The sequence below is a fragment of the Semicossyphus pulcher genome, unplaced genomic scaffold, assembly GCF_022749685.1.
Source record: "Semicossyphus pulcher isolate SPU_LCO1_2020_fin unplaced genomic scaffold, fSemPul1.0.p SCAF_19, whole genome shotgun sequence".
Lineage (NCBI taxonomy): Eukaryota > Metazoa > Chordata > Actinopteri > Labriformes > Labridae > Semicossyphus > Semicossyphus pulcher.
In genome coordinates, this window is record NW_027211692.1 from 23305301 (window position 1) to 23449479 (window position 144179).

General features: G+C 41.6%; 4 protein-coding genes across 10 annotated transcripts; 2 read left to right on the forward strand and 2 right to left on the reverse strand.

The window, feature by feature from the left end:
• Positions 1 to 1781: 1781 nt before the first annotated feature.
• On the reverse strand, positions 1782 to 25573 carry kcnj5 (potassium inwardly rectifying channel subfamily J member 5). Its single transcript, XM_069668444.1, has 4 exons — positions 25415 to 25573; positions 15989 to 16071; positions 12929 to 13802; positions 1782 to 4087 (listed from the first exon to the last, which is right to left on the reverse strand). The coding sequence occupies exons 2-4, from the start codon at positions 16049 to 16051 to the stop codon at positions 3702 to 3704; spliced, it is 1323 nt and encodes a 440-aa protein (XP_069524545.1). The 5' UTR covers positions 16052 to 16071; positions 25415 to 25573; the 3' UTR covers positions 1782 to 3701.
• Positions 25574 to 41474: 15901 nt separating this feature from the next.
• LOC138597547 (ATP-sensitive inward rectifier potassium channel 1-like) lies at positions 41475 to 45868 on the forward strand. Of its 2 annotated transcripts, XM_069669171.1 has the most exons (3): positions 41475 to 41584; positions 43217 to 43326; positions 43898 to 45868. In XM_069669171.1, the coding sequence occupies exon 3, from the start codon at positions 43908 to 43910 to the stop codon at positions 45027 to 45029; it is 1122 nt and encodes a 373-aa protein (XP_069525272.1). In that variant the 5' UTR covers positions 41475 to 41584; positions 43217 to 43326; positions 43898 to 43907; the 3' UTR covers positions 45030 to 45868. The 2 variants fall into 2 exon arrangements, with proteins under 2 accessions (XP_069525272.1, XP_069525271.1); XM_069669170.1 differs by lacking the exon at positions 43217 to 43326.
• Positions 45869 to 47914: 2046 nt separating this feature from the next.
• On the reverse strand, positions 47915 to 79911 carry fli1 (Fli-1 proto-oncogene, ETS transcription factor). 5 transcript variants are annotated; one of them, XM_069668298.1, is made up of 10 exons: positions 79776 to 79911; positions 77886 to 77970; positions 68800 to 69011; positions 68348 to 68502; positions 67043 to 67246; positions 59780 to 59848; positions 52383 to 52442; positions 51913 to 51972; positions 51315 to 51362; positions 47915 to 51120 (listed from the first exon to the last, which is right to left on the reverse strand). In XM_069668298.1, exons 2-10 carry the CDS (start codon positions 77922 to 77924, stop codon positions 50591 to 50593), a joined length of 1377 nt encoding a protein of 458 aa, XP_069524399.1. In that variant the 5' UTR covers positions 77925 to 77970; positions 79776 to 79911; the 3' UTR covers positions 47915 to 50590. The 5 variants fall into 5 exon arrangements, with proteins under 5 accessions (XP_069524399.1, XP_069524397.1, XP_069524401.1 ...); XM_069668296.1 differs by having other exon boundaries at positions 68348 to 68505; XM_069668300.1 differs by lacking the exons at positions 77886 to 77970; positions 79776 to 79911 and adding an exon at positions 73616 to 73744.
• Positions 79912 to 108164: 28253 nt separating this feature from the next.
• ets1 (v-ets avian erythroblastosis virus E26 oncogene homolog 1) lies at positions 108165 to 131250 on the forward strand. Of its 2 annotated transcripts, none has more exons than XM_069668392.1 (8): positions 108165 to 108525; positions 119936 to 120055; positions 120774 to 120974; positions 121255 to 121332; positions 121823 to 122068; positions 123405 to 123665; positions 127635 to 127753; positions 128032 to 131250. In XM_069668392.1, the coding sequence occupies exons 1-8, from the start codon at positions 108459 to 108461 to the stop codon at positions 128245 to 128247; spliced, it is 1308 nt and encodes a 435-aa protein (XP_069524493.1). In that variant the 5' UTR covers positions 108165 to 108458; the 3' UTR covers positions 128248 to 131250. The 2 variants fall into 2 exon arrangements, with proteins under 2 accessions (XP_069524493.1, XP_069524494.1); XM_069668393.1 differs by having other exon boundaries at positions 121871 to 122068.
• Positions 131251 to 144179: the final 12929 nt, after the last annotated feature.

A 144179-nucleotide genomic window follows, 5' to 3' on the forward strand; every position in this document is an offset into this window, starting at 1 on the left:
GCATGTGCAAAAGAGGCTTCAGCCTATACGCCACTCTTTTACTTGTACACGAGCAGAGTTAAATAACATGCTTCAAAGAAAGAATAGAAACAATTGACATACATAAAGCCTCCCTTTCCAGTGGGAGCTGTGAGGGAGAGAGGACAAGGGAACCATTACAGTAGCATGTAATAGGATATTTGAATGCCTAATAAGAGAGAACTGCCGCAGAGAGACACAAAAAGAGGACAAAGGGGGTTTGTGGCTTGCCTTGTTGTCTTTGGATGTTGCTTCAGATGGCGCCCAAAAAAAAACCATTGGGCAATCCATGGAAAAAAAGTTCTGTGTAACTTTAATTGTGTCTGTGTGTGTGTGTGTGTGTGTTCCCTCTATGTGGGAGTTGTTTGACGGGGTCAGCTTGTTGGCAAGAGCAAAAAAAAAGTAGATTTTGAGGACGGAACAAAAATCTGGAAAGAGCTTACTGGTGTGTTGTACCAGTAATATTCCTCCCACTTGCCTGTTTCCCTCTTTCTTGTGCAGGATGTTTTATTCTGACTACACAGTTGTTAATGGCCTATGTGCTTCCTTCCTCGTCACAGGCATGCATTATTTAAAGAGGAAGGAAAGGGTATTAGCTAGCCATGGAAGAGAGAGAACAATTGCTAGTTATTTTGTTGGTGTGGTGCCATTCATCAGCTTTAGCAGTTTAATTTCTCTTTATTCTTTCCCTTTCATAATTTCCACATTGTCAAAAGGGCATATCTAAGTTGGCAAAAGCTTTAAAAGATAATTCAATGTTCTGTTGTGCGTTTGTGGGTGTTATTGTGTTTACTTGTGCTTGGCATAAGGTAGTGATGACTGTCTCTTCTCTCTCTCTCTCTCTTACACACACAACCACACACACCCATGCTCACCCACATGCACCTGCCTTGTACCTATTTCAAAGCACCATTCAATAGATGCATTATATTCATCATCGTACATTATTCAGATTTGAATCAGGGACTGTCAGCTTGCTGCCGATCCGGCTTCCAAATTTAATAGCTTGGACAAGAATAGCCTTGACAGCACATTGCTGTGATTCAGTGATTCTCTGACACGCGGGCCACAAAATGTAACATCAGGTTTCATTTTATGACTGGTTGTGCTCTGTAGACGCTGGACAAATGTGATTACCCCTGTGACTTTTGCAGTGTTTTCTCTGTGGCTTAATAGCTGTGGGGGCCTTAATCAGTCTGCCAGCTGTTTTCTGTGATTGTGTCTTCCCGTGTGTGTGTGTGCAGGGGTCTGTGTAATTGCAGTTTCCTTACACACAAAGCTGACTCAGGGATGCTGCTCAAGCCCCGATGACTCCTGCATCCACAATCACGTGAAACCATGAGAAACCTCTGGTTATTGATCTCTATAGGTTTGGACAACTACTGTTTGACTACAGTTTAGCTCAGGAAGGGTATGGGCTACAGAGATGTAGCCAGACTTTGCCGCTGTACAGTTTTAATCAGTTATTTAGACATGGATAGTTCCTGATGTTATCTTTAACGTTTGTTCCCCCAGCATGCATGAAGCAGTTTTTGCCTCCAGCTCCAGTGCGAGACAAGATTGCCGTGTGCTGATAATTAACGGTTGCTGAAGTTTCCTTTTAATGATTCGATACACAACTAATCCTCTTTTCAGATAGCTTTTTTACAACTTTTTCACAGAAAGCCAAATGTTAAATCATAAAGGATATACTTTCTCTTGATTAAATAATGTGCAAAATACACACACAAACACTCACACCAACATTGTCTAACAAGAACGTGTTGTTCTTTCGGCCATATTATGTTTATTCCCATGAGAACACACAGAAAACAGATGACATTCCTGCAATGAAAGATGATCTCTCTCTAATGACAAACATATTGTTTAGCAAATGGAATACATAGTAAGATGCTAAAAAGTCACAGTGAAAATAAACACATTGATTGGAGACAAGCATCTGTAAAAAAAAACCCAAAAAAAAACAAGAAGAAAGAAAGAAAGAAATATGGGAGTTGGAGATTTTAAAGTATCAGGTATCATTTTTTTTCAACAAAAGATAATTGAATATTAATACATGATCTGATAATATATTGTATAAATCTCATAATTTGCATGCCTAGAAAATACCCTGTATTTCTTACTGTAATAAACCTACCCAGCAATGAGACGCATAGGGGTGGATTCATGCATACAAGCTCTGACATGTGTCCTTTCAAAGAAAACATTAGTAAAAATACTGTAGGCTTTGTCCATCCCGGGACAAGTGTCGGCCTCTAGAGGAGAAGGAACAAGGCCCATAAACGATTTTTCAGGAAAAGACACAGGGTCGATTCGTGGATCAGGGTCAAAGTGCATATTGAGCCAAGTGAGTGTGGACAATTCAAATTATAAGGTGACGCTCAGAGGAAATAATTACAAAGTAGGCAAACATTGCAGTAGATGGAGTGGACAAGTATGAAATAAAAACATGAAAATCTGCTCCTATCATCAGTAGACACAACTTTTAGTGGCTGAAAAATGTCAAGGTTGAATGCCTTTAAAATATTTAATACAATAAGAAAACAAACATAAAAGGATATCTATTTCATTTTGCATGTGGAGCATCTGAAATATTCATGTGCGTGGTATATAAAAATCAAGGACATTTCAAAGAGCAGTTAAGCATAAATATTTCATATAAATATTTGAATCTACATTTGAATGTCACTTTTAACTAGGACTGACATGCATCAGTCGGTAGCGGTGGCTGGGGTGGGTGGTTAGGTCAGTGTGTGACACCTCTTGGGAGATTGTGCTTTACGTACCAAGAACAGGGCTTGGAATTAATGTTTTAGTTGCTGCAGATGGAAGGGTTCGGTCTTTAGCTGACCGAGAAAGATTTTAAAATAGCATATACAGCTTCAAACAACGTTTGAGTAGTTCTAATCGTTAATTTCAAACCCTGAAAATGAGTATAAAATGAGGTACTAACTGGTTTCTTTTGGGTCAAGGCTCCGAGTATTTTGGGGGGAGACAACCAGACACAAACGATGAGAACATTATAAGGAAGGTGTGAACAAAGAAAACAAAGTTGGTTGTCAGTACATTTAGCCTTTTACAGAACAGTTTCCTACATCTATTAAGGTTAATTGCGTTTCTGACACAGAATTATAACACTGACAGAGAAAGTAAATAATTAACCCCCCACCCCCCACGTTAAAAAAGAATTAAAACATGGTTCCTTTACTAGCAGAAGCTGCTGTCAGACACATAAGCTAAGTTATGAGACCAATCAAATGAAGGTGAATCAACACAATCTAAAATGAGAGTATTGGAGTATCCATAATAAGCCAATGGTACTCTGTCATGGCTACCAGTTTCAACTCAAATTTACATTATACAACTCGAGCTGTTATAGCAGTAAGTGGTCATTGCGATTATAAAAAGACAATCTGAACCACCAACCTTTAAGTGTAGATATAGATATTGTACTTGTGTGTTTGTATACGTGTACTTACGTGTCTACAAAACCAATCTATACTATAGATTGACACTCTAGTAGAGGAGTATTGCATGAGTCGGGGGCTGGAGACGGGTGTCTTGTATCTCCAGGCATTGCAATGGAACAAGCTGGCCATTGGCTAAATGAAGCATTATATTGTCCTGTCCTCTTGTCAATTCTCTCCTGGGTTTTTTTTTAGCTGATGCAGCCGTCAGTTACATCAGTCAGGCAGTCCATCAACAAGGGGCGGATCCTCCAAAGCAGCAGCTGAACCATTGGTCTCTCCTCTGTCACCCCCTGAATCTCTCTCGTCCTTGTCCTCATCCGGACTGAGTGGGTCCGGTTGGGACAGGCCGTCTAGGGGGTCAAAAGTATGCAATTTGGGCTCAGGGCTGAGGAGCGAAAGCTGAGGCAATAGTGGCCCCTCCCGGAGCTTTGCAGCTAGCTCCTTGGCGCTGCAGGTAGGGGTGTTGGTCTCGTAGATATCGTGGAAGTTGTTGTAGTCAACCTCATAGAAGCCTTTCTCCAGGGAGAGAACCGGTGTGAAGCGGTAACCCCAAAGCACCTCTGTATCCAGGTAGGAACTCCGAGCCTGACACGTCATCCCTGTCACAGGTATGGATAGGCGTAGGTCCACATTCACACACACACACACACACAGACACACAAACATGTGCAAAACATCAATATGTAGCGCACGCACACAAACATGCACAGATGAAAAGAGGTGTAAGGAAAAAAAGACAGCATTAGTCAATTATTCATGCTTCTACAGGAACTGCTTACAGAAAGGGCCAAGACCAGCACTGTGTTTCCTCTAAAGCTACACCATGTATGTGAAAGAAACAAGACTGATCTAAACTAGGTTGTCTTTTTTACACTACTGATTAGTCAAAAACATGTCAATATTTATTTTTTATGGTGTGTTCTTGCCAATAAGCAAGTCAGAAAACAAGCACATTTGGCATCCCAGTCTAACAACTACACTCGCCTCAGAAATGGAAAGAGAGAGAGAGGCTTTGACATTGGTAGTGTGAGATATGATTTTCTGACACATTGCACAGGTCTATTTTCAGAAATGTTCTGAATGACAGCAGAAATATCCAAGGTGTAACTAATAACATCAATGACAGTTCTGCTCCTTTTAGAGCCACAGGAAGCATTTTTAGCAAAGCAGCATGCACAAAACAAAAGCCCTGAAATGAATTTGTCCCAACATGTCTTCCGACCCAAACAACCACACAGGTTGTCCGTTCCTAGGCTCTACACCCACAGGAGCATTTGTAAAGCAACTGTAGCGATGACAGGGAACACGCCCTCACATTCGTACCTAACCAAGTTTAGGCAAGATAAAAAAATATATAGTGGCTTGGCTTACATTATTGTTCTAGTTTGGATGACATGATTCCAGAAGAAGGCTTGACCAATCCATTGCCCCCGACCCCCCTCCTCATATGGACTTCATCTTTCTTTTCTTTCTTCATACCTCAACTGATTTCTGTCTGTCCTCAGATAAAAGCTGTGACAGCCATTACTAAGCAGTTGCAAAGATGACTAATACAGTTGTTCTTTTTGGTGCAGCCAACACAGTTTAAAATACTGTTATTATCAGGTTTGGGGAGTAAAGGAATACAAGTAACGGCATTACGTAATTAGGATACAAAAAAAAAGGCAACTGTATTCTTTTACAGTTACATTTAAAAAAGGGGTAATTAGATTACAGTTACATTTTTTAAAAACGGGGATTACTGGCAGGATTACAATTTTAAAATACATTTTGAAATGAAGACATGATACCAAAGCTATCAATTGGCGTCTCATTTCTAAATGCCCAGTCTGACCGTCTCTGATAATACCACGCACCTGCGCACATGTCACAACACTTCGCGACACATAACAACACCGCTCCTTAAAGTTGCCAGGAGCAACACAGTCATTGGAGCAACATTGCAGGACAGTGCAGTTATGCCTCCCGGCTTTGAAATGCTGTCATTATCCAAGGACTTGACATTAAAGAAACATTTAAAGGTAAGACCAACTGCTAGCCTTAGCTGCACGGAACCTGTCGTCTTCTTCTTCTACTCCTGAAAAATTGTTTGTGTCTCTGGTGTTGGTTGCAGACTGGAATATGTTTATAGCAGTTTACTTGAAGTTTGCGTGTGAATTGCATACTTAACAAAGTACATTTAAATGTGCACAATTACCGCTATTAATTTAAATGGGCAGTCGTGCATAACTGTACTATTAACATGTCTTTTCTCTTGCAGATTTAGTATTGAAGTAATCCAAAGTAACTGAAAGTAATCAGTCACGTTACTTTAATATATTGATAACTGTAAAGGGTTACTTTAAAAATGTAATCCTCCAAACCCTGGTTATTATTGCATCTATGTTTTGGTAACAAGATGCTATCATTAGTGGTTAGCATGCTAGCCACTGTATTTTCGCTTGTGGATTCAACAGTAGTATAAATAACATGTGAAGTAACTTATAAAACATAATACATTTAATACACTTCAAAAAACTTGATGCCCCTTAATGCTAAGGCAAATGCCTGCGTGAATTTTGTCAAAAGAAGAAGAAAGGTGGTGAAGAAATAGAGACTTTCTTAAACATACTATGAGGAGTTTTAAACTGGTGAAACTGTCTCAAAGTAATACTGATGCTTTTATATGACAAACAAAAGCAAACCACACCATAACAGAAAATAATTTCTATGTAGTTATTGTTAATGATTTTTACGCTATCATCAGGTTGGATCCTGACGATGCAATTTGTAGACCGTAAGAGCCTTTGTTAACATTTTCCCTGAGCAGAGTTTCCCAGTGAGTAGTGTGTTAGCCGGTTAAAAGGAGGCAGGAGTAGTTTTTACTTTAGGGAATACTGAGCACATACTCACAGGGTAGGATCAGCCAAGATTTAACAAGCAGTGAATAACAAAAAAAGATATTGATAGAGCACCGTCAAAAATGCACGTCAGCCTTGATCAGTCTTTTACAGATGGAGAGAATTTTGAAAGGATTAAATAGTGATTCTGAATTTGCTCTTTTCCCTCCTGGACAGGTATGTAAAACATCTGTTTTATCTATGATCCATGGAGATTAGAGTGGACGATGCTGCAATACAAATGGCTTTTATCATACCATTTACACTGGCCTTGCTACCGAGCTGTATCTAGCTGTGTGATCAACAAAATGACTATTAGCAGGTAAAACTAACCCGTCGTAGACTAAACTAAGTGTATGAATGTTACTGGAAAAGGTTTCCCGTCATATATCTAAACAGAAGTCGCATCTACATATCTATTAATACCCAGATCAAGATCTTGATGATACCTGGCGTACTGCTTTTATCAGTGGAGGCCGTCACAATCAACACATTTTCATTTCTTGCTCACTGCCTTCTCTTTTCTCAGGACTATCACCAGGTCACATCGGTGTATTGTTTTTGGCTAAGAAGACTTTTGACTTAAAATGGCCACAAGCTAACCAAGGACACTTCTTTTCTCAAGAGAGGTCCTTACATAATGATCTGTTTCTAAACGCATTATATCACCAATAACATCAAGCAGGAGCTTTAAAATAGATGCAGATGCCAAATTGATATGGTGTCACGGTGAAAGGAGGGGCATTTGTACCTTTTCATCAGCTTTCCCTCTGGATATGACTGGCCTAGTTTCCATATTTAACTTGTGAAATGTTTGTTATTTTTGTGACTTGATCATCAAAGTCAGTATAGCGTCTTTCAGACCTCATCAGCAGGATTTTCTTTAGTGTCTATCAGGATGTTGGCATATTGTTTGATGCAGTTTTGCCAATATTTTGCAGTCCAAATACAAATACAGTTTGTGTTATGACAATCTCTATTGGCATTTTATAGATGCTGCACCCACGCCATTGACTTCATACTTCTCGATGCTGTAAGAGCTAGATAACTGAGACTATTCTTCACAGACACTGTTACACTATTTTGCTGATGCATTTGTACATTCTTGATTTTTTTGATTAGGAGGATCCAATTTGATAGCAGTTATTCCCCCTCTCCCCATCTGCCAAACATTCAGTTTTTGCAGACTTTTGTTTGGGGATTTTACACACTAGCTGAAGATATACTCCCCATTTCTTGGCATCAAAGGTAGAAAATATTGTGTGGTAATCTGTCCCTCTTTCCTGTGGTGATAAGGGCTTGGCTCCAAAACAGCCTTTTTCTATTGCATCTTTTTTACGTTTCACACATTTGGTTGGAAGAAGTCTGCAGTAGGATGCTGTGTGCGTAGGAGACGCTTGCGCTCTCATGTGGTCACGTGCTTCATACTTGACAGTTGGCAGCAGCCATTGCAAAAATACAGGATATTAAATTCAGCCTTGTGGAATTTTGGGTTCAGTTTTCTGAAAACAAACAGATTTTCGTTGGCTGACACTCAGGTTATGTATTTACAAATCTTAACACCAGTTCATAAATACACCACAATATGCACCTGCCATGCACAGAACATTTTTTCCTGCTTTTCATTTAATTTTTACGTTTTTTGAAATTTGGAAATACAACTCAACTCATAATTCCATTTGATTGTTATTTCATTTAGGGATGCACAATATTAGATTTTTTACCGATATCCGATATGCCGATATTTTCCAACCCTTTTTGCTGATAGCCGATTTCGATACTGATATATTAGGCACGTTTTTTTTCCACCTAACTGCAGAAAACGTCAAGTGTCATGTTTAGTGGAATTGATATCATGCCTACTCTTATTATAGTGGCCCACTCCCAGATGCAGAAATAACATAATATAGTGCTTTTTAAAATGTACATATTCACTCTGCAGAAAAGAAAAGTACTTAAACTAAAAAGGTTATGTACAAAATTCCATATTTATTTGTATGTAACATTTTCTCAAATAATACTGTAATATTCGTCAAGCTTTTTAGGGAATCATTGAGCATTTAGGCATAATTAGAGCGTTGTTTTATCGGCGAAAATGCCGATGCGGATAACGTGCTGATAATATCGTGCATCCCTAATTGTAATTGCTGACATCTATTTTATTGAAGTTCACAACTGTGGATCCCTTCCAGACCAACAACAAAGCAACAAAGACAAACGAGGCTGAAACAAGGCTGCTTGAAAGAGATGATGTGAATTTGGTAGCTTCTACATTACAAAAGCTGTAGCTGAGGATTTTGACTGCATGTAAACGCACAAACAGCTTAGCGTCACCTAAAAGGTAGAGCAGCATGAATGCTTTTCAATGCAAATGCAATAAACAGGATAAAGCTTACAAAACATAATCTGTGAACATAAAACATGCACGAGTGAAGAAGGAAGTGAGGGAAACAATGAAGTCACCACTCTTACCGCTAGACCTTTCTCACTACTGACAGCTTGACTTCTTTAATAACGGCTGCTTTCCATTAAGGTGTGTTTCAAGGACATGGCATCGTGCATGCTGGCTTACCGGCAAACAAAATGGAAGGGCTATAAATTATTAGTTTAGTAATTATTAGTAACATCTTTACTTTACAACTGTTGATACATCTGAATGTCATAGCAGGTTTAACTGCTGCAGTCACATGCTGCTGCTGTCATTGCCACTTCTCAGGACAGTTTTGGTTGTTACTCCCAAGTCTCTGATGTGCAAACTCGATATATCCTTACAGGCAGTTTCTGTGTCAGAGCCTATACGTCAAATCATATATCATCTCTGTTTTATTTTTCATTCATGAAATATAACGTTCAAACCAGGTTAGCCGGCTGAGTTGATGACTGATCTGCCAGGTTAGTCGACCAGGACACTGTGTTGCTACTATCATGACGTCATGTACCGTTTTGCATTAGAACACAAAAAAACCAATAACTAAAAATTAAAGACTAAAAAAAAAAAGGCAGTACTTTTAGAGAATATAACACGACCTTAATTGAAAAGAAAAGAACAAATGTGTTTTGTAGTTTGACAAGGTCATGTCCATGTGTTTCCTTCTTATTAGTCATAGTTTACTCTTGTTTTATGTGGTGACTTTTTGTTTCCCCCTCAAGTCTTTCTTTACATGCTCTGATGTGTTGTACTGACTCAGCTAAGTATTGGCACGTAGGCCGCACAGCAGCAACTCAAACTTGACTCATTTATGTAACTGAATCCAAAATGTTGATGGTTTATGATTTTTATTCTGTTTATTTTTTTGTGAATGACTATTTTGCTGGCTTAAATGTCGAAACACTATTCAGACATAATAAACACTCATTTCCTGGAGGTGTTAACATTTCAGAGGCTATTATTGCCTCTAGATGGCCCACATGAAAATATCTACGTTTCCAGTTCCAGAGCACTGCTGCTTCTTTCTTTGCTAATAGGTCAAGGATCGTACCTTGGAATCGTAGTGCTATATCTGTATTGGCCAGGACTCATTTTCCATTGTTATATTTCATGTGTGTCAGATGTCTGAAACTTAATTGATCCTTAATATTTGATATCAATCTTATCTCTCACTTATATATAGTAAAGCTGTGCCACTTCTTTCTTCCGACAAACCACTGCCACTGTTCTTGGATTTTCATATAAAGTCTTAAACAAAACAAATCTGCAGAGAGTCTGGTTTACACAGCAACAATATTGCTGCAAGATCTTTCTTTATGAGAAACAGCATGAAGCAGAACTTATTCTCGTTATAAATTATTTTAAAGGAAACAAACGACCTTAAACCTGCTGTCCTCAGAGACACTTCAATAATGAAAACAATGTATGTGTTGGCAACACTGACGAACGTGACTGAGCCTTTGTCACACAGAAACCACAAACGATACAAAATAACGGCACCATAATCAAAAGCTTTGTAAAAGCCAGATAGCTATTCGGAAGCTAAGAGCTAAATAAAACAATAATTTAATTTTGGTGGCTTTTTATTTGAAAGTAAGATAAGCTAAGAAAAATAGAAAGTACGTACGTAAGTAATAGAAAAAAAGTACAGTCAGGGTCCAGTAACATCCTGAGTCTTATGATCCCTCATTTATAGACAGCTCAAGAACTCAACTATGATAACAGTAGCTGTTTAGCCGACCACAAATGATTTTGTATGTATAGATAAATTGTGGTGTTCCATGATTTGCAATTCTTATATTTTACTTTATTTCTACTGTGAAATTTTAATACAGGCTTCATATAAAAGTACGTAGAAGTGAGGATCGTCAGATTTGAGGCAGTAAGTTCAAAGATTATACATTCAGACGTATATTAACTCTGTGTTGCGTAGATCATGTCTACTTTTTTGCTTTTATCCCAAATTATGTGTGTGAAAAACGATGTTGATTTCAAGAGCCTGACAACTCACAATTATGTTTCAAGGCACAATCTACAAGTCAGCGGAGAAAAGTTGACACTTAAGGCCCTTTCCCACTGGTCAAAAAACCTGCTAACACCCGGCTTATTTGCTTAATGGTAAAGGTTGCAATCGGCATTCAGACCTGGGTCAAATGACTCTGCAGTAGATCCAGGGAATTATCGCCCTGGCTCTGATCGGCAATGATGGGAACACAAAACCTGGGTCGACACGCTAATCTACGTGATGCTGCTGCCCGTCTCCGTCCAAGCAGCGCTCTAACATCGTCCTAAATTTGTCGGCGCTGAGTTTGATAAATAGACTGAATGAGTAACAGATACAATAAAGACCTAACCACTGTAACATCTTCACTGGCCTCCATGCTGCTTACCAAAGAGAATAATGTAAGTTCTTTGTGCGTACTATTGTTTAATAACCCTGTTTCTGGCGCGTTTGTGACATCAGACGATGACACAGCAGGAAAGAGACAGGAGAATACTCCACTGGTGATGGGAAAAGAGACATTTATTAGCGGGTCTTCTCGGGTCTGACCTGTGTTAACGCGCTATTTTGGTGGGAAAGGGGTATTACATACTATGTTGCGGAAAATTTGATCATGAAATTTTAAGTGAGGGTGCTAATTCAGCTCTTACTTTGAATGCTGGTCGGCTAAAAAACATTTAAAACAAGAAACAGTTTTTATCCATCAAAAATTTCTATTTGAAGTCAAATGTGTTACACAAAAACTATTTAAAAAAGCTGAACACTTAACAATGCGCCTGCTTCAAAAGTCTCTTTAAGGTCAACGGGGACAGGAATAGAGGGGAGGGCTACTGGACGGTCAGATTGGTCTGTTGCCTAGCGGTCAAGGACAGTGACGACATAACCCCTGTATGATGCCGGGGTCTTTGCTGTTGAACCGAAAGGTGATTTAATGCCTGAGTCAAGTATCCAGCAGCGCGAGCAGGAAGCATGATGACTACTGGTGCTTTGGAGGGAAAAAAAAAAAAACTACAATGAAATAGAGCAGAAATTTTCAGATGCATGAAAAGCTTTGCCTGATCGCATTAGGGAGCTCCAGTTAAAAAGAGAATTGTGTGCACAAGATTCAACGCTCAATCAGTGTGTCATTTACCAATGCAAATAAAATAATTAGCGACATGTATTATGCATTGTATTTTAAATGAGTGGATTATAATAAGTGTTAAAACAAAGGCCAATAAACAATGCTGCTTAGGCATACAATCTAAACCTGATTTAGCCAATACCTCTGACAAAACATGCTGGGACATCACCTTGAATATCACATGGACATCATAATCTAACCCTTTTGTTTTGTTGCTGAAGCTTCATTGTCCTCTTGCAGCCTTGACAGTCTCCTGCTACAAAACAGACGCTTCGTGGAACTTTACAGAAACACCTGATCACGTCTGCCCCATAAATGTAACCAGCCTGGAGCACTTTTCAGGGCCGCTTGGCCTTTACCCAAAACACAGACCAGCAGTGAGGGTAGCTACACTTCGTTCATTTTGAAATAAACAATATCAAAGACATAACCTTGAAGTAGCAACCGTGGAGATGTGGGCTATTTGCTTGACTGTGGTGGCATCATCCACTTTAAATTGTCTGCCTCAGTTAAAGAAAAAATACTTATTTGAAATATGCAGAAATGATGAAGACAGAATGACAGTTGTAGGACGAATGAAAGAAACAGCTTCTACCTTCCTCCAAACATTTGTCAGCTTCCATGAAACAATAAAATCCTCATTAAAACCTGTACTACCTTGGAACTGAAATGCATTAATAATATGTATGTCTCACTTAGGGAGTTGATTGTCTGTTAATGTAAGTCTCTTTCTTTCCATCCATTACAATATCATCTTTTGCAATCTGCAGCACTTACAGGTACTCATTCCTGCCTCTCCTCTTTAAGCAATATATCTCTCCATGTCAGCCTCCTCTCCCTTTCCATCCATTTATACATCTTCCCATCCCTCCCACTCAGCTCACTTCCTGCATCAAACATTTCATCAATGCCTGTCTGTCTTCATCTGTCTACCGATCATCCATCTGACCTGCCATTCCACCTTTCTCCCTCTCACTACTCTTTCCCTTGATCTCCCCCAGTTCATACCTGTGGCCTCCACCATGCCTTCGAGGATCACCACAATCTCGAACTCCTCCTTCTCCATTTGCGCCAATGTCATCTCCCAGAAGGGGCTCTTCTCATTGATCTCGTGAGAGATGATAAGCGGTGACACCAGGAACAGCCGGTCATCTCCCGTGTCAAAGCCGATGTTTATGTCAGTCTGGTTGAGTGGAATGAACTCCCCCTCCTTGGTTTGCTGCGAGCGGATCAGCTTAGCTCTGATCGATGCCTCCACGATGTGAGAGTTCCTCAGGTCTCCCACCCGAAACATCAGGCACATCTTGTTGTCTCGCACTGATATGACAGCTTTGTGCGAGAACATCAGGGTCTCGGCGCGGTTCTTTGGCTGTGAGATCTTGACAAACATGCAGCCCACCATCATGGCATTCACAATGGAACCCAAGATGGCCTGCACCAAAAGCAGTATGATACCTTCAGGGCATTTTTCAGTGATTACACGATAACCATACCCAATGGTGGTCTCTGTTTCAATGGAGAAGAGGAAGGCTGAGACAAAACTGTTGAGGTTCTCCACGCAGGGGGTCCAGCCCTCCTCATCGGCATGCAGAAGATCCCCACGGATGAGGGCTATCAGCCACCACAGAAAGCCAAAGAAAAGCCAGTTGACTACATAGACCAAAGTGAATATAAAGAGACTAAGACGCCATCGTAGGTCCACCAACGTAGTGAACAAGTCACTGAGGTAACGGTAGGTCTCTTGCACATTTCCATGATGTACGTTGCACTTGCCGTCCTTCTGCACGTATCGCTGGCGTGGCTTCTTCGCCGGGTCGGAAATCAAGTGGGTTCGCTCTGTTGAGATCTGAGCCTCCCGCAAGTGTTTAGGAAGCTTCTTAACCTATGTGGAAGAGGAAGATAAAGAGAGAGAGAGAAGCATAGTCAAGGCATGCAGGAGAGAGATCAGCATCAATTTAAATGTTTCTCCACATGGGTGTATTTTACAGTAGCCACACTGATTTCTTTTCATTAATATTTTCTCGAAAGCTATATCGAGTTTGTGCTGGAGGATGTAGGTGTTAACCTTTTTAATGAGATTTTCTCTCAGCCTTTTGAAAACCACACTGCTCTGTGCTGCTGGCGGGGAGGCAAATAAAATTAAGAGCCGTTATAAAGTCACTGCTCTGTGCTTCTCCACTGTGACATTGTGGGTGTCAGTGAATGCACGTTTATATACAGGGGGAAAGGCAGAGTAAGGACAAAGCAAGAGCACAAGGACGCCCAGGTCTTTGTCTATGTTGGCCCAGCTCCAGCGAGGCGATCTGTCCCCACAGCTGTGCCCTGCCTCCCTCCCTGTCCCCTGTGTTCCCTCCCCTCGCACCCTCTGGGACTTTGGCAGGCCTGGATAGGAACAGATCTCCATCTTTTCCCAATGGACCCTTATGGCATCCTTAAAAAGAGCGGCATATGCCTGGGCACACACATTGTATTATATAAAAACTGCTTTCATGCACATACAAGCAGGGTTTTAATATTGTATGTTTTAAACATTTAGGTTTATGAAAAACAAGGAATATCACAAAGCCCAGCAATGTATTCCTGCAGGGGCCGCATAGAATTTGTTCAGTTTCTTGGCCCTCTTTTCAACAGACACATGCTCAGCTATAGACAAAAAGGGACAAACATAGGAGGACAGAGTTGTCAGGCACCTTTCAGATAGACAAAGGACACATTGGCAGCACACTGACACCTTCCAATCTGAGCTGATAATCGAAATGCATTGTGTGGAGGCAAGAAAACACCTCTTGTGTCCTATGAATCTCTCTCTGCTAATCGGACACCTGTGATCCATCTCTCTCTAGAGTCGTGTGCACATCACCAGGAAATCTACGTCCCATTGTAGCTACACTGACTCCTGTGCTCTATCACAAAAACGATCACTCTCACAGTTCAGCCGGGAAAAGACATAATCTAAGGCAATACGATATCCTTGCAGTGCCTTCAATTGTAGAGCCTGGATAATAAAATCTGTCAAACAGCTCTGTTCGGTTTCCTTGAGATGTCAGGTGCTGCATCACTGCTGTCCTGTGTACATGCATATTCGGTCAGGCCTGCATGTGCAGTATTGAGTTTTCAGATATTGATTTGAGTGATCCCTGTGTAAGGAACATTTCGACAAAGAGGAATTGAAAGACAATGCGTATTGACCGGCATCGCAATTAGTGGCTAGATGACAGTGCATTCACTAAATGTCAGTGGGCTCCCTTATTACCAGCTGTGCTAAGGGATATTGGACCAAAATATATTTAGAACAAAGTCAGGCCAGCATTTCTAAAAGTAAAATTTCCCTCTGACGACATCATTGGACACAATAGTTTTTTAAATTGCTGTTAATCAGTATACAGTTTGTTAATGTAAGACTGCCAAAATAGGTCCCATAATTTGGACACTTTTGGCTGGGGCTAATTGAGTGATAAATGAAGCTGTCAAAGGACTGCCTCCCAATCTTTGGCCTTTTAGGTCAATGCGTTCTGTGGGGGTGATGGTCGATAAACAAATTCATTAGTTCTCCCTGCGTGGCAGTATAAGCGCTGGGTGTTTTCTCGCATTGAGCTTTTGTGGACACGCTTGGGTAGTTCTAATCAGCTGGGGAATCAGGACAGATAACCTAGGCAACCCAAGCATCCAGGGAGTGAGTGGGTAGTCTTGTCCCTATCTCACCTGCCAAGTAAACTAAACTACCTATTAATCTTAGATAGAGGTACACATTTGGTTATACGTTGTGGGGCTTGATCCATAATCTTTACTGCTTATATAAAGCATGTATTCGGCTTATATGAAGTATTTCTGGTAGTCTTATATTATTATTTCATTCCCAGCCCTCTTGAAAGCCATCAGTCTGGTTTCCTCTCTCCCTTCTGATCATTCTCATCCCTCAAAGCCTTCAGCTCTTTTTCTCCCTCTCTGATGTCTCAATCAACCTCTACACCATGCCACCTGTCTCTTTTATTAACCCTTTCATGTCTGCGACTTTCTTCCAGTTGTGAAAAGATCAGTACCATGTTTGGTCGGATTTGGTTAGCTTACCTGTGCAGGTGTGACTCCTATCTCCATGTTGTGGTCCATGAGGACTCGAGAGTCTCCTGCCATCCTCAGCTGAAGCTCAACACCTGTGAAATATAAGGAGAATACAATGGTCTGTTAAATCCAGGAGTTAAAACATACACATTTTTCAAATATTGGTATTTGCAGTAACACAATTAGACTCAATTAATTGCTCACCAACATAAACTTAACCAATACAACAGAGAAAAAAGGTCAAAGCTACAGCGCTCTCATAGCAGCCATACAAGCTTTATCCATTAGGCCTTTCAAACTTTTGACCCCCAGACATGTAAATTACACATGCTCTTTGAGAGGTGCTTACATGATGTCTATACTAACAATGTTGTGTTGATGTTTAGTGCAACCCCTTGAGGCACATTATTTTCTACCTGTCATTTAAATTACTCCAATTCGTCAATATGTCAATATGTCAATATTAGCCGGTTGGTATAATTAGAACCCACAGAAACCCATGAGGGCAGTTTGCTTTAAAAGGTCAGGAGATGTTTGCATTTGTTTCAGTTGTAATATTTTTTAATACTATTAATCTCTGTGATTTATTTATCTGATTGATGCTTTATATAAAGATGAAAGCTGCTGTTACTGCATCTTACTTGTAATTTCAAAGAATAGAATTGCAGTGTTAAATTGCTTTTGAAAAACTCTAAAGAGAATCAGTGATGATCGGTGCCGATCTCATTTTATCCTACTATAGAGACTGGTTCACTTTAAAACATGGTACTGTTTGAGATCATGCTTGGCAGAATTCTACTTTTAAAACAAATTTTTATTGGTTTTCATTGGTTTTCATAAACATCCCACAATGAAAAAAAATCACATGCTTATAAATAGTCATATGCATGACAATTCGACCTGAAGATTAATGGATGTTATGGCACAGCACTCTCACATCGATAATGTGCAGGTCAGTCAAAAGGGACCGTTGCCAACTGTCATCAATCCAACTTTCATCCTTTTTACCAGCCTCCCTCTACAGGAATCATTGTGTCGCTAATGAATGTACCACATAAATCAGACTGTCACAACTACATATTTATGAACATTGTAAGACAACCTTGTAGCCATGCTGGCAGAATGGCTCTAGGAATTACATTATTGTTAGGCTGGTCGGTCGAACCACCACTTTGGTCAAGAGTAGAATATATTGACAAGTATAAAATAAATTGCCATGAATTTTGCACAAGCATTCATGGTCCTCACATCATTATCTGTAAAAACTGTGACCCCCTGATCCTCCCTTTCATTAAGTGCCTTTTTTATGTCAACATTTCTATCTTTATCTCAGCTGTGTGTTGTGTGTCATGCTAATTAGGAAATGCCATTAAAGAACATGGCAAACATTGTACCTTCTGAGCATCAGCACTTAAGCATAGTCATTATGAGCATGTTAGTCTGCAGATGTTAGTGTAGATGTAAGTGCCACTATGCTAACATACAGCCTGGCAGAACTGTTGGCATGTAGACTCTTAGTCTTATTAACAAACATAATTACCATGTTGCAAAATGTCACTAATAAACATGTCTGTTTAATGACAATAAATGTAACTAGTTTTTCCAATAAATGCACTTGCAAAACAGTGGAAACTACAGAATGTAATCTGTTTCTATGGTAACATTTTGAAACTGAAAGTACAAGTTAGGATACACTTTTGGTCAAAACTGACTGGAATCCCTTTTTTTTGCAATGTAGTACAAAAACCTAGCACATCATTTTGCCCTCAAAATGGATTCATGACCTGTAAAGGTATTTAACAATTGCCCTATTAAATGGCCCCATATGGTTTAAACAATTTGCGACTCAAATATCCATCGTGAACCACAATATGGATAAAAGCTGGGTCTGTTGTCCCTTCTCTCAAGGTTACAGAGTAACTAGATTAAGATACAAGAAAAAAACAACCAAAACAATGTGTATGTGTATCCCCAACGTGCAGGTATATAAAATTACAATAATGCAATAAAGTAGGATGATAAAGGTGCAGTATTTTTACTTTAACAAGGATTACTTGCTAACATCACATGGGAGATGACGCAGTGTCCACAGTTTGCCTGAACAATGAGACTGGCTCAGCTGCAATGTTTTTCACAGCGTCATTTTCCCAAAGAGCAGGCTCATTATTGCCAGCTTTGCCAGTTGCTTCGTCTACGTGTGCCCACATGCAAAAACACAGACACTGACACACAACTCTCTCAGCACAGATCCGCTGATCTCACACTGCTCCTCCATCTCTCCGATCAGATCCAATGATTGCTTTCTTAATCAGCTGAGAGACAGAGAAATAAATACTTGCTGTCACAGGAAATCCAGTTGCCTCTTTTACTTTAAATGTAATCTAATATAAAACTATTATCTTTGTGGCTGTTTTTAGCTCCACTGGAGCAACTAGGTGACGTGCTGACAGTCTACACTTTGTGTGATGTGTTTTTAAAGAGTATTTCTCTGCTTGAGTTGTATGCCCAAACTGTTATTTTTAAACATCTGTTATCTTGGGTACAAAGTGACAGGAGCAAAAAGGAACACTTTCAATGTCTGCTGAATAATGTGGGATATAATAACAGCCACCGCAATGGTTGTGGAAGGGAGTGGGGGGTGTCAGTGTGTGGGTGAGGGTGGGACCTCAGATAAGGCCCTAATTTTAGCTGCAATCTTACAACACCTTTGAAGCCCCACAAGAGGCAATTAAGTTATAGAGCCCTTGGGTGTTGTTTGAAAATCAACTACTTTTAATTTACTAAAAGAACAATGGATAAACAGGGCCCTGTGTCCTACCAAGCAAAAGAACATAGATAAATGACTTTTGATGCTTGTTCCTGACCTCGACTACATGACATTTCTTTGTCATCTGTCCTTGATGTTACTCTATTTGATCGCTAACAAGTGAGGAGAGGGAATGCAAAGGCGAGCTTGGAGAAGTGAGGGGACCACGTCACAAATCAGATCCACACAGGAATGTGGTGTTGACATTGATGGTCCAAAGCAAAGGGCAGAGTGACGTGACAGGCATCTGAGCAGGGTAAAGACAGACAGACAGACGGACAGCAGAGGCGCGGGACACACACAAAGCTTCTGAAAAACCTTGCTGAATACATTAAAGGGGTTGCGAGGTCTCGCTTTCTGACTCATTTTAGGTTCACTCATGAATTAAACATGGCTCCCTGGAGATTTGTGAACTCCAGACCTGTGTGTATTTTCAGCCAGGCTGTGATTGTGTTGTCTGTACGCAGCGGCAGACTCAACAAGCCCAAATGAGAGGTGTTCGAACATAGATACCAGCTGGGGGTGTTTTATCTTGGCGCTTTAAGAGGGTAACAAGCATTTATCTTGTTACCAGGAGAGTGACAGGATGCTTTGGCTGAATTGTGTTTGTGTCCTGATAACAAGACCACTCATCTGTTGTGCCTAAAGCAAAAGGGTAATAGTAAACCAGGGAACTTGCTTCCTAAGGGATATCTACAGGACATATATTTCCTTATTTGCTGACACTGCATGTTGTAAACAATAATGGGCACAGAGCACAGCAAAATGTGGCCTTTTCCTTTCTAACCTGTGGCAAGCTCTATAATTCGCCCCCAGGGTCTGTACTGCACTGAATACCACTTGCTTCATGATTTAAATCTTTATACTTTCAGTACTTGCAGTACTGAAAGGTAGGAGTTGGCTTGCAGCTTTAGTCAAGAGTGGGGTTTTATCAATACTAATCACTCCTTTTAGAAAGCCCAATGTGACAGAATCAAAACATGAAATATAATTCTGACTTGATCAACATAATTGTAAGCTGTTTCATTCTGTGAGTTACTCCTTTATTTCCCATTATAGGGAGGTAATCAATTTGTTTTTTCTACTCTGTGGAGAAAAACTGTTTCCTCGAAATTTGCACAGACGTGCAAGTTTTGCAAAGGCTGAGGATGCTGCTGGCTGCTGTTGGGTACAACCTCGGTATCATGAAATTGTTAACTTTTTAGGAAGAAAAACTAATCAGCAGTATTTCTTATATATGTATATATTTATAACATTTATGCATTTCACTAACCCTTCCTCGCTCTGACCCCAGAGTAGTGCTTATGCTGCTGATCATGACAGGGTTACAAATGGCAGCAAGATGTTGCAAACTCAGCAGGATTCCTTAGTTTACAATACAAATTTGACTATAAGTGGGCACTCATCCATACATTTTGAGGTCATAGCTTGCAGTTTTTTGTCAGTTCATCAAATACAGTGCTGACACCAGAGAGACAAATGGGCAAAAATAAAATAGAAAAAGAGGGAGAGAAAAAGAGGAAGGGAAAAGGAAAAAGACAAATGTTGCAGCCGAGCTGAGCTTTGGGAGATTAAAACAGCAGCGACATTTACCGAATCACTGCATCAGATAGATATCTACACTGGTAGAGTTGTTTCAGCTTATCTGCTGTCTCTGTTTCTCGGCTGTGGACGCTCTAGAACTTTCTCTTTTCCCGGACTCCCTATCCTCCTTCACTCTTCCCCTTGAGTGAAAGCAAAGAGTCATAGTTACCGGGCCTGTCATGATTATGTCTCAGGCTATGATTGGCCCATAAAATAACATGGCTTCTTCCCTATCTCTGCTCACTTATGACACTTTGAGGTCGGGCGGGTCAAATGACTAAAAACATCCCCGGCTTGTTTGGCTCCAGGCCCGGCAAACACACACACAGATACACACACACACCAACTTCATACCATCTCTCCCTCCCATTTACCCATTATGCCGATAGTGAGCTGAGTGTATCCAGTTGTGTCCTTCTCATGGATGACCTTCTCTGGAGTGACACTGCTGCACGGAGACATTGGACTCACACTGGAGAAACAATTTCCCTAATGATATGTCCAACCCCCCCTGTCTTTCCCACATACTCAAACACATACACACACATATATATATATATATACACAAACATCCCTCTCTCTTGCTGTCCTTCATTCATTCTCTAACAGTACATTTTACAACACCCTTGGAAAAAAAGGGACCAACAGCTATTGTAGCTATGGTATCATGGTTGCTGCACGTTTCAGATCTGCTTTGCTCCTCCACTAACATGAACACATATCTAAAAAAAAAAATACTAATCTCACAAAAAAAAATCTCACATTGCTGCTGAGTGGAGCCTCTTCAACCATGCTGGCCTGAAGCATGAGGGACTTGACAGAAAGAGGAAGAGGGAAGAGATTTAGAATGTGTGAGGTCAGGTGGCATATCATGATCCCCAACAGCCTGTTTCTTTTTTCTTACTACGCCTTTCTGTCAGGCTGTGATCTGTGGTTTAGATCCCAGATTGTCTTTTCCTTTCTGCTGTCTTAGAAGGAAAGGATTGCTAAGCAAAGGACTGGATTGGAATGAATGAGAGGGACGTATGTGTGGAGTATAATGATCTATAGTCAGCACTAAATGGTTTCATAGTAATACAATGAGCAAAGTATGTAAATCAGATCCACCTGTACAATTCCTCTGCATCAAACTTAATGATACTACACTCCCTGCGGTTCATTAATCTCCGGCTTCACACTGTAGAGGACAGAAGAGCAGGGGAGGATGGGACGAGGGAGGATGGGAGGGGCGGGGCTGCGGAGCCAGGCAGCGCATGGCGAATGCTGGAGGAGCCAAAGGTCAAATGGTCTTGATTGGAATTCCTGACATGCTTCACTGTGTCCCCGTGCTTGTCCCTTTGAGGAGCCTCCTTTTCTATAGTCATCACATGCCAAACCAGGACAAAATGAGATTACAGCCCTACAGTTGCATATTAAAAAAATCCTCAGAGCAGCTTGTTTGGCAAAGCAGCTGAGTAATGGCCCCTTTGCTCAGTGCATTTCCTGACAAGGTGTCCTTTCGTGACGAGCTTAAACTTCTGTTGCGGACAGATGCCACTGTGTGAGTGAGTCTTAGCTGTGCAAATGTGCAGCAGGATGGTGTCGTAAAAGTGTTCAGCAATCACTTAATCTTCAGAAAAAGATATTAGAGAAGAAGCATGTTGCATAGACAAATCTGTGCTGTCACTCTACAGGCCTTATTAACTGTACAGTACGTCTGTTTGTGTTAATGAGCTGCAAATTCACAAGGATGCGCTTCTCCTGAGTGATGGATGCTCACGATTTATAGATGCTTATGTAAAAACTCCCTCCAGATGTTGTGGAGACCTAAACATTATGCCTGTATCTTAATCATACTGCAGACATCTCTAACTGAAGCATGTGCACAGAATGTCATGTCTTTGCATTACACGTGAAACTGTCTAAACTGTCTTTCCAGCAAATCCATCAGTGTGAATTTCACTGAGCTGCCATTGTGTACGCACACCATTTTCATGGGCAGTTGTTATCAATTAAAGTAGTTTTTATTTACTTACTTATTTATTTATATCTAAATTAGCTTGCATATATGAGGTACATGCAATATATGACTGCAGGAATCCTATAACACACAGTAAAAATAAACCCTCATGTGTTGAGTTATACTTGCCTGACCTGATTGCTTATCAGCTGGACACGAGACATCAACACATCTCTGCCACGGCCTGGACAAAAGAGTCCTCATGAATAGTACGAGAGATCCTCCTTTGTTAAAATAACTCCAGATAAGGACTGGTTTAGCCCCAGTGGCTAAGCCAGGAGCAGGAGACACTCTAAAATCTTCTGTTTCATTCCACATAACCTGCTGCTGACAGATAAGACCATGAGCCATGATAAAGATTCTTGAGATCCAGTTAACCTGGACATGGGATGAATGCCGGAATGCATTTTCACAGATGTTAGAATTTAATCTCTTTTTGGAAACCAGTTACTTTTGCTACATAAATTATATTCCCTCCAAACCACCTGACAGGTGTAAGCATTATAAACACGCAGCCATTTTTACTTATTTGTTGATCATTTTACTGACAGCTGCAGCATGAGTGAGCAGACTGTATTTTCTCTTTAATCCATGTAAGCATGTGTATATCCACTTTCATGTCCACTTATGTAAGTATAAGTGTGCGGGACAAAGAGAACAAAGAAATGATCTCAGAAACAGTCATCTCTTTGCCAAACATAGGGTGAAGGTGTGTTTGTGCTGCATGTAGGCTGAAGCAGCAGCTCAATGCACTGTATCAACGTTGTGTGTGACAGGGCTGTTGTAGAAATACATGCATTGTGAAGTCATCTCTGAATCACTGAGTGGGTCGCCCCATAAATCTGGTGCATAAACATCTCTGTTGACGCTTTAAAATACAGTAAATGCAGGGGCTAGAATTTGCAGTGGTTGCAAATTTATGAGGGCATAAACAGAGTGATTTGCCGTGGGGGATGACGAGATTGTGTAAGAAACTGTATGCTGCTTATCTGTTCAGAGCAAATACCAAGAGATTGGGTTGTGTACATATACAGCAAACAAAGTGCAAGGCTATGCCTTTTCCATTATGCACAAAGTTATTTTTTAAGGAGGGAAAACAAACTAGAGCTGAAGAACATATACATGACAATTAATTCAGTAGTGTGGCATAAATAAAGCATCTTCATGTGGGGCTATCAACAGCCCCAGAAAAAAATACTGTATTTTTATGCAGTGCTCTGACATGCTCACACATTTTCCAGGGCACTAAATACAAGAAAAAATCTTCACGCCTGGCTAAGCTCTTGACACAAATGCGCCTCTGCGGTATTAGAGAATTTGGATCTGCTTGAAAAACAGAGCTTTCCATACATCCCCCTAGAGACACACAGTCTTCACCAAATAAACAGATCCAATTAATTATTCACAGTGTCTTCCCTTTTGAGAGTCTCCTATGATCCTACTGAGAATTACATCTGCCCTTTGCCCTCTTTTGTCCCCTTGAGAGGGAGATCAGGACATGGATAATAACCGAGCAGGAGGGGAGCGAGGTACATAGCGCTGAGTTGCAGCTACAACGATAGCGCTGATAATAAGGTCAAAAGGCCATCCATCAAAAAGCATTACATCTTAGCATTTCGCGCCCCCCCCAACACACTTCAAATAGCCAATAAGGGTTCAACCAGCTGTGAGAAGGGTCACGTGAGATTACAGTGATAAAAGTAGCCTGAAGTGTGGCAAATGGGCAGGTTTGGTTCTAAAGCATGTATTTAGCAGTCGTTCTGTCAGAGTGGGCTTCTCTTCTTCTTTCACTCCATTGGGTTTGTGTTAAGACAGTGCCTCATGTAAAAACATGGCTACTATAAAAAGCAGGGTTGGCCTGCAGTAATTATTCCTCCAGTATGCCAGAGAACGGATATTAAATAATGATGATTGTGTCCACTGGCCGCCTTGACGCTGTCTTGACATTCCCTGATGAGACAAAACCAGGAAGGGCAGGAGCTTTGGGGAAACTGCGCTCGATTAATGTGGCTGCTAAGCCCACTGCATTGTCATCAAAGTTTTACAGCAACAACTCTCGAGATGCATGTCCAGCAGAGTGCACTGAACTGGAGCTACAGTAATGGAGAGAACAGTGGTGTACATCACACATTACAGCAAGCAGTCCTAATCCTCAGCTCAGAGAGTGTTTCAAGGGAATCAATATGAATGATTTCCTCTCAATGCTTTTGGTGTAGCCTACAATATTCATGAAAAGACTGCAAACAGCTATCACTATGTCCGCCGCTTTATCTCCTGCCTTTATTGAACGCATTAAAACGTAAAAGAACTGAAGCACGCTGCGCTGTGTGTTAGTGGTTCAAGATCCCCCTCCTCCACACACATACTGTACACACACGCACCGACACAAACACACAGATAGATGCACATTGATGCCACGGTTGCTCCTGCTGCGCTCGTAAAACTCCTGCATTGCACTAAGAGAACTACAGCACAGCACATGAGTACAAGCAGCAGGAGTGTTGACAGGCTTTTCTCTGCTTGCGTCAGAGAAATCCATTGCCTTTTTGATTACCCTGCCCCCGCCATGAGGGCAAGGAGATGCATGGTGATGATCTATGTAGCTCTGCGGTGACAGAAGGCGAAGAAGGCAAGATGTGATGATAACGGCTGCAGCTGATGGAGGAGGGTAATCCAGCCACTTTTCCCATCATCACTTTCCCTTCTGCTGTTCTCTTGCGCTTGCATTGTCTCACATCTTCTCTTGCAATCTTCCTCACGACCCTGTTTCTGGCTATCTGACTCTTATAGTTTTTGATCTTTCCTCAAGTAATGCACACTTTTTATTTGGCGAGCCACCCCAGATGGGATTTGTGGCTGTGCAATGGAACACATAATGCAATCACAGCATGCGATGCCATCCACAGACAAATCGAGAGGAGGCAGCTCGTACGTGGAGCCTCGGTCGTACCATGCATCAGCGGCTTTAAAACCCTCTTCCTCTTTTGCCTTGCTCTCTCTGTCTCTTTCTCTGCTTTTTTCTCCATCAGCAGTGCACAACGCTTACCTTCAGGTCTCTGCAGGAGTAGCTGGCAGGCTCCCTTCCAGGCATTTCACAGCTGCTCTTCTCCCCAGGACTGCGCACTCCTTTCCTGGCTTTGTTAAATCAACAACAGCCCTCCTGCCTCTCTCCTGCCACCCAGCTCCTTCTGCTCTTCACCGCTCTCTATCTACTCCTGTGTGAGAGGGGGGTCTGTCCGTGCATGCGTGTGCATGTGCGTGTGTGTGTGTGTGTGTGTGTCTCAGGGAAAAAGAGAGAGGAGGAGGGAGAGAGAGAGGCACAATCAGAGTGGGTGAGAGAAGAGATGGAGAGGATGTAAATATGTGTGTGCTCTCTCTTGAACGCTCCTCTCTTCTCACTTCCACACAGAGATTGGACCTATTGTCTCTCAGGATTTGTCCTTTATAAGAGTGTGTGTTTATGCCAATTTGCCCAGAGCAGCATCAACATGTGTATGTGTGTGTGTGTATTTGTGTGTGTATACATTCGCCACATGGCTCCCGTCTCGCTGCTGCAAAGGCAAAGAGAAATATGTGTAAAAAAAAAAAAGTCAAGTGCGGTGGAAAAGAGAGATGAGTTTTGTGCATGTGTGCTGGGGGTGCAGACAGGGAGAGAGCGATGGTGAAGAGGAGTGTGGTATAATCAATTGCTCTAAAACTGCAGTTGAGAAAAAAAGCCCTGAGGGTTTTAAGAGAGATATAAAGTGGAGGCAGAAAAGAAAGAGTATTCATGAAAAACACACAGTGCAAGACAAAGGAAGAGAAGAAAAGGAAGGAAGAAACAAACGAGCATGAAAGAAGAGTGATAAAAAGATCTGGTGAAGCAGGCATGAAGGTACAGCAGTGAGGGAGAGAAAACGGGGGAAAATGCCATTTTGACCCAGAATTTAATTTCAGACGTGGCTTGGTGTCATTATGACTAAATTATCTACATGAATTCCTGCAGTAAAATAGTGCATATACTGATCTGAAAGTGGATTGACCTCAGCTTGACCAAATTAGCATCACGTCGAGCATGGTGATGAGCGGTGAGCTTGCAGAGCTTAGGTTCAATGTGAAATAAGTCCATAATGCTACGCAGCAGAATCTAGTGCCTTGCCTCATTTAATTCCCCAAATGTTAAACCCTGTGAGGTAATCATATGGTTGGGAATCGTGTGCACATGAGAGGACAGGACAGACAGACAGACAGATGGATGGATACTTGACATTGAGATGTTATTACGCATAGAGAAAATTGAATGTAGACTTGACATAACAGAGGAGGAGTAATGAGACTGAGAGCAACGAGGGAGAGAGATAGGGAGATGATGATAAGTGGGGGAGGAGCGACAGAAGCAGCTATCACCACAAAGCCTCTTCATGTACTTCCTGCATTGAGTTTGGGAGATTTATGACTCTGCAGCCCCGCTTTGTTCCTGCATGTGGCCCCCCCTCCCCTCTTCCTTTCTCCCTGCTGAGTCGCAGGGGCACAGCGAGATGGCTACGAGATACTTCTTCTTCTCCCAGCCTCGGCCAGCCAGGGAGCCAATGACAGCGAATTATGGAACATCAAGGAGTGAGGCTGCAATAATGAGAAGCTTGGGATTTGGCTGAGGGATACGACTTGTGGGCCACGCTCACACTCGCTCCCGGGGTAGCAGTGCTAATCTCGGCAGTGATCGCGAAGTGTTGGTGTTCTTAATTGTAAAAATTCAAGACCTTTGGCGACAGCGCCACATGGATCCTGCGTGCGGATCAGCCCCTGGTGGCTCCCACTTGCTCAGATCCGGGGCATGTGTAATTATTTCCCCTCCTGAGGTTACACCATTATTGATCAAAGCTGAGCCCCTTCCACCTTATTGCCTCGACTGTTCATCCTGTAGAGAAGGCCATTTGGTTAACTGTACCTCCTCACATTAATCACCCATCACACATTAATAAAGCTCCTTGGCACATTCATTACTACAAGTGCTCGGAGGAAACTTGTGTATACTGTGGACTCATTAGCATAATGTTAAGGGATGTGGGTAGCACAACATAATAGGCTCTTCATTTGTCCTTTAAAAGATGATCCATACAAATTACCAGAGTGTGAATAATCCAGCTGAAGTGAACCGCAGGAAGCTAACTGACAGTTTGTTTAGAGTCTGATTTCATATTCATCAATGCAGACTTTCATGAAACACACATAGCTTTATCTCCCATGTTCACGATGGGCATATGTTATTCTCTGTAGTCATCCTGCTGATGTACAAATAAATATGCATGACATGTTTACAACTTCTATTGTAAATCAAAATACATGGGATGGGGGAGAAAGTGAAGAGGGATGGATTTAATGGCTTGAATCGATTCAAATAATACAGATTTCTAATCAAATCCATGATTTAAATACAGTTTTTGTTAATTCTGCTGCAGCAGTTCAAAGAGGACGGAGGTGCCACCAGTCAGAGTTGACTCTTCAGCACTACCCTGCCATTGCATGCTGCAGTCAATAGTGTGCGTGTCATGCCGTGACCATCAGGTGAAGAAACGATCATTTCAGAGGTCATAACAGACGAAAGAGGAATTAGTTCTGTCTTGCACGGAGTGACGAGGTGTCATTTTTCTTAATCCTGTCTCTACTCCCTTGGCTCTAGTCTTCTTTTTCCTAAAGCAGGCCCCCCCTCCTCCGCCACTATCCCTACTCTCCCATTCATCCCTCCCCTCTGGATCCATCCCTCTTCACTTTCTCTCACCTCCTCCTAGGCTTCATTAGCTCTGATTGATCTTCTTGTCAAAGCTTATGGCACTGCGATGAACTACATTGTTACTAGCATCATAGAACAAAAAGGTGTGGGGATGGAAATCAGACAGCCGTAGTAAACAGTTCCCTACAAGGGCGTGATGGAGAGAGTTGGTCTGAGCATGTGTGCGTTTTCTTATAAACAAAACAAATGTGTCACGCTGTTAACATCAGTCCTGCACAGTTTAGCAGAAATGCTTATGGTACACGCTGTATGGTTTTATCTAAAATATTAAACTGTTAAAGCATGTGCCTGTTGTGCATTTGCAGGCAGGCTAGCATTTAATAGCAGGGAGAACTGGTGAATGCATGAGGAGGCAAGGTATGTTTGCAATGGAAATGCGTAAATTATTAAACAATCTATCTGAGCGAGCTGCTACAGCATTATCTTAAACAAATTCATCAGTTCAGCATATTGGTTCCACATATCATCATAAAGAAAACAAATTATGGACTCAGGAGCAGAGCAGGAGGCGTTTTTGTATTAATATCCTTTATATTTCTGCTGTTGTTTATCGGGGAACCTTAACTTTAGGGAATGAGTACATCTATTAGCGTTTAAATTATGAATTATGTGAGTGTGAAGACCTACAGAGCAGCACTGCGCTTGTTATATGTGAATACATAATTTAGAAATGCTGTAGCATGTTTTTTTTTTCTTGTGCATAGAACATTGAAGAATCCACGGAGGGAATCCTGAAATAAAGCAGATCCATACAGGACATTACAAGCATTGAATAAGTCGCATCCAGTGTCCACTGAACATTTGAACCCATATTGGCTACACTTATGTGACCTATATGGCAGGTTTAGAATTGGCTAGAAAACCTGGCTTATTTCTGATTGGCTAATTAAAAATGAGCTTTTAATTAACAAACTAGCAGTAAAGAGTTAGTTTACGGACGTATTGCCAATTCTTTATAAATACATTGGGAGTTCCTTCACAGAAACATCTTTATATTAGACAATTCTATAGGTAGTATTTGTGAGGGGTGCTTGTCATTGGCTTAATCTCATACAGTGAATATCCTTCAAAATCTAAACAATGTAACATGAATATGTTGCCATAAACAAACTATTGTGTCCCTTTGATGCTAAAAGAATCAACCATATTCTGAGTTGAATGAACATGACTGCGTATTGTACACTACAGCACAGTCCAGACACAGTGACACTATGTGGAGGAAAGAGGTATAGCAGTAAAACACAGTCACTAACCAATGCTATGTGTTTGGTTGAGCTAACAGTCTTGGGGGCATCCTCGCATTCTGTGGAATTAAGGAGTGTGGTAGTGTACAGTATGATGGATCTGAGACTGGGCATCTTTGTAAAAGTCTACAAGCTGCAATAATTAAAGAGCAGAAAGCTGCTCTATTAGTCACAATCCATCAGTTACTAAATGCCTGGAGCAGGTTGAGGCAGCATCTTTAATAAGTGGCTGATAACCTTTGGGAGCAATGACAAAATTAGTAGATTATGAAAGTTTGTTGCTTAACTTTGTCATCACTTGCAAATTATACAGCTTATCTCAAGTCTTGGGGGGATTCTTTTGCACCACAGTGGGTTGATGTGCCTCTCTCAGTGAAGGCTGGGCTGACCTCAAACTACAAAATCACCTTAATAAAACACAATTCTGTTAGAAAAGAGAATAAACGTTATATTTCTATAACTCCTTTTAACATTTAGGAAGGTTTTTCATAGTCAAATGTTTGTTTGAGTCCAAAGCAGGGCCAATTACTGAATGTGTGACTGTCCAAATAGCTCCAGGGATACAAACACATTTTATCTAATTAAATCATTTTAAGAAATAACTCAGGGAAGCATTCCAACACTATGAAGATATTGGAAAGCCTTGGAAGAGAATCTGGATTTTAAAAATGAAATAGTAAATGTCCACTTGACCTTTTTGGTTTGATACACTATGGCCAGGGGTGGATCCAGAGGGTGGCCAAGGGGAGCCCTTGAAATCTGATTGGCCATCCTAAATCCTAAACTGTGATTGGCTATCTGCCTTATCAGAGGCGGGACTTGTGTTAAAGTAAACTATTTGGGCTGTGTTGCAACAGGCTGCTAGCTTTTAGTGCGTTTCAATTTGTTAGTACTTGAAATTGTTACTCTGGACACACATCTAAGCTTAGAGGATTTATATGTTGCTGCTCTGTTGTGTTACTTTTTAAAGTAAAAAAATATTCACAGTAATATAACATCTTTTAGATACTATAATGTTAGTAGTACTTCATGCCACCCCTGCTTAAGTCAGTGCCCCAGGTGGGCCACCCCAGTCAAAAAAGTCTGGATCCGGCCCTATGGCCCTTTCCTCACTATGCTCCAGTCCAAGAACATTAATGTCAAAAAGCTTTGGCATTTAGCACCCTTTAATGGCTATGTGTTAAAGATACAGTCTGCAGGGAAGTGCTGTCAGGTAGAGTTCCCACTGAGAGACAAAGTCATGTACTTTCTGAGCGCCTCAGCAGGTGAGAAAGATTGTTCGAGCTCTCTTGTACCGTACTGCTCCGGGACATTCATGTGAAGTGTTTAATATGCAACACATCTAATGGGGCTGCATTTCAATACAGGGAAGCCCTGTTGGGCCATCATTAAAACCTGTGCAAAGCAGAGATTAGTCTTTGGAACAGAAGGATCCCTCTTATTTATTTATTTGGAGAACAGTCTTTGAGATACAAAAATAATAATGAAGGAGCCATAACAAAAGGATCAAGAGCTGTGAAAACACCTGAAATGTGATATTGTGGCTGTATCCACAACAGAGGAAATATATAATCCCTCTTGTGGAACAACAGTTCAGTTTTCTCTGGTGGATTTGATGACCGGGTGTCACTTTGCATTGTTCAGAACTGAATTTGCACTCATTCCACACATGCCAGTGGCCGTGCTGCTGCAGAGCTGCTGGGTGAGAAAAAAAGGGCAAGCCAGAGGGGTGACCTAAAGCTTTTAAGAGAGGTTTCATATTTTCTTTCCCTTTCATTGAGTTACTATTACAGGCTATGTGGCTGCTTAATCAGGCTGAAGTCCTTTGGGTGCTAGTTGTATGTCCAGAGGACCAGATCCTAATGTGACCTGAGACTATAGTTGAGCAAAGATAAAAAGTCTGATACCCCTCTGACCATTAAAGCTGATTGATTCAGCGAAGTGGCGGAGCACAGTTAATTACTATAATGTATAGGTATACCATGCATTAATATATAATCCAATCAACAAAATATACATAACAAAGTCAATTGTTGAAGAGAATATGATTTTTGCTTGTATTCTAGTTTCTGAAACTCAATTGTATTTCTTGTCACGTTATCTCTGCACATTCCCACAGGGCAAATAGAACCTCACTCCAATGTGCAAGAAACAAGAGAGACAAATAACTCACAAGTATCACCCTGCAGCCCTGCGTAACACATCCAACTCAGCTGTGCTTTATATGTTTATTACATGCTTTTCATCCCACACTTCATTGCTCACTGTACTGCACATGCTACAGTCACATCCACACCATCTGCTTATGAAGCTGATGTAGGTTCGCACAGCCAAAGGGATGAAGTGTGACATATAAAGCATACATGATTCCATTTGTTTTGATGAAGGATAGTTATCTGGCAAGCAATCAAAGTGTAAGCCCTGTAGTGGAAAATCCCCACAAACCCTGTTGGCCATTCTTCTCTTTTTTGTCCTCATTCAGGCTCTTCAGCTAGTCCTGGTCTATGGGTTTCATTTGATATGCATATTACACCCAATACCGGATGCACAAAAGATCATTATAATCACAATAGTTTCCGCAAGCCTATATCTCGGAATTTTACAGGCAAGTTGGTCTCGCACAAACCCATGCTTACATAAGGCTGCAAAGTGCATCCATAACTTTTAAGAATGCCTATGTTAGTATTATAACAAGAGGCAAACGCTTTACAAGCTAATAGCACAGTTCAGGATTGCATTGCTTGGCATTTAACACTTTGCCATTTTTACTCTGAGAATGATGGAGATGGAATATGAATGCTCAGTGACATGATGACCCAGCAAAATGGCTTCATCAGTGTACACCCCCTCTACCCCCTTTCTGCTCACACACAAACACACACACACACACACGCACACACGCACACACACACGACCATCACCCCCAAAGTATAGTCCTATTTAGTTCTGCCCAAGCAGATCATAGCAATATTAAGCCACAGGGTCACAGCAAAGCTATGTATTTCGAAGCATGCCTGAGTGAAAATGAACACGTAAAAAATAGATCAAAATAAAAGCTGAATTTTTATTGTTAATTATATAGCAGTCAGATGTGTTTTGCAAATTCTAAAAAAGAAAAAGATACAATGAATAGGAATGGGCAGGTTAAGAGAGAGCAACCTGAAGAAAACAGAGAAGGCTTGTCAAATCCTTCAAATTAAAGCATCTCACCATCAACTAGTCACAAACCAAGTAGGGTGCCAGTGATCACCCATCAGGGCTCAGAAAAAGGAACAGCAAATGGGTTAAAATGAGGCAGGATACGGGCCTTAATGGGTCGTGAAAACATGTTGTTAACCACCTTTGGAGAAAGACAAAATAAAGTGCAAAATAAAAGCATTAATCATTAATGAAAAAGATTGGTACGAGTGGCTTAATGGTAGTAGCCCTATGGGACTATTGAAATAAGGTAAGATTATACATGCAAATGCTTAATTGTCAATGCCAACAAGGCTGTCCACTACTTTGCCTGGTAAGATTCTGTTTTGTCATTGCCCCGCACTTGTACCTCACAAGGCCTCACAAGATTTAAGAAACTAATAGAAAAGTGTCCATGAACAGGAAACTCAAGAGGACATTGATGAATTTCTAAAGCCATGGCAGGGACTGAAATTGAAAAGAAAATCAACAAGACAAGCAGGACTACATGAGGGAAGCAATAGATCCTGGTGAGGCACATTTATTCAATCATCTTACAGGACGGGCAAGCTTGATGTGGATCATCCGTTTTCCAGTTACTGCTAGTAAACCATTAGTTAATGATTACTCCTCATCAAATGTAATAGTAGCTAATGGTTTGCTAATTATAAGTTGATAAGAAATGAGTGAGGAACGAACTGGGAACGACTTGAATTACAATGAATCATTAAGTAAGTACTTCCCTCCTTACTTGTAATGGATTACTATATAGTAGATAATGATGTGTTTCTAAAGAACAGACTGGGAGATTATATACCAGCTATTAAACACTTGTTACAACTTTACTTGCTAATTAGCAAAAACAAATTACTCTAATGAGGAGGTGCTATAATGGCTGTAATGTGATCTTTTGGGATAAATCAATCTTGGAACCCATCGGCTATTGGGTTGCAACAATCTAGCGTCTGGGAGCCATGGCCAACTTTTTAGGGCTTCCAATGTAGCCTACTGTTAGCGACGTGCTTCTGGCCATGACTTCCTTTTCCATGTTTACAGTTCAACTAGTAACTAGAGAAGCGAGAATGGCGTTTGATTTGAGATGCAATGTCTTAGAACAGCTTGTGAGCTGCAGATGCATCCAGATGTCAGTTTATAGAGATTAATAAAAAGCTAATTCATTCTTCTTAGTGGTACTTTTGGATCAGAGCTAACCCTTTTAAACACCAAGGTTACACAACAATACAAACACACTGGAGAACTCACTCGTTTCCTAATTAACTGATCATTAACTCATCATTAGCCACTATATAAAGAGTAGGAGTTATATATAAATATATCATCATTAATTCACGACTTACCTGAAGTTAGTACCTCATTCGTTCCTCATTTGTTCCCAAACGTTGTGTCCTTTCTTGTTAAGTGTTACAAATGCTTTCACAAAAAGGTCAATCATTTAATGGGCAAACTGCTGAATGGCAACAGGAAAAGGGCCTTTTCTAATCTAACAGGAGTAGGTAAGTAACTGTGACCTCATGGTGAGACCAGTTGACAAAGATGGGCCCACAGATGTGTGGGGTACAGAACAGTCAATAAAGCACTCAGACAACATACTGACCCACAATTTTATGTTATTTTAACCTCCAATCTGCCTGAATTGTTTACAGTTAATCACAGACAAAGAAATTGACCTCCTTCTGCCCAAAACCCTTGACCAGTAACATTTTATTTGCTTCCCAAATCCACCTGAACTCAGTCCCATATCCATTCTTAGTGGCACAGATACTAACACTGAGCCAGTGTTGTACATTGATTTTTTCATCAAACCACTCAACAGCTCTGCACAAGCATATCTTCAAAACACCACACGTGTTAAAGTAGCTTTAGGAGATACAGTATGTTGACAATTACCTTGACACTGTATAGTGTCTCTGTGTACAAATTGAAGCTCCTCTAAGGGCAATAGATTTGTCAATATGGTTTTATCATCACTATGCTGAAAATGCACAACCTTACTCTTCTGTTGGATTCAGTGACATCTCAAATTGAACTACTCGGATTATTAACTGGGTTTTTGGATGAGGTCTTCATACATTGCTCCAGAGTATATTAGTGAACACATAATGCCTTATACCACTGCTCACCCCCTCCTAGTAGAAACTTCTCAAAGGTTGACAACACCTGGGGACTGTGTGTTGACTGCCCTGGGTCCCAGGTTGTGGAACAGTCTCCCCCTGGGAGTTGGGACCCTCTTGGGTTTTTCAGTTCACAACACATTTTCGTACACCCTTTTGATTCTAATGCATCTAACTCTGTTTTTCTTGCACTATGTCTCCTGTTTTAATGGATTCAAAGGTTCTTTATAAATAAAATGTTACTTATGAATTTACAAACATAGACTACCAGGATGGCGTAGAAGCTTTCTTTTCCTTTTTGCAATGAAGACCAATCATTCAGCATTCAGATCCGGGTCAAATGACTCTGCAGCATCGCCTTGGCAATGATGGGAACACCAAATCCTGTACGGCGCAATGCTATGCTCTGTCGGTGGCAACTTCTGCAACTCCTTGTCATCTCAGCTACAAATTCCACTGTCTCCATCCGAGCAGCGCTCGAACATCGTTCCAAATTTTTCACCACTGCATTTGATAAATAAACTGAATGAGGAATAGATACAATAAAGACCTAACCACCGTAACCTCGTCACTGTTTACTAACCCTGTTTCTATCGCGTTTGTAACATTAGACATTGATGCAGCAGAAAAGAGACCAAAAGGAGTATACTTCACTGGCAATGGGAAAAGAAACAATCAGCATCTATAAGCAGGTCTGAAAACCCACGTCAACACACTAATTTCGGTGGGAAAGGGGTATAAAATTCACGGCCAACTTCACAGACAGGTCAAGTGCAAAGCTATGGGTACATCTTCTGTTCCAAACTCTGCCAGACTAACCATTTCAAATAAGAATACAGCAGCAGGGGGATGTACTTTTTGGAACTGAGAGTCACTTTTGATTGACGTGACCCCATTCAGTGGATGGGATATGTTTGGCAAGAAGTGTACATTTTGTCCTCAAAGTTGATGCGTTGGAAGAAGTAAAAATGGGCAAGCAAAAGGATGTGAGCGATTCTGACAAGGGCCAAATTGTGATGGCTAGATGACAGAGCATCTCTAACGCTGCAGCTCTTGCGGGGTGTTCCCACTCTGCAGTGGTCAAGGCTTATGTGGGTGACTTGGCCTCCAAATTCCCCAGAGCTCGATCTAATCGAGCATCTGTGTGATGTGCCGGACAAACAAGTCCGATCCATGGAAGCCCCACCTCCCAACTTTCATGACTTGAAGGATCTGCTGATATCTCGGTGCCAGATGCCACAGCACACCTTCAGATGTCTAGGACTAGGTCTAGGGACCTATATGATATTTTTTAGCAGGTGGTCATAATGTTATGGTTGATCGATGTATTTATCAGGAAATGGAACAACTGGGAATAAAGTGCAAATGTGCATTACTTCCTTTAAAATGTATTAAAGGATTTACCAGCTTTTGTATTAAATGCTTATTGGGACATAATATTATATAGTTCCAAGATAATGTTGAGGTAACTTTTGATACATTTTTGGGTAAACTTGGGTAAAATCTCAAAGAGATTTCAATTACATTTCTTGGCAATGATCACCCACTTACCATGAAATTGCAAATTGCAACCCACAAATCTTTTACAAAATTGTAATCTATTCTCACACCGGTACACTGTTCAAATTTTATGCATGACGGCTTCAACTCTGGAATCCAATCTTTCCTACTGGTAACTTTGAAGTGCATTTCACACAAATTATTCAAAATTTATTTCCATCTTTTTTTCTGAATAAATGTTGATGTCTAAATGACTCTGTGACTTTGCAGAATGTAACAGAGGTACAATAAAAGGGGTTTGTTTTTTAACTTACTGCATACAGCAGCAATAATCAACATTTCACCATTATCAATGGCACACATGACTGCTTATGTGTAAAAGGGGTCATTCAGAGCGCTAAAACCACAGACAGCTGCCTTCCAAGTATGCAGTCCCTCTCTGCTTTAAGGAGCATTGTAGTGTTTTTAAGATAATAGTTTCAGTTGTACGGCCTTCAACTTGACTGTTTTGTTTTAGTCCCACAGATCTCACCAGTTCTGTCCTGGGCTGCAAAACAAAGTTGTTTTGAGTCAGCCAACTGTACACCACCTGCAGCACAAAATTTTGGACAGAAAAAAAAGAAACTAGCTGAAGAATATAGTTGAAGTATTTATCACATAAGGGGGCAGATATTTCCCTTAGCAGCTGGAATGGAACAAAAACAGGGTTGAAACTGGGTAAATACTTGAATTCCCAGATGACCAAACACAACTCCAAATAGATCTCCGAATCTGTTGGATTTGAAACTGCTAGCTAACATGTTCACTGTATCAACTTAAACTCTGTATGGCTATTGGTGACTTTAAGTCCTCCACATCAAGTTTCCTATGATGGATTACCCCAAGGCTCAGTCCTAGGTCAAATTCAATTTTATAAATGTTAAAATATTTGCGCTCTAAAAACTTTCTAGAGTTAATTATTAAGACCCCTCCAGTTAGAACTTCTCGATCCCGTTGCATATTTTTATTCTGCATGTTTTTTATTATTATTAATTGTATAATTATTATTTAGAAATGATTATAAAATTACAATGATTTGTCTAGTGAGCATAAGCAGCCTAAGATCCCCTGGCAGAGGTCTGTCACTTATTCCTAGGTAGTGGCTAACAACCAAAGAGGACAGAGCCCTTGGAGTCAGTGTCCCATGAGCCTGGATCAACCTGTTAGAGGGGATCGGGCAGGCTAGTTCAGTGTCTTGTCACCCAATTTTCTCCCCAAGGCGTCAAATACTGACATTATGTCACAGCCCTCGGTGTCATATACTGACACACTACATACCCCTCAGCTGCTGCATGAGCAGCATTGGGCTTTCACCTAACTGTTGTGTAAATTGCGGCAGTATCTGACCCTCAGAGAGAGTAATGTAGTAGGAAGACCAAGAAATTACAGTTGGGGTAGTGGTTTGGACGGAGGATCTAGTGCTGTGTGAAGCTGCCTTGTGTGTCTCATACCTTTTTCCCACCAAACTTACATGGGTTTTTTAGACTCATAAAAAAAACATTTAATAAATGCCAATTGGCTCTTTTCCCTTTGTCAGTGGAGTATACTCCTTTTGGTGTCTTTTCTGCTGCGTCACCGTCACAAACATGCCAAAAAACTGTTGACTTATTTCTTCTTCCCCTTGGATCACAAGAAGCTCTCTCACCTCACTGTCTCGCCAGTGTTGCAGCATCTTGCATGAAACAAAGAACAAATTCGCCATTGTATGTTGTTCTGTATTTACGCAACAGAACTTCAATGCATGTCATACCATCGCGCCAGAAAGGGGGCCGAGATTAGACCCGGGTTTTGTGTTCCCATCATTGCCGATCGGAGCGGAGGCGATAATTACCTGGGCTACTGCAGAGTCATTTGACCCAGGTCTGAATTCCGATTGTAACCTTTCCCATTAAGCAAAAAAGCGGGGTGTTAGCGGATGTCAGCAGGTTTTTTGACCAGTGGGAAAGCGGCTTAAATCAGGCGCCACAGGGTTGTGACAAAGTGTTGATATTTGCAAACTGCTAAGTACACAATGATCTTTAAAATCTCTCTTAGAAATAAACATTTTCAGAATTAGTTTCTCTTGAATCAGTTATTTTTCAGTTGACCTTTTTTACTGACCTTTTATTTATTTAATTTTACTGTGTTTTAGTAATTTGAACTGTTGTTTTTGTATTTGTTGAAATGTTTTTCTGTTGATTTGGCCTGTTTTTACATCTTTATAACACATTTTAACTTATTATTTTTTTATTATTAGTGTTATTATGATTATGATTAATATTATTGGTTGCTGGAAGTTTATGCCTGTAAGTTATTTTGTCTTCTGTAAATAAAATTATGAACAGGATAGTCCTGCTCTATATGTAAAATGTCATGAGAACATTTTTTTTTTGATTTTGCATTATAAAACCCAAACAAAATGATTGTTTGACTGATTGATTGATTGATTGATTGATTGATTGATTGATTGATTGATTGATTGAACAGTAAAAGTAAATTTCACAGTTGTCTGTAGATGAAGGCGTGAAAACAGGATATTTAATCCTATGTGAGAATGAGCAACACATGTCTCCATTTAATCTCTTCTTGTTACTTTACTTATTAGCTCAGACTTAGTAAAGGTAAGGAGGTAATACTAACTGACCAATGCCAACCTACTGTCCCTAAAGTTGATTGACAGAAACTGATACAGAAACCAGCACTATTCATTTGAGTGCCCAGTTGATGTGGAGAGAAACTCCCTTTGTTTACTATCACTGCTTTACATCTCATTATCAAAGGTACTACAGTGGTAATCCCCCACATGTATCTCTTATCAGTGGGGGTAGGCAGTGTAAGCAGTAAGTGCAAAGGTAACATGAGTAAAGTACATTTACTCAACTGCTATACTTGAATACAAATTTGAGGTACTTGTAATTTAGTATACTTGATCATTTTAATTTTATGTTTCTGCATATTATAACTCTACATCTCAGAGAAAATATTTTACTTTTTACTCCATCTGACAGCTTTTATTAGATTACTTTACGAAGAAATCATATGATCACTTTTATAATACTAAAGTACTAAAGCGCTATAGATTAAACTATCCAACATTTAAATAAGTTAAAATTTCCTCTGCGTCCACCAGCTGTAACTAAAGAAAAAATACATTAAAAATGTGAAAGTGTTTAAGCTATATACTCGCACATTTTGCTGAATTGAAATATTGTATGCACTGTTCAACATGCCTCAATGTGAGCTTGTCACCAGTGGCTGCAAGCTTGTGTAAAAAATAATCTCAATAATGTAAAATGGTCTAATATTAATATGAGCAAATATTGTTCCTGTAAAAATATGAATATTAATAAATATTTGCGCATTAATGCTGTTAACATCTGACATTATCTGACAATGAAATTGCAGGTTGAACTTATTAAATCTTATTTCCCTTCCTTGATTTTGACTGGAAATTTTTGTGATCACAATTTCTGTTTCTTCAAAGAGAGAAAATTTAAACATTTTTCAGAACCCTTTATTCCCCTCTTTTTTTTTTTCTTTTTTTTTTACTATTGTATTAGAACATTTTGTGTTGTTACTATTTTCACTTTCTATATTAACTGCACTTATACCAGTGAGTGCACATGTTTTGTTGCTAAATGCTGCCAATTTATAGTTTTATGTAAATTCTGTCTTGTTTGTTCTTGATTCAACTTTTATATGCTGCTGTCTTGCCCAGGACCCCCCTGTAAAAGAGATTCTGTATCTCAATGGGAATATTCCTGGTAAAGTAAAGATTAAATAAAAAATAAGATCACTAAATCTCAGTGTCTGCATTTGATAAGAATGAGTACTTCCTGACTCTTCATGGTCACAATAATTATGATATGACAAAAGCATCACCCCACTTATATAATGTGTCATTATTCATTTACTGCAATTGTCCCAGATTGCATTGCTATCAATCAAATGTAACCTCCGCTGCTCTTAGGTTGCTCAACCTGCCCAACAATCAGCGTAGCTATGTGGTCTGGTTGCTATTCACTGACCCATTGTCAGATATAAAATTGAGGGAGTTGATTAAACAAACAGGCAAATCACTTGTTGAATAAAAAGGCTTAAATAGAGAAAGCTTGTCATCCTGTCACAAAAGCGTGGATTTAAAAGAAAACAGGCAAGGCTAATCTTGTTGTATGTCAACAGTAATGTATTGTGGTCGTCAATAGAATACACATTCTGCAGCATGTAAGGTAATACAGCGGCTTTTTCCGTCACTTTTGCTGGGAACAATAGAGCTGAAAAACGACTCCCTCTAAGATTGACAACCTCTCACCCCCAAGCATTCAGAACACCTATAGCTCATGAACTGATTTAGCGCCTGGACGACCCAAGAGAGCTATCTATGTGGATCTGGAGCATCTTCTTTTTCATCTCTGCAGCTTGTCTTGTCCCACTCCATCTCCTGTTTATGTTCTATGATCCCCAATATTTAATCACAAAACAGCTCTGGAGTTGTTGCTTGGAGGAGGATGATTGTGTTGTGCGGAGCTTTGAAGCACTGATGTTTGATTCATAGAGACAGTACAGTGTGAGACATAACATAACTTCATGGTGATCATTTTCCGAAAAGTGGAGAAATACATGCGGGGGGGAAAAAGTGAGTGATATTTTCCAGTCAGGGACAACATGATAATCATAACATCTTAAGTAGCATGTAGTGTAATGTTGATTATTCAAATATTTCTTCTTCTTTCTTTTGACCTTTACTGCTGCTTTTTCCAAACACACGCAACATTTAAAAGAAAAGATGAAAGAAGATTTCCCAAAAACATGCTAATAAAAGGGTGTGTGCGTGTGTCTATAGTAAATAATGCCGCAGTCTGTTCGTCATGGAGACGCAGGGAACCAGAACAATACACAGAAACACTGCATGCAGGTTTTGTTTTAGCATTGTAAACATTCAATGGCTATTTCTTCAAGGGTGAGTGTAACTTTGAAGAAGCTTATCCTCAAATATCACGAAGTAGAAATAACCAACAGTTAAGCAAGAGCAACTCCCAGACTGGAAGTGTGGCGGATAGAGGTCAGCTTGGCCCTTGGTGCCAGGCATCTGTGGGGTAAACAACTTATTAGAGCCGGGGGGAAGGGTATGCGTGTGTGTTTGGGGGCGGAGGGGTACTTGATGTGTCTGTGGGCGTAAACATCACCTGGCTGATTCCAGCACACCGAAACAGGGCAGTATAAATGCACACAGGTGACAGTGAGCAGGCATAAGAAGAGGACACACCTAAACTGTTTCATTGAACTGAGAACAAGAAAGAGAGAGAAGGCCGAGCTGGAATTTTTCATTCATTTACTTCTGGATGTGCAATCTACTTTAACTTCAGATCAAAGAGGTGAGTTTGGACTGAAGAAAGTTTACTTTCATGTCAAACAATTTTATTTTCAGCTCAAACATACTAATGCAAGAATAATGTTTACATTTCTGGGTTTCAGATACAATGCATTGCGAAGGAAATTGTCACTGTGACTGTCGTAGAAAATAAATAAATAAAGGGGCTGCAAATAAATTGGTGGGTTAAATTTTTTTTTTAACCTCAAAGCCTCATTGACAAAAGAAAGCATATACTACAAATACTGATTTAAGGCTCATTAGCCCTTTTAAAGTCATCCCCCCTTTAAAGCAAAAGTAATGCTTAATCTCTCTTGTAGCTGAAATTGTGTAAGAGTCACTTTAATGATGCAAACAATGAAGGCAGATGTTCATTAATTTAAATAACAATGACTCTTAAATACATGCAGCTTTTTAATAACCTAGACACTTAGAAGAAAGCAACAATAAGCTAATGCAATCAAATACAGATAATCTGTGAATCTTACAGACGATTAATGAAACAGAAGCAGTGCATTACGTTACTATTTACAACCCTATTTTTAGTTACTCAAATGCTAATGGATAATTTAAATAAGAGAGGGTGGAAGTGGAAGTAAGATTCAAATTTTTAATTTCTAAAACAGCAGTAAGGATTCTGTAAATTCATAGGTGTCAAAGGTGAATCTACATCTATTATAGACATTATCTTAACCCTTTAAACCTGAGAGATATTTACTGTAATGGCTCAGAGCCAGAGCATTCTGAATGCAACATCTTAATCCCGGTTAAAGTGGCTTAACAACAAGAAACAAGTTAAATACAAAAAAAGGATTGCCATTAGTTACCCCTTTTTTGCTGACCTTTGATTGGCTGATTTGTAACATTGTGATTTTAAGGTTGTAATGCTTTGAGTGAGTCATAGCAGTAAAGCTGTTTGAGATTTAAAGCTTTGCGTCCACTACGTAATAACTTTCCTCACATTTGCCATTTCCGTTCATGCAGGTAGTAGTCTTCTAATGCAAAGCAATAATTTAGAGTAACACGTCATACATATACTTAACACACTTCATACCTGAAATTATTCCAGCACATATCTTGTTACCGTATGGAGACAAGCTGACCTAATGATATGGTATTGGATGACTACGTCTACCTGCAAAAGGATTTAAGACTGCAAACAAGCCACACAGTGTGATTATCAGATCTTATGGATGTGAGCTTTGAGGGTTGAAAACAAAAACATAAACTCGCTGCACTGAGCGTTTTGTACTTCTTTACGCTCACTAACAAGCACGCCATGAGCCAAATGGGTAGTTTGCATGACTTGGCAAGCACAGAGGCGATACTTATTTCGAAACCTCTGTTCAGCCAATACTGCCAGTTGCCATCCATCAAGTGCCAGACTTATGAGAACTCAGAGCTTAAATAAAGTCAAAGATTGTTATGTCTGTGTGTAACCGGCCTTCTGGCTGGGTTTGCGCAAATTATATTAATGCAATGTTTATTTTTGCAGCACTGAAACCAAGCAAACAAAGCTGATCCTTGTGTTGAGACACTTAAGACAGGGGTCAATACTTCAACCCAACCTTCTTGGTTTATTTGGAGCACTTATATGTTGCATTTTAGTGGAAACTTTGCTTCTCATTAACTTTAGGTCTTTACTGCGTTGCTGCTTCCACCCAGGATTTTGGCCTTTCAGGGAGGATTAAAACTGCAGTGGGATTGAGCAGCTTCGAACATGTGGCACTTAATAAGCAGTCCAAAGTAAGAGTTGGCTATGGGGACAGGAATAAAGACACTCACTCTGTACAAAAATGGAACAGCTGTTTACTGGGCTTTTAGTTAATTCAAGCAGACTCATCCTTGTGTACTTTCAGCTGCAAATACTGTTGCCTATTGTACACCACTAACTGTGAATACCATGATTTGTCCTTGACACAATGGGCGCTTGCATATCCTCCTTTTTACATCTCCCTCACAGCACCTGACATGCAGTGTCATCTTGACATTTTTGTAGTGAATTACAATATTCTAGTATGATTGACAGTTAAAAGGACGGGTACAGTTATGAAAAGCCCTGTCAAGTTTGCATTTATAAGACTTTTTGTACTTAGTTTTTTTATTACTCATGTTAAAAGACATTTCTGGAAAAATGAAATCTTCTACGACAAGTTAACTATGAGCAGATATTTTTTAATAAATAGTGCAAAATTTGCTTTCATAATGTTTGTGTTAAATCTCTATAGCCATTACCTTAATGAACTGTTGATAGACATGTTTGATAAGTTGTTCTCTACGATGAACTCCATTTCTTTCCTGTTTTTTTGTCTCATAGGTCATAGACAATGCTTGAATCTGTAAACAAACGTATCCAGGACTGTCTGACGGAGCGAAAAAGCCGCAGGACCAGACTAGTGACCAAAGATGGCCGCTGCAACATTGAATACGGAAACTTCAAGTACAGCAAACACTTTGCTTTCCTCGCTGACTTCTGGACCACCTTTGTGGAGATCCGGTGGCGTTTTGTCCTCTTCCTCTTCATCGCCTCTTTTACCCTCAGCTGGTTCATTTTTGGCCTGCTGTGGTACTGGATTGCCCGCAGTAACGGTGACCTGACGTGGCAAAACCCAACATCAGACCACACTCCATGTGTTGATAATGTTGTCGGACTCACCACAGCGTTCCTCTACTCCCTTGAAACCCAAACAACCATTGGATATGGTGGCCGAGCGCTCACGCCTCTCTGCCCTGGAGCTGTGGCCCTTCTCATCATTCAATCTCTCCTCGGAGCCATTATCAACTGTTTTATGTGTGGAGTCATCCTGTCTAAAATCTCTTCACCCAAAAAGAGGGCCAAGACCATCACATTTAGCGACATGGCGGTCATCAGTCCCAAAAATGGTTCTCTTTGCCTGTCAATCAGAGTGGCCAACCTGCGCAAGACCCTGATGATCGGAAGCCAGATATATGGCAAGCTGTTGAGGACAACAAACACGCTAGATGGGGAGACGATCATCATGGACCAGGTGAACATTGACTTCATGGTGGACGCTGGGAAGGACAACCTCTTCTTTATATGTCCTCTCACGCTCTACCACATCATCGACAAGAGCAGCCCTTTCTTTGAGATGGCAGTGGACACGCTCAACAAACAAGAATTTGAACTGGTCGTCTTCTTAGATGGCACTGCGGAATCCACAAGCTCCTCCTGCCAAGTCCGGACCTCCTTTATTCCTCAGGAGATCATGTGGGGCTACAACTTCTTGCCCATCATCTCCAGAAGCAAGGAAGGGAAGTACAGAGTAGATTTCTCCAACTTCTCCAAAGTGGTGCCAGTAGCCACTGCACACTGTGCCTACTGTTTCCACAACATCAAGGGTCATCATCACCACTCCAGAGATGGACATGACAACCAGGGCTTTGAGGTGATCGATATTAATGATCCCCCAAATATCACCAAGATGTGAGAAGATGAATATATTGAAAAGAACATTAGAAACTGAGACTGCTGGAGGCTTTTACCTCTCATTGAAGGACTCCTCAAGACTCCAAAAAACTCACAGCTGCTGGGGGCAGCCGGGGTTACCTAATGGCAGACAGTGAATTGTGTAGCATTTAAATACCTAAAACCTACTTATTTGTCATTCTATTGTGTTTAACACAGATAAGAAAGACGTCTGTGGGGCAGGACAGTTATTGTGAACCATTTGTATGGCAAACCACACCTGTTACTGTCTGCTGACCAAAAACCTGTTTTCAAAAGGGAGACCAGGTCATGCACGGTGGTTAAGCTGGAAATCAAGAACAGATTTCTCAATTACTCAAACATGAGTTTGTGCTTTAAATGAAGAAGAGTGGTTCTACTTTACCTCCAGCCTCGCTAACTGAGTATAAAGAGGCAGAAAAACAAAGCAAAGGTATTATATTGTGTATAAATCATACAGTTACTTGACAGACCAGTGTTTGGACCCATGCTATGGTCATGGGTGAGAAAAAGATAAAGTGGGTGTTCAATAATTCATGCTACTGTATGCTGCTGTGGCAAGGAGACACTTGGACTTGAACCATTAGAGAATGCTTAAACATTCAGACACTGAGGCACTAGTAAAGGGATGGGCTCAAGGACCACTCTTTTCAAACAGCAGGTGATGTAGTTGTGGTTTTCTTCTTGTGTGAAGACACTGTGAGAAAAGATCCAAGGAAACACTTAATATATGCTGCATACAGCACTGTCTATAGTATGAAAATCAATAATATTTGTAAAGTCTTTTTTGTATTTGATCTCAGGGGTAAAATACACTGAAATAAAGGCTATTTTTGAAAAAAAAAATTGTCTTGTGTTGTCGTTTATCCTCTGTCTGTCTGAAACTAAAATGTCATCTATATACTGTATATAAGGGCTGTTATCAAAAGGTCAAAGCGACATCATGCCAGGTAACATCCCCTATCACGGCTTTTCATCTGTAAACAAAGTGAAGTTGTGACAGCAAACAAGGATCCAAACACAGCAGAGTGGAAGTGTTTGGGAGGTAAGAGTGGCTGCTTACTGTTATTATTTTGCCTGCAGTTTCTGAACATGAAACCAGAACTCTCCATTTAGAGGAATAACAGCACATGCTATATGTTAGCATGAAGCTTCAACAGGTTTCTCCAGGCAGGCCTCCCACTGACCCCTCTTATGAACTGCATATGTTAACAACCTTACAGGTGTCTGCACACAGGAATGTAGCTGAAGGAGGGGACGGAGTGATAAGGGGGACAAGGCTAACAGATTTGTTTAATTGACAGATAGAAATTAATAAGCAGCAAAGAGTAAATATGTGCTTTGCAACCACAACTGTCCCCTGTTTATTTTTCACTGTCAGTTTGCGGTGCATTTTGTTTTCCTGCATGGTTCGTGCATTCTAATACAGCAATTTGCAAAGCTAAAGCTGTCACATAACACAGACACCATAAGTACACACCGGTTGTTAGAGTACAACACCTATCATTTAAAGCAATGTTCAGGGAGATAATTAAATGACGGACGGAATCAAACACTCAGGAGACTTTCAAATTGATGTACACCAGTGTTAGACGGTACGCTTCCTTTGCTACCAGCTTGTGTCCTTGAATGATCTACTGATTTAAAACAAGATAGAACTTAAATGGGAGTAAACAGTTTGTTCCAATAAGAAAATCTAACATGTGATCATCATGGCAAAGGTCTGTGGAAATATCCAAGTTTCCTCACCTATGTGTATGCTTGCTATGCCTTTCAATTGGACATATTTTTTGCAGTTGCTAGTTTATCTGGTACAGCTAGAAAGAATGGATTAGTCTAATATATATTTCACAATCAATAACATGAAGCCACTGGGGTAAACTAGCTACAGAGTCAATATTGTCATATAGGAAAAGCACAAAAGATGGTATATCTTTTGTGCTTTTCATGGGTAGTTTGTTCATCTAGTGCATTTGATTATATTACAATCAGAAATAAAGCCTTTTTGGGATCAAGATTAATTTGTGAACTACAAACTGTAACAGCCACAAAGAGGCTGAACATCAGTCTCAGTAAAGGTATTAAATTGTAAGAGCATGCATGCCTTGTTTGTGTTTTGATGAAGTTATAAAGAAAGCAGGATTAAATGGGAATAACAAGGCTAATTTCTCTATGCCAGTATATGCACTGTTGTAACCTATATAAACAAACTTAAGCTTAAGCTAGTTTTCAAAATATCCAACCAGAGAAACGTCAAAGCTACTTCCGAAACACATGAATATGCTAAGCCCCGCTTAAGGTTCAGGACAAGCCCCCGAGAGAACATTGAAAAGAATAGCGCAGCAGAATACTGATGTCATCATCAACTGTATCAAAATACTTTTCTCTACATGTGGCTTGCTAGCTTTAGCTGGTGCAACGTTCTGCTCATGCACAATAAGTGCGTGCACAATGAGTATAGACAGGCAGGGCCAGATGAGTCAAACAACATGGGCACATCTGAGAGAAGTGTGTGTAGTGGAGCGGATCACCCCCTTAACTGAAAATCAGTGGTTGGATCCCAGGCTTCTGCAGGCTTCATGTCACTGTCCAGGTAACACACTGAACCCCAAACTGCTGCTGAAGGCATAGCCATAGGTGAGCACATGTGTGTGAATGCAACCAGATTAGATGCTGCCACTTTGCATAGCAGCATCTGTCGTCAGTCGATATGTGTGAATGGGTAAATGTGAGCGCTTTAAGTGTTCAGAAGACTAGAAAAATGCTACATAAGTGGAGTCCATTTATCATTTACTTCAGAATATCTGCATGAACTGACTTTTCATACATCCAGTCACTCTGGGGAAGCAACAGGCCGGCAATAGAAGATGACATGAGAGGTAAAAACATTTATTTTGTCACATTTTCCTATACAAAAGCCCTTTTTCAAAAGGTTTTACTTCATACATTGCAGGAATGACAATAAAAATAATACATTGGTTAATTGTAAAATTATACACATATATTTATATATATATTTTTGATATCCAAAATACATTGCATATACGAAGTAGCACAGATCCCTTTCCATTGATAATGCTTGTGGAAAATGAAAGTTAAGGGTTCATTAGAATAATTTCTTTATGCTACAAATAACACGTCCCCCTTTTATTTGTTCTCTTAAAGCTATACATTTTCAGGAGAAGCTGTTTGTGAATAGCAATAATGTTTGTATTATTCTGCATAAAATACCTGAAATTATTGAATAAACAGGAAAAGCCACCAATGCCAGGGCAGTTTGGCATAAAAGGGGTTCACAATGGAAAAGATCCATCGTAAACACATGTTGCATATAGAGTAAAGGAACCCCTGGCTATTGGCTAATGTTTCAAGCAGGCTATTGTGGTTTTGGAAATATAAGAAAATACCTTCTGTGCATAAAATCACTCAGGAAGTTACAACCAAATTTCAGAACTCATAACAATTACAAGAAAACAAAATGGTAACATGTATTGCCCAAATGTACAGATATAAAAACGCTTACAATGCTGAACAAACTACTTAGCAGAAATGGACTTCAAAGGTTTGCATTTTTGACCGAGGTCAACTCGTATTAATTCTCTTGACTTTTTATACTGTGTCACATATGAAAATAACTCTGCATAATTTATACAGTAAGTTGCTTTAATGCCTAGTTGTCTGATGCTTATAAAATAATACAAAATAGGTCTGACAAACGCACAGCGTTTGCGAATCTGAGGATTTCTTTGTTTAATCTCGTCATACTTTATTGGTTTTGTTTTCTGATAAACTACTTAGTCCTAAGTAATTTATTCTGAAAAGGAATACATTTGCAGCCATGAACACCTGACGATGGATATGTTTTTGACATGATGAAAACCTGACTTGAGATTCATGTGCATTTGGCTGGGCTTTAGATCAGTGAGAAACTAACATTCAAACACACATGCTACTCGCAAACTAGGATCCAGCCCTGGTAAAATGCAACTTAACTGTCTATTAACATGATTTACTGCTGAGCCTCCTCTCCATACTGACCTATACGGTCGGGACTGGCCTATAAAGAGGAAGGAGACAGTGGGGCAGCCATGATTGTCAGAGTGCACTTCAAAATCAAAAATTGTCAGATTGTTTGTGAGACATGGAGATGAAGATTATGTTTCTAATTATGCATTCTAAGATGTGGTGCGATTTGTCTTATGAATAGAAATATGATATTCAACAGCAGTTAAGGCACTGTGAGGGATATGTTTGTCATTATAACATAGTCCTAAACAGGATGCACTCATGGCACTGTAAGGCACTTTAGATTAAAAAAAAACATCCAAACTACAAACAGTCTTATTCTGTAGATAACATCTGCATAATTCCATCTGCAAAAAGGCACTTTTTTGATTCAGACATGTGCAGCAAACATGGTGTTAAAAATCAAGGAATGTTTCTTTCATTAAACAAAATGAAAACATCTGACAAATTTTGATTTTGCTGCAGGGTATCCCTTTTACACGTGTTTCACAAACCAGAAGACATTCACATTAATACTGACATGGTCGAGCAACAAAACATCTGGAAATGGCTGAAAGGCAACAACATGGCAAACATTTAATAGCCTAGTGTGTGGCCCCCTGAAAACATCTGACCTGGGTTGAATTATTGTTGCAAATTACTTCAATTACATCTTGACTCAGCTTCCCCAGCACAGTGGAGTCAACTGTACATGTATCAGCCATCTTGAACTGCACACACAACACACAGAGAGCATTTTATTTTTAACTGGGTTGACCCAGGTCAGCAAAACATACAGCGCTTCCTTCTCTGGCATTTAACTCTTCTCTAGCCTTCCAGTTTGGAGGATAAATTAAAATGTGAATGGCATATTCCAGTTGCCAAATTTCATTCAGTGCTGAGAAAAGTCCATCTCTTTGAGAGCTCCTCCTTGTCCAGCGAATTTCAGAAGACTCTCCACACACACATAAAAAAGATGCAGATGGACAGACGAGCAGCAGAGACAGTGGAAACAGAAAGGTTGATGTGGTGGGAATAAGAAATCCCTACAAGGCTGTAGACAAGCGGAAAAGACAGATGCTTTCAAGCATAATGTACATAATGTACTGAGGATGTAGATTGAGACCCATAAATATTAGGCCCATGTCTGGTATTGTAGTATTGCGAGGAGGCAGACAGGCTTTGGTTTGGGAAGACTTTGGAAAGAACACCTTTAGGTGTAGCTTTCTGGAGGATGTGAGGGAGAAAGGCACAGGAAACTCAGATGCACATCTGAAAAACATAAACAGTCACTAGTCTTGTAAAGGTAAGTAGTATTCCATTTGGACCATAGCATCCAGTTGTTTATAGATTCTTACAAATAAAAAAAAACCTCCTTCAATTTAATCATCCTTCATTCAGGAGCAAATTCCTTGTGAGGACAAACGCCTCGTTCAGCAAAGTCTTCATTGGTTCAGCATCATTGGGAGTGCAGGTCAGCAATCGTGGACTTTGTTGGGGGGAGGTTTTCGAAGGTGTTTGGTGGTCAAACTGGGGTGTTTAGTAATAACTACCCAGGTGGGACGGCACGTGGGTGTTAGGGTGGCGGGGAACATTTGGGTTGGGATAGATGCCTGCAGCGGGCGAGCTCCAGTACGGAGCAGTGGGTCCAAAGAAGTTGGAGGAAGTGACAGGCATGGATGGAGGGTGTGGGGAAACAAAGTTGACCTTCTGCTGGTGGGCGTGGTAGGAAGGCACATAGGCTAGGTCCGAGGGGTACTTATACATGGACGACTCAGTGGGGTGCGGCTGCAGCGCCTGAGCGATGCCATGGAAATCAAACTTGTAGGCGTAACGTTTGCCGTGCACCTTCGTCATGATATTTTTGTCGTAGTAGTAGCGCAGCGCGCGGCTCAGCTTGTCGTAGTTCATGTTGGGCTTGCTCTTACGCTCGCCCCAGCGCCGCGCCACCTCATCGGGGTCTGTCATCTTAAACTCGCCGTTGGTGCCCTCCCAGGTGATGCAGCCGGCGTTGGCGCTGTCCGACAGGAGCTCCAGGAGGAACTGCCACAGCTGGATCTGACCTGAACCTGATGGACGACACAAGCAATGAACGTAAGGAGCCACATTCAACTCAAAGACTAATGAGTCACTATTCACAGCTTGACATCTCATTATCTATTCAGTGAGGCCTGCATGAAAGCATTTTTTTGAGAAGCTTCCATGACAACTGCCTTTTCACAGCAGAGGTATTGTAAGGACTGGAGTATGCTGAAAATCTTACCTGGATTGGCGAGGCGACTACTGGTTGGACCCAGAATCTGGTAAGGATCTGTGAACAAAAAGAGAGCTTTGTTAGTCTACACACTTATTACTGTGGTTACATAATGGTGTTCTACTAATAAGGTATGGAAGTGTGGAAGATAACTGCCTCTGAGTACACTGACGTCATTATTAATTGTACTTATAATATCACATTTCAGGTTGAGTAAATAAAGTAAATTTGCAAAACACTGTTCAGAAAAGAGAGCCTGCTCTGCACAGCCTTTAAATAATGAGCTGATCGGTGGGGGGAAAAAACTATAAACACTAGTAAACACTCAAAGCTTGGTTTTAGACGTCCAAAAAGGCCATTATGGAATCGCTGGTGAAGCACTTGAACTACTTTCTAAACCTGTGACAATTTTGCTAACTTGAATTGCGTTTAATTGCATATGGAACAATGGCACATTAAAATAAGCTTCACCTAAATAAACTACCAAATACTACATGATTGTCAGAAGAGTCACAAAGGGAAGCTGATATCAATGCTAACAAATTGGCTTGTTAGCTTTGTGTTGATGATGTAAAATATTGATCAAGGAAGATTCTTGGCTCATCACCTGGCTGAGCTCTGGGCTGCTCCGCAGACTTAGTCACATTCTGGGCAACAACGGGTGAGCCTGTATAGAGAGAGAGAGAGAGACATAAACAGGTTAAGAGACAACATCAGTAGGGAGGGTACAGATAACCACCCTTCACAATATAAACACACGCCAGCAGAGGTCCAAAGTAAATACGGCAGTAGCTGGTGGCTGGACTGACTTCTTTAGACTGTCTGTTAATGTTCTGACAAGAGAGGCTGTAATCTTTAGTGTGTCCTACACGTCTAGACTCTGTGGATGTTGGAAACGCTTCCAGTGTGATGTAGACTTAAGAGGTTAAAATAATCTGTCTGTTTAAACCTGCACAGAATACCAGATTACAAAGTTCACCACATGAGGTAAAATGTAGAATCAGGCTCCCTCTCTGAACGTTACAGCCATGCATACTTCACAGTATCGTCCAGTCAAAAGTGCATTTGTGCTCTCACCTTTGCCACTGTGCATGTTGTTTGACCATCCTGTCCGCCGTACAGCATCATATGAAGGGTCTGAAAAAGACAGAGGAAAGACATATTACAACATATTTTACAGTTGCTTTTTTAAGGTCAGGCAATGTTGTTAAAAAATTATAACTAATTGTTAGGCTAATTGTTGGACCACCATTCACAAAATTACAGCATCTAAATTTGTCTGACTGTCTTATATATCATGTGTCTTGTCTCCTTGTGTTGAAGCCTATCACAGGACTGCAACTGCCACAGCAAAAACCGGCAGACCAGTGCCAAATGGCATCGATAAATCAATCAAAACATGGTCGTAGGTGCTCTTCAGAGGATATCTGGGCATGGCTGTGTGGTTTTTGTTTGGCACACTGTGATGGTTTAAGTGTTGATGGCACAATCTCCAGCAGAATACAGTTGGTCGAGCAGCTTGCAACACTCTGACCGCAATTAAAAGGACTGCTGCAAATCAACGTACAAAAGTACAACAGAGGCACACACATAAACAATACATGCACGTGATATTCACCCTCATCCCTCTATCAGCACACAAGCTGCTTTTATGCAACCTTGACAAACAGCCAAACCAGCCCAGTTTGCATGGGCTCCACTACCTGCTGTGTGTGAGTGTGAAGCTGGACGGCTTCCAGTAACAATCAATCACACTGACACAAGCTAGATAAAACAGAGGATGTATCGTTCCCCTAGCAGTGTCTCAAAAACACCCTGGTATACTCACTGTGCACCTGGCCAGCACCCTTGATGGTTTCTATTATTACGGGCTAAAACGGTTCAAACAGTTGCCAGAACGCAGGGAAACATGATGCGTATTGTGGCCAGATATGCTTTACACTGTGTGTTGTATGCACCATGCTATTCACAGGGTTATCATGATCTGCAAATCTTTTTGTCAGCAGTGTTTCTCCCACAGGGCAGCAGCGAATAGAGACGATGTAATGGTGATGACAGAGGTTGTTGCTGAGATAAGCAAGCTGTTAGAAGGTCAAGAGGCAATCCTGTTTCCCATCAGTGTAGGTGGAATTTTTGAGAAGCAGGCTTACTGACAATCAAAGTTGACAGTTTGAATCCCTTGGTTTGAAAATCCTTACAGAGTAAGTCTCAATCTTACAGCAAAAAAAAAGGGGACAGTAAATTGTTTCATGCACCGGGTCAGTAAGTGGCTCGCGTAAAACGAAGCATGGTGCGACCTAAAAGCAGCATGTCCTACCTAAAACATACAGCTTAGTGTTTTATTCCAACAAAATGCCTGATAAATTACCTCCATATATCATCACAATGATCTGTTCTGACAATTCAGAAGCAAGTGAGTGCTGATCCCAGACTGTAAATGCAATCTGTGTGTATTTGTGTGCGTAGGTGTTTGTTTTGCAAGACATGAATATTTATGTGTTTTGAAATTACTTTGTTTTAACCAGTGCAAGCCGGCAAGCTATACCACTCATTGAACCAGCAAATATAAATTCCTCAACTTTGTAGACATAATTCATGCAAATTCATGGAATCTATTTGGCAAACATCAAACTTTTTTTTGGACACTGCTCTAACAATTGCATACTTTTAGGTCTGATGTTTGAACAGAACTCAGAGAGTGAGGGTGAACGAATGCATAACTGAGGAATTGTCATTGTTCATTGTGTCTCCTCAGGGCTCAGTTCGCCGCCACTCTACTTTGTATACTGATGAGCTGCAGATGGCAAAAAAACAGGTAGATTTAAAAGTCTGCTGATGATTCTGTCAGTCACCATAAGCCATGGTCCAGTCCTGGATGATTCTGTACTTTGAACATTGCACATTTCTGCAACTAAATCTGACAAAAACTAGGACAAGTGTATTGATTCTGAGCTTTAGCCCTCAGCTTCTTAGATTATCAAGGGACAGGTGGTAGACTTTGAAGGGAACAACCAGTACCCTGGGATTTTAATTGAAAACGAGATGAATTTTAATTTCAACACTGTGCAACGTCTGTTGTGCCGCCAGAAGTTGTCTCCATTCCATGTTGACAAGTCCCTCCTGATCCGCTCTCATAGATTGAGTCTGTTTTAACTTTCTTCTTCAATCTGCTCATTTGGGAATTTCAGCAACAAGGCCAAAAATGCACAAACCGAGATAATGAAACTGAGTTGCAAGAGTAGTAGTAGAGTATGCTACCTGACCTTTTTAACAGGCGGGCAGAGATGGAGGTTTAAGTCGTGCTATCGGTCTGCACCAACCCCCAATTCCAAATTTCAGATTCTGCCCTCTGGCTCTCGGTTCAGATTCCCCGCCTGATATTATTGACAGATCAACAAGAACAACTTTTTTTCTGCCTGAACCATTTCTAGTCCTCAGGCTACTTACAGTATATGGCTGAGTGTGTAGTGCAGTTCTGACAACATTGTCACGATGCAATAAAGTTTACCCACAGTTTCTATGGTTACATTCTGCAACTTACTTTAAAAGGTGCTGTGTAACTTGTAACATGTTATTGCTGCTCGGGCTAAGTGTGACAGCCAACTCTTGTTGGACTTATTGCCCACTGCAAAGCCCCTCTTCTCCCCCTTACAGCGCTGTATGTCTGTGTTGTTTTATGTTTTACACTATGTCATGACAAACAAAATAAAGTTGAAAGTTGTCATCTTGACCCATTAACCTCATACAGCCACGCCAGAGGAACTTCCAGTGACGCCTAATTCATCATCAGCTTCCACTGCATGCACGGCCACCTCTAAACACTGTACAATACTGCCCTCCTGTGGATCAGATCATAATGACATCCTGGTTTTTGTACAGTTCAAATAATAAAATATACAAAATCAAATTCCGCCTCCACACTGAAGAAGTGAACTCTAGATCCAAACCTCTCTGCAGACACAAAAACAAAGATAACCTGTTCACCTACCAAACAACTGGTCTATTGTGTTACCTATTTATAATTCACCTATGAAAAAATAACAACACTTCAAATCCACTTAAATGTCTTGTGCTTCTTTCAAAGGATGTATTGTTGCCTTGTTTTCCCTTCCCTTACCAGCACCACATCCACCAATGCAAAAAACTTCCTGCTGCGCAGGGACCTCTTGATCTCACTAATTTCCAACGTTTCAACTTTTAACCCCTTACGTTAAGAAGAGCAAACTCCTGTCTGCACATGACTAGAGGGGTTCTGGTCGCTGTGATGAAAAGAGGGATATTAAAAATGGAGTTAAAGTGCAAGACGGAAGAAGTGACAGTGCAAAAACAGGCAAAGTAATGAAGGATATGAGATCGCAGCACGGCGAAAGAAAAGCGAATAAATTAGAATATGATCAAACAGAAGAAAGAAAGAAAGGAGAGAGTAACACAAAGTAAGACAAAAAAGAAGGAAAAAAGGGACAAATATCGAGCGGGCTGCCGTGGCTCAGCGGTGCTGTCAGGTTCAATCTGGTGTGGGCCGGCAGGATAGCCAAGGAGCAGCGACTGGGGGAGAGTCCTGGGAGACTTGCGTTTCCTGCCTGCCTTGCTTGCAGACAACCTCTCTTTGTTTTACTGGCCCTTTTTTCCCCTCTACTCACCGCCATCCCCCTCCCCTCCTCAGCTCCCCACCACCCCTAAAAACACATTGGGGCTACCTCCACACGTGCAAAGAGGGGGGTAACAAACAGGAGAGGAGCTGGTGTGGGAGAAGCAAGGACGAATGTGAAGAAGGTACAGAAGGAGAAAGCTTATTAAGGAGCAGAGGGCAAAAGATGGAGACAGAGTGAGTAATTGCATAAGAAAAGCCTGAAAGAGAAAGAGGAGAAGAAGAAATGTAAGAGAGGGAGAAGAAAAATAACATAAAAAAAAGAGGCAGACGAAACACAACATTGGAATTTGAAAAGAAAATAATGGCAGCAAACCCAGCTACCGTCTGGTATGGGCTGGATGAGATGCCCGGTAATATGGGCTCCTCCATGTTTTAAGATACCCATGGTGCAGTCTGTGTAGTTCTGGGGAAAACATTACATTGGCTTCCAAAACAACAGAGTGCAAGCGCAAATAAATACAATTCAAAGTTTACCTATGTCTTTCAATCAGTCTTTTGGTCAATCGGGCTGTGAGTGTGAGGGAAAGTGCAGAAGAAACAGCAGAGGTAAAATGTACAAAGCCCAAGTGGTCGGGGGTACCAGCCAAGCAAACACAGACACAGACCCGAATGTGCACACACACAGCCGTCTCTTCCCCAGCCCCCCCTCCCTCCTTCATTTTTCCAGGCCTCGCTCTGACTGCGACTTGAGCCAGTTTCCACTCTGGTCTGGGGTGTGGTGCACGCTCCTGGGAGACTTTGACTGCAGGACCAGTTAGTCAAAACAAGGCCCCGAGAGCTAGACAGACAGAGAGAGAGGGGCAGAGAGACATAGGGAGTAACGGAGAAAGTTAGATAGAGTGGGAGAGAAAGAACAACTGAGCATAGAGGGAGGGTAGACAGAGAAAGAGAGGGGAAGGCGATAATCGAGTCATGGACTGTTTTTAACCCAGAGTCTGAGCCAAGGAGCGAGACCCAGACAGGGTAAACGTTTTTAATACCCGTAATACAGGTGCTTTAAAAGCCATCTGTGTGAGGAAGGAGCCACGGGAGGAGGAGAATGATGGCAAAGAACAGGAGTTAGACACAGCGAGGAGACATAACCCTTGCAGAGCAAAAGGACACTGCAACAACGCCGCTTTCATTTCTTTTCTTTCAATTTCCAAATGCAACGGGGAACATTTGAAATTCATAAATGTGACACTGCTCGTTCAATTTCCAGGTTGAGTAGCCAGTTTGACGTGGCAGCAAAATAAATACATTCACAGAGGTGAATCATCATCAACTTTGCTCATTCACCGAGAAGCATCGGAGAGTATGAGTGTCCTTGTTACAAATTAAATTCCAAAATGTCATAGCAGCGACACAAACAGAAGCGAAAACTTGAAGAAGGTACAAGGCTCACTATGGAAAAAAGCTGCGCTGTATACAAACACAACTGCCAAGCTAATACCGCAAACAACATACACACTTTCCTACAAATGCACGCAAAATACACGTAAAGGCAAAAGATGCTACACTAAGACATTCAGACAACCACCTACACACACATGCCTATGCACAGACGTTAGACACACACAGACGCACACACACACCCTTTGATAGCTGCTGCATTCCGTGTTTTATATGCTCTCTTTTATTCATAACATTGCATTTTACACCACCGAGTCTGGAGCAGATTAAGGGTTGTCTCCTGCTGCATGCTCGTGCTTACTCTACCCCAAAGAGCCTGAATGGTATTTGACTGTTCTCTAAAGGCAATATGCACTTGAACATCTGGCAATGTGGGCCTGAGAAAAGGTTGATAAAGGATTCTCTTGAAGCGAGACACATTTTATTGTTGATTCACAAACTCCCAACTCCTACCTTAATGTTTCTCTGCTCATTCTTTTCACTTAAAGTAATATTAAAAGTAGTTGCATGACATGACTCGAAATTAATTTAACCTCCCCATGTTAACTTTTAAATTGCATCTTATTACTGAAAAGTTAAAGACGCAGGCTTTTTTCAGCTAGAGGCAGTAGATGGACTGGGATCACGAGACACAGTTAGCAGCACAGTCAGTGTTACCGGAGCCCATAATAGAAGTCACCACTTGTGAAAAGGGAAATGCTGATGAAGGGAGTGACCCTCTATTCCTGCCAGTCTAAATACCTGGCGCTGAGAACCAGGAAGACCAGGGTCGGGGGGTGACTGAGCAGAATCTTATCTAGCCTGCCCATTGCTCTATTGGTATTGAAGCGGGGCGAGAACAAGTACACAACCCTGCTAATGCTCACCACTGGAGCCGATAGAGAGAGGCAGAGGGCATTCTCGGACACTTATCAGACCTAGTGTTTCCTCTCAGGCCTGCCTTGATAGGGCCCCTCATCCTGTGAGCGAGGCTATCTCTGTTATTGCAGTCCTTTCTCCCGTCTCTGGTGGTGACACCATATAGCCGATGTAAAGGATGTGTCTCTTTTTTTTTTACAGATACGCAGTGCAGCCTTCAGCGAGTCGGTGTTGTGTCAGCACAAAATAATGTTTGTAGAGTGAAAAGGTATCCAGAGGAAAGAGACAATCATCCCGAGCTGCTGTGGGCGTAGTTCTTAGAAACTCAGCTCGGCTTTTACAGGAATTTTTTTCTGGTGCAACATTACAGACACTACAGCAAGCATTTTCAGCTGTACCACGGCTCTATTAGTGTGAAAGCTGGATCTATTACGTTTTTGGTCAGATTAAACAGCAAGCAACACAAAGAAAAATATAATAACATGTATATGTATGCTTACTTTGCCCACTAAGAATGTCATTCACAATTAAAAACACATTATAAATCTCCATAGAAGACGAGCTTTTCCCTACTCTTCCTATCTGTTTCAGGTGCTTTTTACAAAACACGTGTCAATATCTTGAAAAAAAATACAGAACAAAACAAATATATTAACTAATATTTACAACATGCATTTATTAATTTTTTTGAGATAAGCAGAATTGTGTCAAAAACAAGTGAAATAAGTTCAGAATGTCTCAATACATTGTCTATTAACATGTAGATTTCCATATGATTTCCATGAACAGTTAATCTAAAAAAAACAATGTTAATACAAAAGATGGACTTTGTAATACAAAATGTGTGCATAATGATATAAATGGTGTGGCTAGTTTATTACAATGACATAAGACTCTCCAGCATTACTCTCCTTTTAACCTTCTGTCACCCTCTCTTCCATTAGATCACAATACACTCTGTAGAGAGCCACAAACACACACCCTGCTTTCCACACCAGTCCGGCCTGAAGAAGCCAATCCGGCCCTTCTGCCGTGCTTACCATCATTGCCCTGCTTTAGCACCTGTCTCTGATGCCTCCCTCTCCAACAAACAACCTCATTCACATGTCTTCTGCCCAATTCTTTTCCATAATCACCACATTCACCGTCTGCTCTCGCCCCTGCTGCCGTGGACAGGACTCATCAACACGCGGCTTTTGTCTTCTTGTTAAAACGCCCTTTTAGAGACTACTTGAGAGCTACCATGCGTGGAGTTGTGACAAGCACGGTCTGCTGTAGCAGCTTGGCTCATATTGTTTTTAACAACACAAAAGGTGCACCTGCACACAGCATTTATAGGGGCAAGCAGCGCTTGAGGTTTGGATCTGTGTGAGTCGTCTGTATTACAAAGCATGTGTGCTCTGCGTGTAGCTGTTTGTATCCTCTTTGTCTGATGCTGGCAATCTCACCTTGCCCCTTGTTATAAAACAGTTACATCAGCCCACACGCACACACACACACACACACACACACACACACACGCACACAGATATCAGGATAAAGCTTAGAAGATTTTAATAAAATGTGTCCCTACCCTCTTTGGCAGCCAGACGTGGGGATGGGTCTGTGTGAGATGGCGTGTTGTAGGATAATGATGAGCTACCTGTAATAAAAAGAGACAAAAGAGAGCATAGTAAGACAAAACAATGTCTGATCCTCCCTTCCTGTAATACAAAAGGACATATCTCAGACTATAAGAGTCTGGACACGAAATATGCTATTTTTTGTTCCAGTATTTAAAAGTTTGCATTATATGTTTGTGTAGGTTCAGATTTAGCTTTATGATTGAAATTATTGCTTTGTTTAAAATAGCTCAAATACCTTTCAGATATAATCTGCAAGGTGAAAAGTCAGTAAAATAATCATTATACATTTTGTAACCCTGGTGAATCCCTACCCAGAAGCCTGTGTGACAAAACGCTCACATGGTATAAAGATGTCCAGCAGGTGGCGGTAGAAGGTTCAGCTCAATTACTGTCATGCAGCACTATAAGGCCCTTTTCATTTCTTGAATTGTGCTTTATTTTTTACCCTTAAAATAGTCTCAGTAGAATAATAATTAGAATATATTTAGTCCGATATAAAACAAATCCAGCGCACAGACAGTCATTTACATGTCGGAAAAAACCCTGGAGCCTGTCAGTTTTTTAACTGCAAACCTTACCCCTGAATAATAAAGTGAGAGTCTGCATATGGCTGCCTATTCATTTCACCTTATGGAGCAGAACTCTGCGCTGCATTCCTCCACTTACACAGGCACCCTGGGCGGCACCAAAATGCTCTCTTAATTTTAGCTGCCCCCAGGCATAAATCAGCGAGTGGAAAAACAGAGCCAAAAATGCACAGAGAAAACACAAGAGCTGCTACTACGTTGGGAGCGTCAAGATTTAGCACTACGGTGGCTACAGAGAGCTGCTGAGTAGGGAAGATACATTTTCTGAATGGGGTAGTTCGGAAAAGATTTAATAGCCATAAGGAAAGTTACATTTGTGATGTGCTTTGCTTGAGATTTGAGATGCGGAATCTAACTCGCTGTGCTCCTGGCGGGATGGGGGGTAAGGGGCCCATGGTGGCAGACTAGGGGTCTGTTTTTTTAGGGGGTGGCTGAGGGGGAGAGTGGGGTGCTCCAGAAATGTATTCTAACCTCCCAACACCCCACCCCTCCCGGTTCTACCTACTCCACGGCACCCCCAAGGCTCTGGGTCTAGTTTAGAAACCTGGGGGCCTCTGAACAGGGGAGCCATTGTATGAGGCAGGGTCCCTGCACAGCAATCAAACGCAGCTCCCCGTACAAAAATAATTCCACACGCAGAGTGTAAGCGCAAAGGGGCAAACCAGCCACCAAATCGCCATCTTTGGAATGAGGCAGAAAGTGTAAGAGAAAGATGAACAGACAGACTGCAAAAGCAGGAGAGGGAGAGAAGGGGTGGAGGAAGGGGGCCATTAACCCTTTTCCTACTGTGTGCCACATATGTGGGCTGACCCAGACAGGCAAACAGGCAGCATTGCTGAGAAAACCTCAAACCACCCCGCAGAGAAATTCAGGACTGCTGTATGGGAGAGAGTGAGAGTGAGTATGAGAGGGAGAGGGACACAGCTGATGTTTAGTGGAGGGGGTCCTGGCTGTGCTGCCTATTTATTTGGACGGCTTCTTCCTCTCTCAGAAAACAAACTCGTCCCGGTAATCTGACAGCACAGTGGGAGGACTGGCCAGTGTTCAGCCTTTAAGACCCTCACTCTTTCTTTCCCTCCCCAGTCACATCTGCTCACAGTCTGCTTGATTACATAACATCTACAAACAATTTTCTTTTCTCTCCTTACTATGATGGCTCTTTCAGAAAGCCCCTGTCCTTCAATTTGGCACCCCCATAATATTGACAGAGATCTCGGAGGGCTTGTTCAGCATTGTGATTGACCTCCATCAGGCTCCTTCTGTTTACTCTGTAAAGCTATATGATACCATTGCCTCAAACATGTGGCCTGAGCTTTGTCAACAAACGGAGGGTCCCAGTCACCCTGTCTTGGGCATCTTGCCACCTAAAGGAGGCCAGATGGGCCCCAGCCAACAGTAAATCATCGTTTTAACTCTTTAGGATAAAGCTGGACTGTGTAGCCAATTTTCAAACCAACCTTCCAAAGTGTAAGTGAAAGATTTCCAGCAAGTCCTCAAACCTTAAAAAATGATTCACCATTGCATTGGAAAACAACCAATGTGAGTGTTTTTGATGCCTCTACTGTCAGAATGATGTTCTGTGTTAGCTGTGTTGGTCAAGTTACCAAAAAACAGTAATTAAATCCATAGAATATGACTATTGAAAAAAATATCAATGTAAATTTAGTTAATCATCATGCAAGAATGTCGTTGCCTTGGCAAAACCAACAACAAACTCCAATATTTCCATTGCCTGTGTCCATCATTATCAATTATAGCACTCCTTGGCCCCAATGATGTGTTCTTCGCTGTTTGAGCTGTAAGCTTTGTAAACAGAACATTGGAGTTTTGTATATGAGAGTCATATTGCTCCTCTTTAAAAATGTAATCTCAAAGTTCTTACTTTTGTTCTATTTAGTGGCACTTTTGGCGATAAAAAGGAATTATGGGTGGATACGTTCCAATTTAACCAGCTGTACGGTTGGCTCCCTTTGTCAAGGTTGTAACTCTTACATTTCCTCGCTGACGGTCGCTTTCCTTTTTAGACTGTTTGCCTTCATCTGAGAGTCAAATTTGTTTCTTTTTCTTTGGATTTCCCCTTATTTTTGAAGTTGTATCTTTAGTCATCGATCTTTTCTATGTTTGTTCAGCCATAGTAGGTTACTGTTTACTCGCAACACTTGCAGAGACCAGAAAAGCAGCCCCTTAGCTCCGCCTACCGCGGACCAACCGCTGCTGGGTGATGGAAAACGCGTCACTAACTGGGCGCCGCTTGTGATTTTTTCCACAAATGTTGCCACAGACAACCAGTCAATAATAATACTATACAGCAGGCTTTCATCAGTGGGTGATAGGCTCAATCACCATTGTGTTACCTCAGTCTGCGATATATAGCGACTTAACAGACATTTATTTACATGAAATTTTCAAGATTATCATTTTAAGTAAAGGCTAATAGTGACCACGCCAAGCTAACGTCTACTGGTCTGTTTTTATCTGAATGATGACTAAACTCCTGGTAAGACACCAAACTAAAGTGGCTACGAAATGCCAGAGCAACCAAATGATAGCGAGATTACCATAAACAATTTAGTACATTTCTAATCCCTTACACCACCCCTTCCTTGAAAAAGTATGAGTATAGTATAGTCATTACTCTACCACCTTACTAAGGATAGTGTTAGTGCCTCGAACTCTGTGTAAGAGACTCTCTTTTAATGACAATACAAAAATGATTCTTATTTCATCTACTGCCACCATGTTATGGTTACGTTTAGGCACAAACATTTGGGGAGGGTAAAGTGGCAAGTATTTTTTTGAGCAAAGTTTATTCCTGGTTTGTGACCGGCCACAAACTTGCATATGAAATTCCGCTTTACTCTAACTTTTTCCTACATTGGCACTGAATGCTGGCATTGGACATAAATCTTGCAGGAGGGATACTGGACTGGTATTCGAAGACTGTCCTCACCAGACGGCAACAGAATGGTTGTTTGTTTAATTCTGAAAATGACAAAAGCAAATGTGGAAGTAGAGTTGAGAAGAGTGGCTGCGGTTAAGGGATTCACCGACAATGCCCTTGAACATGAAGATCACTGTTTACATCCAAACTGCAACCAACAGTCAACATAGTTTTGGTTAAGTTTTTAGGACCACAATTAAAACCACCCATACTTTTTTGTGTTCTAGCTGTCTGAGCTTAAAGGCATATACTTGAAATGTTCTTCCTTAAGCATTTAGCAAGCGCTTCTGTATGGGCATACTGGCACCCTTACAACACCATAACCATAGTACATTTGCCTTAAACTAGCCATATAGCTTCCATGCACAGTTATTAGAGAAAGGAATAATTTGACACTTGCTCTGATTAACACTAAAAAAGAAAAGTGACTGAATTCCAAGGTTTTGCAGAATTGCCCCATATCATCCTTCTTAAATGGCACTTGGGCTGCAGCTACAATTATAATAGACCTCTAAGCAGCTAGCTGAAATTACAGCTGAGCTCATCTCAGTGTTTACATGAATAGCAACTGCTTATTATCCACCTCCACTTATGCTAATGTGATATGTACATAAATTCCTGTAGCGCTAAGTGTCTGCTCCCCAGCAGTCAAGTGAGCAGCCACAAACTGCTCTGTAATGGTGGCTAACAGCAGACAGCTAACAGTAAAGGGCTCAGAGCCAGGCTGTTGAGCCCCTCTGCACCAGTGATAATCTGCCAATAGAAAGAACTAATGCAAGGGGAGCTCAATAAAAATGTTGTGAGGGGAGAAAGAGGAGAGAGGGAGAGCTCTCCAGACCTCCTTTTTCCCTACTCAGCCTTCGAGCCCAGATGTTTATGGTCTGTATAAACTATTGAGGGCTCGAGAATGTCCCCCACTCTGGAGTGAGCAGCAGTGCAGAAGCCCAGACTTATCACTCTCTCTCTCTCTCTCTCTCTTTCTCTCTCTCTCTTTCTGTGTCTTGATTCCCTCACTGTAAATCCATCCAGACACAAGCAACGGCGACAGCTGGGAAACAGAACTGTTGCTGTTCTCCAACAGCACTCAATCATGACCACCTCGGACCATTTCCACACAATTCTTTAAAATCATAGTCGACCCCCTCGGCTGCTTTTTTGTTGCTGACACTCGCTTACTATAACTGTTTCTCCTGCTCACACCCTCGTGCTCTTGTCCTCAAATAACTACTGTACAATATATCTGTCAAGGACATATTTCTTCATCGAATTTCTGCTATTGTTTTTTTTAGATCTTCAGTGTATTTGCTCCAAATTGTCTGCCTTCTGACTCATTTATGCCGACCCCCCTCTCATCCCCCTTTCTCTTCTTGCATCTCTGTGTGCCGGAGGATACAGACTTTCGTTGTCTGAGGTTTTGCTCTGCTTCTCTTCCAGCACATGTGGTATCAAACCGACCTACATGGGTGCGATAAAGCAAACAGTCCGTGGTCCCTCCCTGACAGACTAATTTGAACAAATTCTCAAATTGCAACCCAAATTGAAAGCACATTGGGGTGCGGGCGGCCATTACTTATAAAAATCTGGATAAGTGACCAACAATGAGGCCAAAATAATGCATGGGCAACTACCCTTGTTACAGCAAGCAGCTGGGAAGCCAGACAGATGTTCAGATTGTGCCAGCGGTTGCACCAGTGTGGGTGTCTGAGTGATATTTCTGCACATGACGTGGCAGGAATGTTTTGTTATCGTATGGCTGTTGGGTGGGTAAGTGTGTCCTTGCCCCGTGCCGAATGTACATACAGGGCTTAATGACTTTAAGGAATGTTAATCAAAGGTTCAATAAACAGAACTAAAGGCACACATGATGCACACAGATGTGTATGAAATGTTGCCATACCGCCTTGGAACATCAATGTTTTTGAGGATGCAGGGTAATATAGGAAAGCCTGCTGAACGGGATTGGAGGAAGACATCACACGACCTGTAATCACTAATACTTCCAGGGCTTGGCTCAGTCTTACCCCCCTTTCCCTTTTTCTGTATTCTGGAGGCTCGGCCAAGCTCCAGCTCTCGTGACTGAAGCCAGAAGTCTATTTTCTGGACGGAGTTACTCCTTGTCTATGATTGTGTTTGTTTGTGCTGCAGGGGTAAAAGAAAACGGCTTCAGTTTCCAAATCATCGGCCCTGCAGGGTCCGCATTAAGCCTCAACCCTCCTTCTCTTCCTCCTCCTTCTCAGTCTTCCTCAGACGTTCATTTACTAACATAGTTCCTCTTGCCCTTAGGCTCCCAATGTCAATAATACACACTGCCTGCTTCTCAGAGAGCTGCCCCAAAACAGGTCAGTCAGTCCAGGCACGGGACGGGAGCATTCATCTTTTTGATTGTTGGGAATGGATCCAAAGCAATTTCAACTGGCAAGTGGAGAGGATTCCCGAGACATCTCTTCTGTCTCCAAAACACACAAGGTCTAAATCAAAAAAAAAGGGCAGCAGTGGGCAAAGTCGCGGTGCAGCACGCCTAAGCCGTGGCTAAGTCCCGCAGCCAGTGGCCGTAATGAAAACTGCTCTGCGGAGTGTGCCCAGTGGCGGTCAGACAGATCCACCCGCTGCAGCGCTGCACAATGAGGCTGTTATACTCATGACAAGCATCTCTCTTTGCCCAGACGCCATGCATAGAGAAAACTGTTGACACCCACAAAATACAGTTCCCATTACATCACGCTGAGGCCCATCGCAGTTTTTTGGGAGTAATGTTAAATTTAGTTGAGCCATCAGTCACTCCACCCAACGTGGTGTCATGATATCCTGCAGCCACAGCAGAACCGGCTCGCACTGTTTTTTAACAACAGAATGTGAAGAATTTGAAGATGGGACAAACTGTTCTCTAAGTGTCCAACAATCACAATACTCATGATCATATTTTATAGAAAATGTTTTGTAGTCACTGTAGGAACTAGACATCGCTGTGTATTCAAACCAACAGCCATGCCAGATGTTACATATATTAAATGTAATTTGCATACCGCCTCAGAAAATGGCTTAGTTTCCCCGCCGAAACATATAAAGTAGGATTGCACGGAGGAACTCTTCAAAGGTCAGAGCTTAAAATGTAGTTGCCTCCATTGCAAATTGCAGATCAACTTTCTCTGCCGTGCTGAAGACAAAAGGCCTAGCGTGATTCCTGAGGCAATGCACCTGGCCTTCATCTCTCTGGACCATGTGGAATAAGGCGCTGCAAAGTCAAGTGGGGGATGCAGGCGATGGTTATCTTGAGACGGGAAAGAACCTTCTTGGTTTCCACAACTCTGCTTAATACTGGGTAGCTATTATGGAGAAATGAGTTTCCAGTAAAAGCGGCGCCGTGTCATTGTTTATTGATGGTAATATGAGTGTAGTGTGGTGACAAAAAAAAGTGTCATTGCCCAGGTTTTTTGACTCTCACTTTTCATCCAGGAGTAAAGTAAAAGTATATGAAAAGAGGCTTGTGTCTTGACTGAAAGTTGATTTTGACTTTCATTCTCTGGCAGAAATGAATGCCAGAGCAGGCTTTACTTTAAGCTCAAACAGCAGGAATGCCAAGCGCACACATCTATTATTATCCATTTGTCTGTTATATTTTTATCAATCAATCGTCCAAAAACCTTCACTTGAGCACAATATTTTTCCAGTAACAGAGTACTTACTTTCCCTGAGGTAATTGAGATGAGAGAGAAGCACTTCGGCGTTGTACATGGTGGTGAGCCTGAGGAAGTCGTCCTTGCCCATCTTGCAGAGCTCTTTGCCGTCTGTGTTCTGAAACATGGCCGTGTCAATCTCTAACAGGCCGTACTCCTTAATCGCCCACTCAAGCCACTGGCGCACATGGTCCTGGGACCACAATGACGGGTCTGCGGGAAGACAGAAGAAGAAGAAGAAGAGAGAGGAGGCTTGACTCCATTACATTGTTTCCGGATACACACCGCTGACAGAGTTGGAAGAGCTTCATATCTGGAAAGGTAATGGGTGGGGAAGTATTGAACAAATTGGAAACAGAGTATTTTATCAGTAGCAGACCTTGTTCAGAGAGTTATAAATATTCTTTGTTTTATTTTTACCACATGGAATAGGTTAGGCATGAGAGAGATGACTCATATAAGGTTTCACAGGAATATCTTCACCCAAAGTAGTATTCCATCTGAAATCCCTTCCTGTCATTGTTCAAACTATGCAGTACATTGTAAATGGGCCCATATACAAATAGACAACACACAGTATTTGTAAGTACCTGACCTAAGTGTGAAATATTGTGCAGCCAATTTGGAAACCAAAACCCCAAACTCACCACTTGTGGTTAAGGAGTGGCGTCCATGTCGAGCTACTATTAGGTTAATAGATGAGTGGTAGTTTGCTTTAGTTTGGAAATAACATTTCAATAGGCTTTAAAATGGAAAATGTACCAAGACTCCATTCGATTTTAATTAATCACATGGGTTCATTTTGGGGAAAATACAGCAACTCTCTTCGTCCTTTTGGCTTAAATGTAACAATGTAACAGACATCCGAGTCCGTTTTTAAAGGCTTGAACTGTGAAACTGCACTTGTCACTCCCTGAGCTGTGTGATTTCACATTCTGAAAGTTTGTGAACCCAGTGAAGAAATATATGAGTCTGGCTAAAAAGCACACATCTCTACCTGTACGCATTCAGTTGTGCTCCCATGAGTGGCATAAAACCCTGGAACAATGGGTTACCCAGTGAACCAGCTAAATAGAAATGAGACTCATAAAACATTTACAGCACTGGCAAAATTATACCAAAAGAGTTGTTTTTTTTGTGTCATCACAACAGCAGAATGGAAAAAAGAACTTTTTGCATCTGTATAAATATGCAGTGAATATCCACTTACAGATTTTATGAATAGACACATATTAAAGGATGTTTATCTCATGTTAGATGTGATTTTTTTTGGTGTATAAAGGTATGCACTGTTGTCAGAAAAGCTATTCTTACCTGCAGGTACAATGACTCTCCGCTCATTGGTGGTCATATTAGGGGGAGGGGCGTTCTTCTCGTCCATGTAGTTTCCATAGTTCATCTGAGATGAAGCGTCATTACTCCCCACCAGCTTATTACATTTACCCACACTGCAGTCTACTGGAGACTCCCTGCTACACAAACACACACATACAAGAAAGTTGTCAAAATATTATCAGCAGGATAAATTGTTTTTTCTTTTCCAGTCATTGACTTTGGCACGAGATATCTAAGCCCTTTACTTGCTACAGCCAAGACTATTGAAGATTAGAAGCAAAAAGTTAGTTATGTAAAAATGGCGCTTTGAATGACAAATGACAACTCTCATAGAAGCCATAGCTGCAGCTTTAGCAATGTACACTTTCTAATAGCTACGCTAATTTTTACACTGAAGCCTACATAACGTGGAAGTGGTTGTCACTCCATACCTGGATCCATTCATGTGCTCATATTCTCTCTTGACATTGACCCGCACTGGCTGGTTGATCCACTCCTGCTGTGGGGGTAAGGGGTTGATTTTGTGGGTCTGGCCGTAGTCCTGTGTGCCAGATGCAGTCATGTCTGTCTTGGGGAGAGGGGCAGCAGCAGCGTACGGTGGCTCAAATAAGGACTGGTCTTCACTCACCACTGATAGCGCCTCCTGTGGAAGGAAGAAACATACTTGGTTTGTCTTTCTCATCTAGCTTTACAAGTGCTAGTGTAACCATTATACGCATACAATAAATACTCAAGTAGTTTAGGAAATATAGGCTATTGTGCTTTCTTGCTGAGAGTCAGACGAGAAGATTGATACCACACACGAAAATGAAGTCTGTTCATTTGAAAAAAGGTTAAAAAGAAGCTGGTTAGCTTAGCTTAGCATAAAGCCTTGATCCAGGAAAAAATAAAAATAACAACTGTTCAAGTATAACAAATAAACCAACCAACACCTCTTATGCTCCCCAATTAACACTTGATAGTTGTTCTGTTTACACTAAAGGGAAAACTACATGTTTGGTTGCCTGGGTTATAACTTTTTAAATAATTAAAGAGTGTTAGATGTTCTGGCAGATGATTCATTTTACTTTTGAACAGGGCTAGGCTAGCTTTTCCCCCCTGCTTCTTAATGCTAAGCTAAGCTAACCATCTCCTTGCGGTAGTTCCATACATATCAGACATTTGAGAGTGATATAAGAGTGGTATAAATCTTCTCATCTTACTCCCGGCGAGTGAGCGAGTGTCCCGTTTGACACAACCCAGAAACTTGTGATATCACATTTTAATTCTCTTGTGTATTTATGTTTACAGTAATTATGTGTAGTTATTGGTCATATCGCAGTCTGGCATCCTAAGTAGTTTGTGTTTACAGCCCACGTAGCAACTGTAGCTTCCTGTTGATGTTAGGATGACTTCAATCAAGCTCAAAGTGGAGTAAGACTGAGTCGTAAGCAGGGGCGCTACCAACTTTCTGGTTTACTGACATTATCTTTGAATACACGCAGCTCTTTTACCGCTAATGACCCATTGGCTCACAAAACGAAAGTGTGTCTTAAATTCTCTCTTGTACTGTATGATGACAAATATTCTAAGCAACATTTCACAGAATCCTGGATGTACTTTCCTTTCTCTTTCCTCATCAGTATCGTCTTAACTTCAGTGGACCCAAAAAAAAATCCCCTGTCAGGGACTGATGTGTCTGTCTTGTGCGTCCCTCCACAGCTGAAGACTCAACAGAAGCAGGGGGGGTCACAGCTACACTGACCCCTCTGCTGTGGCTCAGCTGGAGCAATGTCGGTTTATTAAAGAAAACAAACGCACAAACTCGGGGCTGGCCAAGTTATTACGTGGTTTGCAACATGCTCCTCGTGTAATGTCTTGGAAGTAAAGCATGGATCATACTTGATGGGCCTAGAGTTTGACAGTAAACTCAGACTGGCAATGCCACCAGGCGGCTTTCAGCTGGCACAAGAATGGAGCTGCTCAACAATAACTTTATGACTGGGCCTTAGTAGTAATTGCTTCATCTATCACTGCACGAACAAATGCAACAAAAAAACTATAAGTCAGAATATGAAGTGAAATGACAAAAGTCATATGGTTCTGCTGAGGATTAGGCTCGGGTCTGATGCACATCTGGATCTGATGGCACAGCTTAGACCGAGACGTGTCTAATTCCAGGGGACTGAATTATTTCATTCCAAATGCCACATATCTGCTTCAGGGGAGAAAATGCTACTTGATATTCAATGATCAATATTTCCAACACGTAGCTGTTTGAAATTCCCTCAAATGAAAAGCAAAATGAAAGCAAAATCCTCATGATCCCACAAAACTTCAATATCATTCCTTTCTCAGACATTTCATGCAAGTAGAAGTTTTTCACTTATCCCTATTCTGATGATGAACGTGTCTTTTTCAAGCACATGTTGTCATCATTACAAGAAGAGGTTGACTGTAATGCGGTTTAACACGCATAGGCCAAAACGGTACAGTGAGTGTAAATGGCAGGGATGATCTCTCACCAACTCCAGTTTGACTGAGTTAAAAAAAAAAAGCTTGAATTTTTTAACTACAATGATCACAACATGGGTGTCTTTAATGGCATCTGCTTTTGACATTATAAAAACAAGCAGAATGATTTTACTTAAAACGTATACGAACGAATGAAAACAATTTGTGCTGAGGTCTGAGTTCTCACAGAAGAAACATAGGCAAGAATAAACTGTAGGAAAGTACTGTCCAGTTCCTAACTTAACCTGATGTTTGGCCTGCACTTTGCTATTGTTTGGCCGCCATCACGACTTTAGTTTAAATACTTTAAGTTAATATTTAAAACCATTACAGATGCATAAAAAACATATCTAATAAAAAAGCGACGGATGAGGCCTTAGCTCCATTTCATTTATTGTCTCAAATACTGTCAAGTCATAGTTTGCTTATGCCATACTTAAAATACACAAAAGTTCCAAACTACTTAAACAAAATATTACTCTTCAGGGCAAAGGGTGGATGAATAAGCTGAAACTCTCCAGAGCATTTAACCATCTCGCCAGAATTAGATTTTCCAGTGATTTCATCAGTGGATCCATCATAGTCTGAGCCCTGGCAGTAGGACTCTCTATCTGAGCAGAGCACAGCAGCTAGTCTGCAGATGATAAAGTGTGGAAGAGTGAGGGAATGTCTCACTACAGTCAGATAAGAGCCTGGTCAACTATTATGACTGTTGCACGTTATATTTGCAGTGACATATTGAAGCCATGATTGGCAAGTGGTGGCAGCCGATCAAGATTGCTGAGGGTTTTTTTCTAAAATAGGACACACCGCTCTCATGAAGAGGAGCTGAAAGGATGACGGACTGGTGCCAGACCAGTGCCTATGTTTTGTTTCCAGTATCTGCGGGGAACACACACATTCTGCTGGTGAAAGCTCCAGGCGGTTACACTATTTTCTGTCTGTCTCACAATGTCCTCAGATAATCTCCAGTGGTTTTGGTTTTGTGCCACTTGTAGAGAATTTCTGGTGAGGACAGAATCTCTATAGAATCTGAGTAACACAGGTCTTAAAAACATGCTTTCCTGAAAACGTAAATATAATCTGAATTATATTTTTATAATGTACTTTAGTCTATAATAGGGCCACAGACAAAGTCATAGTTCAGCTGTTAAACTGCAGGCACCATTACAAGTATTGTGTGAGTGTGACACCTGCTGGGAGCCACCTCTGTTCTGTTTACATCAGCCTAGTCTATCTCTCCAAATGCGTCACGACGCGTCTGGAGCAGACTGGATAGATGCAATAGCTCCACATCCAGACTACACGTGTGATTGTTTGACGTTCACACACAGCCCTCCACCAGGAGCCACCCAGGGGGGGCATTCCTGCCCTTTGTTTAAGGAGGAAGAGGAAACCTGTCAGGAAAAGATTGTGTAGAACAGGAAGCTCTCATGGCTAGAGAGCCCTTCCTTTCTTTTAGCGAGCATGAATGCAGCTAGCAGCCAGTCATGTATACCCGAGGATTCAATTATGATTACATTAATTGTAACAACCTCACGCTTTGTTACAAACATCCACGCTGAGATTCATGTCCTCCTGCAGCATGGCATTCACCCCCGATACATAAGAAAACAATCACAGGGCTGTGAGCGCTGAATGAGGGGATTTAAGTGACTATATGCAGCCTGACATTTTTGTCTGGCCAACGTTTAAACTCTTCCAAAACTCACACCACACCCAGCTGCCGCAAAGCCGCTACTTTAAATTTCCAACAGAAAACAAGTCGCATTACTTTTCAGCAACAATGAGAGTAAATGCAGATGCCGCAGTCCTCTGAGCCTCCACTTGTTAACCGGAGGACACAGACTGAAAGCATCGCAGGACGGACTAATCGGGACTTGCCATTCAACATCTGGTGACCGCAGCCATAATGCATCTGGAATTTGACTGTCGGGGGCCAGTAGCCAGTGTTAAAGTACACAGAGCTCTTGACTACCAACATACCATTTCAAAATAGTTGTGTAACTATACGAGGAGCAAGCCAAGGTATCATTGTGAAGCCTTGCGGTTTTTAAGTTTTGCAAACTGAACAGTTACGCCGTGAAGTTACAAAATGACAGCTTTCCTTACACTTCGACAATCCTCTCTGTGCTACAGAGGGACATACGTTACAATAATCAACACAAACATAGAAATACAGCGTATTTATTGTGTAAATATCAAGACATCACAGTTTGTTTGACCCACGACAGGATCCTCTGACCGAGCCGGGCGATGTGCCACACCGCCGTTGCGCAGCTCGACACATCGTAGCGGTACATCCAGTCATGGCTATTGCTCAATCCCCGCTGCCCAGACTAAATCTAATCGCTGAACTCGTGGATAACGTATACCTACATGAAAGTAAGTCTGAAATATGTTGTCTAAAACACATAACCACTCCTTTTCGTCCTTCCTGACGCGCGTAATTGTGCGCTTGGTCCCCAAATCCAAAGCGTGATTCTGATTTGAATCCACGCCGTAGCGTATTCTCACAACCAGCCAAATATTGAAAAAGGGAAAGATGATACTTTCAAAGAAGGAGGAAAAAATAAGGAAATCTGGTTACCGCTTTCAGACCGAGAGTAAAAAGCCGCTCATCGTCGTCGGATTGGAGGTCCCAGCTCACAGACCGACACAGAGGGGCATTTCAACCCATTGCTTAAAAAAAGGAGGCGCAACTCCGAAAAAGCAGTCTCCCACAAACTCATACACCCCGTTCTCCACCCTTACCTTAATAGTTCCGTCCATTTTGCGCAATTTTCAGCGGACCCCGACAATATCCCGAACATGACACGCTCCTGCATTAATTCCAGCCCCCGGTATGTGGCGGAGAGAAAGAGACACTTTTACCGGATTGAGTTTTTTCTTTCCTCTAAATTTGGGAAGTGAAGTCACCACTGTTGAGAAGGTTGAGAAGGAAGCTGTGTGTCACCGAAAGCCCTGCCTTCAAAAAAGCAGGATACTGTCCCAGAGAGATAAGCAGGGAAAACAATTGAGTGTTCGCTCCGCTGTTATGTTTTTCTGCTCGGAAATATTTACAGGATGACTGCCTGCGTTGTGCACAGCCATTGCTGTGTAGCCTGCTGTAAAAAAAGAGCTGTGTGTTTTCCTTCCCAGTAATATCACAGAAAGTGTGGAAGGGTTTACTATTTGTCCGACTTATGAATTATTCCTGCACACATTTAACTGAGGTTTAAGGGAATGCGTTTACTGTCGCAGGTTATGTGATCTCGTGTTTTAGAGCACTTTCGGTTCACGCCTACACTTCAGACTTGCATCTGGCCATGCCTCCATCCTTCTGTAAATCAGCCGGTTCTCTGTTTTATCCTATATTTCATAGTGAAAGTGATACATTAAATAAAGTTTATATTTGATTTCGGACAGATGTTTCTCAGACACGCTGCTGAAGGAGCTCTAAATCAAAACAGGAGAGAAACCTGAACACCTACAGGAGTTGTTGCAACCTTGTCTCCTTTTCTTCCCCCCCCTAAAGCTCTCCGTGAAGCTTCTGTGAAGTTTCCCTGAGACACCATTAATAAAATTCCAGCATTCAGCTCTAACCACACTACAGTCTGCGGGTCTGCGCTACACGTGTGCGTCTGCTGCTCAGCACTGTGCTGAATGAAATGCAGCCTGCGTCAACAAGAGCGCACTTAAAACGGGGACACAATGTAGATTGTTATTTTTCATAACATTTTATTAGATTTTATCGAGTTGTCTGTTGCTATTCATGGTTTCTCCCTTCGCCAGAGTTAAGAATGAGAAATCCCCTCATCCCCACCCCCACATAGGTATTTTTTCTCTCTCTTCGTCTGCCCTAAGAAATTGCCCTCATCAATTCAAGCATAATTTTAGTGCAGATGTTAGACATGGAGCCGGCTCTGAACGTGACCAGCGCAATAACACTGCAAGAAGAGTCATTTTCCCCCCACTGATTTATGGTCATAATAAACAATTTAGTGTTTTTTTCTTAAAACAAATGAAACAAATAAACACCTAACAATAAGTTCCTTCACTTAAGAGACTTCAAATAAGTCCACTTTAACCCAGAGTATACTATTTTAACTGTTTAGAGGATGTAAAAATAAAGAAACAGTAGCCTACATCCTTCCACCACTATCACAAATACCACTGAAAAAAAAATTACTTTGGAAAAAAAAAAAAGTGATGGTTCATTATTTCACTGCCCCTATGTTGAACAATAAACCGCGTTTAAGTTGAAATGCTGATTGTAAATACTTTTTGCAGTGTTGGGGTTCTGCCTTGGGGAGCGGCCTCAGAGTGGCCAAACAGAGAGTGCGCCGCCGCAGCGACTGACAGCAGGGCCGGCCTGTCTGCTCTCGACTTGGGGGTCTGGTGGGGCTCGAGGGCCCCCACCCTTGGGACCACCACATCTGGATCCTGCTAAGGGTCAAGGCTTCTCCTGCCTGAGGCCAGTTCAGACTCGTGTAATTAAGGGAGACACCTTGTTTAACTCTTTGGTGACTGCTTTGGATTTTTTTTTTACTTGGTTTATTTTGTTTTTTCTATACATTCCTGACAGCAGGGGTCTCATATCTGAATTTTATTGAGGGGAGGCTAGTGATAAAGTGGCCAATTTAAGAGCTGCTAAAGATGGCTCACCTCGCCGGGCTTTATGATCACAGATAAAAACATCTCTCTTAAACTACTGGCTGTTCTTTTAGTTTTACACCGCAGTCCGCTCAATGCAAGCAACTCTTCACTCCACTAGAGTCCAAAAGTAGTTTAGGTCGTGCAAAATGCAGTGTTATTACATACGGCTGCAAATTTACCCCTTCCTTTTCAAATGACACAAACCCAGAGAAATCAATTTTTCCATGTCACCAACAAGACGAGATCCCTCCCTCTCTGTGCTGAAATACCTGCAGCCTTAGAAATCAGCAGGGCGACTGGGGGTCCAGGACCTACCAAGCCCATAATGAATACAGTGGTAACAAACATTTTGGAAGGCCAATAAACAGATGCAAGTTGGTTTACACAGTGAACCACAGAACATCTGGCTCGACGCTGGAACTAGACAGCCAGACATTTCTTCCTTACACCACGAGCCAGTAGCTCCTCTGTCTCCCCACTGCATGGGGCAAGCAGCCAGAGGTGGGCGGACACTATGCAGAGTTTATGTTCAGCAGTCCTTCAATTGTTCGGCTCATCCTTTCCTTTTTAGCTTATATGAAGCTCTGCTAAGATTCAGAGAATGGGGAGTTTGGTTATAAGTGAGAGGAAGTGCATGTAAAGGTTTTTGTTTGTCATATAGACCTTATAAGTGAAAACAATCAGCCAAAAGGCGGATACAAATATGGGAATACACTTAAAGAGGCTTCTTTAATGAAGCACATTCGCATGAAAAATATGTAGAGTCTGCTTCAGGCAAAGGTCCCAGCCCTCGTTTTTTAAAAAAGGTGGCTGGTTCCAACACATTTTATTTCTTTTACTTCTTAGTCCAATAAGATATTTTTTATAGTGTAGTCCTTGGGCTTTAGGGTTTGCACATGTGTGCCTCAGTCCTGAAATTATTCAAATAATGACTTTTATGGGGAAACTATTTGACTGTTATTCTACAGAAGAAATAGTCCCAGTCAATATGAGTCTGCGGAGTTTGCTGTTTATTAGACTGCAGACTTGTATTCACATCATTCCTTCTCTCGGGCTAGAAGACAGCCCGAGTGAAAATACTGAGGGCAAAACGTGGAGTCTGCAGCGCACATAAGCACGAACTGTCTGGCCCCTCGCTCTAGGCCATAATTAATTTGAGATTTATTTTTATTGGAGAGTTCCAGTCTCGCCTGGCCTTAACCAAACAAAACCAAATGCTGGGCCGCGGATTCGCTTCAATGAGGAATATTTCTTTAAATTTTGTATTGAGGCGTGCCACATTCTGACCAATATCTCCTGAATGTAAGTGAGCCAGTGAGTGAGGCACTTGCACGCATAGAACTACACGCAAACTCTTGAGTCCGAGCAGAATAAAATATAACATGACTGGAAACTGATCAAACAGATATAATCGATGCTGCATTTCCACCGTGAAGTAAAGAACCCGTGACTGCAAAATTGGAAGATGACCTAAAAAATGGCCCTGAATACTCAAACCCCAGCCTTTATTTTGTCCCTCACTGACCTCCTGTCTTTTTGGGAAAGCTGAAAGACTCATTTAAAAGCATATTTTCCCTCCTTAAAACATTCCAGGCTATTCAACCCTCTCACAACAGATCAGGAATTGTTCTGAGCACTGAAACGCGGAGTCTCTCTGCTGTGGCACAAACGCTGAAGCTGGATGAAAAGAGCCCTTATTCAAAGGGGGAATAAGTCTTCAAAACATTAACAAGTCGCTCTTGGAAAAATACCTTGATTATAAAGATATTACCAGCTCGCCTCTGCACAATGGTCCATTTTAATGAGGCACAATCCCCGCAGTCACCCTCGGCAATATTATGATGGATGTGAGCAAAACGTCACACGCAGCCAGCCAAATTAACTGACACAACTCAAAGTGCACGTTAACCCCGGTAATATGCGGACATAATGTGGTCATATACGATTTTATACATATACAGAAATATACTTAATGGTTTCAGTGTCTCAGGTATGTAGCAGTTACAGGTATTCATGCTGCGCCATATGAGACGCGATGCGTTTTTTTAATGTGAAAACCAGATGTGCGCTGTTTGTTTTATTTACATGCTCAGGAGAGAGAGAGAGAGAGAGAGAGAGAGAGAGAGAGAGAGAGATGACGTCAAACATTATAATGAGCCATAACAGAAGCATTTTAGATAGAAGACGAAGTTTATGACTACAGGTGTTAAATGAGAATATTTTAAGGTGCCCTTTTTTTAACAACACTACTCAACACCTCAATAACACGAGAATAAAGCATGTTTATTTTTTTTGATGAGATGGTTGATCATCACAGCCTGATACAAAAAAAAAAAAAGGCAAGACCCTCAAACTTTACCTGAGTAAATGGGCGGTGGTGTCTTACCTTGACGTAAGACGACGTGTCAGGGACAGTCTGAAACATGTCTACTTGACAGACAGGCCCAGGGGTGTTCAGTGTCCAATGGGCCCTGAGAAAAGGAAACAATAGAGAATTCAAACTAAAATTCTTACTGTTATCATTTCACTTTATGTTTTTTTAATGATTATCTGCATGTTTTCCACATGTCTGAAGCGTCACCGAGAATAAAACTTCCTTGTTGTCCCTTTACTTCGCCCACACTTGACCTGACAGCTATACGCGCTGAACAGCAAACATCCACACAGTTCCGCGGGTTTTGTGAACTTCCACATACAGGGCACCCATGGGTTACCACTTCCACCAAAATAAAGGGAAAGTCAGATTTGCTTAATACCCCCCCCGTATGTTTGACTGCACACATAATCCCCTGATTCATTCAGAGAGACCTCCTTTTCTCCACTGTGGTATTAGATACGGGTGCGTTTTAATTACCGCTGCCCGTACATTAACAACACCAACAGATGGAAATTGCACCACTAACCTACTGCTAACATGGATGAATTACTCCAAGTCCCCCAATAGGAGCTGGGCAGCCAGAAAGAAGAGGGCCCCATCCCAACCCCCATCACGTTTTCCCCTCAAGCTTACCACATATTGAAACACTTTTCGCTTTAATAAGTGCAGCTTACAAAGTCTAGGGTGAAAGGGCACTTAGAGGACGGTGTCTTTAGCCCTTCCCTCCCTGCGCAATTATTAGGAAGGCAGTGGCACATACCATCACAAATGGCCGTTATATAGACTGTGTGATTAAGCTTATGAACATATATGGACCTCTATATTGGCACCAGGACGCACCGTTAAAGTTCCACATATCTTAAGCAGGCCACAGGGACGTCCTTCTCCTGTTCAGTAGCCTGTTCAGAGCTCTGACCTGTCAGGATTATAAATATACAATCAGGAGCCTTTTACCCACTCTGCGTTTTAGTGTAATTAGTGGGGGATGCAGATCACGGGCCCTGTGATCTCGAGCCAATACCTGACAGCAAAAAATAAAGAAAAATTGTAACAATAAAATACACAGGGAGACTTATCCCCTCCTACACGCGATCAGGGGTTTAATGGCGCAACAATTTCTCCTTTTTACTGCGCAATTTCACGTTTTTTGGAATTCCTGCCTCATGATAAATTAGCCAAGGAAGGAGGGCTTATATATGAACGTGGCACGGTTTAAATGCATGTAGGGGACCAATGTTTTTTTTCTTTCTGTCTTCTCGGCTCCCGCATGCAGGCAAACGCAAGGCTCGCCTCATAAAGTTCCCCAAATGCATCCAATTTCTACGCGGTAAAAAGAGCATAGGGTACCGCATCTGCAGCCAATTAGGCAGAGGAGGACTGGTGAATAACGGCGTGAACCTCCCTCCGAGACAGCCCCGTGGGCTGGGACCCCTCTAGTGTTACATTTTAAGCATCTTACCTTGCTGTTATCCATCATAAGCGAGAGCCAACTGATTTTCAGCTAATACCCATTTTTTTCTTACGCATAGACTTCTCTTGAATGAGACTGCGATTAGGTGAGCTGACATAAGATGAGCATTTTTTTCGATTGGGAAACTCATTTAACTAAGTTTATGAATAAGATCAAACTTTTATTAGAAAATCTGAAAGTATATAACAAAATCATCCACACAGAGAGCGGGGCTGGAGTTTCAGCCATTCCGAAACATCCACTCTTTTTAAAAAAATAATCGATTGTGGTGCATATTTTTACAATGTGATCGTGCACCAATAATAACAATAAAACATGTAGAAATTATGTATTGTCCTCGTGCATGCACATCTAACGCTGCAGAGTTTGTCTGAGCAGAACTTCAGCGAACGCGACTCACTTCGTGTTAGGCTCTGTCTCTCACTCACCTGTCGCGTTTTTCTCGTCGGTCGTTTGATCTCTTTTTCGATCCGATCACTCTTCCGCCAATTTTAAACAATTAGTCTCGTCCTGCCAAAGCCGATTCCCAAATGCTGATGACAGTGAGTTATTTAGAAAGGGGCTGAAAAGGAGCGCAGGGTGCATGAATGGAAATGTTGCTGCGATGGGAAAGCCGCGACCAATGAGCAGCGAGAGAAAACCTCCCCTTGCCTGCCGTCTGAGGCCACTGAACCATGAAATAAGGGAAAAGCAGGGAGAGAAAGAGCGTCATAAATCTGCTTTATAAAACCCTTTGGTAAAAGAAAGTGTCGCAAAAAGTGAATTATTTGTTATTTGTATTTTTTTTGCTGATAGAAAAGTATTCAGCGTGTTAAAATAATAAACAACAAGCAAATTTGGGAACAGCAGTGGTGCATGTGGGTAAACTGCTGTGTAAATAGTTAGACAACTTCAAAAGATAATTGAAAAAACAACATTTTTCTTCCAAGAAAGGGTCATTGTTTTTTTTCTCTCACCCGTAAACTTCCCTTCCAAAATGTAAGAGTTTAAAAAAGCGTTATAGGCAAAGTAAGCCCAATTGTTTCTGCTTTTATTTCATGAATTCATTTATTTTATACTGAAACAACAAACCACCCGCAAGGATCAAGCTTCCTGTGAAGTATTTCTGACCCAACATTTGAGTTTTATTTTAATATTCAAGCTGCACACTGCTCTGCAAAATAAGCCACCACTCCCGTCTGTCTGATGAATACATTCTATACATTTATAATGACTTTAAAGCAATTTAATTGCTTTTAATAATCAGTCACACGCAGCATCTACTCCGGTGTTTGTGTTCTGATATACATGTTCCCGTCTTTCCTCGTATAGTGACAGTTCCCGCAGGAATACACAGCAGCACGAGTTCCTCTGCAGCGGGTTGTGTCTTTTCCTGCCCAGTTGACCCCACTCACTTCACTAACTTCATTTCCTTCACATTGCTGCCCTCAGCTTCGACCGAGAGTCACCCCCCCCCCCCCCCCCCAAAGGATGTGGGGCAATTCACGGTGAGGAAAGTCGCCCAACCGTGGCGTTTTATAGCCTCATCAAGGTCGCTGCTTCACGCAGAGCCGCACCAACGTGAGAGAGGAATCCTGGAACCTGTTCGCATTGGAGAAGCATAGGATGAGTGTAATTTAGGCCCATTGCATTTGCAACACGTATCCATGTTACTTTTTTACAGGTGACACTTTGTGTCAGGTGAGGTACTGACGTAACGTTCAGGGAGTTCAATTATGCAAAATAAACCCACATTTGGAGCCTATAAAAACAGTATACCTTCACACGCAATAATAAAGCCTACTGTCTAACTTACTGGTGTGTTTTTTTTACAGTGGTGGGGTCATCTGGTAAAAAGGTCGTCTTTCATCACCGGTGAGACCTTCTGTTTGTTACACCGTTTCCTAATGCAATGATTAAAAACAACAACATCGATAATAGTGTTCCCAGCACGAAACAATGGACGGAAATCCCAACATCCGTTTTACTGAAAAATGGCATTCACGCGCCTGCTGCTTTGCCTTCCGCAGGATACAGTAGAAGAAGTTTTCTAACACATTTGAACAGCAACGACTAATATCAGAAGAAAAAAGGAAAAACACATACAGATGTTATACATTGTATTGAGCTGATATTACTTATAACATTAGAATAACAAAGATGTATCAGCTAGCTTATGAGGGCGTCATGGGAAGAAAAGTGTCTCCATTTAATCATTCCTTTTTCCTTTAAAGGTTTTCCTTTAAAAAAATCAGCATTGAACACACCACGGAAACTGATCTGAAGTTGTTGTCTGAGCTTTCTGAAATCGATTGCTCTGTCCTGTGGCAACTTTCTTGTGACTTTAAACAAGGTGATAAGAAAATATTAGGAGTGCTTCAGATGTTCCGCCTGGTCGTTGCAACATGTGACTTTTTGTTTTTGTCACTGTACTGACATTAAATGTGGCATGTGGCTGTAAGGTGCACCTTGTGGACATCTCACAAAACACTTTTTTTTACCATATATGCTATAATGTTGCACACAGAATCTTCTTCTATACTTGTATAAACTTAGCCCAACTCTGCAGTGAAGGCCGAACAATCTGCCATCAACATATTCCCCACTACAGTCCTCTGCCAGTCTCTCCTCACTGGTGTGTTAACATTTCAGAGCTCCCTCTCTTGGGATTCCACTCAAAACACTTGTATTTGAGATGATGTGGGCAACCTACAGACATCTGCGATTACATCTCTTAGAGTAAATGAAGCTCCTCACTCTGAACTGTAATGAGTTATTTATTTAGTTGAAGGGGCAACCGAGAGATGATCTGGAGATGGAGATCGGTCCCATTCCAGCTCTTTTCTTTCGCTCCTCGGGGGAGAGAGAAAATGGCAGTGTGGCACCAGGGAAGGCAGGGCAGAGTATCAAATCTTTTCACGCAAGCTTACAGGCAGTCATGGGCCAGACATGGAACAGCATGTAAGCACAGGGGTCATGTTCAAAAGAGTGGAGGTTTTCCGCCCTAATATTTGTGTCATTATCGAGGAACAGCTTGAAAGATGTAAAAGAGGCCTTATTGAGAAACAGGAGATGTATTTCCTGATAGTCATGGTAAAGACAACCATTTTACCCTGCGGACACTTACATATGCCAAACTGTATTTATAAAAAAGCTCAAACTTCTTCTTCTTCTTCTGTAAAAAAAAAGTTGGAAAGCTTACTACTTTACAAGATTAGACAAAATAACTTGTAGTGCGGAACAACATTTAAAGAACCTTATCAAAACTCTTACTCTGCATGTCCACTGAGACCCGCTCACACACGTCGCAGACAGCAGCCCACTGGTGTGTGCAGTGATAATTAGCAAGGGGAAGTATTAAATTAAAGCAAGGCATTCTTTTTATGAGGCAAGCATTTATGAAGGTAATAGCATCCCTATAAATTAACGACCTCCCGATGCCTCCTGATGTGTTGCCACTCACCAGGTCTGCAGCTAATCGCTGATGCGTCCACTATGTGACCTCATCTGCTCAGTCTCGGTATTCTTGCCCCCGGGGGGGGTTACGCTTAGACGAGAGCTTCTGAGAGTGGATGTTTGTGGAAGGACATATGGTGTCGAGACCAAATGCATGTTGTCGTTACACACAATATGTTTTGGTATGCACTTAATCGAAAGAGAAGAGAGGGGATGTGTGTTTAGTGTGTGTCTGCTGTATGCATCCACAGTGTGTGAGCATATTTCCACTTTTAAATTGCTTAAAATACTGTTATTTCTCCTTTCTGAGGTTATATACATGGGTTTCCCAGACCACTTATCTTGTGTCAATTCAGCTGTAAGTGTGGACACGCCCGGCCTCTACTCCAGACTGGGCCCTGGGAAGCGAGGTGCTCACTTTACATTTTAAATCAGTCTTGGTTGCCAGGAGGGAATCATCCCTACATGAACAACATTAGGCTGAAATAAAGCCCCTGAAAATGACTGCTCTGGTGGAAAAAAGCAGTACAAGCAAAAGCAAGAGGAAAGCAGTGCCATTTAGAAAGCCTAAATCATCCCCTGAACTATAAATCCACTGACCGCTCATCATTCAGCAGCATTTTAAAAAGCCCTTAAAGAAAAACACTGAGTGAAATGAATATGCTGTCACCTCTCATTTGGGTCTGGCCTGCTGGCTCAATAAGAAAAGTGTTGTTCCCTGGAAGGCTGCTGGCCTGAGCTGAGCTCTCAGGTTTAGGGTTTACCCCTGTCCCGCATTCTCAAGGCTTTTACTTTGAGGCCCGCGTCTCTCTTTCCTCCCCCACGTCCCCCCAGACATGTCTGACAGGCTGAACTCGATGTGGGCTGCTCACCAGACTACAAAAATCATTCATCTGTGCCTTCAGACGGTCAAATCTGGATCTAATAAAGGGAGGTTGCCTATTGATCCTATTCATGGGGAAAGCCACTGCCATATGTTGCCACTGGAGGGCTCTCTGGCTCAAGCTACAAGTGCCTCATTGAGGACTTTGGCACCCTTTTGTTCAGAAATGGAGACATAATACACAAGCACTAATGATTTTTTTTGTTTGAATTAACATAGGTTTTTCATCGTTAAAATATGTAGAATTTCTTCCTGATTTAATTTGTTTAAATTGAAATATTTCATGATGTATCCAAGGACAACATGCAAATACAACCTTAAGAGATTGGCATCTGCAAGTTAAGATGTTTGTTTCCTATTCTGAAACGCTGGACCCTTAAAAAAAAGGCCTTGTGGGTTTATTGAGGCCAAAGACAACAACTCCACCCTACCTTTTCACCTGTGGCACAAACAAACAAGTGAAACAGGAAACATACGTTGTCGTGCAGTTTCGCAGTGCCTGCCAGGGTAGGACCGGTCAACCGAGCGAAAGAAAATGGCACGTGCAACAAACACAAGAAACATCCTCACGTGGGCAGACGAGGATAGGGAGGCATCGAGGAATGCAAAAGGAGAGGGACCTTTGGAAGGAGAGTGAGTCACAGTCACTTTAAGGGTTGTGTTTATGTGTGGGTGAGGGCACTACCCCAAACGCCTAGGCAAAACCACAGCATTCCACGCCAGGTCTTAAAGAGACAGAGCGACGCTGTCATCATGGGTATTTGGGGAGTAAAGTGTTAACATATGGCAAGGGCTATTTGAGACGGCTGGTGAGACGCACAGAAGCCGGTAGGTGGCCATGCCAGCTCTCTGACTGCATTCTGGCAGAAGGCCTCGTCAGCTCCAACTGTACGTCACGCAGCGTTTTAGGAAATGTATGTTAAGAGATTTCTGTTTGAAGGGTCAGAATGGGATAAACAGTCCAAAAAACATCTTAGGTGATTTGATTCAAAGCCAAGCAGACATTTAGCTTTGTGTTTTTGTCATGCTACTGCAAAAAAAAGCAAGTGCTGTAGCTGCAATGCAGAGATCCAGTGATAGAGGGCAGAGTTGAGCTGTGGAACAAGCATGCTAGCAGCAGTGTGTTATGTCAGAGAAGTGTTTGAAACTTTTCTCATCACTGTAAGTCACAAAACTTTTAGTAGGCCAGTGCTCAAAACTTTTACAGACTCAACAAAATTATACATTTCCTATAAAGTCATCTGATTACAAACCACTGAGATTCCAGGATCTAGGGTAGGATCGAGGAGTTTAAAAGTCTTCATCTTGACAAGTGACAAGTTTTCAAACTCAAATTGGATTTAGAGTCAGGAAGACTAATCTTAATTGTATCACAATCAATTCAAAGTTTTATAATACACAGAATTCTGCGGCACATATGGTTGATTTTGGTATTTCCTGTACATCATAACATCAGCTGTCTAATGTAAGGTTGGACACGGAACTGTGAGGAGCCATACTAAAAGTATCTTCCATGTAAAGGATACATTAGAGTGGATGAGGAGTCTGAATGATGACAGGCACAGATTGCATGTGGAGGAAAAAAAAACAAACTCACTGCTAGGAAAAGAGAGAGCGAAGACGAGAAAGAGAATGAGAAAACGAGAGAGAATTGTGTAGGTGTGAGGAGGCAGTTGAGAGAGCATGGCGGTTGTGTTGTGTTGACAATTCGGTGGTAAGAGAGAGGCTGGAGCTTGGGTTAGAGAGAAAGAGAAAGTGTATTGGTAGAGGGGTGTTTTGGAGAGAGGGCTCCGAGGAGGAAAGAGAGGATGCCGAAAAGGAAATGAAAAGGAGGTTAGGGGCAAAAAGAGAAGTAGCCTGTTTCCTCCCTGAAAATCCATGGCACAATGTGGACTTAACATCCTTAAACCATCAACTGAGCTCTAAAAATAACCCCTGTTTCTGCACAGTAAGAGGTGGGAGTGCAGGGGAGGGGGAGTTGGGGGGGGGGTGAGGTGTGTGTGAGTGGGGGCGGCTGGCGGGGAATCAGAGCATGGGACTGGGAGTGAAAAGTTGGAGAGAAACAAAGAAACACCACCACCCTGCTAGACGGCAGTGATGAGAGACGGGCTAGAGATTGCGTGGCTGCTTGTGCATGTGCGTGAGAGAGAGACAAAGATGGAGAAAGAGAGAGAGAGAAAGAGAGTGGGAGTAAAAGTTTTAAAGCGGAAGAGAGAAAAACCCCATTTAGACACCCCAAACTTAGTTATTACAGAACTTTCACTTACTATAACTCATTTGGCATTCTATGGTATTCTATTTTTTTTAGAATAATATATTATAGTGTATTGTGTTCAAATACGCGAACTATTTGTGGAACTTAGCAGAACATATTTTGCGTGTAAATAAGTAGATAGGGGCTTCATGTTCTCCCTTTGCATACGTGGGTTCTCCGGCTTCCTTCAGCAGTCCAAAGACATGCTCGTTAGGCTAATCGGTGAGTCTAAATTGCCCCTAGGTCACGGTGTTAGTGTGAAAGGTTGTCCGTCTCTATATGTCAGCCCTGTGATTGGACTGGCGACCCATCCAGGATGTACCCCGCCTCTCGTCCAATGACGCCCAATATTTCCCTTTAAATTGTAGGGGAGTAGCAAGAGAAAGAAAATTAAAATAGTCTAATAATAAATAAATTGCACTATATCTATCTGTTCCATCACTTATTCATCAAAGATGCCATTTTCCTGTGCTAAGCTGTGTCTGAGGGCAAGTCCATGGAGAAACAGAGATGTAAGTCCCCACATTACAGACAGTGATCACTACTTGTCTCCTGAAACTTTTATTGCTTGTTGTTGAAGAACAGTTTTGCATCAATGTCCCACAATGGAATCCCACAGTTAACGCCTGATGACAGTGTCTCATTATCTGATAGGTCTAATTCTTCTACCATCCATGGACAGTGTGTGGACATCTTATGCAGGTTGCGTACCTTCCACTTGTAACAGCTCAGGGTTTTCCAGAAAGACATCATGCCCTCCCTAATCTAAAAAACAAAGTACTTCAAGTGTGAGACATTAAAACTCCCCTATTGCCAAAAGGCCCTAAACTGGACGCCTGTTGTAATATGTCTGTGCTTGTTTCCACTAAGATTCCAGCTATGAGTGAAAACCTCACCACAGCCTTTTAATCAGCAGCTCTACCTGCTTTTCCGTTGCATCATGTGTGCTGCGGTGTTCTCATGCCAAACCCCATGCCAGTATATCATCGTGAGAAACTCTATCACTTAAGTTCAAAATGGCGCAACTGCTGCTCGAGTCAAAGATACCTCAGGAGACGACATTTAGCTGCACCGTCGTCAACATCGTGGTAAGTTTGATTCTGTTTCATCTGTTGACATATCAGTTAAAGAGACATGTTGTGCAACTTTATCTGTATATGATGCAACTTCACCTCTACCGATGATGAAACAAACCTGTCACCTTCCCAAGTTAAGCCTCTGACATCGCTGTTGCACAAATTCTCAGCAGTATTTAGAGGGCGCACAGTCGACATCATAGACTTTCAGCATTATTATTCGCATGTGGGGCTGGAAGAGGAAGGCCCTGAAAAAATAATTCAGAAGCAATAGGCAGTGGAGACAGTTTTGAAAGCATGACTAACCAATGCTCCACCCACACACATCACTTCTTGGGGATGGTACTTTATGGCCTTCCATGGAAAACCTGCCTGGTTTTGGATGATGTCCAGATTTATGTTCTGTCAGCCAAACCACCTGGAAGAAATCCCATTCAGATTTCAGTCAAGTGCCCTCATGCTAGATTTGTAAAAACGCTGTTTTGACACCGATCAGGTTTGATTTTCAGGCCATGTCGTATCCAAAAATTGGTATTCAGTCACACTTGCACAATGTGAATAGTGTTGGATACAACATTCCTTCTAAAACCCTCCAGTGGTTTGATTTTACGTTGCCATTCTTCCAATGCTGCTGTCAGTTCACGAGTGACAAGAAACACAAGTCTTTTAAGTCCATCTTGTCTTGTCAGTTCTGTATATCCCCTAAGCTCCCCTAAGTTTCCTGTGAGCAGTCTAGACCACTGCCTCCTGGTCCAGGCTGTGTTTGCTACAATGTCTCCTACATGTTAATGCTTCAACTGTTGAAGAATCCATACTTTCAGAGATCAATAGCTGAAAAGCTTAAGATCCGAAAAACAAGTTTTCCCCATGCTTTGAGGACACTGTTCTACAGCTGCATGGACATACAGTTGATGGTCATCTGTCTATAAAGTCCATTAAACATTTGACATCATGATGTTGTTCAAGCACTATTATATGTGTGATGCACATAGTACATTGCTTGTACCAAAGAGCTCCAATGAAAACAGCGTTTGAGCTGTATGCATTACCTAATTAGCGCTCGACCACAGTTTCGAAATGAATATGTGTGAACATGGCATTACAGAAATGTTGCTTACAGTTCAAGGAAATCAGTATGGGTCTGACATCATGACACACGCGTGTCAACTGCTGGGTATCCAGAAAACCCAAAACCCATATCATCATCTACAGTGGCCGACAAGGGCAATTGTGCTGCATCGGCCAAACTGGTTTTAATAATAAGAACTGCCTCCTCCAAGTTGCTTTGGCATATAACACTTACCCATATACTTTACATCATATTTCACTTTATTATGTCTCTTACACATTGTCCTTGCTTCTGGGGACCTTGTTTGATGTAAAGACCCCACTACACCAAACATAAGTTCCTTGGATCTGATGAGGATTCTCCTGCAGTGTTGACCAACGTTGGTTTCCTCCTGGAACAGTCTGACATTACACTATTGTCCACTGTAAACATCTGAGACCTTCTGTATGCTGGACATAAGACATGTTTGTGACTCATCCCTTGCAGCCTCATCTCCCTCCTTTGACTTCCTTGTTAGGTCATTTGCCCTTTAGGCCTTCAAAGTCTGCAGCAACCAAGAGGTACACTCTAACAATACAATCATCCAATCATTTCGTTCGGTCTGAATGAAATGATTGGATCTCAAATGACAACTGTGCGTTCCTCTCCACAACGCTCTCTCATAGACTCGTCCTGCACCAGGCACTTTCATTTCACTGTTGCAGACTTAATCTTTAAAGTAGATAAAATATATGTCCCCATATTTACCTGCGGGGCTTTGCTAGGCTTTAAAAGATCCAGGTTGCATTTTACAAAACATTACCAAAAAAGTGCACCAAGTGAAATACATGCTGGCCTTAAGCTAATGGTGGTAAAACATTTGTTCTGTTGAGAAATATTTCCATGGTCATGTTCAAGATTATTTTTTTTTACTTGTCCAAATGATTAAAAGAGAAAATTAATTAATCGAGAATCTGCTCAGAATATAAGTAATGTGTAGACTTAATACCTCTAGCATCATGACAGTAAACTTAGCGGTGTAATACAGAACTGTTCTCAGTAGCATTTTATCTTTAGTTGGTTCAAACTTATTGCAACTCATCTGTCACCCTGTGTGTTTAAAGAATGAAGCACAGAAGTTACTTTCAAACATCTTCTAAACCCAGGTCTGGTGGCACAGAGGTGATGCTGAAACTGAAGTGAGACAGGGAAAGGAGACCAGGCGCAGGACACAAGACAGACTCTCTTGAAATCCGGTCATTGACAGGCAGCTCCCTCTTCCCTCTCATCACCCCGATAAGGCCTCCTCTGCAGCCTGAACCCAACACCTCATCACAGGTTGGATGATCCGAACAAAGCCGACAGGTCTACCAGCGGCGCTGATGTAGTTATCAGTGTGAACACAATAGGGGTGAAGTGGAGCTAATGATAGCCACTTTCTCACAAGTGACCAAGGAAATACTGAGATGCTACAAGGGCTTAGCCTGGGAGCTAATTACATGGGATGATCAGATTAACAGGTTGTGTGTAAAAACAGTTGTATGAATGAGTTAACACTGTGGAAAAAGAACCACATGATGGTTGAAAAGAACTACGTATGTTTTTTCTCTAGTTATCTCCGATTTTAGTAGGTGAATCATAGTTTGCGTTTTACGTTTAGTATGTCCTTTTACCTGTAATTGTCTCAGTAATCATCAAATTTAAACCTGATGACTCTGCAAGAAACTTGAGCAAAGGTTGGCTTAAATGCCTACAGCAGAATTTTAAAAATGTTAATGAGAATGCCACTAGACTGAGGTAAGTCATTAAAACTTTGTCAGTAACAAGTCCAAGACCTTGCTGATGTACTTAATATCGAGTCCTTCAATATGTAAGGTTTTGTTTCTCATGCTGCTATCAACACTTGTTTCTGGCACGTCGTCCCCATGTCTCTCTCCTTCCCAAACTGTCTCACTGATTGCCCTCCCTGTCTGTGCCTCCCAGGCCTGCCTCTCCACCTCTCGCTCCAGCCTTCTCTCACTTCCCTAATGAGAGTGTGTGTTACACAGGCATTCAGAAAACCTCCTCAGCTAATTACATGACAAGCATCTCGTTCTGGGACTCTAATGAAGAGGAATAGTGAGCAGCAGACGCCACTGGAGTGCTGGTGTGTGCATGTGTGTGTGTTGGCGGTGGTGGTGGGGGGTTAAGCTGGCCATTGGGTGGGGTGTTTGTGTGTATGTCTAAGTGCATGTGTGTGTATTGGGGTAGGAGGGTTCTGGCGCCACTCCAGCAGCTTATCAACTGGGGCATGTTGGACTCAGCATCTCGTTTACTCCCTCCCTCCACATCTTGCGTTTTTTCCTTTCATCTTACTTCACTCATCTTTTCCTTCTCATAAAAGGGAGGCGCAAGGGTGTTATTTAGCTAAGCAAAGTTAGCTTTACACTTATTAAAGATGGTATAAGGTTTAAAAAAGGACACTTGCTCTTTCAGGCTTTGAAGTATGACATAAAATACATGCAAATCCATGATCTGTCACTGCTCGCTGTCCTGTGTGCGGTGCTTGCTTGTTTCATAAAATGATAAATGTAGTTTTAGTCTTTTAGAATTAGTCGGTCATGGCGTGCCGTTAATTAAACACAACATTGACTGACAAAAGCTACAGAACACATAGCCTAGAGATAAACCCACACAGTGTGAGGACAGAGAAGAAAAGGGAGAGAGAGAGAGAGCGACCTAGGCACAAATCCAACGACTCAGTATGTGGTTTGCAGGAACTTGTTCTGTCAAGAGGCACACTCGGACAGAAGATCGCTGTCCAGTACCATCCCTTGTGAAACGCTTGAGAAACACAAACCATCTGGAGGCTGTAGTGCACACTCTCGACCCATCAAATATTGAGGATGTTTGTCTGATTTACAGGCCCTATTTAGGACTGTTTGGACAACTTGGCTGAGGGATTCGTGCTTTAATTAAAGATAATATCAAGAGCTAATATTGCCCCCAAGACCTTTGCCTCCCAGTCAATAGTGCAACATAGTCCCAGTTCTGTGGGTGAGGGTGAGAGTCTACCACAAACACTTCTAAATGAATCTAATCAAGCCTGATACAAAGGTTTCTCCATGGTCTTTATTTCACTGAGGTTACTGCCCCATATTTCCCCACTTTCTCTCTGCCGCTGCCAATAGCAACGTAGGCTTTTTAAGGCCCAAGCCCACCGCGGTGGTGGCATATTGATACTGTCATAAAATATTACATCCTCACTTTATTCATTAGAACCAGGCTTTAATCTAAAAATATCACGGGCAGGGAATAAAACAGAGTTTTCAGCGGCAGAAAGATTAGGCCTGTGCTTCACTCACTGAGCACCGCAGCTCGGAAACACTGAGGCCCAAAATAGATGTTCTTCTCATAAAGGGCTCCTTCTTTGTAGTCGCGTACAGCAACAACATCTGCAGGGCAGTTTCTATGGGGGGAACAGATTCGGGCAGGCTATCAAAGAGAGAGGCGATCTCCTGTGAGAAGCAGTGGGCGGAGGACTTCCATATTCTCCATTTCTTTTTTTTCTTTCTTCTGTCCTGATCTTTCCCTCTATCCCTTGCTTCCAAAAAATCTGTAGCAATCAGGACGATGCTAATAAAAGACCATTAATATCACCTGTCAGCGCTATCTTTGGAAGATCCAAAATGAGAAAATGAGACAAAAGGATTCATAGTCTGGAGCCGCTCGCACAGACGCCACCAGAAACCAGTGAGGCGCACACTGCAGGATGGGTTTGTGCGCTGATTTAAATAAAGTATTTGATGACAAAAATCAATCAATGTTGCGAGATAAAGACGACACAGGGGCTACATGGCAGTCCTCTCTGTTAATACTGTCGTTTCATCTACAAAACATACATTTTTCTCAATCCAAAGATTAAGTTTGAGAGATTTATGTCTTAAAGCAGGATTAGCTCGTTTAGATCGGGCTTAAAGCAAACTATAGCTTTCTCAGTGTTGTCTTTGAGATGTAACGGTGGAGCTCAGCAGCATACTGCATGCCGGGATTGTCGCTTCCGAACAGATGGTAAGGATAAGAGTATGACCCCTAAGCGACTCCACATACTGTATCTTTATTGTTTTAGGATTGACCTGTCAGAGAAACGTTTTGTGTCATTTCTGATTAAAGTTAAAGTTCTTTGCTCAACATTCTAAACTCCTGGTGGTTTTAGGTGAGGAATGTGACATTAAACACCTTCAGGTATGGAGGATAACTCATTCTAAATCAAGCATTATTCTGAAGATTTCAGATGCTCAGGTAAATATGGACCCATATCGCTTTAACTCAGAGCTGATGTATATGCACTTAAGGATGTAGAAAGCAAGCGATGATGAAAGCCATAAACCCCTGCAGGTCTCTTGAATGATGGCTTTTACGGGTAGTGATGGCAGGGCATTCACTATCTGTGTAATGCAAAACATGAGCACGGCCGGCACATAGATGGAGGCTCTGATCGGAAAAAGGTGGCACCAAAATGGAGAGGTGAAAGGCAAGGGGGCAACGTGATGATAGTGGCTTCATGCGGAGCAGGAGTGTATCGAGGGCCTCGCCTTTGAACTGGCGAGCCGGCTAATTGAAACAGCATTGCCGGGGCATCGGCTGAAGATCTGGATCGCATTCATCCCCGCTTATATTCAATTTGGTCTCATCACAGGGGCGCGTCCCGGGCTTTTCTCTCCACATGGCAATAAGTCATACCCTCGCCTTTTGCCCTCGACGTGTTGCCCATCTGTGTCCCCTGAGGGCCTGGGGGGAGCTGAGGCCCACGAAACGCAGAGGGATTCAGACGAGGTCTTGAGAAAATGCAGGCTCCCTGCCACTGAGCCCCTTATGGTACTTCTTCACGCCTCTCACCTTGGACTTGACCCCCCCCCACCCTCCCCTACCCCTCAGCTCGTCTCTCACATACACACAGACACACACACACACACCTCCTCGCCCCAAGACTTTTAAGATTTACTGTTAAGAGCAGCGGCTGTCAGAAGGTTTGAACCGTGCACTTTCTAATTCAAACAAATGCTGCACTGGGGTCACGGAATTATCATGGAGTCACAAGGTGTTTCAGATGACTCGCAAGTGTTGAGTGTTAAGCTGATAGAGAGAGAGAGAGAGAGAGAGAGGAGGGAGGGAGAGAGAGAGTGCACTTTATGCTGGTAGGTAGCAATGCAGTGGAAAGCTTATGCTCTTGCAGCGTGGAAATAAATAAACACATAAAGCGATAAATAAGCTAATAGATAACGCCTCACACTCTTACCTGGTTATCACTATCGTCTATCAGAGCGGGAGGATGTAGATCTTGTGTTATAGCGGAGGGACTTCTCATTTCGCAGAAGAGTGGTCAACGTTTCTGTCATTGCTTTAATCAGTGCCCAACTTGCATGCCTGCTGGGCTTAGGAGGTACGAGGATGTAGGATGATATGATAGTCAGTGATGTACAGTAAATAAATATTCATTAGCAGGTTCATTGTGGCAAGACTGGAAACAAATTGATTTGACAGCGACAGCTTTTTAAATGGTTCAGTTCAGACTAGTTTGATGCCAGATTTCAGAGGTTCATCAAGCTGGAAAATTCAAGCATATGTCAGGAGATATTTACCTACAAATCTCACGGCTTGAATTAAAAAAAAAGGTTACCACCATTGTCCAAAAATGGCAATCATTGTGAAACACAGACACAGACTTGTTTTTATTTTTGGATGACAACATCACAGGAAGATCATTGTCATTATCCTCACACCCTCTCTCCACGTGATGTTTTCCTGCCTCTTTCCTGCTATTTTACGCAGTTAGACTTCTGGCTTTCTGTGGGAGGAAAGCAAACAAACACATTTATTAATTTAACACATGCTATTCTGATGAAATGTTTCCCAAAACAAGGGGAAAACAAATATTTTCCTCTTATAAGGAATGCCTCTAAAATGATCAGTTGTTGCCTTTTGAACTTTATTTTCTAACTTCCCTCTAATGCACTAAATAAAACCCCTAGTTGACTGGATATTTGATGAATATAGCACTCAGAAAATGGAGATTAGAGGGATGTTAGACTGGAAAAGTTTGGTCAAGCAAACCCATTATTGACCATCACAGGCTCTCCACAAGTTTACACCTGTGCTGTGGCTGCATGTGCAGCACATCTGCAAGTAAAGTCCAAATCCAGAGGAGTTTGGAGAGGATCACCGTGTGATTGAGGGAGGGACTAAAAGTGTGCATATTATTCCTTCCTTTGTGGGACTCGCTGCGAGCAGGTACAGCATCTCTGCAGTCCAGCACCACTCAGCTGTCACACTCAGCTGCCCCGCGCGCTTCCACTTTACAGCAAACTTCCCACGCCACAGCCGGTAAGTGCAAAGTTTTATTTGACCAAAAATAACTACAACAGGACCGATAGGATGTGAGCACTTGTGATATTAGCGGTTCTCTTAGCTCCTTTGATGCATTAGGGTGAAAGTGTTGGCTTTAAAGTTTCAGTCTTTCCCGTTAGGAATTCTCATACAGCGTGCAGCGCGCGCTTTAATTGAGATGCGCTGATTTCGACCGGCTTCATCCCGAATGATTTCGGCAGCGTTTAAAACAGTAAGCACAGTTAAGCTGAATGCATGTTTTCACCTTTTTGTGGAATTAACTTTTCTTCAATATTTTTATATTTTCCTTTACTTTGCTGCCTTAGAAGTGCCTTCAAATAGAGCACTCATAATAGGCTATATCATGCATAAGTAGGATCTATTTGAATAAAGAAAATGCGCAATTAGGGCTTTATAAATGCTCTTTTATTTCACGTTTTTCCCACCAAATCACATTTAAGAAAAAGTCTAAAGGTGGTGCATGCATTTGAATGCAGAGATGATTTGCACGTTTCTCACTTTGTGTGTGGGTATTTTTTATCTGAAACAGAAGCATCTGAATCTTTTTGAGCTTCTGAACATCTGCAAGCATTGAGCACCGGTGCATCTCTCCTCACTCTGCCAGCAGCTGCCACAAGCTAGATATGCCAAATTGCTTAACATATGAATGTGAGCGGGATGGGACCTGCTTATGCCCATGTGCACCATTCCTCATCTTATGTAACCCTTTAGTTAGTTCACTGTCTCTTTTGTGAATGCTGCTCCAAGTAAACAATGTTAAGTGATAAGCAAAGTGTGTAGGAGGGGAGGAAGGTTAGGAAGAGGAAGGAGAGGTGGAGGAGGAGGAGGAGGAGGTAGGGCAGATGAGAGGAGGAGGCTGTTCTTCATAAGGAGAAGGGAGTGATACGGTGAGAGAGAAGTGATGGAAATGTTAGCTTGACAAGCATCTGGATGTAGAAGGATTTCCTTCAGCTCCAGGTGAAATCTTTTTTTCCGCATGAAAACCAGCAGCGTCTACTTTAGAACAAATACACCCAACCCCTCCTGTAAGCCCTATAATCTAAATCAGACAAAAAATGAATGTGATGACATGATATTGTGTTTTTAAAGAAGCCTTAAACCACAGTTTTCCCCCTTCGGAACTGTGGAGCTGATGTTGCAGGTAACTGAAACCCGGCTCAAATTTCTCACACTGCCCCCCCCTTTCTCTTTTTGACCCCCATCCCCTCTCCTTCCTTTTCTCTGTCTTCTCTCACACACCTACATATACACACACAAACGCACGCGCCCACACACATAGTACATACCACACACTCGCACACAAAGTGTAAACAGCGTGTGATAGATAGGTCACTCCACCCTGCCTCGTCTGTTTGCGTGTTGATCCCTTCAGCAGGCCCTGCTTCTCCTGTCCGCAGCGTCCGTGATGAGTTACTACGTGGATCCAGTTTCTTCCTACCCGGCCCTTCACCCCTGTGACCGTCTGGGCGCGATGGTAAGACCTCCCTCATAAATTACCTCTGTGTTAAGGCTGCCACAGCTACCTGACACACAGCCGGTTGAGAGTGTGAGGCAGTGAATGTTTGTGTGCGAGCCGCTCAGCCACATGGTGGTGCAGGAATGTGTGCCGGAGCATATCAGTGTGTTTGTATGTGTTTTAGCAACTTTGGATTCCATCACCTCACAGGAACACACAATCTGAACATTTTTCCTGTTGAGTTTAGTCCACAAAAGTTGCACTAATACCGCCCGTATCTGTACATGCTGTTCCTCCTGATTTCATCAAAGTGAGGAAACAGAACTGTTGAACAAGATGATTTTCTACATGGCTGTGAAATCGCCCTTCTGACTTCTTCTGTGTTGCACAACCAACCCCCGCCAAGATGCACTTCCCTTTAGCAAATAATCTAGTAAATATAGAGACCTGAAGGCCTACAACCTTGCCACTAACCAATCAAATTGGAGTCAGACCATCCCTACTGAATAACCCTTTTGTCAGCTAAGCCACCCGCACAATGCTTTGCAGCAGTCTGTTTGCGAGAACACCAAGGCTCTTAACGCTTCCCAAATGAGAGAGCTGAATACAGAGTCAGAGACGGTGGTAGCTGGGAACATTGGGATTCCTGTCAGATGAGCATTTGAAGGGTGAAGGCCAAGGAGCGGCAAAATAAATGCCTCCATTTGTATGCAGAGCGCCGGCACATTAGGATAAGAGACTGAGGTTATATGCAAATGGCAACCCCACCCTGGCCTGATAGAACACATAGAAGGATACAGCTCCCTGGCTCCTAATTGGCTCAGGTGGTGGGGCTTGCCTTTGAAATTGAGACTACTGTATACCAGGGCAGACCTGGTCAAAAGGTGAAGCTGGGTCACCTTGGTTGCTCTGTTCTTTTGAATTTACATGAATTATCATCAAAAAGACGCAGTGTTCTCTCTATTTTATATTTTGATGCTTACTGTAGAGAACAATAGACAGAGAAATCAGGGCGTCCAAACAGCCCTTAGCTATTAAAGAAATAGCCATACACCACTTTACTGTAAAGGTAATCTCAATTACTATTACCCAGATTTGGTTTGGAATGACATGCAGTCATTCCTCTGTTTTGGTTCCTGCACAAATTAGATCTGGAAATTAATATAAGGCATTTTACCATCCTGTGTCTTTATGCAGCAGTGCAGCGTGAGGCAGCAAGTCACTATAGTTGTGTCTGAAATTGGCTCTACTTTTTCTGTTCATTTTGGAGTGTTCTGTGTAGTGCACGGTGTTGGGTCAATATACTTGGATTTTAAACCATGCTTAGGATTTTTTTGTTGCAGATATTTAAATTCACCATTGCAGGAGAAGCTCATATTTCACAGTTAACATTATTAACATCTCAAATCTATAAAGAGTCTAAGCCACCCTAGCTAACATGCACAACAAAAGAACCCTGGGATGATGCGTCTTCTAACACACAGGAGTCTGCAATTCCCTCATAGCACCACTAGGGGGAAGGTAAACTAAGTGAAAATGAATAAACGAGTAAATGGTTTTATTAGTATGCGCAAGGATTGCATGTTCATGTGGGTCAACAGTGAGTCAACATTATAATCCGTAATAGTTGGATTTTAATAACCTTGAATGCCGTCAAAATGTCTATGGTTGTAGCTGAATGTTCCCATTAGGCAAACCTGATTTCTAAACATCCACCGTTTTACATTTGCTCAGGTACTCTCAGGATCACACAGGAAATGTGATGGAAAACATGTTCATAAGCTACCAGGCAAACACATCTATCCTGGCACTCAAATCACAATAAAGGATGTAAAAATTAAGCTGGAGGCAACATGACATACACAAACCTTTTTATAGTATACTCATTAGAAATGCAAATTAGAAATGTAGAAAACTCAGATCTTTAATGTATTTAGAATTTGCATAAGGGATGTCTGCATTATTACACTGAGGCCTCATAGACTTCACAGGAGGGAAAATTCAAGCGTTCTTAGTGACAAAAAAATTAACCAAAATCAATCAAGAAAAAGCCATACAATCAAATAAATATACTGTTAGGTCACATGGGGATAATACAGGTCAAATGTTGACGTTACAACACAAAATGCTGGTTAACATTGCAAACATTAAGATGTTCAGTTGTGGACTTAAGCTACATATTATTATGGGCACTATGCTACATTTGCACTGTGCAGTATTTAAACTATTGCACAGTTCAGTAGAAAATTGAATATGGTAACTGGTAAATGGACTGTACTTACAGTATATGGCGCTTTTAGAGTCTTTCGTCCACTTAAAGCGCTTTTACACTACATGTTATATTCACCCTGTCACACACACAATCACACAATGTTGGCAAAGGCTACTATGCCAATCTCCATTCAGGAACTATCTACATTCATACCTGGATGGCTATGACTTTGGGAGCAATTGGGGTTCAGTGTCTTGCCTAAGGACACTTTGACATGTGGACGATATGGGGCCTCTTCAAGCTTGTCATTAACCGTCTGTCATTCATTTTTGAAATTGTAGACTGACCTCTGCATTGAAAGTTTATTCTACACTTGAAGTGATAAATGAATAATATTGTGTCGATGATATCAGTGTTATCTCTGTCAGTCTATCTGTCTACTCCGTAAATATTCCATGTGGCTCCCTCCATGCCTATGTAACTTTTCCCCCCTCACTGACTGGACTGATAGGAGAAGGCAGTGTCCCACACAAACCTCTTCAGAACCTTGTAAATTGGCCTTTCTGATCCTCTGGTCATGTTTGCCATCCATAAAGCTGGCTGTCTACTGATAAATGCTGCTGGGCTTAAACAGGCCATGCTTATCAGATTGGATGTCAGTGTCAGACGGTCTGTCAGTTACACATATGGCATGTAACATATGACAGACTTACATCAGAATAATTACTCAAAGTCTCTTTTGCATGTTGAACGTATGGAATGAAAAATATACTGAAAGAATTGTGTTACAAGAAGGTTTTATAACCCTTATTTAACATCTTCTCTCTTCCTATATCTTGTATCCACATAGAATTCCAAATCTCTCCTTGTTCTCCCGTCAAATGCTGACTGTAGACTTCCTCCTTGGTGCAACCTCTTATGTGAACATTTCTGTGATAAGCAGGATAAAACAACACAGCAAAAGATAAACTGAATGAGTCAAATTTAGAAGCAGGGGTTATCTGTCGGGAAAAACAAAGGAAAAATAGCTTTCCTAATTCAAGGTTACAGTGGACACAGCCAAAGTTGGTGGATAGTTTGATTTGTTGTTTTACTGCAATCCCAGACACAAAGATGTTTCTTAGTTTTGTATTCTTTTTGTTGTGTTAACAGATTACACACTAGGGGTGGGAATCGCAGGGTAACGATGTGTTACGATATGCGATGCAATAACGGACGCCACAATAATGATAATATCACAATACAAAGATTCTGCAATGCATGACAATCATACAATGACTCTTGATTAACTGAAGAATACAAAATGCCCCTAAAAAGGTGAAGTGCAGAATTAATTGGGTGTCAGTTTCACAGATTTGGACACAAATTGAGATAAACAATGATGCGGTGACTCAAATTGGCAGGGAGATCTGTTTAGAGCGCTGCATTTTTTGAAAATTAATATTTGGCGCCAGCTATCAATAATTGTATCACACCAGTCGGGATGACGATATATTGCAACATTGATATTTTGTCCCACCTCAATTAAACTCTGGCTTTTTGTTAAACATGAAAATGCTGGCAAATTGCACCACACCGTGGACTTCAAGCTTGATCTAGGAATTTAGATTTAATATCATAGCTTGAAATTCCATCAAATCAGAAATGTTGTATTGTATGCTAGTTGAGCTAGTTGAGCGACAGTAATTGTCAGATGCACTTAACTGAACCTTTGCTACAAACCCTGTTGATATATTTCCACAGGCCATTGTTTTAGTATTATAAAGCTTTAATAAAACAAGATCATTTGTAAAACATCAGTAAACAGTAAATCAACTGTGCAACATGCACAGAATGCAGCTATTAGATTATTAGATGCAGCTCAGTGCTTTTTGACTAAACCATACGGTGTGCTATTTGTCTTCAGAGGCAGAGTGGAGGGGTGGCACTGGGCCCTCACACCCAGTTCCCAGGTGTGGTGCACCCTCAGCAGCAGTGTTACCCATCACAGCCCCTTTACATGCAGGACATACCCCTGCAGGAGGTACCCAACGGACACGACCTGAGCCCTACAGGTAAGGAGTGGACAAAGGCAGCCTCAAACATGAAGAAGAAGCAAAATGCATGTTTTGTCATGATTACTTTTTAGTATACTAGACCCATTATTAGACAATATTAATAATGTTAATAATTTTTTTTCATAGATAGCTACTTGTTAGAATTTGATGCAGCTAGTCTGAAACTAAAGTGTCAATACATTACATTAATTGTTTCATTATATACTTATAGGTCCTTGCTTAGAAACAGCCTAAAGCAAACAAAAGGCCTTGTGTTAACTGGAATGCTAAATGAGCCATCAGTCACACTCCAGCATTCATGTCTGTAATCTTGACACACACATTTAAACTCCCTAATGCAGACACAAACACAGTTTCAACTTGGCCTGTTGTTCTGCGTCTGCTGCGAGGGATGTTGGTGATGCCGACCCCGAGGGCAATGCCTTTACCAGATACCCACTCCGGTCTTTTTTTGTCCGTCCCTTTTCTTCTTCAGACATCTAAATCCTCTGTTGTTTTTTTTCTTGTTTTTCTCCAAAATAAGTTTTACTTTAAAGTGGAACATTCCTTCCAGTGCATTTGCCTGTGTTTGACTCCGGGTCCTTTCGTTCTTAAAAAGTGATTGATGCTGGTGTACTGGGACGCACGCCACGGGAGTAGGGTTGGGGTGCTGGGGGGCACAGGCTTTCTTCCGTCACCTCCCTGAGCTGGATGCAGGGGGCAAGACAGGGGGGCCAAAGGGCGGCCATCCTTTTCCCAAGCCCCTGGTTTGGTCTCTGGAGAGGTGGAGGGGGGTTGAGTGTGCACATGTGTGTGTGTGTGTGTGTGTGTGTGAGGGAGTCAGGATTTGATGGGATTTGCTGATGTTTGTTGCCAGAGACACACTCCTTTGGAGAACTGACTTCATTGCTCCCAGCGCTAAACCGTTGACATAAACATTGCTGAGAGGAAAAAAATGACCGAGCATTGACCTTTTTTTTTCTCTCTCATTCTTCTCCTAAATCCTTCATTATGCAGAGCACAGGTCTAAGAGCATTCGAGTCACCTGGAGATGTTGTTACAGTTATTTAGCTTCCATTAGTGATGTAAGATAGACCTGCTGAAGGTTTTGTGCTATCAGCATACGGCGTTATGAGTCTATTGAGTGCTAACCTCAAGAGCATCTCAGTGACCTCTGACACAGTCTCCACACCCTGCAGCCGTTGCTTTGACTCATCTCTCTCAACTGTCTCCTCTTTGATATTTTCAGTTGCCAATTCATAACCTTCATGTTCAGTTGATATATTATTAGAAAGGGAGCGATTTCAGCTTCTTTCAGCTGTATAAATGATCATGCAATTCAACACAAAATTTACTTATCATCACCTTTGAAGTTGATTTTGCAACTTGCTTTACACATGCAGATGTTACGATACCTTAGGACACCTTGCACCACTATGCTAGTTGATAACTGTATCTATTTGCTATAAGAGTGTTGTGTACAGTGGGTTTTTAGATTTTTTTTATTTTTGGCTGAATACAACTCTTGGGACACCATGAGAACAATGAAAGTAAACCAAAACAGTGCTCAACTTTGAGCTGAGCTACAAGCTGAAATAATTCTCTTTTGGTTCATTATTGTGAACGACCCCATTGACATGGTCTTTAAAGAGATATTCTCGAATATTTTCATTGAAATAAATTATGTTAATGCCAAATGAGGTAACACAATAATAACTGAGCCCACTGATGAAAGCCTTTGCATTTGCAGTATTATGGAATGGGTGTCTGTGGCGACTTTCATGGAAAAAATCACAAGCGGCGCCCAGTTAGTGAGCCCAGAGCGTTCTCCTAAACCCAGCAGTGGTTGGTCTGCCAGAGAGGGTAGGCGTAGCTAAATGGCTGCTTTTCCGGTCTCTGTAAGTGTAACTGTAAGTGTGACTAAATAGTAATCTACTATGGCTGAACAAACAAAGAAAAGATCGATGACTACAGATACACCTTCAAAAATAAGTGAAAATCCTAAGAAAAAGATACAAATTCGACACTCAGATGAAGGCAGACAGTCTAAAAAGGAAAGCGACCATCAGCGAGGAAAATGTTACAGTTACAATGGGAACCAACCGTGGACGTCACACATCTGTCTGGTTATCTGGGAAGTGTGCTCCCAGGATTACCGTTTATCGCCATAGGTGGCGCCAAAGAGAACGAAACTGAGATCTTCGAGATTGCAACTTTAACATATTGTTTCAAAAAATGATTTTAACATGTTTTAGTTTCCAGCCATTCGGAACATATAGTGTCACAATAATTTGCAGGTGATCACTTTAAAATAAAACCAGTTGAAACGCAAGTAGATCCTTAGTCGACAACATACCCAGCACAATATAATTGTAGTGTCAAAGTGAATTATGTGTTGATATATTCTATTTAACTTTCAAAGTGGATAAGTTACAGAGGATATTTCAGCACAAGTCGCTTCTCTGAGAATGGATTGAGTGTTTTTAAAATGAAATGTTCTTGTGTGAGAAAGAAAGAGTTACAGAGCAGATGTGAGGCGGGGATGTTGGATGTTAAAGGAGCATCGCATGTTTGGCCCAGAGCCCAATGTCACACACACTGCTTCCTGACAACAGCCATGCCATGGTGATGTTTACACTAACCCAGCTCTACTCTTCACTATCCAACCCTCACACCGCAGGGCCTGTAAACTCCCATGGTGGAAATTCACTGTGTGTGCGTGTGTGTGTGTGTGTGCGCGTGTGGGGGAAAAAAACAGAGTTAGTGCGTATTTCTGTTGGATCTTATTGACATCCAGGCACACATGCACACACACTCCACCAACATCCTGCAGTGACGCTCGCTTCACATATTCATTCATTAAATTCACACCCAGCACTCTGGTGTGTATTGTGTTACTGCATCCTCCCATTCAGTAAAGCAGGCAAACACACACATATACACACACATATTCACTCCCCGGCACTCATGAGTTCACTGTACATTTAAACATGCCCTCCCATTTAGTACACGCAGACACAGCTGTGATCTGGCACTCAGGGACCATTGGCCTGTTTTATTTGATGTGATTTGACAGCTGGACAGTTGGAAGAGGAGGGGAACAGGGTGGAAAGCAAAGGAGAGTGGGCGGAACACAGTTTGAGGAGAGAGGACGGATAAGGAGAGGGATAAGTCACAGGACTAGGACTGGTGGGAGGAGAGGAGACAAGGGGAGAGGAGGAGGATCTAAATGTTGAGCCTTGAGGGGGGGAGACGAGGGGGGGGGGTCGCCTCTGATGAGGGGCACGTCCTCACGGGCGCAGGCCCATTTTTTATTTCTAAAAGTAAACAGGCAGCCTGCGGGGGTCTGGGGGGTTATGGGAAAGGAGGAAACAGTGATGCTAATCAGACTGTTGCACACTTCCCCCTCCAACAATAAAACAAAACAAGAGTGGAAACACGGAAAAGCGACAGACAACTGGGGGGAATGGGCTGCAGCACGGCCAGGGACCTAGATTTGAACTGCGTATTTTAAGGATCCTTCTGAAGAAATAGGTGTTAGTCAATAAACAGAGGAAAGAGGCAATCTGTTCTACTACAATCTGTAGTTTGTGAAGTATTTTTAGAAATCTGAATTATTTGAGTTTCCACATTAGACTTCTGAGAAATGGTTGCATTGTGCATTGAAATCAGACTTTTACAGGGTCACTGGAATTTCCATCTCTCAACTCTAAGTGCTGCTTTGTTAAACTACATGGATTATGTCTGAAAGAATAAGTTCTGATGAATGTTCTCTTCTTTTGACAAGCCATTTATTTGCTTGTTTTCCCAAACAACTCTTAACCCTTAGAAATGTCTCAGTATTATCCCTCACTCAAAGCTGGCTACTGAAGACAGAGCCCTCACTCTCCTGTATGCTCTGATCTAAAGTCTCAGCCAAATACTATTTTTTTTCTTTACTTCCCTTTCCCAGACTTCTACAAGTTTTACTTCTAGGAAGTATTAGTGTGGTAAGTTCCTCTTGATAGCGCAGTGACTAATTACAAACCACTTCAGTTGGAGAACATGCAGTTCTAAAACGCATGCAATCACTGACGGGTGATGATGCAACAGATGCCAGCTCATCAGGAAAGGTGGTGCTTTAATGAATCCTAAGAGGGACCTCCTATTGTTTTAATGTTTATGTCATGAGCTTAGCAATATTCACAGACTGTTAACTACAATGAGTGTACACTGTAATGGGAGTGGTGACTACCTCTCACTGTGTTTCATGATGTGCATTCATAGCTTAACCAAGGCCATTGAAGATACAAGTCAAGTCCTCCCCTTAATCCTTTAAATACAAAGAGTTTTAATAGAACAATAAATACCATTTAACAACCAGCAGCACAGTTAATATCTTTTCAGAGTGTACAATCTTTTTTTTTATAATGCACAACTTTCCTTTATGCAATAAGAAATAAATTAAACCCACAGACTGATATTTCCCTTCAGCTTGAGGTCTTAGCGGAGCTTTATCTGAGAACATGGTGCTAACAGAGAGGAGGGAGGTCTGGGAGGCAAAGAGACTCGGAGGGGGGTGGGGATAATTGAATTATCTGCACAATGGAGTGATGGGGGGCACGTGGTGCCGCTAATGGAGGAAGAGATGTCCTTTTTAGCGAAGCTAATTGTTGAGAAAAGAGCTGAGCTTTTGTTCAGGGAGGCCCTGCTACTTTCCCAGTGCACTTACATGCACACCAATGAGTAGAGTGCACACACGCAGACACATGCACTAACTGACACTGACACACACACACATGCTCTGAGAAGAGACTTTGGAATGTGAGGAACAAGAGAAAGATGTATACACACATAGTAAACTGCACACACACACACACACATACACCTCTCCTGTCCCAGCTAACCCTCTGATCTCAGCAGGAGTGCATCCAGCCTGTGGCACCTTCAGACAGCATCCACCACAGATAGAGCTGAGACTGAGCTGCCAGACAGAGACCACAAGGAGCCCACTGTTTTACAGCTATACTGTCTGCTGCGTGTGTGCGTGTGTGTGTGTGTGCGTGCGTGTGTGTGTCCATCATCCATCTGTGTGTGTGTGCTTGAGTCTCTGTAAATGAGTGTCTGATTGATTACTTGCTAAATGCTGTCTGTTCACAGGACATTCCGAACCCGTCAGGCCGTACCCATTGTCTGAGATCTTTCACACTTTGATTGAGTCATCATTTCAGATTTCATGTTCGCAAATGTGAAAGAAAGTATGGCATTAAAATCTAAATTCTTTAAGCAACCAAAACTCTCTTGTGACATGCTGTAAAGGAGGCAAAAGCAAAGACCAAATTTCGCTTGACAGCTGCATGGTTTGCCCTAAATCGAATAACCTTTCAGTTAACTCTGTGAAAAGAAGCAGGTGCAACGGTTACATCTAAGGATTATAGACATGCAGACAACACAGATGTGCCAGTGAGAGACAGGCAGCGAGCAGTGGAGAGCAATGAAGAGAGAGAGAGAGAGCTGCTTTAGCTCAGGGTTGTATACTGCAAGGCAAATAAGTGAAGCCGGCTAACTGTCAAAACCATGGCAACAGCATTTGCCAGGTGAAGAAAAGAGATTCTGAAACCTAAACTTGTTTGATGTGGGACATGTGTCCTGAAGCGTACCGGTGCATACACTGGCTGCTTCTTTCATAACACAATTAACAATCTCTTTGTCTAAATAGGAAATGACACAGTTTGTTCCACAATAGCATTTTTTTGGCTTGTATTGTGCAAAACTTTGACAGCAGTTAAAATCAAGATCTTTGTGCTGATAAACCGAATGTTTCATTTTGAAATTACTCATTTTTTGAAAATCCTTTTTCTCATGCTACTGTGCTGTTCACAAAACTGTGTTTGTCTTCAGGGTCATTGTACACCAGGCTGTTTAAGGGCCAAAGAAATGTTCATTGCTCTGAGAAAAAGATCAGTAACATAATGTTCTGAGATTCAAGAACAGGAATTCATTCAGATGTTCCCTGGCAACAGGGATTTAAAGCAACAAGGCTTTTTGTAATCACTGAGTCGGCTTCACTTTCTGTTTTTACTATTTCACATGAAGTTCTTTTTTAAAGATGAATCTTAGTGTGCATTCTCAAAATTAATTGGTAAATATATAATTTAAATGCCTTTTTTTTGTACAACTAAAAACACAAAAGAAGCAAAGGCAGGCAGAAGAAACCAAAGTGAAATGGGCTACAGTGACTCCAGCTCAGATATTAGTCAGCAACACCATTAAACCCCTAATGGCTGCCCTAAGGCACAAAAGGACCCGGGCTGTCCTTTTAAGAACAGATACGAGGGAGTTCATTAACAGAAAACAAAGAGGTGCAGTCAGAGAGAGTGAGAGACTGACTGAGATGAAGTGAGAGGTACTGTTCCCCCTTCCATTCTTGTCCTCCATCACCCCCATCTACTTTGCCCCTGGTGAGGCAGCTCCTCTCACCGCAGAACCCACCAGCACTCTTCCCAGACGAGGCTCCTATCAGGCCAATGAAACCTGATCCAGGGCCGCTAATGGAGCCGGTGAAGTACCACCGGTTTAAAAATCCATGTGTGATCAATATCCCTGGCTCCCCTGCCTCCATATACGCATGCATACAGTACATGCTGAAGTATCATATTGACTTGCATCTTAGGTTGAGCCTCATGACTCAGTCTAACAAGGTTGCTCATGATGAGGTTGAATATATAGGGGAAAAGAGAGAAGATTCTTCAGAGAAGATCCCTCAGTATTTCTCAGCAGAGCTCAATTTTCTCTTCTCTTTTGTTAAAGAACAGCAGGGTCCAGTGGAACTTGTGTGAGAATGACCATTATAATCTGTTATTACTCTATCTGTTGCCATGGGAGGTGTACTGTAATGGAAGTGGTTTGCTCAGAGTGAAGTCTTACTGTGACTAAAAAGGTCAATCACTGTCTTGTCTTTGTTCATTTCCCTCTGAAGAACAAATTCTTGATTCGATTTCCAGTAAGGCATGGTCATTGTTCCTGATTATATCGGATAAGAAAGTTAAACAGTCTAATAAAAAAAGCGCAATGCAATCTAAGAATTGGAACAGGCAGTTTGCCCTGTTCAAACACAATTTTATTGATGGTAATGGTGGCAGGAGCCCCAGTTAAGTATCCATAGGACTGACTGGAACCAAGCTCTATTTATATAACTCATTGTCATTTCAGAACTAAATGGACACAGAAAACTTTACACATATGCAAAGACATACCTTGTTATAAATACCTGATGCAGCTGTGGACATGGTTGGTTTTTATTGATCAGTACAAGGTGAACAGGAAATACTCTGAGGTGTTTATGAGGGTGAGTTACAAGTTATGAGGAGGCCTGGACCTTCAGAAAATAGGACCCAGACAGGCTGGACTCTTCTTTTAGCTCATGGGAAACTCACACTTATACTACAACTAAACTGTTTATAGAGCTATTTTAAAATCTAAAATCTTCTTTAAAGACATATTACTTTCCAACTTACTCTTATGTATCACAATGCTGTCCTTAAAATATCTGTATAAAGGCTCACAATGTGTCATATATGGCTACCATATTGTACTCTATGCTGGCTTATAATGTGTTTGTATCACAGACCAAGTAGCCTACAATCCCTACAGGGATCGTGCAAATCGTGTATTTTATAATGAGAATGTACTTTATTATTTGCGTGCATGATGGCTATGATGAATGAAAAGTTTGTTGTCACATTTGAGTAGTAAATGTGGTTTCTCAGGCTACTTGGCAGCCTTAATCTCCAGAGTGTTTCTCATCCCTGTAAAACGCCAGTAATTTGCGGGAACATGTGGACTCCTAACTGTGTCTGATGACGTGCAGGGGTCTTGGTACTACTAGGTTCTCACAGAGACGAGGAGGAGTTGGTGGTAGCGTGCGTGTATGTGTGTGTGTGAGTAGGGTGTGGGGGGGCATTGTAATTGAATTGTGAATCAACTGGCAAGTCAGCCCCAAACACCGCCCCCTTTAGCTGTCGTCGCGCTCTGGCTCTGTGAATGCAACGCCCATAGCCAGAGAATGAGGGGAAGGAGTGAGTGAGTGTGTGAGGGAGTAAGAAAGAACGAGGAAAAGAGGGAGTGTGTGTACATGTACCGGAGAAGAAGAGAGGCAAAGAGAGTGATAAGTTAGGAGTAAAAGAAACGGAATTGTTTTATAGTGTGAGAGGAAAAGTGGGGGAAAAAAATCAGCCAGTGTATTTGACCGGGCGAAAAAGGAAGAGAAGATTTTCGCTTATTTAGTGTTTTTGGAGCGGTTAGAATAAAAGAGGGACGCGGCGTTATTAAATCACGCTGATCTGATGATCATGACGGCAGCTGTCGATATGAAACCGACGTTAACAATCATAAAGGCTGAAAAAATGGACGGTGAGTAATACAACTCTTCTGTGACAGCTTACACGCGACCAACATTACTCCTAAATGTTTCCTTGTAATGTACCCAGCTGGTAGCAGATTGCGTTGATGTTAGCCTCAGTGTTAATTCTCGGTAATAAGATGCGCTAAGAGGGACAGAACGTCTCCAACGTGTTAGGACGGTGTTGGTTGCTCAATATTGGACATCACACAACACTTGAGAAACATGCAATCACGCCGGGGGCTCTGTGCAAATTGCCTTTATGACCAGCGTGTGTTTACCATTTCATTTTTATTGAATGATTCACACTCTTACAGTAGAATAACAGTATGGTAGAATTTGTGAAACAACTGCAAATGTGAAAAAGTTCTTCTCATATTGGTGGATTTTTTTAAATCACAAAAGTAGACTTCATGATGTCATGTAGGCAAAATGACTTGTCATACAACAAAATCACTGATATGTTTAGTTTATACAGACATTATTGTGACATTTCCAGTGTTTTATATTCTCCAACATAGCTGACATATTTTGAATCTGCATGTTTTACGGTCACCATTATCTTTACTGCTCTTTCTGATTTGCTTTCATCCTTACCGTTGTGCAAGTTAAGTTTTGTCACGTATGTTTTTCATGTGTGTTGCTCAAATTGACTTTTTGTAGTCCTTTGTAGTTTTGATGTACAAGTAATCTATCCCTCTCTCCCTGCTTTGAACTCACCGGGGATCTGTCTTTATCTCCTCTCCCTCTCATCTAAGCACCCGTCTCTGACCCTATATTCAGTGCCATACTGGGAGAGCTGGGGCATACTTTGCCCAGCCAGCATGGGAGACAGGCCATAATGCCTAATCACTCCCCTCCCCACCAGCCCCACTGTCTCCTCTACCTCCCCCTCTAATGCAGTGGTTGAATCTGACTTTCCAGAGGGAAGGAGAGTCAGGCTGAGGTGATGAATCTGCAGTGCTGAGGCTTGCCTCTCTGACCCTGCTGCCTGGAACACTTGGCTTACTCCAGGGGTAGTCCAGGGCACATAGAGGGAAGCCCACAACTGTGAGCTGTGATTGTGTTTAGGTCTAAACCTTCATGTGGTTTCACTTCTCATTTTTACACGTGGTGCCTTACACATGTCGGCATGTTTGGATAATTTGCATCCAGCAGCTTTACATGAACTAATCCCCTGTGCTTTGGTAGCTCAGGTGGCATTAAAGCCTGTTAGTAGTGCTGCGAGCACCATTGATGCATCATGGAAATTTGATACTAATTGCTAGTGTTGACCCACTAAGGGGCTGTGACTCACCACATTAACCACCTTCTCCTCACTGTCAATACCTGCAAAGCATAGATTCACACATACACATCTCACAAACTCACATGCAAAGTGCTGACAGCTGCAGTTAAGTTGCCAAAGCGTAGTGCTATCTTGCAAAACCGTTTCGTAATGCACGCTCCTGCTAACGCTCGGGTGCACTTGGGTCAAGCAGGGGCTGCCAAGGAGTAGTTCACAGAAGCAACATCACACAAACAATATTATCTATTTTCTACGCCTCTCTCATACGGAGACATATTGCGGTTGAGATCATTGCTTTGTATTTCCTTGCCTACATGGGAGTGTAATAACAAACAACCAAGGATGTTTCTGAAGCCAGTATCTTAGCCATGACAAGCGCTTTGCTTACAACTTGCTTAAAGAGATATTTGCTTCATACAAAGTCAGAATGCATTGTCTGAGGTTTGTTGCATTGTAAAAGTAGCAGCTATCCCAAGAGACACTACTGCTTAGCTTTTCTGAAGCAAACGCAGAACCACATTATTGTGGGAACTACAGATGCTCTCTTCTTTTCTCCCTCCAAACACCTGCAAGCACATACTGTACATACATACATACATACATACCCCACTAACATGCTTTAATGGCTTCCAGCCTACCTTACTATATTGTTTGTTTTCCTTTGCGACAGAAGTGCAGCCAGTGTCAGCTTACCCAAGGCCTTCCTTCCCTCTCTCCAGCGGAGGTAATTCCTTTCTAAGCGCTCACACACTGCCAGGGTCAGAGGTGCACCCAAACAAGGCATCTAACGTTCCTGAAAAAAAAGCTTTTATTTCTCTCTTCAGTTAAAGTAGTCAAATCCTGACACAGCACACTTACTTCATTGTAACCCAGATCATGGTAGCTTATTATTGAAAGCATCATGTAACCATAACAAAACTGTCAGCTCCACAGAGGCGCATATTAAAGATAGAGGAGAGCATTACTTCAGGGGAGGGTGCTGGATTGTGAAATAACAGACATGAAAGCACAAGTGTCTTGTGTTTCTTTTACTCCTGTATATGAAGTTCCTACTGAGTGTTAGAGTGTACTTAAAATGCATCGCTCAATGGTTATCAAATATTCGATGAAAACTTGAGAAAGCTGTCAATCATTTACAATACATGGTGCAGTCTGTCTGAGTGAGTTGTCCCCTCTTTTCTTTCCTTCGTCAGGCCTGAAGGTCAGGGTTCAGTGGATGACAGGAATGTTTTCTGAGCATGCCCTGCTGGGTGGCATGCATGGAGGCATAGAAGGAGCATGAGTGGGAGGCTGACTTTTATCTGATCAAAACGCTGCTGTTTGTTGTAACTGGCGGGCCTGATGCTTCTGCTGAGAGCCCTTATAAGGCCTCTCGTCCCACGCCCGCCACATACAGAATGCACACCAGCACACACAGGCTACTGCCATACAAACGGCTCTTAGAAAGGTTTCGCTGACTTTCTTTTCCAAGGTTCCTCCCATGTTGGGATGGTGTGGCGAGGGTAAGCCCGTGTTAGAACAGAGGGTGTTACATAAGCCTCAGGTTTTTGCTTCGGTGTGTTTGTGTCAGCACTCCTTCAGTAGCGCACTGTAATATATGCCAATGTTTGAGTGTGCGTGGCTGCCTGGCAGCTGTGCAAACACTGTTTGGGTGATCCAGGCTTCTCTTGATGTGGTCTGTCAATGAATCGGGCCAAACAGAGCATAGCGGCCTATTTTTTTCATCGAATATGCGCCGTGTCAAACTAAGGGCTGCATAGTTTGCCAGATCAAACTTGATTAGTCAGTCCAGTTTAAAGTGCATCACCCATATGCTATTAGGTAGTGTTGACCAGACCCTGTCTGTGCCTAGAGGGCAACAGATACCAGCTTCCTCAATGAGCCTCCCTGTCCTGGTCACGCTTGTCAACAGACTGGGCGGGCAGTAGTGAGGTGGCAATGTGTGAGTTTCCACAATGAGCTTATCTTTCTCTCTTTCCCAAGCTCAGTGATGCCACTGTATTACATCAAATGTGTAACCCCCCCCCCATTCATTTAGCATTTCATTCATTCAGCCTATCATAGGCTGTGTTGCCCATATAAACATAAAACTATATTAGTGCGTGGGTCCTATCTCAACGCTCCCCTGGTGACTACACGCCTTAATCTTTGCTTATAAAGCTTAGTCATAAAGTAAGGCGTGTTAGCACCAGATACAGCAGACTGAATAGTAAGCATATGGTGAGAGAGGGAGACAGACAGTGGAGGGGGTGTTAGGCAAACGGAAAGAATGACCTTCCAGGTAGTGGGTTGTCGTCACTATGCCAAAATCTAATAAGCAATCAAAATGATTAAAGTGCTGCTCATTGCAATCAGTCCTCAACAGCTTCTCACATTTGACAAAATATCCAACAGCCGAAACGAAGTAAAACTCGTTCCTGGTGCTTAGCAAATAAAGCATCAACAAGCTCTTTTGTAACAGACTCTTTTCAATCACCCACCCACCCACTCAATTCCTCCTCTAGTGTTCCTCCCCCTCCTTTCCCTTTCCTCCTCCGTTTTCAATGTCTTTCTGTTGGCCACATGGGTTTCTCTCATGACGCCTTGATGTGGTGTATAGTGAGTTCCTGGTGAGTGCACTTTGTACCATCCCCAGTCATTCCCTGCTTGTAATCCCTGAGTCATGGCAGTAGACGCCTGCTGCACCACACGCCACTGACTGTCCGACTGCGTGTCTGCTTGGCTTGCTTACTGGATTCTGCTAACACAGGCCTCTCCTCGCTCTGCATTGCCCATCTGACTGCGAACCGTAGCTGGCCTGTCGCCGCCCCAGAATGCCTCCACAACTACCCACGCTTCTTTACATAGTCCTGATTGCTTAAACTTTTTTTTTTGGTCCTCTTGCTCTGTTGCTGTTTCTGTTTTACGGCTCCACATTTAGGAGCTGTGTTTCCTATAATGGAATGGAAACTGGGCTACTTTAGAAACATGCCTGCTTTGAGTATTAGTACACTGTTCTGAGAGCCAGCATGTTGGATGTTCAGCTGTCCTCAACAAGGCCATGTTGCTCATTTTTTTTAGTGTATGTTCCAGAATTTCTTCCCTTGTTTTCTCTTTTGTCTGGTTTTTTTTTTGCACACCACCTATTTTTGGAGTCGGCATGTATTGCGTGCTGCTTTTGAAGTCAGGTGAACAAATGGGACACAGCCTAACTTGATGTGTATCAGACCTGCAGCATCATAGTTGTATCGATTGATTGGCCTGCCAAATAAATAATAATAAATAATGCCATGTTTGCGTGGGTGGCTGGCTCTGGGCTGTAGGTACGACTCTTAGGCGCACATGATGAGTTGGGCCTCTGTGACACAGACCCTCAAATGCGAGGCACATGTGTTCCTGCAGCCATAGAAGAGGTTGAGGAATGGGACTCTGTGTATGTTCTTAGGCTGCTTCTGAAGTTCAGCTATGAGAGGAAAAGCAGCTGGATTCTCTTGTCTGCCTAGGTGGCTCCTCCAGTATCTACTTTTTAATGTATTGCTCGTTCCAGTGTAGGCCCACATGTCCAGAAGATAATGAGAACTTTCCTCTGATAATATTCTGAGTCAGAAATCCCATCGAGTTTGTGAAGATTGATCTTTTGCTCTTACATAAATGCTGGTTCGAGTCACCGTTAGCTGCCTCAAACATGTGTTCCTTTTATGCATAGTTACAAGATTACAGTGACAAATTTTGAATCATTGAGCAAGAATTTTACAAGATACGGTCACTGCTTTCATCATGACCAGTCACACTGTCAAATAAAGCAGCGCGATATCCTCAGAAGTCCAGTCATTCTTTGACAGAATGAGTCACTGCCTGCCTGTGCGTGTTTGTGTGTGAGTGTGTGTGTGCATGCGTGTGTTTGTGTGTGTGTCTAAGAAACAGGGACAGATAGTGGGAGATAGAGAAGAGAAGGTGATCATGAGTTTAAACTTCTACGCATGGCTTTGAAATCATTTCCATCTTTTATTGCAAAACACTTACGAGTTGTAAGTTTCCAGTGATCAAATCTTGGTTCACTTGTATTAATCAGCCAAGTCAGTCAAAACGAAGGTGCTCACAACGTCAAGACAAAAAAAAACACATCTTTAAAATAAGTAAGAAAGATTTGGCTAAATGTTTGATGTTGCTCGTATGCTCGGATTAGCCGTGGAGCCTACACTGGGCTTAAAATAGAAGGGCAATTCATCATCCTGAGCTGAAACCGTTTTGCCACTTAGACCACGAGTCATTTTTGGTCACATTAGAGGAAAACAAGAAAGCTGTGAGAGGCACATTAGTGATTGTAAAACAGAGGTGGAATGTGAGGCACGCAACATGAAAACACTGCGGTCTGGGGGGAATTTATTTATCAAGTATCCATCTGTCGCCCATAGCTTGCCTTCAAACAGGCAACAAACTCTTATATACGTGTGATGTATAATTAGTCCCAGCCACGGCAACACTTAAATGCGCATGTATTGTACAAAAGAACGGTCGAGTTGCAAACAATTCCATCCATGTTTGTGAATGTTTGGCCCTGTACTGTCCCACATAATTCACACTTATATCAGGAACCTGGTTGTGGAATGTATCAGTTTGGACAAAAAATGGGGCAGGCACCATGTTTTGTGGAAAAAATGCAACACGGAGAGTAAACTGTTTGTCAGATATGTCGTGTGTTTGGTTTAACGCCTAAACAGTCCCCCCAGAGCATCCCCTGTCTGTTTACAACACGGAGCCTGGGAAGGCAGCTAGCATGGGTACAGCTAAGCTAACACCACCTGCACTCCCCATTACAGCGCTTGCCTGTCAGTTTACAGATAAAATAAGATAGTCAAATCATAATAGACTAAGTACTACTATAATTATAAATATGATAAGGTCAAGAAAAACCTTTGAATTGTCAGATCTCTACTTTTTGTTCAGTTCTTTAAAGCATACTGGGTTTAAGCATTTTCCCAATGTATTTTAGGCTATCTGCCTTCTCAGAGTAATAGAGAACTTGAAGGTTGTGCAATGGGCTGTTGTGAGAAGTACATTACTGTTTCTCAACCTTTAATACTTGAGGTGTGCCTAAAAACCAGGCCTTTTCACACTGTTAAAGATCACAGAGCAACAAAGCTTGTAGGCAGTTAAATAAGCAACATGGAGCCAAACCCTGCTGAAAGTGCTTCGTCTCTGCCTCCCTCGTTCATCTGGAAAGGAAAGAATTTCCATCAAGCTTTTAGCAAAAAAAAAAATGTTAAGCATCTGTTGGCGATGGCGCGTATCATTTCAAACTCAGAGGTAATGTCATACCAAGCGCTGAGACTTTGGCACAAACAGAAGACTTAATGCGCTTTCACATCATAAGCTAATATGATTTCAGAGATGGAGGGAATGGAAGAAAGAAAGACAGCAAGGCAGCTACGGGGTATTAGTCTCACTTATTGTCTGCTTCAGTAGCCAGTATGTCTGTGGTGGTGATGATCCTGGACAACTCTCGTTTCATGGACAAAGACAGATGTCAGCAGCAGTGGCCTCGTCCTGTAAGGCTGCTTTACACCACCACAGGCTTGTGCTTGGAGAGGGCAGCCAGAAGCCAGTGGTGGAAGCCCTAAGAATAAAACCAGTGTTTCAGCACTGTTGCCTGTGATAGTGGGATGCTCCGGGTTTGTGCGTTGGCTAACACTTTCCTTTGCTTAATGCAGTCTTGGTCCTAGGTCTGGCTCTTCACTTTGGCTTGAGCCAGGCCTACACATCTATTCCTGCTCCTTGGCATTGAGTTGGAAATCTAAATAGCGGGGCGGCTGGCTGAACAAGCAGCCCTCTCAAAACCAGACTGCCACCCCGTCCTCCTCCTCTCGCTCCACTGCAGCCCTTAGCCACCACTTTATCACCCTTTGGTGCTGAATGGCCCCCTTCATGACGCCGGGGTTTATGACCCTGCGTTCTCAGACCAGGGGTCCAGATACAGATCTCCATCAAAGGGTCTCTCAGATACTACTGTCACCTCTGGTCTGCAGTGGGCAGACTGGTCTGCCTTAAAGAGCCGATTATAAGGCCTTGGCAAGTTGCCAAGACCTTTTTTCCCTTCACTGTGTTGTGACCCCACTGATATGTACCTGTTTGCATGTAGGAACGCTCAGGGAGGGTATGAGGCCTTGGTAGTGGTTCTGAAATGTCTGACCCCCACCTGAACCCACAACTCACCTCACTTCCCTCAGGATGTGGCAACTTTGCCACAGGAAATTGACTGTTGCTGATTTAAAAAAAGACCACCATACACTCAACATTAGGGCATAGAGACAGGGAGCATAAATTACCACTTGCATTGACACTGATATAAATAAATGACTATTTGACCCTAAATATTTCATTTTCAAACACCCAGCTTTGAATAGCCTCTTATATGCCATCCTGTTTTTTCACAGGCAAATCTCTCTTCCTCACACCAACACACACCCACTCATTGGATAGACTCTATAGGGCTATTTATAGCTCAATCGCATGATAGAAAGCATATTGTCCCTCATTTGTTGGGTCTGGTTGCCTGCTCTGCCTGTATCATTGCATCATTCTGAGTGGAGGCAGCAGTCCAGCCTTTATGAATGAACTGAGTCTCCGCCAGAGGCTGGGAGATGGCACTGATCCCACTGTGATGTCACTCCAGGGACAAGGAGAAGAGAGGGAGCTTTATGAGACCTCCCATTCATTCTTCTCTCTCTCCCTCTCTCTCTCTCTCTCTCTCTTTCTCCCGAGTTCTCTTGTCCAGTGATGGGTTCATATTACAGGCTGGTGACTCATCCTCCCACCCCTCACCCACACAAGATGCTTCCTTGCTATCTCCCCCAGCCCCTGCCCTGCCCTACCCTGCCTAGCCCTGCCTGTTCCAGCCCCTTAGACTTTGGCCCCAGTCGCAAAAATCCCAATTTCACGCCCACGCTCTGCTGCACAGGCGAAGAAGGCTGCTAATTTACTTCATGTGTGTGTGTGTATGTGTTTTTATATGTGTGTCAGATTAACAACCTAAGGTGCCAAACAGACCCTGTGCCTTGGTCACAAGGGCAGGGCGGTGAAGTTGCACAGTCTGTCAGAGAATCCCTGGGGGACAATATCATTGTCGCACTCAGCAGCCTGTCCATTACTCATATCATGCTTAAGGGGAGTGGCTAATCAATATCTTTTACAGTACATCAAATCTCACCTCATCAGTGATCCTTAGAAAAGAGGAACTTATTATGTCTTCGAAATCATTACGAGAAATTGGTTTCATTTCATACTTTTCACTCCAGACACTCTTTTTACTCTGGGTCTTGTTAGTGAAACTCGAATGCTATAATGTTGCCTGTGATTTACACCCACTCCCACATTTCTCGAGCTAAGTGGCTGGGACTCATTTTGCGGACAGACCCACATCGTCTAATGTGGAAAGTGATGACTTGTGGATGCTTTAACTCTCCGAACATACTGACCATTCTGTTTCTAATGGCACTCGCAGGCATTGAAATCCTATCAGGACTTCATCATTTACTAGAGATTGTCTAGATCCATGCTCGCCTCTCTCACTAATGGATGCACACTGTACATTAGCTCTGCCGCAGATAACTTTTATGTGGAGACTGATCTCTTATCATTGCACTTGCAGGTCTTGTGTTTTCCTCCCAGAGTTGATGTGTTCTCTGCTCTACCTTTTCTTCGTACTATTAAAGTAACATCTTCATCAACAGCTCTTTTAACTGTTCCAACATAGGATATATAGTTTGTGCTTTGAGTTGCTGCAGGACTTACCAAAAATCCCACTTCAAACAAGGAAAACAAGTAATTTAAAGTCAAAACAAAAGAAATCACACAATCCGCTGCTCAGATTTGAATTTGCTCTATAATCATGGTTAACATATTTCTCGGTTTAGAGTTCCTGATGGTAGTTCTCATGCACGATGGTGTTGAGTGTCTTTGATGAAGGATTTAGTGTTAAAGTGGGTTAAAGGCTGTGTGCCCAAGTATAGGCTCAGGGTGGGTTGATAAAAGCGATGGAGAGAGAGAGGTGTTAATGGTTCAAAAGTGCAGACAAACCTAACCCGATCCAGCTTAAATAAACTGCCACATTTGGCCCTTGTCTTCACTTCAAAGTGCAGACTGTCTGAGCCCCCGTCCCATCTCAGTTTGCAGCCGTTTGCAGCATGCATGTCTTTTGCACCACCAACGCTGCTTAAAAGAAAGCCAAGTAGAGGCCTGAAAACCAGACTGTCAGGAACAACTTGTACACAAAGACAGTTTATCCTGATGTTTGAGCTCTTTCTGACAAAAGTTTAAATGATGTCCGATGTGTGACTGCTCTTGTCTCTTGATTTTACTTCTGACTTGAATGAATAACTTTCTGTTTGTTCGCCAGAGTAACAGAGAGCAATATATTATTACAGGCCTAATTGAATCACATGAATAAGCAAAGAGCTCTTGTCTGTCCTCTGTCTCTGGCTTGTTGCAAGGTTTCTTTCTTTAGAGGGAGAAAAAATAGGGGAAGAAAATAGCCAAAGACAGAAGAAAGAAACTGGGAGACCTAATTTTAAAAAACAGCCAGACAGACGTTGGTTACATGGGCGAAGGAGGGACAGCTGCTGTGCATTCCAGGCGAGGTCGAGACGTCAGCGAGTGCTGAAAACAAGCGTGAACTGTATGTTGCCCCAGTGTGCTGCTGGCAGATAAAACCACCAGCCAGTGGAGATGCCAGAACATCTGGGTTGCACCGATGGTCGGCTATGAGGGGAGTGACACAGCTTTGCTTCATCACTGATTTGCCTTTAAGCAAAGGCTCTGGTGATGTGACTTTTAACCACTTTAATTGTTGTGCAATGGAGACACACCAGGAGGACATTGAACCCTAAATTTTGTCTGGACCGCAGCCTGCTAAAGCCAGAAGATGCCCTGATCTAGTTTCGGATCGCTCACAATTTCCCAAAAGACGAGATAAATCTTTTACGTCATACTGCAGAAGACATCATTATATATGATCTTTATTGCAAAATAGCGTGAGCACTTTACAGATTGATTGATAAAAGCACGTCAGCTAATTGGGGGCCTTTTTGTGTCTATTTACAAGTCATTATTTGAGTCTTGGATGATTACTTTTTAGCAGTCTATTCTAGTGTAAGTGGCCCGAGGGGTCATTCCCCTCTCCTCTCATCATCTCCCCTGCTTTGCTCCTTTATCCCATACTTCTGCAGCCTGGTCAATCTAATTAGATGAGCGCGAGTCATCAGGCACTGTTTAAAGCCATCAAAGGGAGCTCTGTTCCCCACTGGGTGCCCACTGGCTGTGAGCAGAGAACAGTAGGTCTTGTGTGGGACTGAGACCCTTGAGACAGCCCACCCCTAACTCTGCTAGCCACCCGCCAGCAGCCAGGGTGACATCATCACCCTATCCCTCGACCCTTGACCTCTCAGAATGTTTGACCCCATGCTTAGTTTGGTGACAGTAGGCCCACTGTGTAGGGGCAGCATGGTAGGAGGGCTAGCAGGGGTCATGGTGTCGCTGATGGGCACCAGGCGCTGCTCTCCCACCCGGGATGTGTGGGTAGGAGAGAGGTTGGTGTTTTGATATTCGTCAATAAACATATTTTTTTATGAACTGTTAAAAGTTTTCCAATGCACCATGCTCTAAACTATAAACTGCATCTATTCTATCTGCCATCAGCATGAAGAAGCATTCCCATGTATCCAAGTGCAAAAAATGGTGCACATTTGACAGTGTCTCAGCTTTTAAGAAGCTCTGTGTGGCAGCTCTTGTTTAAATAGATTCTCTGTGATATGGAGACACTGCCTGTCTAGACGAGATGTAATTGTTGTGCCATGTTGTTGATCACGGTCAGATACAACTGTGTTAACTTGTTTGCGTGTGGGTGCATGTGTGTGTCTGTGTGAATATCTAACTGAATCTCTTTCCCGCTGTCTCTCTGTCTCAACTCAATCTCTATTCAGTAAGCTTTATCGGCATGAAATACAATACAGGATGCGTTGTCGCAACCTGGGTTGTCAATGGTAATTAAAGCAGTACATATTATTAGCAAATTAGTTATTTAATCCCAACTGAAATAGAAACTGATTATACCGAAAATAATATCATAATCAATGATCCTCGTAATTTGTCATCGGCAGATCCGGAGTGTGGAGATGTCCCTCTGCTAACTCCTGGAAGTAAAGAGATGATGTCCCAGGCTCTGAAGGCCACATTCAGTGGCTTCACAAAGGAACAGCAGCGGCTGGGTATTCCCAAAGGTAACACTGTCACTTACTCGTATTCTTATTGGTCCTTTTAAACATTCTCATTGGGGTTATCAAATCTTATCAGTTATTATCAGTCATTCGCAGAACCTTCGAAAAACCACCTCAGTGTGTCACACGTCAGTGAAGTCATCTCTTAGAAGTATTCACTGCAAACCAGGAGACACCCAGTTATTCTAGTAATGGCCATACATTACATACATTTCAATGAGAGCAGACTGACTGACTGAAGCATCTAGACGATGTAGACGCAGAGACAGACAGTGAAATAATGAGTTAGCCCTCTGACCACAGAGCCTCTTCATGCTGTTAGAAAACTGCAGGATTCTCAGTATCTATGTAATCATAATATATGTGCCATCTATGGCTCTGGCTTGTCATTACCCTTGCTGTTTACATCCACTCCTGTCTCCCTCTTTGTTGTTGATTGACTTGTTACGGGTAGATTTATTTACCAGAGAAGGGGTGTGATAGATCTGATTTTACTTACAGTGAAAACAGGGAATAATACAAAAAAAGCTGCAGGTTATTGTGCAAGAACCAGAAGGGGAACATGTATTGTATTGTCATGTCAGTTAAAGAATACATATTTGTGTATGTGTAGTATAGTGTGTATAGTTTTGTATATAATTCATACAGTTTTTTTTCCAACTTGTACATATAATATAAGCAAACAGTGAATATAACAATCCCCACTTGTGATCCTCTTTAGATCCCAGACAGTGGACGGAAAACAATGTGGCCGAGTGGCTAGCGTGGACAGTTAACGAGTTCAGTCTGAAGAATGTTGACTTTGACAAATTCTGCATGAACGGAGCCAACCTGTGTGCGATGGGGAAGGAACGCTTCCTGGACTTAGCACCTGACTTTGTGGGTGACATCCTTTGGGAACATTTAGAAATGCTTCAGAAAGGTAAGGCCCTATTTGTCCCAGGACTAAAGCTAATGCACTGACTGATTCCTGCATTGTGTAATGGTTTTAATACAGACTAGAGGCTTTTATACTTTTTTATGTGAGAAAAACTTCACATAAAAAAGGGCCCTGTTGACATTTGCTACAGTAACAGGAGCCAAACAGGAAGACACAATTTAGCTCAGGTCATTAATTTTTGATAATGCTGGATGCAGTTACGTGATACATGGAATCAATGACGGGGTCACTGACGCTTGTTCTCTATCTATTTTTCATGAAGAGGATACAAAGCATTACCCCATCAATGGACTGACCTCCAACTTCCAGGAATCACGTTATACCTCAGACTACTTTGTCAGTAAGTACTCATGGCACTCATAGTCAATCACTCTGTATAATAGCATTAGGCACGTGCCTAAAATATGAATGGAAATGATGGAAGAGAAGTGGTTTAGTGTTGTATATAAAATAGGTTTAGTGTTTGTATCTTTCCCTATTGTGCAAGATAAAAGAGAATTGTTTCTTGATTTAGATCCCCTGAAAGAAGTCTGTATCTATAGTTATACATTGACCACATACAAAAATGATCTAATAAGGTTAACCTCAAGTTTACCTAAAATTTGGTACATGTCTAATCCATCATCTTATTCAAATGTACCAGATTCATCTTATGTTCTCAGGTCTGTGTTTTTGGTTTGGGCTATTCTTACTGTAAGCATTCTGACTGCAGCTCAGCACAGGGGGGATAATGACTCCACTCTCCTAAGATTGATCTTCCTCTTCTGCTCCGCTCCTTACTTTCCTCCTCTGCTTTCTATCTACACTTGTTTCTTCGTTTGTGTCTCTAGGCTACGGTGTAGAGCATGCTCAATGTGTCCCTCCTTCTGAATACTCAGAGCCCGGCTTCATCACAGAGTCTTACCAGACACTTCATCCCATCAGCTCGGAGGAATTGCTGACGCTCAAGTACGAGAGTGAATACCCTGCTGTCATCCTACGGGACACGCCCCTCAACCCTCTGCAGGGGGACTACTTTTCCGTCAAGCAGGAGGTGGTATCCCCTGACAACATGTGTGTGGGACGCCTCAGCAGAGGTGAGGGATGACATACTAAATATGACACATATATAGTTGATATTTAAGCACATTATAGGAAAAGTCTGGGAGAGCAGTAATCTAACAGTAATTTAGATTGAGTGTTTGAGAAATGTGTCCAAGTTTGCATGCTTGTGTCGATGCATTTACACGTTGTTAGTGTGGGTGTCTGCATGCATGTGGTTGTGTTGAAGCTACCAGAATCTTGTCATGCCATATCAGTGTTCATGTATTAGAGGAGAAGAAAAGCAGGCCCGCTGGTTGGTTTGTGGTTCAAGCAAACCCGTCTCGTACACTCCTGACTGGGTTGCGGAAAAAAAAGCAAACCTTATTGTTTTTGTCAGAGTGATACACGCACCAAAGCCACAACGTGTTCTCTCACCGCCTGTGCTTTATGTAAAACAGTTCAAGTGGTGTAACCTTCAAGATTTTTTTTTTTTCCTCGACTCAACCTTCTTGGTAAGAAGATAGAGGTGTCATCCTCAGCTAGCATGCGTGGGGTTTTCTCATGAAACTGTTTGCTTTTCTGAATGCGCAGGCTTGTTTTCTCTCCCAGTGATAGTTTACAGAGGAATTAGCAGCATGGTTTACATTTATAGCAATAAAGCTAGGATTTTGTTCTCACAAATCCCCAGCTGTATAAATGAATAGCATGTACCATGTACACCATACAAGCCCCCTGCCAGGGCTTTAAGCATTTGCCTGCAAGGTATGAGGTCCAATCCCCATGCATCACACATACCAAGCTTTGAGCATTGAATTGCGCTCTCCCGACGTGGGAAAGTATTTTGTAGAACAACTGCTAGCCACATATGGCTTCAATTTCAGCAGTTGAAGATTTGACATCAGTCGAGGCATTGCTTTATCTGTCATTTGATAATGACTCACCATTGAAAGACTCCTCTTATCTTTCCCAAGGTCAAAAATAGCAACGGAATTTGTGTGATTGTCTTCCATTTAAAATCAAATCCAAATGGCGGTTGTAAAAGGGAAATGAGGCGGGAAATGGAGAGAGATGGGGCACCGGGCAGAACAATATGGTTTTGTTGGAGGAGAATCATTTGCTCCCATTGTGTTTTTTTTTTTTTTCATGAATATTGCTCCTTACTAAAATGCTGCAGAGAATGTATGAGAACAATTAACATTCTTTAACATTCAATTATCCATTCAAACAAATGTTGGCAGTGTAAGAAAGTCATACATAACACAAACGCAGCCTTTATTAAAGATTTTTTTTTTATTTAACATACTATACAATCTCCTGTTGCAGTTTGCTCCTATGTAACAACATTAACCCTCCTCTCTCTTGCCAATTCTTCTCCTTCTTCCTTCACAGGTAAGCTCGGTGGCCAGGACTCATTTGAGAGCATTGAGAGCTTTGAGAGCTGTGACCGATTGACCCAGTCATGGAGCAGCCAGTCGTCATTCAGCAGCCTGCAGCGGGTACCATCATACGACAGCTTCGACTCGGAAGACTACCCCACTGCCTTGCACGGCCACAAGCCCAAGGGCACTTTCAAAGACTATGTGAGGGAGCGCTCAGACCTCAGCAAGGATAAACCCGTCATCCCAGCAGCTGCGCTGGCAGGATACACAGGTGAGACGTCCGGAGGTCATAGTTGATACATTATAGTTTTGTGTCCTGCCTTGAACATTTCTGAAGCATTTGATTGACCTTTTTTCACAGCAGAAATTTTTTAGAAAACATAGCAGGGAAATGGAACAGTTGTTAGAAATCATCATCATTGCTCTGTTTCATATAGGAGTGCCAGTAAGCTAGCCATAATACACAACACCAAGGCTGTGATCCTATTGCATCTATAATTATACATTTTAAACAGAGTAACAAATGCACTATATTATATTTTTTTATTTATCATAGTAGTATTATCTTTACATAGTCTTGGGAATTGGGTGACATTTATTTAAATGTGCAGAATTTTGCTGTTTTTAACATTTTATATAAGGAATTCAATTCAGTGCAGCTATAACACAGTTTTTGATGCTCTGCTAAAGCCCCAGAAGATATGGAGGTGCGTAAAAAAAAAAAAAAGAAAAGCAACACCTTTTACCCTGGCAGCCCGAGTCATGCACATTACAGGAAACATCATAGTTTTTTTTCTTTCTTTCTCGCAATCTTTTATTCTGTCTCACTTCTTATCTACCTCCTTGTTATCTGCAGCCCGCATCTCAACCTATTTTTTCCAGGTCGTCCTAGCAACGCTGGTAAAATATAGAAATTATGCCTGCTCCTGCACATAACACGGGTGTAAAATTATCTCCTTATCTCATGAGGCATCTTCATACTCGCTCATGCTCAAAGAACTGGTTTATGTATGTTCTACAAGTTCAACAAGATGTGGGGGCATCTGCACACTCGTGTAAAGCAAGTGCACTATTTTAGCATGCATCTGAAAAAGATGCATGCACAACTGCTGCAGATAGTACTGTTAACAGTTTACTAGGATGTTGAAGACTTGACTAAGGAACACACTAAGGAAATTCATGTATAAATCTTTCCCTTGCAAATGAAACGGTACTTAGGTAGATAATGCTTTGCATAAAAGAATACATTATAAACATTTGTAGTCATAAGTAGATGGATTAGCTCTTGCATACGTTGCTGTTTCAAAAATTGGATCGTCAGGGAAGTTGAACAGTTACAGAGTAGACACTGTCGCTTCTTAACAATAAAGCGTTTGGGACTTTTTCAGCTGTGTTTAAATTATAGTCACAAGGCTGCAGACTGCCAGCAATCGAAAAAGGGGAAATCCAAGCAACCAACGTCATTAACAATGCAAACAGCAGATATCAACAGACTGTCCCAAACTCGGTATGCACGAGTTAAATTGTCATCTGTATGGTTATTAGTTCAAAAGCCGCTTACAGAACAATGAGTCATTCATCCGTAATGATGTTGGAAAGATGCCGTAATGTGCTTATAATCGAATAATGACGAATAAGATGGTCTAAAAGCCCCTCTAGTGACCATTAGAGGCTACATTGCTCCCTGTACTGTTTTTGAAGATAGTGAACTGAAGTAAGAAACAACTATCATGCACAATTCAATATAGCCGGATGTAAGTAGGACTCGTGATTTAACAGATAGACATTCTGGATGAGATTCTTTCACCTTCAAAGATTCTTGAGAGTTGAGAGGAGGAATGAGGAAGTTTTAGTTGTGCTATGACAACATCTCCCTTTATAAAACTAGCAGAGATATATCTGTGTGAAAATGTAAACCTAAGCATGCGGAAATATCTCTGCAGCATGCAAGACTCCATTTACCGCTTCAGTCTTGACGCCTGACATGTATCAGTTATTACGACAGAATAGATGACTCCAAAGAGCTCATGTGTGAAAGCCTGGCAAGTGTTTCCTGCCTAATGCATAATAATGCATTTTCACTGAGGAGAATGTGCTTCCTCTGAGCTTTTACACGATGGGAAAAGGGAAAGATGGGGGGAAAAAAGATGCTAAAATAGCCCAATTTTCCTGAAAGAGGAAAATGTCGAGGAGCTTGCTCTGGTCCAGGCTGTTATTAGGAGCAGCAGGACGTAGAGTGTAGTGCTTCAAAGTGTGTTTGAGTGCCAATGTGGATATATGTGGGTGGATAAAGAAATAGAGGCAAAGGGAAAGCAACCAAAAAACACCTAAATAAACTAAAAAACTAAAGAGAAAGGCTTTTGAAACATTCCAAATTGATGTTTATGACAGCTCGACAACTTGCTATGCTCTACTTCCTGTGTCAGTCACAGGGAGACAGGTGACACTCGCAGCGAGGACGGGGAGCCTGATAAGGCTGCAGATAGATAAGTCGAGCTCCAGTTGTCATCTGCGTGGTTTCCTGTGACAATTTGCTCTTTACACCTCTGTCTACAGTCTTATCAAGCAGCCTAATAACATGGTGAACTATCATTATGCATCATGATACTTTGAGTTCTCTGTCTTATGTCTACTTGTCTCATTCACTTTTATCACCCCATCAAGCTTCAGAAATTTTTAACAAGCATGATTCCATTTGGGTCGTATCAAACTAAAACACAGCATATTATACATCAAGTAGAGTAGCATGATTTGATGTGTCATTATTATTAATTTATATTTACAAAAATCCTAAATGAATCCTATATAAATCCTAAATTTCAGCCCAAATCACCACCAAGCTTTCTTGCAGCAGCCTTATATCCTCAAGACTCATTTAGTGTGCCATGGGTCAGATACTCAACTCTGCTGTGAGTGCGAGCCCCCACCAAACCCACCCTTTTGACACAGTGTATGCTTTTTCAATGAGGCCCATTGTGCATGGAGACTTGAAACATATTTTTGGAAACTTTTTTTGTCAAAGGGTCGCCTACATTCTGGCGTGAGAGCACATGGGGGCTGGTAAACCGGCACTGTATCACCCTTATGTGGGCTCGCTGTTACAGTAGCAGACTTTTGGAATGCGAGTTGAGCTTTCTGTCTGAATGAGACCCAGTGTTGCTCAGCCACTTATTTTCCAAAGTCGGGGTGGCTGTTGTCATGCACCTTCTCCAACCCCAGCAGGAGTAAAAAAGACTCAAAAGCACTATTTCAAGTGTTCAACCCACACGTCTGTTTCCCTGAAAGCTTTTGTTTGTGTTCTATAAGGGTACATTTGGTTTTCTGAGGCACTCGAGAGGTGCTCCGTTTCAGTTTTGCTGAGGCGGTGTGTTGCATAGGCAGGTGTGATTTCAACATGCAAGCCTCAAAAGTGGGTGGGTTAGTGTATATGCTGAAAACCACAAGATCAAAGTGTGCTGCAGTGAATCTAGTTCAGAGACAAGACCAGCCTTTTTCTGGTTTTCTTTGTTCTGCTTTCCCTTTTTTTCCACAACATGTAATAAGCTATAGTTATGCAGAGTTCACTTTCAACATAATAATATAACTGTTATTAGGCAAAAGTGGATTCCATTACTCCAACACTGTCTTTCTCTTATACACTGTGTATTTCAAGTGCTTAAAATGCAACTGAAGCCTTAAGGCAGCCCCTCTTATTTTAAACTAGTGATTTCATCAGTATGGAACTCATGCAGACACAGGCTCTTGATTCACATACTGCACAGGGCAACTGGCAGACAAGGGAATACATGATGAATGGCGCTCTTGTATTTAGGAGGACATTTGGTTCAAAGTCTGTACTTAAGTCTGACCCAGATTAGAAGGTTTACTTTGTCCCTCTTCAGACATAAGTGAATAATCGGCATCAATATTTAACACGTCCATACATAGCAAACATATGCGCTGTTGGGATGCATTATATTTCTCCTTTTGACCTGGATTTGACTCTTTAAATTTACTACCAAAAAAAGAGAAGTTCCACTCTAAAAATGTGCACCACCCTTATAGTTATACTAATGGTAGGACTAAGATCAAGGGACATAACTTATCTGTTAGAAGTTCTTGGATCTGGATCTCTTTTCTTTGAGCTCATCTAATTAAATGTGCACACAATCCAGTGTCGATACCAACAACAATGTGCCTCCTTAGTCTTACCTTTTGTCAATCATGCTCACCTTCTCTCCCTCTCCCATCTGTTCTGCAGGCAGCGGCCCCATCCAGCTGTGGCAGTTTCTCCTGGAGCTGCTGACCGACAAGTCTTGCCAGTCCTTCATCAGCTGGACTGGCGACGGCTGGGAGTTCAAGCTCTCTGACCCAGATGAGGTGAGAGGTCGTGACCTCGCTGGTCACTGGTACACGTGCTGGGAGGTCCTAAGTGTTTAGCCAGATGAACAAGATGTCTTCTGACTTTGTAAAAAAAAAAACTTTGCATGCCTTGTTTGGCTTCATCGATCTTTAGGAATGGTTAACTTTGAAAAATTGCATTATCTGACGAATAGTACATAAAAAATGTAACTAAACGTTTATATTACACATGTATTTTATTATTTTTGAAGTGTTTATGATTCATTCTGACACAGTTCTTGCCTGCATTGCTCCAGGTTGCTCGGAGGTGGGGTAAGAGGAAAAACAAGCCCAAGATGAACTATGAGAAGCTGAGCCGTGGCCTACGCTACTACTATGACAAGAATATCATCCACAAGACATCAGGGAAACGCTACGTCTACCGCTTTGTCTGTGACTTAAAAAGCCTGCTGGGCTACACTCCTGAGGAGCTCCATGCAATGTTGGACGTAAAGCCCGATACGGACGAGTGAAACGAAGAAGAAAGAAGGAGGTGAAGACAGAAGTTAAGGTGCCACATTGACTGTGGCTCATAAAGTGGTCTTAACTGTTCGATAGAGTCAGTAAACATTTTTTTGGGGACCAAACTGTTTTTAATGAATAATTGTGGTCTTTATCAACTTCAAGCTCCTGTCTCTCAGACCATGTTTTAGAAAGACGGCACAAGCCAAAAGCCTGTATTCATACCCTGTTGCATTTGAGATGTATGTGCGCGCATGAATGTGTGTGTGAGTATGTGTGATTATGTGCCGCTATAAGTTAGCACCTCAAGGCAGATGGAGCGCTATCAGGTGGAGTTCGGGTTCTGTTCTGCCTGAGTAGCACAGCAGGGAGACACGAGGACCAAGACAGAAAGTCTGAGAAATGTGAGGCAAAGAGCAAAATACAATTGTTCATTCCAATCTCGGGGTAAACAGAAAGCAGGAAGAAAGTTCTTGCTGAGACAAAAAAGGTTGCCAAAACATGAAAAACGATTTGAGAAACATATTGTTTAAACTTACATCCCAACTGTTTCTCTTTAGCAAAGAGAGAGTTTTCAGCTTGGACCAAAAAGTGCCGTTTATGATTTGTTGTTTAAGGAGCGTATGCTTGTGCCAGTATTATATTATTGAGGTTGAGAACAGCCAATGTAAACCCACCAGGCATATATTAGAAAGAGTATTTTTCTTATTTTGTCAACGAAGGTATTACAGTGGAACCAAACATTACATACCAAGGTTAACTGTTCTCTCTTGGAGCCTTTCACTGAAATGTGCTGATGCGTTATCAGACAACACTATAGACACTGGCCCTGTGCTTTGTGAGGCGTGAGGACCTGGTGAGATGACTCATACCTAAAGTGTCTGAGAGACAGACAACCGAAAGTAGCCGTTGCTTTTGAAACTGACGCTTTCACCTTTACATGTTTGCCACCTTGTTAGAGACACATATTGTGACTGAAACTTATGCATTTTTGCATAAACCACCAGTATTAGCAAACTGTAGACAATCTATGTGGGGGGGGGGGGAATTCAGGAGTGTTTGGTAAGAAGATGTGTTTCATCATTTGTCAGGTCACTGTCCATGTAAGTGTTGCTTTAGAAGTGTTTGAATAGTCTTATGTCTGTTTGTCTATCTGTATAACTATATCATAAAATCACCGGGGAAATAGTGGAGGGAGTGATTTTACAAAATCCTAAGAATGTCAAATGTATTATTTTTTCATGTAGTACATTTTGGTCAGAAGAAAGCAGCTGCAGTGTAGTATGGAGGTACAGTGTAGGGACAAGGAATAGAAAGATGTTGACTAGAGAGAAATGGAAGTTGTATGCTATAGACGGATGTGACTGTAGGAGTCTGTTGATACTCCAGGTGATACAAGATCACTTGTTAGGTTTGATACAGAATGACTGAAAGAAATGATGCAAGTTGGCACTGCTCGGAGGTTTGCATTGCATGGATTGTAATGCAAACGCCATTAAGATTTGATGCAGTTTTCAGGTGAGACCTCAATGCGAATAGAAACATAAGGACTAGTGGCAGACATATGTATAACATTCTTAGGTTTGTGTGTTGCTAATCTATGAGCAAATGAATATTCAGTTCACAGCAAGTAATCCGTGATTCTACCCATATTTTAGTGCAGTTTGCTCAGAAGACGTGCACAAAGATTCACTAGTTACATTCGAGCAAATAGGCACGATTTCTTCCCAACAGTGGGAAGAGTGGCTGTAAGAGGGCCTTATGGGAAATGCCAAAGTGGAATATCATCTTAGAATACAATGTTATTGTTTACAGTGGCTGAATGTTACCCATATGGATGAAAATAGCTTTTGAGATGTCTATTTGTACAGATTGTATTTCATAATGCTTTATTGAGACCCAGATTACACAAATAAGCAAGAGACAAAGCAGGAATAATAACCAAAACTCATGTGAGGTCTTTGGTCACGGTGCTTCGGGTATCGTCCAAAATGTTGGAAGACAGGGACCAGATTTCTCTCACATTTTTGGAAAGTGTTGACTTTTCTTTTATCCTTTTGTTAACTTGTTGAAAAGCACACAGCTTAAGGTCAAAGAGAAACACCTTCGCTGAAATGGGTTTCTCCAAAGAGGCCGTTTGTGTTCATGATGTTTAATTAGTCACAAGCAGTGACTCAAAATAAAAAAACATTCTTGTCATCTGACCAAAAAAAGACGTACAAAGTCCACACATTAATTAGTTAAAAGCTGCACTGTAATTTCATTCGTTTCTGCTTGTTAATGTTTTCTTTGTTATGTTTGTTCAGGTTTATGTCAGTGTTTTATATCAGAGAGAGCTTTACAGATTTTTAATAATAATGTAAAGGTTGTCAGTACCCTGGAAAAAAAACCCGCTTTATTATTTCCCCACATAAGGTCATGATAATATTATTTTTGGCTTCATATAATACATTCTGTTACCCAAATTGTTAATATTTTAAAAAATTATTTTGTCAGGAAAATATACTATTGTTAAGTGTCACAGATTACAATCTACTGCAGGTCTTATGTATTAATGAACCTTAGTCGGGCAAATGTATACACACAAGTAGTTTGTGGCATATGCATATCTCAGAATGGATTCAGAAGGAATTTTTGTTTTGGATGTCGTTTTTTTTGTATATTTTATAGTGTTTCTGTATTTTTGTTATGAGATCATTTTTATTGTATTTAGTTCACAAACATTTGAATATTTTTCAATAATTTATATTTTATAAAAGACAAGAGACGCAGACAGCTGGTGCTTACATGGGAATTTAAAGGTAGCGCAGGACAAAATAATGTAGCGATTTTCTTTTTCTTTTGTTTTTTTTTGTTTTTTTATTCTTTTTTGATACAGAAAATAGACCTGTCTGCTCAAGAAAAAAGGCTGATGCTGGCCCATCAATGATTTCTGCTGGAAAGGTTTTATAAACTGTAGCTTCTATTTCTAAAATGTACTTAATGTACTTCAAAATGTTATAAAATATATGTGAACAAAGATTTTATAACTGTGTGTGGTATTTTTAATTATGTTTTTACATTGTTACTATGCCCTACTATGGTGTATATACCTTCAACATTTATCCCTGCTATTATAGAGCTACACTATACCATTACATTTGCTATAGTGGTTTAGTGTATTTTATGGGTATGTAAGGCAACACTATGCTATATTACCTCTTTATGGTCGACAGTGTTCCAGAAGCATTAGCATTATATGCTTGAGCATAACTGTTATACATAACACGTTGTTATAAGTCACTGAAAAACTCTGAACAGATACACACAATGAATTATTGAATGTAATTTTTGCTGTATAGAAATATTGATCTATTGATTGTTTGTACCTAAGTCAAAGTGGCACAAATTAGACAAACTGTTGAAATGATCACACTAGTTCAGGGAAGCCAAGGCTCCCTTTGAAATCTGTTGACGGCCATGATGTGTCCCTGTTTTAACGAGGTTGTCTAATACGCTCTGATGAGGTGACGTCAAAAACAGAACCAGCACACTGGGGCCCATTCATGTTCTCACAACCTCGGGCTCATATAAATTCCAGTGTAGATAGAAAACATACAAGACCATGGCCTGCTGCCCCAACAGCACAGCTGTTTGGCTGCGCTGCAGCAGTCTATCAATAAAGCCAAAATACAGATCCAGTAACTGTTTATTCAGTTTTAGAGAAGGGCAATTTGAATGAAAGAATAAAACATGATAAACATGAACATATATTATGCAAAGACACATTGTTGGTTATTATAAATAATGTTAGGATTTAACATATGTCACGTGTAAACCCAAAGCAAACACAATAGAGCTGTCTTCCATCAAAAATCCGACCTGTGTTCTCCTCTTGGACCTGGTGTTCTTGGCAGAGGGAAGACTGAGGTTACCCAGGTGGTTCTTCTCTTGTTCCACCTCCCTCCACTGACTGGGCTGATGATCCAGAACAGGAGATCACGAGGCAGGTTTTTTAAATACTTGCCCAGACAGTGCAAGTTCCAACAGACCTGGAACACAATCCAAACTATACCACTGATACCTGCTTATTTCACATCCAAAACAAGACATTCAGTTTGCTATGTCCCCCTCTTTGCCCCATTCAAAGAAAGCTTCCACTGATTTAAAGAAGTGTTTGAAAGTAAAAGAGAGTAGAGAGAGAGATGTAAAGATAATAGAAAGTTGAAACTGTAACGCCTTACAGTTGCAGAAACATGTGGGACGATTTCTGCCTGTCCTGACAAAAAGTATCACCTCTTGTCGTCAGCAGCTTACAGCTCTCTTGACTGTGGAATGTGGCCCGTTTTTCAGATTTCTAACCTAAATATTTATATAAAGGGTCTTACCAAGCTACATCTGTCTCCTGCATGTAGTCTTAACATGACTGAGTGGGACAGGGAGCTAGATTAAATGATATACTTGTGTAACTATGTATGAAGTTTGGAAATAGTGGCCATGTTAAAGGTGAAATCAATTCAGGAGAGGAGGGACCCCTGCAGCAAAGCAAACTGTCAATTACTGAAGGTTTGGTTAAAGAACTAATAACTACAACATTTAGATTTAATTAGGACAACGGTATTAAAGACATTATTTAAATATTTTATCTCAGGTCCAGAGATTTGCCCCTCATTGTTACACACGCACAAAACATGCCCATTGCCTTGGATCAGTTAGTTAACATTCACATGAAATAACACTTTGACTCCGCCATATTGCAAATTCAGTCTCAGCAAATACTAAATCGGAACCATGTGGCAGCTAGCAGCACAAAGATAAGTGGTTGTGACAGTAATTTGTAATAGATTGAGAGAATCTGACCATATATCTCTTAAAACAGTCAAATCCAGCAAGGATTGCGAATGGTGCTAGCTTTTGTGGTGTATGTACCTCATAAATCTCCAAAGAAACGTACATAAATCGCCACATGGAAATATTACAGTACATGTGTATGTCATCTAAAGGAATTGTAAAGATCAGTGCAGCACAACTGGTATTTTAATGACAAACAATTAAAGCCTGACCACCCTCTGGCTCCAAAGGAAATGCTTTATTGCATTTTTTATTCTAAACAGTGCAATGTTCTAACATTTGAAGGCACCATATTACTCAGATGTCATTACCGCAAAATGTCTGTCTCTAATGACTCAAGTTGAGATGCAGACACAGTCAGCATTGTTTAGATTAATGACCTAATTGACCTTCTGCTATAATAAGGATGAAACACAACTTTATCTATCCTCACTGCACTATTAACATCCTCTTGAAAGATAGAGAATCCCTGTGACGCACAAGAGACCGACTCAGTGGTTCCATTACGCAGAGAAGTTGTGAAATATGACCAGTGTGTCCCCAAGGGCCCTGATGGCCCAACTTAAGACACAGTGGCCTGGGGATATATTCATGTCTTATTGTCCTTCATGGTCGGACTAACTTGGGCCAGAATGGACTCCAGTGGTGTCCAGGGACAAACATGAAGCGAGTTAGATCTGCCGTGTCTTCTCAAATATGACCCTTCTCATGACTCAAGGAGAGAGACAAAGACACAGTGGCAGGGTTCAGAGCGGATAGAGATGAGTATGTCCAGACAAGTCATTTGACTCCTTCAGTCTCTTCTGTAAGGCTAAGGCCTGGCCCACACTCGATTTTTAAAATCTTAACAGATGTGAGAGACCCCACACATGACGACAAATAATGATTTAACAGTTTTGTTCCCAAAGTGTGTGGACAGCAACGATATGACCAAGACAGTGCACCACACACTAACGACTCCATTCACCAACAACCAGAGTCCGACTCTCACAAAATCTCTTATGGTCAAACGCAATTTTAGAGTAAACAAACAAGGTGGACGTCGGGTAGGAAGAATTGGCGATGATAGTTTTTGGATCTGTACAGCCGGAGTTGTGCTCTCTCCTTCAGTCAGCTTACTTCCCAAGTGGCTTTTTAGTTCCACGTGATAATCCACAGAGTCTGTGCTTGACTGTCCTCAGGGTTCCCCCCAACAGCAGGATATCAGATCATAAATGATGAACATGTTTGATATTTACAATTTGAAATCGGAGCGGCCCCAACATTCTTTTGAGCAGAACAAAGGTAAGTAAAATCACTCTTAAAGTGATAATCTTGAGGATTTTCATTTTCATTAGCATTTATCGCCAAAGGTGCCGCCAAAGAGAACGAAACTGAGATTATAACTTTAACACCTCAGACCACAGGAAGATCAGGCAAGATATTCTTAATTGCTTACTTTTGTCTGAAGTGGGGAATCAGGGCCAAATTCGGGTTCCTCCTTCATGATTATCTTATAGTGTGTAACCCTGCTTGTTCCATATCCTCTTTGACAACACACCTACATAAAAGTTGATAGTTTTTATTTTTAACATACAGGCAGCTTATGTATGTCCCATTATGTAAACCAAGCTGCGACTATGAATTGGCTTACCACTCAAAGTTTTTACATGTTTATGACATATGTCATACAAGACAAGTCAACAGACATTTATATTGTGTATTAAATGAGATGTTTCTTTTTACGTGGGGAGGTAGAGGAGATACATTGCATTCCTTTTTTTTGCATTTTTTTCCAAACTCCTATGTTGGGACAACCTCTCCTATTCATGTCTTATCTCTGCTACAACAGATAACTTCAAATGCATGCCATAAAAAAAACAACAAGCTGTCGAGGGGTGTTTGCTCTCTACAGTGAATTTGGAAAACCTTGAGTTTTGTTACAAATGTCTTGGCTTTCCTTTTTTTTACTTCCACTCAGCTGTTTGTCATCAAAAACAACAAGTGCACAAGTGAAAGAGAAACACTGGATTAAACACTATCGGTGCAGATTTCTACATAGGACAGAGATTGTGATTCTGTATTTCACTTTAATGCATGACTCAAAACTTTGTATGGACAATTATCTTCAATAGCATGCATTTATTGTTTTAGAACAACTACAACAACAAGAACTACAAACATTATTATTATGGAGACAATCAGAGATAAAATGCTATAGCACCCATGGTCTGAAGGTTTGTCACAGTCTATACCGCTCCCGTTCCCCTCCTCTCAGTCACTGTATTGTTGTGTCTGAGATGTGTTGAACCACATGTCTTGGCAAATGTGGTGACTGTATTATCCAGGCTTATGAAGGGCAGATCCAGGCCATCCCCTGCTTTGGCTGGTAATTTGCATTTTTATTGCCATTGTCGTATCCTCAGTTAATACACCATTGACTCCCAGAGCCACCCCTGGACCCGGCGGCATCACCCTGCTATCCCACCTGAAATGAGAGTGCCTGCTGGCCTGGATCTGCAGCGGCTGAAGCTCAGGTACCAGCCGACCTGGCATTCTGGGACGGAAATGGAGTGTCCTCTCATGTTAATGTGGACTTTCCATTAGGAAAGATGATTGATTTGTGCTGTGCTGTTGCAGTGAATAGGCAATAGACTGGCACAATAAAAGAGTGAGATGGGGCTTTGTGTGCAGGTGAGGCCGTGTGTGAACTAGAGTGTGACTGAATCAGGGTGCAGATGATGGGGGGAGAGGAGAGGTGAGAGGGGAGAAAACGGGGTTTGGGGAAGGAGATGACGAGAGATGAGAAAGAGAATGGAAGGTTGAATAGAGAAGGTTGAAGGCTAGAAGGTGAAGAGGAGTAAAGAAGGAGTTGAGGGTTTAAAGGTGTGGAGGGAAGGGGAGATGAGTGGATTCAACAACTCTCACAAATAGAAGAAAGAAGACAGTAAAGGTCTTACAGTCAGCTCCTTTTCTTACAAAAGATTATTCTTAAGCTTTCTTTTGAATCTAATTGAATAACTGGCCATTTGAAAGCCTTTTCTTTTGAAATGTATTGGTCTTTATAAATAGCTGGGTTCTAGAGAAACATTGTACGAGTGTTTGAACATTCACTACAAGAGGAAAGAGAGGGAGAGCGGGGGTTCAGCTGGATTAAAGCCGGTTTTGGTCACTGTCCAGTTCAACAAGCAAATGTTTTTGCTTTTCTTTTACTGTGAGTCGACTGGGATTCAGCAACTTTCCCAGGACATCTGCTCCCAACGCCCACGTTTGAATCTCCATCCAATAGGAGCGCTTCTTTCGACCCTAAGACCAGGGGGTGCTGCGCGGTGATTGGCTCCCCGAGCCAGGGCCCAGAAAGCGAAGGCTGAGCCCTGAGAATTTTCCGAAACATTTTCTCCCCTGTCTTGGCTTTCGCCAACATCTGCTTCCAATCAACGTTAGTGAAAAGACAGCTTCTCTTTCTCCCTGCTGTCTGGGTTACACACACACACACACACACACACACACACACACGCACACACACACACGCCTACACCAGGCCACCTTTTTCCTACAGCTTTCTTCTTGTAACTGATATGCAATTTTATGTTTAAGCAACTTAAAATACACACATAGCCACATACCATATTGTCTTACAAATGCAATTGCTTTTGTGAATGGTGTCTTTATGATTCATCATTTTTCCAGCTTTATGGCAACATGCATCAAGTTATAAACATTTGTCTGCAAAAAATGATACGTCATTATCAATGTATCCATTAATGTATCAGATGTGACTATGCTGACTGGGGGCAGAAAGGGCAGAATTTAGTAAAAGGAAAAATATTTTCACAGGCACACACACTCAAACACCCATTAAACATGCTTGTGACTGCTGCCCGCAGCACTTCATCCCACCCTTTTCATGAGAAAATAGTACTAGGGGTCAACTTCCTTGACCACAAGCGTCGTTTTTTGCAATTCTGCTTCCTACTTACCTACTTTCTCTCTTTCATTCACAGCTCAGCCCTCCTGTGTGGTCATTTCTGTTGCGTGACTTTCAACTATAACAGATCAACAAACATCAGAAAACCCTGCTTATTATAGCAGGTACTTTCCACAGATATTCAGAAATAAGCATGGTGATTCACTGTAGCCAAAGAGAAACACACAACGTAAGCAGCAGTTTCTCCACTTCTTAGCAATAGCTCGCTATTATCGGTAAGGCTGACTGTGTTGTTTCTGCCAGCACACTGCTTAATGGGCTTTGGCCCTCACGGCTAAACAATCATGGGAGAAATAACTTGGAGGTTAGGAGGTTGGTCGGGTGAAATTTGGGAGTTATTACTAAATGTTCTCTGCGAGCTAGACTGAAATGTAGAGGCTACTCAACAGATTTAAACATTCCTCATTGACTGTAAAATGGAAAATAAATCAGTTTGTTATTAATTATAATATATGACTGATTATAGCTGATTGCTAAGTTTCCATTCCATTCATTTCTGAATTGCACAATAACAGTAACTGCTATTATACTTTCTACTATGAATATCCATCAGTGGTGTGTTGTGTGTTGTGGTGCTTATGCAGGAACCGTGGCTTTCAGTGTAGATAAAGATAACTAAAGATAACTAGAACTTACCAGTGGCTGCCTCATTTTGAGCTCCCTTCCCATTGACCTTTGACCCTTAACACCACTGGTTTTGTGGTCCTGCTCCTGCTGGGCAAGGCCTGATTTACAGCGCAGTAGTGCTGACTGGTCTACAAGAGTAATCCTGGGTCAGGGGAGGCAATAAATCCTATATGTGTCACTTCAGGAAAGACTGACATGAACCTTCAGTTTGTTGCAGTTAGGATTTAGGAAATTATTTTTACTATCTAGACTTAATCGGAAACGCTGTATGTAACTTCTACTACTAGGGTGTCTCAATCAAAACTATAACAAAACATGTAGTTTGATGTCGTCGTGCACTAGAATGATTTCATGGCTAAATGCTTACCTGTCCAAAACGGTCAAACTGCAGCACCTCAGCCCTCCTTTCTTAGAACTCGCTCCTCATGCAGGTATTATCGCCCCCAGCTGGTGGGACATACACTGATTATTACTTAATTAATATATTTTAATGTTGTAACAATACATACAAAATCAGTAACCAGCTATGGCATATTCAAATGACCAAGGACAAACTAACTGGCAAGAAACAAATCAGGACAAAGAGAAAGAAACCTGTATGGTGTTTTCATGATACATTTATTTTCTGATCACGAGTTGGGTTTTTTTTTTTTTTTTTTTAGAACAGCAGTTCTTGTATAGCTGGAGGCTGGCATTTACAACAGGCTTTAGGCAGAAATCTGTATATTAGCTAACTCGCTAACTTGCATGTGTTGTACCCAAGGGCTCTGCTGCTTTGCTTCAGTGTGCTCCACAAGAGACATGGTCAGAGTCAGAAGCTTATAAAACTTTTCGCAGATGTTTTCTGAGTGAAGATTCAGCAACTGGATTACTTATTTCCTGCTTCAATTTTTTTTCAGAAACATATTTTGGTGGATTCCTCAGGTTAAATAAGTGGAGTTTTACATGCTCAACCTATTCTTTACAACAGAACTCTACTACTTATTCAAGAGGTTTAATGGCTCACAGAACGTCGCCTCAGGAGGAAGGCCATGCTCAAACCCCAGTGGTCACCGAACTCGGGGCCTCAGGTTGGAATAATGCCGTCTGACCCTTCTCTACCTGTTGTAGTAACTTTGGTGGAACACATGCAAGATGGGCTATACTTTCAGTAGTCATGGCTTGTCACAAAGCTCTTTCCATCTTGAAAATGTCAAACTAATATTAACTGTTTCTTTTCTTCTTGTTTAATACTTGTCTTTGCCTTAGTACGTATGTGCTTTAACTGGGACAGCTTTGCTGACAGAACATGCAACATACAACAATTTATAATCAATGAAAATCCCTGAACTTATAGCAAATAGCAACCAAATGAAACACACTGCTACCTTAAATAAAATTATAGATTTCTCTCGCTTTGAACATTATTTGAAACATTTGGTATAATGTAAGTACAACTGAAAAAATATAACACAAAAGTCTAATCATTTTAGATATTTTAATGTGGTTATATTGAAATAACTCACAGGTAATATGCTTACCAGTACACCATGAAACCCAGGTAAGGCAAACCCACTTCTCACATGCACAGGAGACTGTGCAACTCATTGTACTGAAATCAATCAGAATTGTGAATAATTAACTTAGGGACTTCTACTCAAGGTAGTAATCTTGTGACTTCATAATGAAAGTCAAAACGCTGGACTCCAGCAAAATAACATTTCCCCTAAAACAATTTGGGAAGAAGGTTAAATTATGTTTGGTTAAAGAACATTAGTTACTTGACAAATTCATCTGCATGAAGCATGTGTAGGTATTTTTAGCCAGCAGAGTCCTTTTACTACACTGATAAGTCCCATAAAGACTTGCATTGGACCACTGGATTTAATGTCTAGAGAGGTGACCGTTACAATATGAGTGTGTGAAAAGCCAACTCTCAGCACCTGCTGTCCCACTGTTTCAAGTGAGTCATGAGAACTGGCTGATGATGTGCTTCATGATATGTTGCATGCTCTGTTTTGGCTTACCTTGTTGAGAAAGCGGCTGAGTAATTGCTTCATGCAGACGAGCTGAGATCATGCTTTTTACAAGATGAATTAGAATGGTCCTATGAAACGTTGGGAACAAGGGGATAAATGTTTGAGTTAACATTAAAAACCTGTGTTCTCTGAGTGCTTTGAAAAGCTCCAATAAAACTGTGTCTGGTTAGGAAGACAAGAGAATGACGAGATTTCTTGCCCCCTTGAGGAATTCAAGCACATTCCCATCTGCTTAAACCGCGGTAAGTGAAGTTAGCTGTTTGGACCTTTGGCACTTCAGAGGTTAAAGTTTGGTGGGAAAGGACAGAAACACCCAGGGATTGTGTGAAGGCATATGTAAACAGCATGAATGAACTATTTTTGTAGCAATAACACACTAAGTACATGAGCTATGAGTTACAATAGCAGAGAGTAGAGGAGTGAGAAGGCCAGGTCCCCTGGCGCCCAAGGAGATGGCCGCAGAGACCAGGGGAGTCACCAGAGACGTGGACATGTCCAAAGAGGGTATCTTGATCTTGACTCTTGACAGAAACAAAGGTGTAAAACCTTAAAAGTGTTTTTAAGTTAACACAGGAGAGTTAAATACAGCGAGACACTTTAACATGTTTTTTTTAGTTAGCATAATGATACCATGACATTATTGATTGGTCCACTGAATGGATTGCCAAAACTTTATGTGTTTAGTGAAAATATCTGTATGCTAATATGTTGAACAAAGATACTGAAAATGATGAATGATAAAACTGTTTTGCGTCATTATGTTAGCATGATCTCAGTACAACGCACATGCAAGTATGCTGGTGTTTAGCTCAAAGCTCCACTATGCCAAAATACCTCGGCAAGCATAGATTGCTTGTCTTGTTTTTTACTCCTTATTAGTTAAACTCTTCATGGACACCAGTACAGTTATATTAATAATAATAGACATTTAATCATTTGGATCATTGTTGAACCGTAAAAAGAAACTTTCCCAAGCTGATAATGTCAGTGATAAATTACTTGCGTTGTGCCAAAGCAGACAGTCTGATCAAGTTCCAGCAGGTGATTTGTTAGAAATACAAAACCTCAATAATTTTCACACAAACTTGCAGTTTAGAAATGTGACTACATTTTTTCAACAAGGAGGCTAAAGTGCTCCAGTACCTGCCCGGGATAGAATCTACAAGGTGTGTTGCAGACCTCACTTGTGCAGCACCACAGTCAGCTACAATCTTCTCCAACATACTATAAACAGCAAATAATGCATAATACAAATGGCTTCATATGTATTGGGGCCAGTATCAGGCATGTCAACAACAATACGCCTAAGTTTAATTGCATGAATGGTATAGCTAATTCATTTAAGGGTAAATACATTGTTTAAAGCTCCTTTTGTGTGTACATTACATAACATAATGTAACAAATGCCCTTATCATTAACTTATCTAAGGTTCTCCTACTGACTTTCTACCCTTTGTATTTTAGAGAAAATTAAATATAATTCTTATAAAGTTCTAAGGTTTAATTCACATTTCAAAAAGTGATTGTTGTTGCAGAGTGGATTTTTTACTAAAGGTTATTATAAGTTTGCATTTGAGCAGGTGTTAAGTCCGAAACCAGGACTGGTTTACTTCTGTAAATTATATAACTGGTAGTCAATAAAGGTCAGTCTGTGATTTCTCTGAATTCCTCTGAATATATATTTTGTTTATTTGTGCCATTCCGGTACACCATAAGCTGTACCAACAGGAAATTTCTCCCTACATCATAACCACAGGTCAAAATCAGCGCAATATATTTAAATACGCTGCAACTATTTTACACCGACAGGTCAAAAAGTCTCTGCGGTTGCTACGTAGTCGTATTTACTGTGACTCTGCAACAGAGATATTTTTCCTCAATAAAACGCTCACATCCCCTTTTCTGTCACCATGTGAGAGAGACTAAAGTCATATGATGATGTGCCAAGAAGCCCTTGCTCACATAACCACAAACCATTCCCCTATGCCCCACCCCTCAATCACACGCACACACAAATACACAATATCTTTCCCCCAAGACTCTGACAGTGCATGCATCTCACAAGATCCAAGATGAAACTTTCAGGGAAAATAAAAGAGAGAAAAAAAAAAGAGGGCAAGTTCTCCCCTGGCTGTCCGCCTGAGCGTCATGGTCTCGGGCAGCATAAACAGGGTTCTCCCGGTGACTCAGAGATTACATAAAGCTGACACAGCGCCAAATGACAATGGCTTCAAATCTTTGATGACAAGAGAAAAACATAATGCCATGTTAAACATAAAGTGGTGAAAGGGTTGTATGGGGAATGTAGGGGAAACAAGGGGGGATAGTGGCTGTTCACACGCTGCCCCTTAGATCACTACGTTTCCCATACAAAGCTGTGCTCTGTCACATATGGCTGCTGAACCAGTGCAACAGAGGAATATAGAACTCTCTGTCCTGATTCATGCTCCTTTCTGTATTTTATGCTCTAGAGGAGTTGTAAGCTATGGAACGATATTAATTCCCATGGCAAGAACTTCTACTGGTAACATGCTAAATTCTTAAAATGATAATGTTCTTTAAGCTTAGATGAAGGTAAATGATCTCTCTCTTTCTCTCTGTCCTGATATTTTGGCACCCTTACTCTCCGCAGCGATGTAAAGTTGCCTTATCTTTGCATGTGCGGGCATGTGCGCGTGTTTGGCTTGTTTTAGGACTTGACACTAGACAGAGCCTGCTGCTCTTTATCAGTTTAACACACGTGGACTAGCCAGAGATTACTCACCAAGCCACCATGCAATCCCTCTCGCTCCACATGGAGGTTTTGTAATTCTCGCGTTTTAGCCAAGCAGCTGGATAACAGTGATTACACTTAAAGCGGTTGTTATACCAGTAATGATTCTAACAGTTGCCTGCTGTTAAAGTGGCGGCAAAAAAAAGGAAAAAAAAGAAACAATAGTGAAAAGTGTAAAAAAAAGCAGAAACAAGGAATTCAAGGCTGGAAAACAACTGTCAAAGCTGCGTCAATCAATAGCTCTCTCGTGACTGTTTCAGGCGAGTGAAACAGATGTTTACACAGATCTTTTTAAGTGGTAACAAGACGTCACGCCTCACTGGTGTATTTCAACCTCACTGACTCCCACTGCAACTTGTGTGGCAATTTTTGTTTGGTCTGAGGCAAGGTGAAACAACATGGCAAAAAAAAAAAAAACAGTCGTGAAGAGAGTTATATTTAACAAGCCTGGCCTGGCCTGACTGCTGCAGCAACTGAGAGGGCCACAGTGACACGATTGGAGCCTGGGACGACTGCCCGAGCACACTCAGTGGGACACCCTCCCAGGCTTTTCCCACATCACTGGGGGCCAGGGGCTGAGGCAAGGGGTGGGCTCCTTGCTCCACAGCAATCTTCTGGGCTGTGGCTGGGAAAGGCTACAGCCCACTGTTCTCATCATCTCCCCCTGTAGTCACTAACCCCGCAGAGAGAGAGAGAGCCAGAGAGAAAGAGAGATGGACAGAGAGGGGAAGAGATACCCAAGGATAATGTGTGGTCAGGGATCAGCCCAGTGCACTGAGTCAGAGGACAGCTGATGTGTGCCGAGAGGGGACTCGCTGTCAGGTGATATCATTTTGAAACAAAGCAGGGCAGAGTGACACCGCGCTTGGATTTGGGGAGGAACATGTTTATTGTGATCTCAGAGAAAAAGCAACTAAATTAGATTAACATCAAAGTGTTCCTGTTTTAGAAGTTGTGTTTATGAGAATTCCCGTATCCAAAGCTAAACTGTTGTCATTCTTATTCAAATGACTCATCGGACAAGTGCATCACATTACCGTCTCAGTGTTCCTATGCAACATGTGGACCTCAGCTTTCCTTCTTGCTTTAATTTGTTTCACTAATTCATCACAACACATTGATTGGGATTGAATTGTGTTTGTTTATATAATGAATTTGACTAAAGTTGAGTTATATATTTGACAATTGATCTATTAAACTGCCAATTAAATGCATAAGACAGAACATTGTTCTATTTAGAGTCAGTTACTTTAATGGCTGAATAGTATTTCTTTAAAGATATTGCCAATGTATCAGCTGAATATCAGAGTGACATGCCCTATTAACCACAGGCTGTTACCAAAATACCACTGCTTATCTTTACATTTTACTTCACTTCCTGCACTTCCTATTGTGTATTTTAAACTGACTGCATTTCACTATGATCATATTCAGTGGTACATATTTTCTTCTTTCACACTACAGTGATTAAGAAGCTAATTACTGCTTATGCAGTAGTGTTTCTACCGTAAATAGTGCATTTATGTCCGTATGTGCATAACACTGATGCGTCAGAGCAGCTTTCATTTGGCCTGTGCATTTTGTATATTATATTGTTTACATTTTTTGTATGTTACTATGTTGTTTTGTTTATTTTTCATATGTCACAGTTCCATCCCAACCTACTATAACTACCTATTGGTAACTGTACTTTATTACACGGCTCTGTTAAATACTTAATTCTTATAG

Bases quoted from the DNA above. Each gene is read 5' to 3' on its own strand.
- LOC138597547 (XM_069669171.1), top strand. From the start codon at position 43,908: ATGCTTGAATCTGTAAACAAACGTATCCAGGACTGTCTGACGGAGCGA.
- ets1 (XM_069668392.1), top strand. From the start codon at position 108,459: ATGATCATGACGGCAGCTGTCGATATGAAACCGACGTTAACAATCATA. The intron at 120,056-120,773 runs GTAACACTGTCA...GATCCTCTTTAG, and splicing joins GCGGCTGGGTATTCCCAAAG to ATCCCAGACAGTGGACGGAA. The intron at 123,666-127,634 runs GTGAGACGTCCG...TCTGTTCTGCAG, and splicing joins TGCGCTGGCAGGATACACAG to GCAGCGGCCCCATCCAGCTG.
- kcnj5 (XM_069668444.1), bottom strand. From the start codon at position 16,051: ATGGCAGGAGACTCTCGAGTCCTCATGGACCACAACATGGAGATAGGA. The intron at 13,803-15,988 runs GTAAGCTAACCA...TCTTCCACATAG, and splicing joins TAGGAGTCACACCTGCACAG to GTTAAGAAGCTTCCTAAACA. The intron at 4,088-12,928 runs GTATGAACTGGG...TACCTGTGACAG, and splicing joins AGGCATGGTGGAGGCCACAG to GGATGACGTGTCAGGCTCGG.
- fli1 (XM_069668296.1), bottom strand. From the start codon at position 77,924: ATGTTTCAGACTGTCCCTGACACGTCGTCTTACGTCAAG. The intron at 69,012-77,885 runs GTAAGACACCAC...TTCCTTCCACAG, and splicing joins ACACGTCGTCTTACGTCAAG to GAGGCGCTATCAGTGGTGAG. The intron at 52,443-59,779 runs GTAGGGACACAT...TGTCTTTTTCAG, and splicing joins ACGTCTGGCTGCCAAAGAGG to ACCCTTCATATGATGCTGTA.